Source organism: Mytilus galloprovincialis, chromosome 1 (genome assembly GCF_965363235.1).
Source record: "Mytilus galloprovincialis chromosome 1, xbMytGall1.hap1.1, whole genome shotgun sequence".
NCBI classification, from domain to species: domain Eukaryota; kingdom Metazoa; phylum Mollusca; class Bivalvia; order Mytilida; family Mytilidae; genus Mytilus; species Mytilus galloprovincialis.
The window spans coordinates 118,181,479-118,284,393 of NC_134838.1; the positions used below are offsets into that span (position 1 = coordinate 118,181,479).

The following is a 102,915-nucleotide window of genomic DNA, read 5'->3' on the forward strand; positions in this document are numbered from 1 at the left end:
TATGCGTATTCTCAGATACATAAACCAATGTTTTCAAAAGGAATAATATGCACTTAAAACCTGATGACACTCTGATTAAAATAGAACTGTTTTCTTTTTTCAACCAGTCTGTTTCTTCTATATTGGTTATTATCTTAATGATTTTTTAAAGAGAACTTGTTATGAAAGGCATTAGAGTTTTGAAATACAATTAAACCTTCACCAATGAAACTGAGTGAAAGATATGTTTTTCAATTACTGAATCAAAATAAAGTTGCTATTTTTAATGAATTAAGTTTCTACTGTAAAGAAAACAAGAGATTTTCATGTAATCCTTCATTTATATATTTCCCTAAGAGGTAGAAAGATGAACACAGAACAAGACGATACATCTGATATACATATCACAATCAAGCCAGGTATAACAGGTGCTAATGAAAATCATGTGTACCTGTCCATAGTCAAATGAGACTAAAAATGAACAAATATCAGCAAATGTTAAGGTCATTTTGATTTTTAATTACAATATTTTATAAAAAATATCTTAATCAACAACAGAAAAGTTTTCCATTAAAAAAAAACATACTAGTTGATATTATGAAATGTTTAAATCAAGCATTAATGATAAGAAGCTTTCAATATAATTTGTCATGTTTATAATGCTTGTATCACTATGCAGTTAAGCAACAGTCTATCATTTAAAGCATTTAACAATGCAACCTTTACTTTTGTCCAGTAAAGCTTTATGTGTGAAGACTTATCACTTTTTTTACACATCATCTTTTTCTGTGTAATATTTTTAAAGCATTCAGTTCACACATTACAAACAATGAGAGCTATAGCTGGTATGATTGTCATAAAATCAACAAATTTACAAAAAAACATCATTATAATGAAGTGATCATTGATTTCTTTATATTGAACAATGTAAGGATGAACAGAAGCAGCTTCTTGCTACTTAAATCACTAATGTCAAGGATGATTCATATGGAAGTTCACTGAAGCATCACAACATATATTCCACTTGATCGCACACAAGGATTTGGGTCACTGCTATAAATTATTGTCATTTAGTAATAGGGGTTCAGCTTCTATCTTGACATCACCTGAAAAACACAATTTAAGCATTCATCATAGGCTTATATCTTTATACTAAATCTGTTGGATGTGTACTGGTTGATACTTTAGTCCTGAAAACATGATTGTTTAATAGTTGTTGTTGGCTATGACCTAGTTTTCACTAATTGTGAGTATTCATAGGTCAGTACCTTGTGTGTTTAGGTCATTTGTTTTTCTGTTGCCTCATATCAGTCAAGTAATTTCCAACTGATTTCAACAGTTTGTTTTCTTATGTTGTGTTGTTACACATGTCCCAGATTATGGGGAAGGTTGAGCCTTCACAAACAAATTTATCCCTTCACATTCTATATTTGCCTGTCCTAAATTCCTTACTTCCTCATTCAACAGAAAAGTTTTAAATAATAGTATTGACCATTTGAAGGTATTTAAAGGAAAAGTGTTCTGACATACTATAAAAAAAAATTTTGTGTATGTATATACTATTTGGATTGTTGAGCAATGCATACAATTGGGATATTATTTTATTGTGATGATTGTTGAGCAATGAATACAATAGGGATATTATTTTATTGTGATGATTGTTGAGCAATAAATACAATAGGGATATTATTTTATTGTGATGATTGTTGAGCAATGAATACAATAGGGATATTATTTTATTGTGATGATTGTTGAGCAATAAATACAATAGGGATATTATTTTATTGTGATGATTGTTGAGCAATGAATACAATAGGGATATTATTTTATTGTGATGATTGTTGAGCAATAAATACAATAGGGATATTATTTTATTGTGATGATTGTTGAGCAATGAATACAATAGGGATATAATTTTATTGTGATATCAGGAAACGCTACATACAAACAATGATATCAAAATTTCAAATCTGATTTTTTATTTTTGAGAAACTTTTATCTATTAACTAAAAAAATATAAATTCAAACTATTCCTTCAAATTAAATGGAGGATCACCAGGCTTTAAATGTTTGTCCTTACATACACTTATAAAAGGTATTCCAACAACTCCAGAGTTTATCATTTTCTTCTTTTCTAAAGCAAACATATTGTCCCCTTACCTGTACCATTGTTGAAAGACTCATTTAGTTTTGCAGATTTTTTCCTGCCTGCAATGGATGATGAATGTGGATTTTCTGGAATAAAAATGGCCACAAGAAAGGCCATTATAACTAATATTGCACCAAAGGCAAATGGGGGTCCTGGAACCATCTCCTACAAAAAACAATAGTTCAATATGTTACTCTAGCAAAATATGATTTTAAATATACAGTATTAACTATTTAAAAGAATATATTATAAATTAGTAACAAACAAGAATGTGTCCAAAGTACACGGATGCCCCACTCGCACTATCCTTTTCCATGTTCCATGGACCGTGAAATTGGGTAATTATCTAATTTGGCATTAAAATTAGAAAGATCATATCATACGCAACAAGTGTACTAAGTTTCAAGTTGATTGGACTTCAGCTTCATCAAAAACTACCTTGACCAAAAACTTTAACCTGAAACTCCCACTTTCATTTTCTTTGTTCAGTGGACCGTGAAATTGGGGTCAAAAGTCTAATTTGGCTTAAAAATTAGAAAGATCATCTCATAAGCAACAAGTGTACTAAGTTTCAAGTTGATTGGACTTCAGCTTCATCAAAAACTACCTTGACCAAAAACTTTAACCTGGACGGACGAACGGAACCACAGACGGACGGACGAACGGAGCCACAGACCAGAAAACATAATGCCCCTCTACTATCGTAGGTGGGGCATAAAAATAACTATAATATACTATAGTAAAAGATAACTGAAAAGTTGGAACATACAGGAGATTACATGGGAGTTTAAAAAACATCTCCCCCAGTTATCTAGATATCAATTACAGTGACTTGACTGATAGTGTTGCTATCCAACAATTGCAATTCATTCAAAATTTTGACCAAATTGCAATTTGTTTTATTAAACCAAATTGTTCAACTGGTCAGAAATTTGAACAAATTGTTCAGTCAAAATGTGAAAGTGCAAGGTGATAAAATAAATCATACTTACAATCCTATAAGACTTTAACTCCACTGTGTTGATGTTATTTTTAAATTAGTTTATCAATCTGTATAGGTATATATAGCTATTACCATACTAAAGGTGAACTGTTTTATTTATAATTGCTATAAAAATGTCCAAACTAAGCTTTTATATAGTTTTTCTTTCAAAATGTATTCTATATTCATAAGAATCACACAGTATATGAATAAAAACATCATATTCAGTAAAATAATTTGTAAAATTGCAATATATTTGTAGGAAGGGGAGATAATCTTTTTTGGTTTCAAAAAGTCTTTATTCAAAAGAATAGTATTTTAGGTTATTTTCCCAAGGAAACTTATCAATAGCATATTGTTATTTCACATATAGTTTACTGAATATATGATGTATTATTTTAAATGATATATGATTCTTATAAATATAAAATCCTTTTCGAAAGAAAAACTATATAAAAGCTTAGTTTGGACATTTTTATAGCAATTCAAAATAAAATAGTTGACCTTTAGTATGGTAATGGCTATAATATAACATATATGATATAATATATCAATACAGTGGAGTTAAAGGCTTATAGGATTGTAAGTATATTTTATTTTATCACCTTGCACTTTCACATTTTGACTGAACAATTTGTTCAAATTTTTGACCAGCTGAACAATTTGGATTAATAAAACAAATTGCAATTTGGTCAAAATTTTGAATGAGTTGCAATTGGTATAATTATATTATATCATATATGTTATATTATAGCCATTACCATACTAAAGGTCAACTATTTTATTTTGAATTGCTATAAAAATGTCCAAACTAAGCTTTTATATAGTTTTTCTTTCGAAAAGGATTTTATATTTATAAGAATCATATATCATTTAAAATAATACATCATATATTCAGTAAACTATATGTGAAATAACAATATGCTATTGATAAGTTTCCTTTGGGAAATAACCTAAAATACTATTCTTTTGAATAAAGACTTTTTGAAACCAAAAAAGATTATCTCCCCTTCCTACAAATATATTGCAATTTTACAAATTATTTTACTGAATATGATGTTTTTATTCATATACTGTGTGATTCTTATGAATATAGAATACATTTTGAAAGAAAAACTATATAAAAGCTTAGTTTGGACATTTTTATAGCAATTACAAATAAAACAGTTCACCTTTAGTATGGTAATAGCTATATATAACTATACAGATTGATAAACTAATTTAAAAATAACATCAACACAGTGGAGTTAAAGTCTAATAGGATTGTAAGTATGATTTATTTTATCACCTTGCACTTTCACATTTTGACTGAACAATTTGTTCAAATTTCTGACCAGTTGAACAATTTGGTTTAATAAAACAAATTGCAATTTGGTCAAAATTTTGAATGAATTGCAATTGTTGGATAGCAACACTATCAGTCAAGTCACTGTAAAAAAATAACACTATCAGATTAAAAAATCTTCTGTTCTGAAAGTTGATTCTAAACCATATAAATATTCATGCATATGAAAAACCCATGCTGTATATATCTATACTACTAAAGATTAGAATTTCATTGAGCTGTATCTCTTTTGAAACCATACAAAGTAAAAAAATATTTGAGATCTGACGTATAAATGTAGTGTTGTACATGTGCAGTAATCTTTTTTCAAGAAGATTTCCATATCCACTTTTGAAATAAAGTTTTTCCCCCAACCCTAGAAAATTCTAGAATCCTTGATGTCATAAAAATTCAAACTAGGTACATAGTTGTATAGACATATCAACTTGAGTTTTACAATTGTTTAGTCCTCAAATTATACCATCTAGACCCTTTGATATTCTTTTATTACAAATGTTATTATTGTTATCTCCCTTTGACCCAGTTTTACAAAAATTATAGACTGGCAGGAAATTACAATTTCCCTTGAACAGTTTATCAATGGTCTTTGATAAACACCAACAACAGTCATTTCAATCATAAGAATAGTTCATATACAATATACTTATAAAATTCATTTGAACTAAAATTAAGTACAGATAAAGATAAAAGTTTGACTTACCCTAAAAGCATCATGAACATGAGATGTATTTGCTGATTTAGTGCCATTCTCTTCATTTAAATCTACTCCAAACAAATAGAAAATACATCCAAACACTGCTGGACCAAGTCCATTACATAACCCTCTAATTCCAGTTATAAGTCCTTGTGCTGCACCTACAAACAAATCAATACATCTGGTCAATATTACTGTAGTCAACTCTTCTGTGAAAACTTATATTCATATCATCTGTTAAAAAAGTCATACTAAAGCATGGAAAATAATAATTATTATCATGAAATATTTAGAACAATGATTTCCTAGATAAATTTAAAGTATAAGGATATTTTTGGTGGATATGCACTGAAAAAGTCATTTAAACAGGACAATTTCACCAAAAATGATGTCAACAGTTCTTGCATACTTACCGTAAAAGAACCCAAGAGAAGCTATGAATTCATAACTCCATCCTAACCAACTGTACAGATATGGCAAAGTCCAAACTTTCAAATTGGAAACCCATATAAGCAAACTGAAGTCCATATTTTGATATGGGAAACCCAAAAGATCATTGGGATAAAATAAATCAGAATAGAATGTGCCCAATATCATTAGGTACTACTACTATGAAATTTCCTTTGCAACCCTTTCAGTGTATGCAGCGGGGATTGAATGCACCTTAAAAAATAATCTGTCACAGCAAATTTCTCATTTTTCACACTATGGGAAAAAATTTCTTTTGTTTGCTTTCTTTTTCAATACGTCTTTTTGAACTATTTTACTTGCGTAAAAGTTTTCATTTTGATGTAACCTTTTTTTTTCTCAAGAAACACAAGTTTAAGTTTAGGCATATAGATACAAACATCAGATGAAGGGAAGGGAAGTTGAATGTGCCTCTATGATTTGGTGTGAAATAATATGATGAACATGTTTAAAATGTATGCACGTCTCTAGAAATGCTTCTTTGGGTGGTATATCTATAATCAATAGTACATTCCCTGTGTACAATGTATCATTTTAGGAAAAGCCACTAGTGTTTTTTAATACATTTCACACCCATATCTATTGAACTTGTTTAGCCATGAGGTTAAACTTTATATTATTGTTTTACCAAATGAACTACAAATGCACTTCTAATAAACAGAAAATACACATTTTTCATGTAAAAACTTAATGTCAATAAAACATGATATCTGTTCAGACATAACATAAACTTGACTGAAAACTTGGTCTTAATAATTTGATAACAAGACTACAATATATGTTTCAGATTACTTCTCTCCCAAGTGTACCATAAACCTTTCTTACTGTCTCAGAATTTGAGAAAAAAATAAGAAATGATTGGATTTTACAGATAAACTTTTAGCTATATCTGTAATACATTAAGACAAAAAGCATTCCGACAGTCTGTCATAGATAAGACTTTTAACATGCCATATTCAATCATTTCTTACATAATATCTATTTCTTTGATTTGTATAATGAGCTCTAAGGGCAAATAAGGTGTCAAGTTTGGTCGACTTCCAACTCTATCAGACACACCATATGGTGGTAACTTTTCTGATTATCTTACCCTGTTGGTCAGGAGCAGCATGTTCTGATGCAAACGCACTGATGGCCGGATAAGTTACACTGGACATAGCAGCAATACAACCAGCCATCCAGATTATCCTACAAATAAATCATTTTATTGAGATAAGAAATTGATTATACAATAATATGTCATTAAGATGATGTATTAATACATGCAATATTACACAAGAGGATTAAAGGTTGAAATATTATGCAAGAGGACTATAGATCATCTTAAAAACGTCATATAACTGCAATGCAATTAAAAGATTTAAAGTAGAAACATAAAATAAATCAAGATTTAAACTTGATTTTTTTTCAGGTTGCTTTGGTTATATTGTTTTAGTAGATATAATTTCAATTGTGATATGCTCCTGTTTTTTGTACTATAACATGACAGAAATGCTCGATTATCTTGATACATTTTATCCACGACATAAATAAAAATATACTGCTGATCATAATTAGGTCATACTACTGTCTGATTAAAAATAAACTGTTAACACAGAAATATGAAAAATTGAATCAATTAGATTTCAACACCAATTGGATGGAGAGTTGTCTCATTGGCACTCATACCACATCTTTGTATATCTTGTTACATGTACAGAATTATTTATTTTTTTCTGTCTAATTTTTTACACAATATTTCCTTATTTATAGAAAACTAATATATTTCTTATATAATCAAATTTTTCTTTTACATCTGAACCTCAATATTATTTTGTTCAACCAATAAGAAGATTAATAACACTTACCATGTTTGTGAGCCAAAACCATAACAGATTAACTGTGATATTTCAAACACCAAACCAAACATGATAGAAGCTTTATGGCCTAAATATCTCATTAAAAATGTCAATATTAATGTCTGAAAGAAAAGTGAAACTGTCAGCTCAAATTTATCAACAATGAAATGAAACATAAAACTGTCTAGGAATCTAATATGTAATCTCTTTATTTCCATTTTTATCAAAAGAAGCCATTAAAATTGTTTGACATTCAATTTACATCAATATTTTAACTGATTTATCTATCCATCATTTAATAAATTTAAAACTTCTTGAAATTTGTTTTATTGATCATGCAAAAATGTCAATTTACTCATCAATGCCAAACTGATCAGACTTACTTGACCTATCCAGAATAGAAACATATTCTTAAAAATAAATCTTTTTTATTAGATTAATATGGTTATTCAACTCCCAATCTTAAATCTTTAATTTATCGTTTAACTACAAAATATTTACCACTGAGCATTTAGCAACCTGACCCGTAATAAACCGTTCATAAAATAAAGGTAGTAAAATATGAATTAATTAATAACAATATAGCTTACTTGAGCAATAACAGATAAAACGCCAACTAAAGCAATGTATGATGCAACTTCTTCTGCAGAAAAATTCATTACCTGAAAAATGAAGAAAAAAATATATTCTACCATTACATAGAGATATTACATATAACAATGAATCATAAGTTATTAAGACTTTAGGGGTGCACAAATTCAGGAAACATCAAACGCCTAGTTACAACTACAGAAATCTGTTAATACAATTATTAATCATCAGGTAGAATCTTATAGTTCATGTGATGGGCTTTCCTTCAATAAGTAAATATATAATGATTGGTAGATACTGGATATCAATTAAAGTGCTTGAAAGCACTGAATGGTATAGATTGCTTAAATTTAACAGTGGGAAGAAAAATTAAATAATGCATTGTATAAAGCATATGTTGCAGTTGATTCAACTACAATCATGGACAAAGGAAGATAACTCCAATCTTAAAGATGATTTTAACAATAAAAGTATTGATACTCTTAGATTAGATATTAGATTCCTGCACCTTGCACAAATTATGTAATGTTTGTGACAAATATACCATCAATTTGTAACATGAATTACTGATCATATATTTCATTGGTAAACTCCTGGAAATGTTCATAAATAGGATTTATCAAATGTTTTGATCAATGCATTATACTATAACCAGGTGCTCCGCAGGGCGCAGCTTTATACGACCGCAGAGGTCGAACCCTGAACAGTTGGGGCAAGTATGGACAAAACATTCAAGCGTGATACAGCTCTGAATTTGGATTGTGATCAAATTTTTGACATTACATGTTTGTTTTTTTTACACAAAACAAATGTCAAGATTTTACAAATCAATTAAAGATTTCTTTTTCAAACTTTTTAAATCTAAAATTAAATAGTTGACACAGCATAGGTTTCTGACACAGAATGAATGTGGTCTAATGAACTTAAAAGTTTTTTTTTGCCTTTGAGCAATTCATTATGCTGATGAATATTAATCCTCTCAAAAAAATGTTTGAAGAAATTTTCTTTTTTATTTATGAAATTTCAAATGAGAAAAATTGAACCCAATTTTTTTAATCACATCCCCCTTTCCCTTATTCCAAAACTAATCTCAATTAAAATTTCTAATGGAGTTTGCAACAATAACTACTCATTTAAATACATCATAAAATATTAAGATGTAAAAAAACTGCTTGTTATCACTGAATGGTAAAGATTATTTTAATTTATCAGTTGGTAGTAAAAAGTGAATATACATTGTATATTGTATGTAACAAAGATTTAAGTTGATTCTGGACAAAGAAAGATAACTCCAATTAAAAAAAAATCTTGCTATTGCACAATATTTTGCAATTAGATATTTCTTGCTTACTATTCTGGACAAAGAAAGATAACTCTAATTAAAAAAAAATTGCTATTTCACAATATTGTGCAATTAGATATTTCTTGCCATTGCGCAATACTGTGCAATTGAAAAGACTTGCTATTGCACAATACTTAATATAATAATTTTAGATCCTGATTTGGACCAACTTGAAAACTGGGCTCATAATAAACAATCTAAGTACATTTTTGGATTCAGCATATCAAAGAACCCCAAGATTTCAATTTTTGTTAAAATCAGACTAAGTTTAATTTGGGACCCTTTGGACTTTAGTGTAGACCAATTTGAAAACAGGACCAAAAATGAAGAATCTACATACACAGTTAGATTTGGTATATCAAAGAACCCCATTTATTCAATTTTTGATGAAATCAAACAAAGTTTAATTTTGGACCCCGATTTGGACCGACTTGAAAACTGGGCCAATAATCAAGAATCTAAGTACATTATTAGATTCAGCATATCAAAGAACCTAACTGATTCATTTTTTGTCAAAATCAAACTAAGTTTAATTTTGGACCCTTTGGACCTTAATGTAGACCAATTTGAAAACGGGACCAAAAGTTAAGAATCTACATACACAGTCATGACAGTTAGATTTGGCATATCAAAGAACCCCAATTATTCAATTTTGATGAAATCAAACAAAGTTTAATTTTGGACCCTTTGGGCCCCTTATTCTGTTGGGACCAAAACTCCCAAAATCAATACCAACCTTCCTTTTATGGTCATAAACCTTGTGTTTAAATTTCATAGATTTCTATTTACTTAAACTAAAGTTATTGTGCGAAAACCAAGAATAATGCTTATTTGGGCCCTTTTTTGGCCCCTAATTCCTAAACTGTTGAAACCAAAACTCCCAAAATCAATCCCAACCGTTCTTTTGTGGTCATAAACCTTGTGTCAAAATTTCATAGATTTCTATTAACTTAAACTAAAGTTATAGTGCGAAAACCAAGAAAATGCTTATTTGGGCCCTTTTTGGCCCCTAATTCCTAAAATGTTGGGACCAAAACTCCCAAAATCAATACCAACCTTCCTTTTGTGGTCATAAACCTTGTGTTAAAATTTCATAGATTTCCATTCACTTTTACTAAAGTTAGAGTGCGAAAACTAAAAGTATTCGGACGACGACGACGACGACGCCAACGTGATAGCAATATACGACGAAAAATTTTTCAAATTTTGCGGTCGTATAAAAAGTAGTGATGATCCTTAGAAGGTATAGATATCAAGTCAGTAACATAGGGTTTTGATTGCATTTCTTTACCCGAAAAAGAAAAAAAAAAGTCTGGTTGCAAATGGAACAGACAACTGTAGAAGATAATTATAAAAAGGTCAGTTTCTTGAAATAAAAAAATAATAACTAAAGGCACAATAGTATTGAGGATAGAAAATCCTGTCAAAAAGCCATTAAAATCATCCAAATTATGCATGGGAGTTGCTAAAGGACAAACAAAGAGATATCCGATTACTAAACACACACTGTTTAATGAAGAAAACTTATTAAAAAGCTATCATTTTACCTTAAATTATGTTTTTGTTATATTTGTTATAATTTGGACCCATTTTTTGTTCAATTTTTATTCATTCTTTTAAAGCATATTTTTAGTACAAAGGGAGGCTACTGAATTAGGAGATAACTGTATTGTATTTTAAGCTTGGCCTTCGTAAAACATAGATTTTACTGTGGCAAATTGAGTTTACCTAGAGACGCAGAGCGGAGATAGGTAAACAGATATTTGCGACAGTAAAATCAAGTTTTACAATGGCCAAGCGTAAAATACAATACAGGTATCTCCATTCTAATGCAACATATTAAAATAAATGTCATTTAATAAATTTTTTGGCTTAAAAATGGCATAAATGAAAAAGTCTGTGAAACTGTTGCATCGTCTTTAGCATCTAAACAATGTGACGTCATATGTATGCTCTGGATGTCAAACATGAATTCTAAACATATTTTTACTTTTCGTACGCTTCAAAATGGTTTCAATATAGACATTAAGAAGATTTTGAGGCTCAAAATGTGACTATCTTGTTTATTTTTTGAGAAATTACATACCCCAAAAAAATCAGAAGTCAAAATGTTGGCTTTCTTAGTTATGGACTGGTAGAACGTGGAATCTAAACCCTCAAAATATTTGTCAATGTCCAATGAAAATTATCGTTACAAACTAATTACATTAGAATGAAATTTTCAACAAAAGATTTTGTTTATTTGGTTGCTATTTCCCTTCAGTTTTTTTTTTTTAGTTGCTCGCATCATAAACAGACTAGGATTATTTTTAACTTCAATTTACACTATTAATGAACATTGAAAATGATAATCAAGATATAATTATAGTGTTGACATTAGAGATTTATTAAAGAAGATGCAAAATCGATACTAAAACAAGAATCTTATTTTTTCCTGAATATGCTCCATTACTTCCTGTTCTTTCCCAAAATTAAGATTAAATTGTGTGCGATTCTTTCCACCGTATACAAATCAAAAAACATTTGAAGTATCTGAAGCATAGTTTGTATTTCATGTTGTGGATAGTATGAATTGATAGACCTTTATTTACAAACTTCAATGTATCAAATTTAATTAAGATGAAGATTGAAAATAAAATTGTATTTTTTAGTCAAGCATATTGTAGAAATTGATATATGTTGCAAAGCTGCCTGCACAAGATAAACAAGTGAAACTGCGAGCTACTGCTCACTGATGATACCCCTGCCGCAAGTGGATAATATTAATAGTGTAAAATCATACAAGTGTTCGGTAAACAGGAAGTTGTCAAGTGATCAATCTGAAAACGCATCACACGGTATAGCTGACTTAGATAAACCCTGAAACCAAATTTCAGAAATCCTTGTATTGTAGTTCCTGAGAAAAATGCGACAAAAAATATTCATGGGACTGACGGACTGACGGAAGGACAGACGTAAAACAGTATACCCCCCTTTTTTAAAGCGGGGGTATAATAAAAATACAAACAGTTTTTACTCCTTTGCAATATGTATGTAGTCCAGGTTAAAAGAGCAAGGTCATCATAAAACCAGCTAACCTCCATGTTCGTAAATAAAATTGTTCCAGCTATATAGGTGTTTGATTTATTTGTTTCTAGTCTATTGTATTCTTGTAGACAATTGGTTTTTACATGAACTTAAGTGTTGTTGTGTAGTTCATTTGGACTCTTGACTTTAATATTTGTTTCAAATGTCATGGAAATATGTGCAACTTCAACAATTCTTTCCTGGGATCACTTTTTATGGAAAATTGTTTACAAAGCATTAGACAACTTTACTAAATATATAAGATCATTTAATGAATAAGAAAATGATTTAATACTTACTAATCGTAAATAAACAAAAAATGATGAGTATTCTCCTGCTTCTGGTAAATATGATAAAAATACTGTACAACATAATAATAATATTAACTTGTCTGCACCTATTCTCTTTAATGCCTGCAATAAACAAATTATTATTCTTTAAAAGTCAACAAAAAAGAGAGAATAGTTTAAAAAACCTTTTTTGATTCCAAATCTAACATACAATTTTATTTCATTCTGATCCATGTAAAAATGTAAAATCTTTGTTAGCATTGTCAATAAAAATAAAAGTTAATAGAATTTTTGTGATTTATTGCTTACACGTTAAATACACCATGATTGAATAATTTTGTATCTTTACGAATGCATTTATACATAAAGGTATTCCTATCATGGTAATACATTGTCAACTTCTTCAAAATCAAATTTATAATGTATTTGGCCTTATTAACAATTTGTTTAGCCAGTTAGATGTATTGTCTATAAAGGTAGTATAGCAACAAGGAATAATTTTCATTACCTGTGACATTTTTAAATCATATAATTTCTTTTATCTTTCCTTAATAAGGATCTTGTGACAGAGATATAATTGAACAAGTTTAAAATGTCAACTTCTTGAGTAAAACCTAAAAAGGTCCATTTGCACAAAATCTAATCATACAATTTGTTTTATAAATTTTGACTTACTCCAAATGGATCAGCCTGCTCCCATGAGATCTGAGAACCATAACTAACTGGTCTAATCTTCTCTGGTAAAGATTCTGGTACAAACAATAATATAAACAATACATCTAATACAGCAACAGCTGTGGCTAGCCATACAACTAAATTATCACTATAGGCATTCTCTAGGTAAGCTCCTAATGCTGGACTGGTTACTAAACTGGCAGCAAATGTAGCTGATACCTGTAATGCAAATCACATGACATAGTTCAGTTTAGAAATTTTCTTGTTTATGACACTAACTTCTTTGCAAATAAATACAAGAGTGCACATGCTGAAATGTCTCGCCTTCTATACTAATCATTGATATTATGTTGATAGTCCTAAGTATAAAGCTAAGCTTTAATACAACTGTCACATTAATATAAGGTAACATTAACCAAGATAACTAAACAAAGACCAATGAACTTTGAAAATGAGGTCAAGGTCAGATGAACCATGCCAGGCAGACATGTACAGCTAACAATGCTTCTATACAACATATATAGTTGACCTATTACTTATAGTTAAAGAAAAATAGACCAAAACACAAAAACTTAACACTGTGCAATGAACTGTGAAAATGAGGTCACGGTCAAATAAAACCTGCACGACTGACATAAAGATCATAAAATATTTTCATACACCAAATATAGATGACCTATGGCATATAGTATTAGATAAAAAGACCAAAACTCAAAAACTTAACTTTGACCACTGAACCATGAAAATGAGGTCAAGGTCACATGACATCTGCCCGCTAGATAGGTACACCTTACAATCATTCCATACAACAAATATAGTAGACCTATTGCATATAGTATGATAAAAACAGACCAAAACACAAAAATTTAACTATAACCACTGAACCATGAAAATGAGTTCAAGGTCAGATGACACCTGCCAGTTGGACATGTACACCTTACAGTCCTTCCATACACCGAATATACTAGCCCTATTGCTTGTAGTATCTGAGATATGGACTTGACCACCAAAACTTAACCTTGTTCACTGATCCATGAAATGAGGTCGAGGTCAAGTGAAAACTGTCTGACAGACATGAGGACCTTTCAAGGTACAAACATATCAAATATTGTTATCCTATTACTTATAATAAGAGAGAGTTCAACATTACAAAAAATCTGAACTTTTTTTTCAAGTGGTTACTGAACTATGAAAATGAGGTCAAGGACATTGGACATGTGACTCACAGAAACTTCGTAACATAAGGCATCTATATACAAAGTATGAAGCATCCAGGTCTTCCACCTTCTAAAATATAAAGCTTTTAATAAGTAAGCTAACACCTCCCCCGCCGCCAGATCACTATCCCTATGTCGAGCTTTCTGCAACAAAAGTTGCAGGCTCGACAAAAATGGGGAATGTGTCTAATGGGACACATGTTTCAACATAAGGTTATAAAGGGACATAACTCAAAGAAAGGTAAAAGTGACGCTACCCAAATTCCTACTTTATCTGAGATTTGAGGTAATAAGCATTGTGTATATAAGTTTCATAACATTTGGTTGAAGCAGAATAAAAATTAAAAAAAATCAGCAATTTTTCCACTTGTAAAGGGGTTTGACTTTAGAAAGATAAAAGTGATGCCACCAAAATTCAAACTTGATCTGAGTTTTGTTGTAATAAACATTGTGTATAAGTTTCATAACATTTAGTTGAGGCAAACTAATGTTAGAGAACAAAAACCAATTATGAACATAGGATGGACATACAGACAGACAAGGGTAAAACCTAATGACCCCTCTGCTATGGCGGAGCATAAAAGTGTATCTGTAATACAGTTGTTTTACTTCTAATAAAAAAGTTCTGCAAAAAGAGTAGTTTTGTAATGTCACATTTTAAGGAGACATTTCCCATCAAATAAATGGCAGACCTGTCAACCTTTGTAATTATTAGAGGATTTATCCCAAGAAATATGTTGACCTGAATTTTGAAATTTTTTATCATCTACAGTTTTTAAAATGTCTGATTACAACATCTAGTGTAAAGATTACAAGGGTAATGATAAAACATTTTTGCATGATTTGGTCTTAGGTTTCCTTAGCTCTAAACAAAATTATAAGAAGATACATTTAATTGCTAAAGCCTGTCGATTTTATCTTCAATTTCTTGGTCACTTAATACACTTTTAATGACAAGTTTCCTGTTAATTATCTCATAAATATACCCTTAGGTCTCAGACAAAAAAAAAACAGCTGACACTGGAGATTTGTCAAAGAATTAAGCCAGATAATTACATTAAATTGCCTTTTATATTTGTTTAAATATAGCTATATTAATCTCTACTGATTTCAGATCTGTACATGTTAAAAAGCAAAAGAGAATATATGTAGATAATTTGAATACAGTTTTATCTCAAGTCTTAAGTTCTATTTTTTTGTATATTGAAAACTAATATAATATTAAAGATACTCTGTGTTAAAATTTAAGGGAAATGATGTATAGACTGATCTCCCCTGCATAACAGATCAAAAGACTTAAATGGCTGGCTGGCATAAAATGAAATGTTTCTTAATGATGGAGAAAAGGCGATAAAGAACATTCAAAGATTAATTTTTGATTATTCAATTGACATGTAAAATCTCCAAAATGGGAGAAAAAGGGGGAGGTTGTCAACAATTCTATAAAGGGAGGAGTACAATTTAAATAAGTGTGTAAATTTCTGTAAAGGTTTAAGGATTCGCATCTAAACTAAAGATGGTTAAAAGAATCAGTTACATCTTTTTAAACTTCTGATGAAAAATCACTACTGTGGATTCATAATCATTTGTGGTATACTGTGGATTCATTTTTATTCGTTGGATACCACTTTTCGTGACTTGCATGGGTACATATGAACCACGAAATTAAATGTTCAACAAATTACGAATTTTCAATAGGCCTGTATGCAGACTTCCGTAAAACCACAAAACCAAATATCCATGAACAGGCAAGTTTTCCTTAATCCACGAAAATTGGTACCCACGAATTTAAATGAATCCACAGTACCATTTTTCATGGATTTCATAGGTAAAGGTGAACCCCAAATTTAAAAGTTCAACATAGAATTAATTTTCTTAGGATGGTGTGAAGACTTCAGCAAATCCATGAAGTCAAATGTCTGTAAAGATTATTTTTTCAAGATACACATTCTATAGAAGGATAATATAAAAAAAATATTGCTGAAAAGTTACTCAACCTCAATCTTTGAGAAAATCCTCAAATCATTTTTGTGAACAGCTTCAATAAGTGAACAATTTTTTTTTTGAGAAGTTTCAGGGATATAAAATTAAAACTGAAGGAGTTGGCTGACTAGCATATACAAATTCATAAATTATTGTTCTTTTCAATAATATTTTTATTTAATCGCTTCAAGACCTAATTGTATTTTATGACCTACCAGTCCGTATGCTTGACCTCTCTCGACCTAATTGTATTTTATGACCTACCAGTCCGTATGCTTGACCTCTCTCGACCTAATTGTATTTTATGACCTACCAGTCCGTATGCTTGACCTCTCTCCTCATCTGATGTGATATCTGCTACATATGCAAATACAACACTAAATGTTACAGAGAATATGCCTGACAAAGACAACATAGTGAAATACCACCTAAAACATAAAACAAAATAGCATTACTAAATCGGCAAAAGGTCATGACTGTTTTTAAAGAAGTTTATTTTAATTTTCTAGTTGTGTAACTTGCCAAATTATTTTTTAAAGAGATCCAGAAATAATACTTTGAGCATATTTATTTAATCAAAGAGCAGATTGCTCTGAGGGATACGATTGCCATTGTTTTCATTGACACATGTATACATGAAGCTGGATAATATTATTTTCACAACTAATTCAACTGCACATGTAAAATGTAATTTACATAATCTGAAGTTACAAAATAGCCAATCCCGGTAAAAGTGTATGAACAATGTACTTAGGCCTATTGTGTTTTATTTTTAATCTATCAATTCCAAGTTCACCTTCCACAGCAGTCACTGAGACTCAGAGTGAGAGAAGTATTTCACTTCGTATCTTATCATCTATTGCCCTATGTTAATTCTAGGAGGAACCCCATTCCTAACTCTTTAAATATTTAATTTCCTTTGGGTCAGTGATCATGACTCCTTTCCGTACACATTCTTTGTTTAAATTGCGATCGTTTTTTAATATAATATGACATTTATCGACAGAACGAGTTAATTTTTCTCAACATGTTTGTTTTGATTCAGAATTCACGGAAGTTACTTCCGGTTGAAGTCAAGAGAACTATACGCATGCGCATAATTACCTAAACAAAACCTGTAGTAAGAACATATATTAAACCTAAATGGTTCTCTATTTTTTTTATGGAAGTACAATATCAAATATCAGTTTAATAACAGTGACTCTTGAACTGAATTTTAATGTGCGTATTGTTATGCGTTTACTTTTCTACATTGGCTAGAGGTATAGGGGGAGGGTTGAGATCTCACAAACATGTTTAACCCTGCCGCATTTTTGCGCCTGTCCCAAGTCAGGAGCCTCTGGCCTTTGTTAGTCTTGTATTATTTTAATTTTAGTTTCTTGTGTACAATTTGGAAATTAGTATGGCGTTCATTATCACTGAACTAGTATATATTTGTTTAGGGGCCAGCTGAAGGACGCCTCCGGGTGCGGGAATTTCTCGCTACATTGAAGACCTGTTGGTGACATTCTGTTGTTGATGTTTTTTTTTTTTTTTTTTTTTTTTCTATGGTCGGGTTGTTGTCTCTTTGGCACATTCCCCATTTCCATTCTCAATTTTACATATAAGTAAAACTCCACTTCAGTTCTTATATGACAGAAATAGATTTATCAGAATTCAGAGAACTCTCGCATTTTTATCACAACTGGGGAATTCCCTTTGACGTGTTTCTAAATTTATAAAAACACTAAATATAAATACTGCTTAATTCTGATTTTCCGTGTTGTTAAAAACACGCATATAAGTCAAGGAAAATATCAAACATGAAGATTATGAAAAGAACATTATAGGAAAGTTGTTTAAGTTCAATTCCTTTGTTTGTTTTTACCTTTTAAACCAAGACAATCATAAGAATCTGAGATGGTCCTTAATGTTTAGAATAAAACAGTTGACGTGAGGGCATTGTCCTGAGCCACTGGTATAAGTCTACAGATTGCTTAAAAGCAATCGTATCCCAAAAAAACATCAAAATTGCTTTTTTTACTTTTAAATTTCTTTTTTTTTTAATTTAATTTAATAACTACTCATCTTTCTACATGTTCACCATTTGCTATACACACAAAAAAGATGTCATATTTCTTAGGTTAAAAGGTTAAAAGTCTCATATAACTGATGTTTTGAGTTATCAAAAGTAGATAATAGAAAAAAACAGATTAATTCAACTGTCCATGTGTTTTCATCTTATATCCAGAAAAGAGATCAACTTTTTAATTTTTTTGAGTCACACCTGATATAAGATGGTCAAATAATCCCTTATCTAATAATTTTTTTCATATGCTTTTTATTGCAATTTTTTGACTTATTGATACTTACATGGGACTAATAGAGATCAGTGGTATAGGGAGACACGTAAATGTCACTGTTAACAGAAGAAATATCTTCCTTCCCCAAACGTCAGATAAAGCACCAATTAATGGAGCACTTAAAAATGACAACATTCCCTGAAAATAAAAATAATAGACCAATTAGATTCATTCAACATATGTACAAGAAGTATGCATAAATCTTCACCTTAGGTTTTATATTTAATATAAGCATAAATTGCAGTACTCAGTCCGTTTGAAATAAGCAAGGGCTTGCCAACAACCCTTAAAATTTGGTGTGTGCTACTAAAATTTCTGCTGTTCTTGTATAGAACTATATATAATGGCTACAAAAATTTAAGCTGTGGGCTAACATGCCAAAATTTTAACTTCAATCACTGAATAAACATCTAAACAAACTTGTATTATATTAATTAAACTTTTAATGCATACTGTTTGGACCTTTACATATATCCATATAAATATCAAGTTAGTTTGGGCCTAAATTAATATATTGTTGGTTTCCCCAATCCCAACACTGCCAAGCCAGATGTGGGATGGTAGGTAGGGAAATAATTTTATTTTTTCCATTAAGTTTTAACAATATTGGTCGATCCTGCAAGCCTGAAAATCGGAAATGAATAAAATAATATTTGACATAGTTTTGACAATAAAATATTATGAGTCACTGTTTTTGGAGGGTCGTTTGGGATTGGGAAATAAACAATATTTTATTTTAGGCCTTGTCAGACCTTCATGCATACATACAACCTTTATTAAGGTAAAAATAGGTGGTAAATCTGAACATCCAATAAATTACATGTTACTTTTGTGATAACCAAACAAAGTGTATCTGACATGTCAAACAAATTTCAAGATGTCTGCTCTGTAAGATTAACTAATGGTTACATTCAATTTATAAATGATGCCATCTAAATAACAATAAACATGAAACAATTGTCAGCATAACAATAGATACATTTAGTTATAAAACAAAGATCATCATCTTCGAGTTTTCATTGGTTCATTTACTTCCCTTCAAAGACACATTAACATAATTTCTAAATTTGCAGATTGACAAAATTTATTATCCAGTATTTGATTTACCCACTTAAGCCAACTGGATACACAGTTGTGCTAAGTGAAAGTTGTCACAAAGTGTGACAAGGTGTCTTAGTAATATAAAAGAAATTGTACATGTAATTTTTCAATGAACAATTAAACCTATAAATCCTTTAAATGTCAGTAAGACGACTCTGGTTTTTGTATTCAATCACTAGTATTGTATGGATTTCATACACCATGTATCCTTTCTTTTCCAAATGAGTGTTTAATAGATTGTGTGGTGTGAGTGCCAATGAGACAACTCTCCATCCAAATAACAAATTTATAAACGTAACTTGTTATAGTGAGTCAAACAAGCATCTGGAATTTAAAATAAGGAATCATCAAGATACATTAAAACTACTACATATATTTCAAGTTATTACAATTTTTACCAACCTTTACACCTTGTATTAATCCATTCAACAGGAATGTGTGGTTAGGAAATGTCTGATTTAATACCTGTCAATATAACCGTAATTAAAGCAATATCAACTTCTTACATTAATAATGTACAATAAATTTACTATATCACATCAAAAATATATAAACAGCAAATTTTAAGTTATCATTTGTGTCACAGTGGTAACAAATTAAAACAAGTTTTATTTAACCTCCAAGAAAATATGATTTTTGGTGATCAGGAGGTGAAACTAATCAGGCAACTACATGCTGGTACATATATCATAAAAATCTTTGTCAGTATTATTATTACATGTACCATTGAGTAGGAAATATAATTCTTTTAAAGTAAAACATAACTATAAGTTATTAACTTACCATAATGATAGGAGATGTCAACAATCCCCAGGCAAAAAATTCTAAAAATATGATTATCAGCGCATGGTAGACACTTGGAGAACCAAAACCAGAGTTCTGTTAAAAAATAGAAAAAAATCATGGTAAAAATGGTGATAAACTTCTACATTGTATTTCATTTGAACCATTATTTATTATTCCAATGTATGAAAACATTGATAGCTGGAAAAAAATATTTGATTAGATGAGCCTATTCTACACTGAACAAAACATTCTTATCCTTTCTCAACATTATCTCAACGTAATGTGACCGTAGGGGTTTCGTCATCTTTTATGTTGATTGACATATTCCTTCATTGTAGGTGGTACTTTTCAATATATTTAATTAACATCTTAATCAAAAATTCCTTCATTCAGGCATTACCTATCAATAACATAAGAGGGTAAAAGTACCGGGTACCGCCTCCTAATTGGCCTGTCTACGACTGTAAATGATTTTTTATAAAGTTTTTTTGGTTTTTACATCATGTACACAGCAACAGTGTTCCAAATATCCATCTGAAGATCATTTCAGGTGTATAATAAAACATGCCATAGAACAAATTATATAAACTAGTTATGTCATGCAGGGGTGTGGAAATATTTGTTGTGAGCACTTGTCCCTGGGCAAGTAAAACTAAAAATTTTACTTGTCCGGAAAAAAATTTACTTGCCCTGATGATCGCAAAAAATATTGAAGTATTTCTTGTTAGCTAATATATGATTCTTACTTAGCACTATTGTGCATCACAAACGAATGAAATCCGTTTGTTTATATGTGTAAAAAAATAGGAAAGTAGGAAATGGGTTAACATCAGTGGGACAGAAACCTAACAGCAAACCAACCAATGAAATGACATGTAAAGGACAATTTTGCAGCAGTTTTGGAATAAAAATTGTAGCCAGTAGGTACATAATACACTAAATTTGAACAGTGATTCTCGCTTCCGTTTTTTTTTTTTTAAATACGCTGTGTCCTCCGTTTGCATTAAGGTTTTCTACTCGATTCATGATTCTTTTTGTCTAGTTTGCCCAGATTTGCCAATCTGAATCTCGATACACAATTTAAAGAAATGACACAACCGGTAAATGATGGATAAAACTTAATCGACGATCCAGGGTCAATGGACAAAGCCAATGCAATGTTATGCGACTCTGGTTCGAATACTTATTATGCCCCACCTACGATAGTAGAGGGGCATTATGTTTTCTGGTCTGTGCCTCCGTTCGTCCGTTCGTTCGTCCCGTTTCAGGTTAAAGTTTTTGGTCAAGGTAGTTTTTGATGAAGCTGAAGTCCAATCAACTTGAAACTTAGTACACTTGTTGCTTATGATATGATCTTTCTAATTTTAAAGCCAAATTAGACTTTTGACCCCAATTTCACGGTCCACTGAACATAGAAAATGAAAGTGCGAGTTTCAGGTTAAAGTTTTTGGTCAAGGTAGTTTTTGATGAAGCTGAAGTCCAATCAACTTGACACTTAGTACACTTGTTGCTTATGATATGGTCTTTCTAATTTTAAAGCCAAATTAGACTTTTGACCTCAATTTCACGGTCCACTGAACATAGAAAATGAAAGTGGGAGTTTCAGGTTAAAGTTTTTGGTCAAGGTAGTTTTTGATGAAGTTGAAGACCAAACAACTTGAAACTTAGTAAACATGTTCCATATGGTATGATCTTTCTAATTTTACTGCCAAATTGAATTTTTTACCCAATTTTACGGTCCATTGAACATGGAAAATGATAGTGCGAGCGGGGCATCCGTGTACTTAGGACACATTCTTGTTTTAATTTATTTTGGTAATCGATCTATTTCCAGTATCATGTAATATTTATCGTCATGAACATTGATGTTTTTACTTGCTGAAGATTAGTTTCTTTTACATAAATTAAACATCTTTATACGTTTTGAAATTAATTTTATGTTTTTGTTTGATTTGAACTTTGTCTTGTACATGTTGTATATTATTTTACTTGTCCACGGGCAACCAAGACAAAAATAATTACTTGTCCGGTTGTTCAAATGTACGAGTCGGACGAGTCGGGCATAGCATTTCCACACCCCTGTCATGTAATTCAAAAATCATGGGAAGGCCAAATAAAAAAGTATGTGTGGTTCCAGTTACATCTCAAAAAAAGTTAGAATAGGTAGGTAGGGACTTTTTTTTATTTTATGGTGTTTTTTTTTTACATTAAGTACATTACTTCACAGAATATTTTTTAAAAGACAAAAAGTTCTAGAGGAGAAGACTTTGTAAAAGATGCCGAATGCCAAGTGATGAGAAAAGCTTACATGGCCATTTGGGAGCTGAAAATGTTAAGTAACAGTAACAGCAACAGATTGTGATTTTATCATTTTTATGTCAACATATTTCATGAGGCAGAAATAAATGCACAAAAACACATTAAGATCATTAGGAAACCAGGATTCACACTAAGAACACCGGTACCTTGAATAACCAAATAACACTGTTATAATCTGAATAACATTTGTAATGACGGAATAACACTTCAAATTTTAATATTAGCACATACATGTATAAGGAACTTTCAAACTGATTATTCAATAATAGTATATTATAAAGGTTTTTATAACTTCAAAATGATATATAATAAGCAGATAAGTTCATAAAGATCGTTATAAATATAGAGTTTACATCCAACATGGCGACCAAGGATAACACATATATACCATGTGACACGTTAGATGTACACACTTATTGACACTAAATCTATAACAATCTTTAAGAACTTACCTGCTTGTGTAACGGTTTATTTCTTCCTCTGTGATATATTATCCAGGGGATAATTTGTCACAGTAATTTTTTTCCAGATATGATATTTCTCAGGTAGATTTTTTCCAGAGGTATTTTTTCCAGAGGAGTGAAAATCATTCTGAGTTATGCTGATAGTATGTACCAGTTTATATTTTCTGTTCCATATTTCACAGAACCTTGTGAAATAGAGTCCCATTGACTACAATGTAAATTACTTGCAATCAATATATACCTGACCATAATTATAAATGTTTCACGAAAGGTAGAACAAAGCACAATTTATCAATCAAAGGGAGGTAATTATGAGTAATCTATATTTTAAAGATATTAATATATCCCTGAAAATATTTCATCGTGAAATTTTTCCTTGAATCTTATTTATTATATTCATTTATACAAAAAGATGATTCAAAACATCATTTAATAAGACAGATAATATTTCACAGGTAAATACTATCCAGCTGTTGAAATTGTTTTTGTTTTTATATATTGTTATGCTATGATTCATCTGATTTCCACATAATCAACAACTACATCTCTGTCCCCAGACCCTTGCTTTTTATAATTTACATAAATGGTATTGCAGAAACACTTTTTTCTCAATGCAGACTTTTTGCAGATGACACGTCTTTCAGCTATGCAAATTCAGTAGCGGATCCAGGGAAGGGTTCTTTTTGGGACGATAAATGCATTTGAATGGGGACATATGGCTGGACCCTACTCCCTTATCCTTTGACATTAAAAAGTTTTCCATTTTTTATCATAAAATCCTTCACTTTGTTTCTTACTTTTCTTTTTGAATTGTCACTTGCTCCAACGCGGTATTCTTGTGTATTTATAAAGTTTAAGATATCGTCATACTCAGATTCTGCCATTACTGTTTACTGTTTACACTTGTAATGCAACTGCATTTCTACCTTTACTTTTTATACTTGTACTGAGATCTGAAAACAACTCACTTTAACCTGCATTTCACTTAGCTTATTTTATATATATTAAATTAATCATGATATTATTTCACAATTTAAAAAGATATTTGAATTACTTCTGGTTTTCTTTTATATGTTTCATGATGATAGTCTTTTTAAAAGAATGGTATTTTTTCGAATATTTAAGGATATTATTTTCAATGATAATCTGATAACTTATTACCCATTTTAAAACTTTTTTTTACCAATTTAGCTTAAATTCAAATACACTATTATCATTTCATAGTATTTGTAAGGATTAAGGTTTTTTAATTAACTATTCAATATATTGTTTAACTGCCAAGATGGAATTTCAAAGCAAAGGGAAAAATGTCATAGCAAAATATTTTCCTCCAATAAAAAAATAACAACAACTACTGTGACATTTTTTCCACTGGATCAAATTTCACCCGGATATAATTTTGCTTTACACTTGCTGTAAATCACTTTTAAGTTATCAAATACAATTATAATACAATATTATTTAATATTCAATGTTTAAAAGTCACCAATATGTGCTAATATGAAAATTTCAAGCGTTATTTGGTCATTACAAGTGTTTTTCGGATAATAACGGTGTTATTCGGTCATTTGTGTTACCCCTAAGAACACTTTTTCAGTTTCCAGATGAGCAAGGTTGTTAGATTTATATAGCTGGGCCATTTGAAAATCTAACAAGCACTGAATCCAGTGCCTACCCCTGAACAAGATGAAACAAAGTACTATTAATAGATAAATGGTGGTGTTTATGTTTTGACCTATGGTCAGATCAGGTCAATTCTACCTTTAAAAAAATAATATCTAGCAAGTCCTGATAACTGATCCTGCACCTAAACTAATTTTCAAAGAACTACATGAGAAATTATCAGGAGAAATGGAGCTCCGTATGAGGAATCTACTGTACAAGATAAGGATAAGGATAAAAATAATATGATCACTAGCTTCAACAAATTTTAATGTATCATAGCCTATTGACAACATGGGCAAGTTAAAATAGCAAACAAACACTATAGGATTATTTCCTACGAGACAAAGTTACTAATTGTTGTGTAGGTACTGACTAGAAACCTGACAAAATGTTATGTCAAATGATACGAGATGGCGTGACAACTGACAAAACAACTTAAAATAATTCGTGTTATTTACCGCCCCATTCTCTTTTAAGTGATGTTTCCGAGGAGCCCATGTTATCTTTCCTACTGTTCTTTTCTTTGCCATGATTTAGGTATTATATTCACAGTTCTTTTTGTTCATTTTTTTCAGAAAAGTAAAAGCTGTCGTCTCTCTAAAAATCGACCTTCACCTTCGAATGACTAATGCACTGGAACAAAATCGGTTCTTTTCCCGGAAAATAACTGACACATTTTTTTTACACCCACACACTTTCTCGACTGTTCATTCTTGAAATCTTTTATTTTCATCTCCTTAAATTCTTAATGTGGATTTTTCATCGAATAAGTAAATAGGTAGAGGATATTTCTCCGATATATATGCCACAAAGAGGCTCAGGCAATGCTAATGTTTATAAAATTGACTGAAAGAATTTCTTTCAGTCAATTTTATAAACATTAGCATTGCCTGAGCCTCTTTGTGGCATATATATACTTATTTGCAATAACTAATTTCAACCATTTAACTCAGTCTTTATAATATGAGTTTTGATACTTTGTTAAGCCTGCAGTTATCATAAGATTAAAAAAAACTTATTTTCTGGTACCGTCCCTTGTTGGTCTTTCACGTTTGGCTATAGACACTAGAGAATCTATGAGGGTTTGGATGGGGTTAAATGATTAAAGAATAATGCCCTTAAAAAAAGAAGATTAGAGAATAACGGGCAAAAAAATGAAGATTAGAGAAAAAAGGGGTTAATTTTTTAAATATTAGAGAAAAAAGGGGTGAACAGAATAACAACCCCCCCCAAACCAGACCCTCATCTATGATAATTTCAAGTAAAAATATTTTTTTTAAATATTTTTCAATCATTTAGGAGTTTGACTCATCTGCGTTAAGTACAAGTAGAGACTTGAACGATGTCTTTTTTTTAAATCCTGTAATAAAGTTTGCATTTCTTTCCTCAGACCAATGGGTTTTGGCCGGAGTTGATTGACTGCTGATGATGTTTGTAAGTATTGAAAATACCATAAAGATCCTTCCTTTGATGTAGACACATGCTATATGTCAGATAGCTTATAAATGTCAAAAGATGCAAAACTGCATTTTCCCCAATTAAACTTTGACAAAAAAAAAATGAACTGGAACAGGTAGGAAGTGAGTAGTATTCTACAAAAGCTTGATTATTAAGGGTCCAGGAGCCACTTATTATTTTGTAACATATGTGACACAGACATTAACAACTATAGGTCAGATGTACATTTTTCATACTCGAAATATGGTTGACTTGTTGCTTATAGCATCCGTGAAACAGAACAAATTAAAAGAATTTAATAATGACCAATAATCAACGAAGATTAGGCCAAAATCAGCAGAAAATACCAGATGGGCTTGTACTCCGAGCAATCATTCCATACACCAGATGAGTTGAACTATTGCTTTGAAAAAAGAGGAACAGACCTAATCAAAATATTGCGCTTAACTTTTATGTAGCATAAATCCGTATAAAGCGATTAGCCCCGATTTCATTCCAGATAACTCTTTAATGAATTGACAACTGAAACAACACCAACTTTAACATTTATATCAAACACGTCAAACAACAAGGCAAAATATCTGTCCAGGGGAAAAAAAACAGGCGTAATACTAACTAGTATTCAAGAAAGGAGAATATATATAGAAAGTTTCAAACTAAAAACCTGTGCCATTTAATGTCTACTAACCATACATATGTGTCATTGACAGCTTTCAACTATAAACCTGTGTCATTGACATGTACCAACTATAAATCTATGCCATTTACATCTACCAACTATAAACCTAAGTCATTGACATGTACCAACTATAGATCTGTGTTATTAACAACTACCAATTAAAAATATGTGTCATTGACATGTAACAACTATCGATCTGCGTTATTAACAACTACCAATTATTAATATTTGTCATTGACATGTAACAACTAAAGATCTTTGTTATTAACAACAAACAATTATAAATATGTGTCATTGAAATGTAACAGCTATAGAACTGTGTTATTGACAACTACCAATCTGCGTTATTGACAACTATCAATTATAAATATGTGTCGTTGACAACTACCAACTAGAAACCTGTTCCGTTATTTGACATATACTAACTTGAAACTGGTGTCATTACTGCCAATTATAAATCTGTTTCAATGACATCATCCAACTAGAAACCTGTGTTAATGACATCTACCAACTAGAAACCTGTGTTAATGACATCTACCAACTAGAAACCTGTGTTAATGACATCTATCAACTAAGAACATGTGTCAATGACATCTACCAACAAGAAACCTGTGTTAATGACATCTACCAACTAGAAACCTGTGTCAATAACATCTATCAACTAGAAACATGTGTCAATGACATCTACCAACTAAATATCTGTGTAATTGACATATACCAACTATAAATCTGTGTTAATGACATCTGTCAACTAGAAACCTGTGTTAATGACATCTACCAACTAGAAACCTGTGTTAATTACATCTACCAACTAGAAACCTGTGTTAATGACATATACCAACGAGAAACCAGTGTCATTAACATCTTCCAACTAGAAACCTGTGTTAATAACATCTACTAACTAGAAACCTGTGTCATTGACATCTACCAACTATAAACCTGTGTTAATGACATCTACCAACTAGAAACCTGTGTTAATGACATCTACCAACTAGAAACCTGTGTTAATGACATATACCAACGAGAAACCAGTGTCATTAACATCTTCCAACTAGAAACCTGTGTTAATAACATCTACTAACTAGAAACCTGTGTTAATGACATTTACCAACTAAAAACCTGTGTTAATGACATATACCAACGAGAAACCTGTGTTAATGACATACACCAACGAGAAACCGGTGCTAATGACATCTACGGGGGGGGGGGGCAAGGGGGGTCCCAATAACAGCAAAACAGCAAATTGATTTGGCTCATAACAGATAACAAGGAATTAAAATGGACAAAAACAGATAACAGTAAATGAAATATTAATATAATTCAGTCTTTGACAAATCAGTATTTCTTATTGCGGATATAATCCTTTGTAATGCATTCCATTTTCTATGACTATGTTTTTAGTATTAATTTATGTATCTAGAATGTGTTTAAATTACTACTCAATATATTTTAATATTTTTTTATACGCTCGTTTACGGAACGTATTATGAAATTGAGAATGGAAATGGGGAAAGTGCCAGAGAGACAACAACCCGACCATAGAAAAAAGAACAGCAGAAGGTCACCAACAGGTCTTCAATGTAGCGAGAAATTCCCGCACCCGGAGGCGTCCTTCAGCTGGCCCTAAACAAATATATACTAGTTCAGTGATAATGAACGCCATACTAATTTCCAAATTGTACACAAGAAACTAAAATTAAAATAATACAAGACTAACAAAGGCCAGAGGCTCCTGACTTGGGACAGGCGCAAAAATTCGGCGGGGTTAAACATGTTTGTGAGATCTCAACCCTCCCCCTATACCTCTAGCCAATGTAGAAAAGTAAACGCATGACAATACGCACATTAAAATTCAGTCCAAGAGATGTCCGAGTCTGATGTCAGAAGATGTAACCAAAGAAAATAAACAAAATGACAATAATACATAAATAACAACAGACTACTAGCAGTTAACTGACATGCCAGCTCCAGACTTCGATTAAACTGACTGAAAGATTATGATTTCATCATATGAACATCAGGCACAATCCTTCCCGTTAGGGGTTTAGTATCATACCATCATCACATATATGAGAAGAACATAACCCGTGTCATGCCAACAACTGGTTTTTGAATAAATGTGTTTAGTTCCGATGCAAAGACCCTATAAGTGAATCAATATTAACGCCAAAATATGCAATCTTTAATGACCTGACAACAGTATCATAACTATATCCCTTCTTAATAAGTCTATTCAAAGGTTTTGTTAGTTTTTGAGGTGAATACTGACACCTTTGTGCTTTATAAAGAATATTTCCATAAAAAATTGGATGTGAAATACCTGAACGTATAAGAAGTCTGCATGTTGAGCTATATTTACGAATGATGTCCTTATACCGATGATAAAAATTGGTATACTGTTGTCCGTCTGTCGTCAACATGTCGGTATTAACTCAAAAACTCTTTAACCAATTTGCATTAAACTTTGGGAAATTGTTTATATCTATTGACGTGAGCTCCTTTTTTTCCTTTTTTTTTTATAAATTTTAGATTTTAAGTTTCTGGGTAATGGGTTTTTATTCAATAAAATTGGTGTTTTTTTGAGTTTTCTGATAATATCTCAAAAATGCTTTCACAAAGCAAGGAATTTTGGTGAATTGTTTATATCTATTAACATGAGGTCACTTTCAATTTCTATAAATTTTAGATTTTACGTTTCCGAGTTAACTGGTTTTATTAATTAAAAAGGGGGTATTTTCCAGTTTTCAGACATTAACACAAAAATGTTTTCAGCAGTTCTCATGAAACTTTGCTGAAATGTTTATATCTATTGTTGTAAACTCCCTTTCGATTTTTATTAATTTTAGATTTTATGTTATTGAGTTAAGGGATTTTATTCATTAGAAAAAGGTGGTATTTTCTAGTTTTCAAAAATAACTCTAAAATGCTTTCAGCAGTTCTCATAAAACGTTGGTGTATTGTTTATATATATTGACTGAAGCTCCCTTTCTTGCTAATAAAAAAAATGACCTAAAAGAGTTTGAATATTCCGACTTTTTCTAAATGACCTTTAAAGAAGTGTGTGAATTTTTCTTAATAAGACTATCAGGCAAAGTGGTATATAGGGTAGCAAAATCAAAAGCACCAATTATAAGCATGCAATTTATCAAGTACTTCGAACGAATTTTGACACTCCAAAAGCAATTTATTCCACTATTTTCAAAGGCCTTATTTGAACAATTTTTTATCAGCTGAGGTTTTTCATTGTACCAAGTGTACTAGTAAGTAGAATACATAGTTAAGTAGGGAAACAATGGCTTGAAACAAAAGAAATCTTTGTTTATAATGAGTTATGTGCAGCTTCGGACCCAAGTACATGGTTGGAACTTTCATTGTACAATGCATTTGGTTCTGCTTTGAAAAGAATCAGAGCTGAGTCTATGTACCATATTATATAAAAGGTTAACTGGTTGTTAGGACCTAGTCCTTAATTGAGATCCTTGTCAGATATTCCTGGCCATATGTTTTCCTTTCTGTCATATAAAGAATTATTTTTAATTTAATATGTTCGTACGGGAAACAAGGAACATTATTCTCATACAAAAAATTAAGATAATTCTAAATACACATTCATAAAAAAATGGAATTTATTACAAAGGATAATCATAAGATATACTTGAATTGTCCTGGACCTCACTTCTGTGATGGGTAAATGTTAATGGAATCCTTCTCTGAATACGGGACAAACATATTAGTAGTGGTAGACCCCAATGTCCAATGATCTTCAATTTCTACCGAATATTGGCTGTCAAAAAAAAATGCTAACACTCCAATTTTCAATAACAGCTAACAGTAAATATATTTTCAAAATAACAGATAACAAAGAATTAAATTGCCCCATAACAGCATAACAGTTAAACCCCTTGCCCCCCTCATCTACCAACTAGAAAACTGTGTAATTGACATCTACTAACTAGAAACCTGAATTTATGACATCTACCAACTAGAAACCTGTGTTAATGACATATACCAACTAAAAACCTGTGTCATTGACATCTTCCAACTAAAAACCTGTGTTATTGACATCTACCAACTATAAATCTGCGTCCTTGACATCTACCAACTAGAAAGCTGTGTCATTGACATCCACAAACTATAAATCTGTGTCATTGATATTTATCAACCATGAACTTCAACTTTAAACATGTCCTATTGACACAAATAAACTTAAATATGTGTCATTGACATCTTCCAACTAGAAACCTGTGTTAGTGACATCTACCAACTAGAAACTTGTGTCATTGACATCTACCAACTAGAAACCTGTGTTAATGACATACACCAACGAGAACCCTGCGTCTTTGACATATACCAACTAGAAACCTGTGTTAATGACATCTACCAACTAGAAACCTGTGTTAATGACATATACCAACGAGAAACCTGTGTCATTGACATCTTCCAACTAGAAACCTGTGTTAATGACATACACCAACGAGAAACCTGTGTCATTGACATCTTCCAACTAGAAACCTGTGTTAATGACATCTACCAACTAGCAACCTGTGTTAATAACATCTACTAACTAGAAACCTGTGTTAATGACATACACCAACGAGAAACCCGTGTTAATGACATTTACCAACTAGAAACCTGTGTTAATGACATACACTAACGAGAAACCTGTGTCATTGACATCTTCCAACTAGAAACCTTTGTTAATGACATCTACAAACTAGATACTTGTGTTAATAACATCTACTAACTAGAAGCCTGTGTTAATGACATATACCAACTATACATCTGCGTCATTGACATCTACCAACTAGAAACCTGTGTTAATGACATACACCAACGAGAAACCGGTGTTAATGACATATACCAACTAGAAACATGTGTCATTGACATCTACCAACTAGAAACCTGAATTAATTACATCTACCAACTAGAAACCTGTGTTGAGACATACACCAACGAGAAACCTGTGTTAATGACATCTACCAACTAGAAACCTGTGTTAATGACATATACCAACTAGAAACCTGTGTCATTGACATATATCAACTAGAAACCTGTTTCATTGACATCTTCCAACTAAAAACCTGTGTTATTGACATCTACCAACTATAAATCTGCGTGTTTGACATATACCTACTAGAAACCTGTGTCATTGACATCTACCAACTATAAATCTGTGTCATTGACATTTATCAACCATGAACTTCCAACTATAAACATGTCCTATTGACACAAATTAACTTAAAACATGGTTATTGACATCTATCAACCCTGAACCTGTGTCTTTTAATTTACCGTAAATTATAAACCAGTTTCATTGACATCTACCAACTATACACCTGTGTCATTGACCAAAACAAACTATAAACCTATGTCACTGCTAAATAAATACGAACTAGAAATCTTTGTCAGTGACATATTACAACTTAAAACATGCGTCAATGGTATGTTACAACTGTAAAAATGTGTCATTGACATCCAGGACTGATTTCCATCTATAGTTACACATTATACCTCGTGTGGAAGCCCCAGCAGTATTCAATCCAATCATGGAGTTATAATAGTAATATCCGATGAGAGATAATACTAATAATCAAGGAACTAGCAAATGGACTCAATAATTGGCATTTTCCCCCCAAGTTTTTCAAGGCTTTCGAAAGTCTCTCACCTAAATGACTATCAGCAAATGCTACTAATGTGGAATAGAATAGTAGATAGCTAGCTTGTCATAAGGGGCTCAGTTTTTTTAATCGAAGACAGCCAGATTTGGCATGGGAATATTTAGAAACAAAAAAATGGGCAATATCTATGCTATAAGCTCATAATACTCTATCAGGAAATAGTAGTAGGAATTGCTATACAAGTGGATGCAGATTTAAGGGGAAGAGCAGAATTTCGACACAGATTGTTTTTTTTTTGCAACAGATTTGTTTTCTGTCTAGTCAAACATGACCTTAGTGATACAGACAGTTTTAAATTGCACATAATTTTTATTATATATGTATCATATTATTATTGATTATGTATGGTTGGTATAGAATGGACTTGTAAGTTATCTTTGGTATCACACTAAAAAGAAAATGGTGCCTATATTTGATGAATGTCAAACCTGAAAAATGTACTATTAATGACTAAATATATGTACTATTCTAACCACTTTATGTGACTTATTACAACTGTTGTTCAACCCTCTTTTACCAAGAAGTCGGGGAATATAAATAGTAATTCAAGAAATAACTGCATTTTGAAAACTAGAGGCTCTAAAGAGCCTGTGTCGCTCACCTCGGTCTATGTGAATATTAAACACAGGACGCAGATGGATTCATGACAAAATTGTGTTTTGGTGATGGTGATGTGTTTGTACATCTTACTTTACTGAACATTCTTGCTGCTTACAATTATCTCTATTTATAATGAACTTGGCCCAGTAGTTTCAGTGGAAAATGTTAGTAAAAATTTACAAATTTTATGAAAATTATTAAAAATTGACTATAAAGGACAATAACTCCTTAGGGGGTCAACTGGCCATTTTGGTCATGTTGACTTATTTTTAGGTCTTACTTTCCTGTATATTATTGCTGTGTACAGTTTATCTCTATCTATAATAATATTCAAGATAATAACAAAAAACGGCAAAATTTCCTTAAAATTACCAGTTCAGGGGCAGCAACCTAACAACAGGTTGTCCGATTCATCTGAAAATTTCAGGGCAGATAGATCTTCACCTGATAAACAATTTTACCCCCCATGTCAGATTTGCTCTAAAAGCTTTGGTTTTTGAGCTATAAGCCAAAAACTGCATTTTACTCCTATGTTCTATTTTTAGCCATAGCAGTCATCTTGGTTGGTTGGCCGGGTCACGAGACACAATTTTTAGACTAGATACCCAAATGATGATTGTGGCCAAGTTTGGTTTAATTTGGTCCAGTAGTTTCAGAGGAGAAGATTTTTGTACGACGAACGACACCGGCTGACGCAAAGTGATGAGAAAAGCTCACTTGGCCCTTTGGGCCAGGTGAGCTAAAAATAAAAAATTAGATGTTTGAGTACACTGTCCTCCAGGTTTAAAATTACTTTGTTAAAAACTTAACATGTTTTTGCTATTCTTTACAAATGCCCCTAAAAATATGTTAGGGCATTTATATTGTAATACTTGGAACCCATTATTTAATTCTGACTGTGTGCAGCATCCCCAGAGTTTTAGACACTTTGTCCATGGATAAACAATCACAATAACCACTGGGCAGAAGCAGCAGTTTGTCCTTCATCCTAACATGGCAAATCCTGACACAAATTAATCTAATCAATTCTGTTAACCCAATGTTCTTATCTTATCAACCATTACACACAAAATAATGAAGAAATAAATGAACACAATAATTTCTGAATTTATAGTACTCATATTATTAACTAGAGGCTCTAAAGAGCCTGTGTCGCTCACCTTGGTCTATGTGAATATGAAACAAAGGACACAGATGGATTCATGACAAAATTGTGTTTTGGTGATGGTGATGTGTTTGTACATCTTACTTTACTGAACATTCTTGCTGCTTACAATTATTTCTATCTAAAATGAACTTGGCCCAGTGGTTTCAGTGGAAAATGTTAGTAAAAATTAACAAATTTTATGAAAATTGTTAAAAATTGACTATAAAGGACATAACTCCTTAGGGGTCAATTGACCATTCCAGTCATGTTGACTTATTTGTAAATCTTACTTTGCTGTACATTATTGCTGTTTACAGTTTATCTCTATCTATAATAATATTCAAGATTATAACCCAAAACAGTAAAATTTCCTTAAAATTACCAATTTAGGGGCAGCAAACCAACAACGGGTTGTCCGATTCATCTTAAAATTTCCAGGCAGATAGATCTTGACCTGATAAACAATTTTACCCTTTGTCAGATTTGCTCTAAATGCTTTGGTTTTTGAGTTATAAGCCAAAAACTGCATTTTACCCCCATGTTCTATTTTTAGCCATGGCGGCCATCTTGGTTTGTAAGCGGGGTCACCGGACACACTTTTTGAACTAGATACCCCAATGATGATTGTGGCCAAGTTTGGTTAAATTTGGCCCAGTAGTTTCAGAGGAGAAGATTTTTATAAAAGCTAACGACGGACGACAGACGCCAAGTGATGAGAAAAGCTCACTTGGCCCTTTGGGCCAGGTGAGCTAAAAACAGCAAAATTTCCTTAAAATTACCAATTCAGGGGCAGCAACCCAACAACGGGTTGTCCGATTCATCTGAAAATTTCAGGGCAGATAGATCTTGACCTGATAAATAATTTTACTTCTGTCAGATTTACTTTAAATGCTTTGGTTTTTTGAGTTATAAGCCAAAAAACTGAATTTTACCCCTATGTTCTATTTTTAGCCGTGGCGGCCATCTTGGTTGGTTGGCCGGGTCACGCCACACATTTTTTAAACTAGATACCCCAATGATGATTGTGGCCAAGTTTGGTTTAATTTGGTCCAGTAGTTTCAGAGGAGAAGATTTTTGTAAAAGATTACCAAGATTTACGAAAAATGGTTAAAAATTGACTATAAAGGGCAATAACTCCTAAAGGGGTCAACTGACCATTTCAGTCATGTTGACTTATTTGTAAATCTTACTTTGCTGAACATTATTGCTGTTTACAGTTTATCTCTATCTATAATAATATTCAAGATAATAACCAAAAACAGGAAAATTTCCTTAAAATTACCAATTCAGGGGCAGCAACCCAACAAAGGGTTGTCCGATTCATCTGAAAATTTCAGGGCAGATAGATCTTGACCTGATAAACAATTTTAAGTCTGACAGATTTGCTCTAAATGCTTTGGTTTTTGAGTTATAAGCCAAAAACTGCATTTTTCCCCTATGTTCTATTTTTAGCCATGGCGGCCATCTTGGTTGGTTGGCCGGGTCACCGGACACATTTTTTAAACTAGATACCCCAATGATGATTGTAGCAAAGTTTGGTTTAATTTGGCCCAGTAGTTTCAGAGGAGAAGATTTTTGTAAAAGTTAAAGACGACGGACGCAAAGTGATGGGAAAAGCTCACTTGGCCCTTTGGGTCAGGTGAGCTAAAAATGAAGTGGCTGATCAAACACATTGGCATCTTTTCAAACCCGCCAATATTTTTTAATTAATTAGAAATATCATTATAGGCATTGTTTATTGCAAGGTGTACAGTTCTATATCTTTTTATTGTATGTATCAATAAAATGCTGCTTTTATACATGTATGCAGTGGATAATTAAGGTGGTGAAGGGCCCCTTGACAGGTAACAGTATCCTTATTGGCTTCAAATTGTTAGAAATTATTACTTTTCATTTTTTTTTAGTTACGAACAATTACACTCACTGTTGATTAAACCGTGGCTCTTCCTCTTGTATAACATGTTTCAAACTTACAAAGGTGAATAATTATAGGTTTCATAACAAGTGAGAACTGGGTATCCCTTAATATCAACTTGAGTTATTTAATTTCTATATAATAATAAGCATGCCTGCGACAAGTTTATTATTACTATTCAAATTCCATAAGGGGAGTTGATATCAAGCACAATAAGGGGAGTTAATATCAAGCAAAATCCCATCTTAGGAGTTGTTCAACTTATTTCTCTTATGGGCAACTCTCTTATTTTGTCAATTATAAATTCTGTGACTTCTGATTATACTTGTCCTGTTTCAGTGTCTTATACTAGTATGACATCATATGTCCTGTTTCAGTGTCAAAACTTTGAACATAGCAAATCACATTAATACAATAAAATTACAAATTAATTGATTAATCTATTTATTGAAATTTCATACCTTCAATATACAATATATCATCAAAATGAACATAAAAAAACTAGATGTGTCAAAGCGACACGAATGGCCCTGTCCAAAAAATGTTGAAAATCTGCAATTTCAATATAAACACATGTGGACACAAACATGATGGAAGTCTCACATATCAAAATTCAGCTCAAAATCTGGAGGCGTATAGAAAACAATTTCCGTATAACTGTGATTTTCAATAATTTATCAAAGTCCAAAGCCAGTTATTTCAGCAAAAGTTAGCAGAGCGGAACAAAACTTAAACTTGACCTGTAACTCATCTTGGTGAACTCTCATACCAAAAATCAGCCCAATATCTGAAGGCGTTAAGAAAAAAAAGTCTGTCTAACTGTGATTTTCAACAATTTCTCAGAGTCCAAAGCGCGTTATTTCGGCAAAAATTAATGGAGTGGAATGAAACTTAAACTTGACCTGTAACTCACATACCAAAAATCAGCCCAATATCTAAAGGCGTTTAGAAAAAAAGTCTGTATTACTGTGATTTTCAACAATTTCTCAAAGTCCAAAGCCCGAAATTTCAGCAAAAATTAATGGAGCGGATTGAAACTTGAACTTGATTTGTGAATCATCATGGTTAACTTACATACCAAAAATCAGCCCAATATCTGAAGCTGTTTAGAAAAAAAACTCTGTATAATGGTTTGTTGCAGAATGACGGAATTTCGGAATTACAGAATTTCGGACAAGGGTAAAACTATATGGCACCGACAACTTTGTTGCGGGGCCATGAAAATCTTATTTGAAGATCCATTCACAGCTTTCCCTTTTCTTCCTATCTATAGAATCTTTAATTTTTATCTTGGGGTTTTTCAAAATACCAAATAAATTTGGGAATTTAAGGAAAAATAGATTGTACACTTTACTTAAATTTTTGAATGGAAATGTTCATTAGACATTTGTATTTTAGATAGTAGGTATTTAATACAACACATTATTCTAACAACTGTTTTTGACCATGATCTACCAACCATTGCTCTATATGGTTGTGTAATCTAAAATTAGTAAAGTATTCCATTTTATTTCTGTGATTAAAAATGAAATGACAAGGGGGAAATTTTGTAAATTGTTGAACACACATCATGTTTTTAAATTGGGAGTCTCCTACTTTTTGAATTTGCAATATAACAGGAAATTAAAACACTTACAACATGTACAATAAGAATATATTATTATATTTTCATGACCTCAATAAATGGGAGCTATCAGTTGATATTTTTTGTAACATAAAGTCCGGAGAAGCAGACAATATATTATAAGTAATGCATAATTAATATTTATAACTCACATTATATAAAAAATTGATATCATCAAGTTTTGCTATTACAGTTCACAATAAATCTAAATCAACCCATCATATTTGTCCTTCACTAATTGGTAACACTACATTTGAAAGGAAAGAAATAAGATCACCATTTTCCAGATCCAACTCTAAAAATCTGTCTACTATCATTTTACTCCTAAAAAAAAAAAAAATCAATATTACAAAATGGTTGTACAAACAACAGAAATCAATTTTGATACAATACCCCTACCCTGACTATCTTTTTTTTATTATTATTAATATGTACTATCAGATGCTGTGAATGTTTCTAAATCAAATCCATATTTCATGTTTATTGATTGTAGAACTTTAAATAACAGAGTTTATTAAATGATGGTAATAATCCTTCAAATAAATATCAATTTATGTGGGAAAGAAGTTATAACCCTAATGGTTTGTTAGATTCGAAGAAGCAATTGGTAAAGGAGTGGAATTTTATAAAAAGTATTGAATGAATAGATACAGTTTAAACACAGTTTACAAATTTTCTTTTTGTTTCATACCAGAGTCTAAACTACCTTTTATACTGTGTATCAGTGCCCTCAGTATCCACTTTCTCTATTGGTTTGTTTTGTCTAATCAGCTTGGATACCTGCAACAAAAGTATTTTAATAAAATTGTATTTGCAAGTCTACAAAATTGTTTTCCTGTTTGACTAGATACCATCTGGCATACACACTGAACATTCTATGTATTCACTACATGCCTGAATTGAGTACATCAACGTATTTGTTTTTACCCAAAAATATGAGCAACATTATTTCTAAGATTATGGAGACAAAAGATTTGATATACCACTTGTGGTGCCTTGAAGTGCAGAGGGCCATAGAATAAGAAACATTGTAGTAATTACGGTAAATTTACCTCATATTCCAGAAGTAAAATAGAAACCATATATTACAAAATGTATCAGCTATATAGGGGCCACCATACATATCCAAGTATGTAGGAATAACAAATGGTACCGCCTACCTAAAATCAATTGCACATATTGACCCAGTTGTATAAAATATATGCATTGTAAAGAATGCTCTGATTATTCTTACCTTTTCTATAGCCCCTATTCTATATATTATATTATTTTCTGAATGCTTTAACCCATAAATATAAAACAACTATTTCTTCAGGTAGGTTATATATTACACATCAACCTTTCATGGTTCTCCCCTGTATCATACCTCAGTTCCACGTTTTACTATTTCTTGTGGCAGTCCAGCTTGTAGGGCTATATGGCTCGCATAACTAGAGTTTGTATGACCCGCTACTAAATGATACAGGAACAGTAACTCTTCTCCATCATGAACAGTTTCTAATGTCTGAATAAATAGGGAAAAAATACAGTAAATGGTCCAAAAATCATTTATATTTCTACATGTGATTTTGTTTTGCTTATGAATAGCAAGATTTGAAAAGTTAAGTGCAAAGTCAGATTCACAACACAAATAAACAATAAACTATTTTACTTTTACATATATATATATATATATATATATATATATATATATATATATATATATGGAAAAGTTATAAATATAGTATTAAATGTCAAAGTTTTATAAGGATTGGAAAACATTAGAATTATCACTTTTGTATAAGCTGTTGAGATATTAGTCGAAAATAATACTGTCCATAGCAACTTCTGATAATGTACTTATTCTGTACAAGTTGTTCTTTGGAAAATAACTCTATATACTCACCATGTATTTAATCTTTGGAGTATTTGGTAGTAAATGTTGGTTGATCAAACTGTGGAAGTGTGTACATACAAATACATGTGGACAACGCTTTCCCATCTCTAACCAATAAGTTAGACATCCACACAATAAGGACATCCCATCCACCTAATACAGTAAAACAAAAATTCCTAGTTATGACAATTACCAATAAGAATAAATTAATTTTTAATATACTTATTTGGATTCTTAAGGTGTGAATGTAAAATTCCAGGAAATTCTAGGAAATGAAATTGGCAGCATGTTAGAAATTAAAAGGGATGTAAAATCACTAATCATACTCTTTTAAGAAAAATTATATACAATTTCCTGCCAGATTCAAAAAGGGATTTTTTTTTCACATTCAGTCATCTCCATACAAGTTTTTCCATTTTTATCAAAACAGCAGGCCATTTTACTTACCATTTCTGTGCCTTTACCAAACTCATCAATAATAATTAAACTACTCTCTGTGGCCCTCTTCAAAGCCTGTGACATCTGTAAAATAAAATACATACTAATTCACATTTAGTTTTTGCATCACAAAACATTAACTAAATAGATGAAATTGATTGCTATATATAGGAATCCTATCAACTAATCAGGACCTCAGATAAAGCCTTAAAAAAGTTAATTTAGAAATCTGCTGCATACTACAAATATTCAACCTCTCTCTCCGGACTTTATTTCTGTTTTACTAACAACAGACTCTTGATCAGCATTTTGCTGCCATACATAGAATTGGTTTTTGACACCAGCATATCTGAATGTTCTACTAGTAAATCAGAAAAGAATGTCATTCTCAAATTTTGTTTGACAAGTCCATCAAAAATGTTCTTTATAATGATTATTTTGTGTCATATTAATATTGGTTTGATAGCTAAAACTATTGTTTTTTTATGAATGCATAAGTCAAATAATTAGTAAAGGATGTCAAAATTGCTTAGTCCCATACTTTACCTACCGGTATATAATTTCATCCTTTGATGAAAAAATAAAATACCTGGTTGATGTCAATCATAAATGTTGACAGTCCAACAGACACACTGTCCAGGGACTGTATTCTAGTGTATATTCTTTCTATAGGTCCAATTGATGCTGACTCTGCTGGGACAAAGCTACCTATATGGGCCATGTATACTATCACTGCTACCTGTAGAATGTCAAATTTGCAATTTCTATTTAAAGGTTTAGCTAAGTTTCAAAGTATTTCAGATTTTGTAATGTTAAAACAAATTTCACTCAAGTTTCACCATCTTCAACACCATATTTGTGCCGTGTATTATTTTTCTCTGTCACTTTGCTTACAAAATATTGAAAGTTAACGCTTTCTAAAAACTGCATTTATATTTGAATATACATATCACTAGATCAAATAACAAAGTATTTTTTATTTTTTAAAAGGCATAAGAACATCAGCTATATCCAGTATGTTAAGTCCTGTAAATGATTATCCTTAAAATTGAACTGACCTGTTTTAAGTAAACACTTTTCCCACAAGCATTAGGTCCAGTCAGGATTTTGATATTACTATAATCTTGGCCACTGCATACATCATTTGGTACAAAGGGACTGCAACACAATTCTTGAAGTGGATGTCTATTAATATATCATAGAAAATATGCTTAAAATATTTAGATGCCTTTCCTCAAACAAATGAAAATGGAAAGTGTCAAAAGAAATTGTAGCTTTTGGCTTCTTGTTTAGTAGCAAAATTCTGGAAAACTTCAGAATCTTGCGTGTTCTGTACCCTTATATTTTTTTGAATTATTTCAATATTTCCATTTCTCATTTCACAAATTTCACTATAATAATTTAACCTGCATAAATCAGACATATGTTATATCAGAAAACTGTGTGGTGGAGACTTAAATGCAATTCACTGTCTAAACATGGGAGATAACTCCAGCTTACTTGCATTAAAAATGCAGATGAAACTTTAGAAGTTACAAAATATGTTATTTTTACCAATTCATGTACAAAATATAAGATTTTAAGCCATTTTAATCCAAGGGATGAATAATATCAAATCCCAATAGATTACATTTCAGTTTCTTACCTGCCTGATTTAATATCTATAACATTTTCTGGTACCAGCTTGGGTTTAACATAATTGAACTCTTTAGCACAAGTAGCAAATGCCAATAAACTGAAAAAGAAATCAGGAAAAGTTTGTACAACTGTAACATAATACATGTAAAAACATAGGAAAGTCGCAGGAAAATGTATTGCATCACTGTTTTGAAGTTAATAGTAAAAAATGTATGTGGTTTCCATGAAACACCTGTGATAAATGCTGTCTAAGCAGAAATGGCTTGCTTAATTTATGTTAACTTAAGGGTAACCTCAAAAATCATTTAGATAAAAAATTAAATCGCAGGTGCACAACTGCATACCCTGAAGAAAAAGCTGTTCAAAGTTTTTGTTGAATTTTATCCAACTACAGTAAATCCTGCCTTGACAGTCACCTTGATCTTCTGATGGGATATGAATAGGAACATATAACGACATTTTGTTCAAATGTAATCACTGGGATCTGCCATTTTTTATTTCACTGTTTGAAAGTAGGACATCCTTTTTGATTGAAAACACCACAACAATTGTTACTTAATCCAGGCCACAGGTATTGACAGATGTCTTAGACAGTCACTTTTGATACATCCCCCAAAATGACTGCTTAATACAGGTTTGACTGTAATTCACAGAGTTGTGTAGTAACAAACGGACTAATATTGGCAGAACTGACCAAGTCCATGTTTTGGTGAGGTAAACCCCTAATAACCAAGATAAACAAATAAACTAGCAGGTGCAATACTGTGTGCTCTGTAGAAGAATCTTTAAAATTCTGGTTGGCTTCTGTTGTGCCATTATCTATGAGTTTCAGATTAACATAAAGTGTGACAGAGACACAGAAATGGTTCCAATGTAAACTCTGTGTATATGGCTGGTTATTTCCAAAAAAAAAAAAAAAAAATACACATGTAAGTTGGTCTTAAGTTGTTTCACATTTTTGTTTGTGGTAAAAAAATTTATGCTTGATATTTTGTGTTCAAATGAAATCATTCATACCAGTCTAGTTCTCCACATAGCTCCAAAACTTCTAACAAAGCCTTTGTATGTTCAAGGATTGAATTCTGCAACTTGTGCATTATACTGGTCTCCTGATCTGCCAAAAAATGTATATCAATTTCATGTATCATAGTCTAAGTTGATTCCCCTTGCAATGAAATAATGCAATATAGAATTAACCTTATCTAAAGTAATCTTTTTATAATTTAAACATGACTTCATCCAATGGAAGATGAACAATTTCATGGTGACCATCAACAGAAGTGAGGGATTAAACAACCTCTGCACAGAAGTGACTTCAGATTTGATTTGAAAGGCACCTGCCATAAAATTGAGTTTGTTTACATTGTATATTTTACTTAAATGTGCATCACACTAAAAGGCAAATAAAACTTATGATTTGTTCACCTACCGGTACTTAACTAAATTGATAATTTAGTCTTAAACATATGATTTTTTGTGTTAGTTGTTATTGACTTTAAACTGGCTGTCAATAACAGAGATTATTGCATAGCAATATAATATTTCCCACAGAAAAAAAAGTTAGCGTGCAATTAATTCCAATATTGCACTAGTGCAATAAATTTATCAAAATTCATGACATCATCAACGACAAAATCTTAGTTCAAACCAATTTTTACTTTCAAATATTATATTGCTATACAATAAAAGGGTTATTGCATGAATATTGAGGAATATTGTCCCTCGTAGAACATATATTGCACTCGCAAGCTAGTGCAATATAAAATTCTACTCGGGACAATATTCCCCAATATTCATATAATAACCCTCAGATCTGTACTTAAGGTCTTTTTGTTGTGGGATGTACAAGTACTGTCCACATCCAATATGTGTTTTTGTTTGAGGTATTTCCATTTGTATCTATCTGATGAGTTAAGCCTTTCTCAACAGATTTTTATAGTTTGCTCTTGTACTGAACTGTTACACCCCTGTCCCAGGATGGGATCTACTATCATGTTTAACAAAGCACATTCTATATGTGCCTGTCCCAAACAGGAGCCTGTAATTCAGTGTTTGTCATTTGTTGCTGTGTTACATATTTGTTTTTCATTCAATATTTTGTACATAAATAATTTATGATAAGTTAGGTCCTTAAGTTTTCTCCTTTCAAATGTTTTACATTTTTCATTTCCGTGCCTTTTATAGCTAACTATACAATATTGGCTTTGCTCATTGTTGAAGGATGTACGATGACCTATAGTTAATTTCTGTCTTGTATGGTCTCTTTTGAAGAGTGTTCTTGTTGACAATCTTATTGCATCTTCATTTTTAATAAACACGTTTTCTTTTACCTTGTATATCACACTGAGTATCTCCTAGTAACCTGTCAAGCTCTGAAACAAAATGACAATAAAGAAATGAATTATGTTAATGAAAATATATTAAATTTCTTTATAGAGATATAGTCTAATATCAGTCAGACATAACTGCTCAAATATTCATCAAAATACAAGCATGTTAAATTTATTTCATGATTTCACAAGTAAGACAAAGGATATGTAAATAAAGTATTCAATCTGCTATTATTTTCTGACAGAGTTGACCATCATTTGATTTGCAGTTGTTCATGAATACTATGTTACTTTTGTTTAAAATTCTTTGTTTATTTGTTGTAATTGAGTACATTACTCCAGTGAAAGTAAAAACAGAGAAAAAAAAAAATAAAACTCTAAAAAAAGAAAAAAGAAAGGCATGCAGATTTTAACTTTTCTAAATCATATTCATCATTTTAAAAGATAAAAACCAACAATTTATTCAGAAATGAGCATGTAAATCAAATAATCTGAAAAATATAATGAAAATTGAATTAGAAAATAAACTGCAATACCTTGCTGTCTCAATATAAACAGATTACACATAAACAATTATACCTCTACTATTCAAAATTAACCCACACAATTCTGATAATATGGATTCATATATAACATCCAGTGGTAAATATTACATTCATATTGGAATGAGAATGTGTTGATGAGATGTGATATGAATATGAAGTCCTGCTTTGATATTGACTAACACCCTGACCCAGATCATAAACATGCCAGTACACATGGTAACAATCCACAGGAAGACTTGTCACCTTAATTCCGTCGAAAAAAGTGATCCAATGAACTATGGTATATATGGTAGACAGAGAATTATTGCATTCGTAAATATGACAGGAGGAACAAAATGTTACACACATAGGGTCCTCCTTGGCATATCCACTCATAATATAGTACTGAAAAATAGAAAGTTTTATTTTAAACAAATGGATTGACAAGGTGGATGCTTTGATGAGGGCCTCAGGGTGGATTAGTTATATAGCTAACTGTGTAACCCTCTTAAAATAAAGTATTCAGGGCTCACGCTACCAGGCGACATGGGCGAGGAAGTCGCTTTCCCGACTGTCACTTCGCTTTCCCCAACCCCCAAAAGCGAAAACAAGTCGCCCTGTTCTTGACGATACTCACTTTCAGTTGCTTCCGTCATCGGACATTTTCAATTTTTTCCAAGTTGATGATCATTTTATTATCATTGATAATTAAAGAATTTTAGACATAAACGATTCATTATCTTAAGAAAAGAGATTGAAGCATTGTCTTTGCAGTATGTAGCAGGTTATTTGATAAAAATACAACTTTTTATCACTTCGTGCATTTCCGCAAGTTCCGGTGCTTGTTACTCGAAAACGTACATCAACCTAAATTTTGGCGGCAAAATAAGTTTGTTACTTCATTTAAAAGTGATAAAAGTTGCCTCCAGTATATGTTTAATCCATTTATTGCATTAAAAACGTCATGTTCCTTTCCAAATAACTTGTCAAACATCGTTTATTTTTGTAAATTTTCTTGCATTCGTCCGTATTGACCGATTTCTAAACTACGGATCTGAACCGGACCAGCTATGAACGAAATCCGTACTTTTACAATAATTACTAGGGACGCACGTATGGAACAGCTGACAGAAGAATACTGATCCCAAAGGGAAAAATAACGTATTCCACACGCATTAAGAGACTTTTGGTTACATCTAATTGATTGGTGTATATAATTCCCTATATTTTTTATGGATTGTTACAAAGTTGCTTAACTCTGAGACTATTAATTATATTATGGCCCAGCTTAAAAACTTTTATATTTTTTGATTAGAAACACTGAATTTCATACACAAGATAGGTTAGAATTGAATTGTAATTGATATATTATAATTTCTTTACATTTTTTAAAATAAAAAAAATATTTTTTTCTAGTGGTAGCTGAGACTACTATAACACATGTGTAGTCTCAGGTGCTAGATATTAAATATTTAGTTGATAGTTTCTCACAAGAACTTTAGTAAAACTTAAACAACTTTTAATTTGAAATGTTACTTTAAATTGTATACTCAGATATGAATTGAATAATATAAAAAGAACATTATTTACATATGAACCTTATACTATAGCAAAATCCAAACATTGTAGCACACTGCGCGAATGAGCACTTCTCTTTCAAATCTCACCACTTCTCCCTATCAGTTTCAAAAAGAGAAGTCACTTCTCCCTATAATTCTGAAGTAGTGTGAGCCCTGGTATTGTTACAGTTTTTTACCTGCTCTTGTAGCTATAGATACAGTATAACCTGTATGTGAAAGACTTTTTCATTAAAGGGTTAGTGATAAAGGGAAACTTCTCAAAACCAGCTGCCCATAGGACCATGGCAGTCAGCAGGTTTTCTGAAAATGGGAAATCACCAAGAGTTATTTCCCTTAAATGTGTGTGTGTGGTTGAGTATATTTGATTTGGCCAGTATTAGGGCAGAACAGGTGTTCAGAGGGACCAGTTTAGAGAAGTTTCACTGCAACCTCAGGTACTTTGGTGTACTCAATATATTGTATTGTATAAAATCTGATAATTGAGACAGCAAGGTTTAGTTACCTCTTGTTCTAGCACTTCTATAGTGCAACATATTGTTGGACATAAACTAATAAAAGAGTTTTATACTAATTAGTTCTCATGTAAATCACAGTATACCCGATGCAGTGGTGATGTTGTCAGACATTGTGAAAAGAAAATCTAATATTTCCAGTTACTGACTAACCCTCTAATTAAGCCCCTGCCTCAATTTTGAAGGGAGGCAATTATAATATATTTCTGTTAGGATCTGTGTTTATACCTTATTAACAATTAAACAATCAAAATTAAACACAACCTAATGGTTTAACCATTATGAAAACAAGAATGTGTCCCCAGTACACGGATGCCCCACTCGAACTATCATTTCTATGTTCAGTGGACCTTGAAATTGGGGTCAAAACTTTTATTTGGCATTAAAATTAGAAAGATCATATCATAAGGAACATGTTTACTAAGTTTCAAGTTGATTGGACTCCAACTTCATCAAAAACTACCTTGATCAAAAACTTCAACCTGAAGCGGGACGAATGGACGTACAGACGCACTGACGAATGAACGAACAGACAGACGAACAAAAGACGTACAGACCAGAAAACATAATGCCCCTCTACTATTGAAGGTGGGGCATAAAAAGAATACACCTAAATGAATTCCATTCAGTATTTTCTGACTTAAATCTGTGTAATCTGTATCTATAACAGAATACTAACCACAAATTCTAGATCTTCCATGGAATACTGATCATCTGAACCATCACTGGGTTTAGGGATTGCTAGCAAATATCCAAGCTTCAAAATATCAAAGTCTATAAAATTTACAGTTTCAAGTTTTGCTAAAGACAAGTAAAATCAATTCAAACACATGAAACATTTCTTTTATAGATCATAATTAAATTATTTAATTACAGATTATTAAAAGTTATAGGTACTAAGGGTCAATGAAATAATTCAAAAACCTAGCTTAACCTTACCTTCAGGGTTTATACACTGAGCTAAATGAAGACAACATATTTAATAAAAAGTAAAATAGTAAAAAAAGTTCTACTTTCATCTAGTTCAATTTAAATTGATCAGCTGATATACAAATGATTTGGGTTATTCAAGGGTTAGAAAAACAAATATAACAACAAATAAAATCAAACAAGCAGTTGCTTAAATGAAACATGTAACCCTAACCTCTGTTAAACTGTTATTACAATAATAGATTTAAAAACTGTTTGAAACATATGATTCTGATACATTATGAATATATATAGAAGTGGACATGGGTTCATTAATACCTGTTAAAATTAAGGATAAAATACCTGAGGTAGATAAATAACATTGCATTCTGTTATATCTTCACTCAATCTGTTCAACTCCTCCTTAGCAACTAGTGTCATAAAATCTGGTAAACCATTGTATCGTCTCTTCTCTAGAAAAAAAGCCCACATAATTACTTCTACATTATAAATGCAGTGCAATCATTTAAAATTCGATTTAAGTTATGCACAAAAATTATTTTATATCTTAATTTCAATATGACATGCTTCTTTCATTTAGTAATCCCTAGGTTTGTTATCACTTTGACATGCTACTTTCATTTAGTAATCCTTAGGTTTTTTATCACTTTGACATGCTTCTTTCATTTAGTAATCCTTAGGTTTGTTATCACTTTGACATGCTACTTTCATTTAGTAATCCTTAGGTTTGTTATCACTTTGACATGCTACTTTCATTTAGTAATCCTTAGGTTTTTTATCACTTTGACATGCTACTTTCATTTAGTAATCCTTAGGTTTGTTATCACTTTGACATGCTACTTTCATTTAGTTATCCTTAGGTTTGTTATCACTTTGACATGCTACTTTCATTTAGTAATCCTTAGGTTTGTTATCACTTTGACATGCTTCTTTCATTTAGTAATCCTTAGGTTTGTTATCACTTTGACATGCTACTTTCATTTAGTAATCCTTAGGTTTGTTATCACTTTGACATGCTACTTTCATTTAGTAATCCTTAGGTTTGTTATCACTTTGACATGCTACTTTCATTTAGTAATCCTTTGGTTTGTTATCACTTTGACATGCTTCTTTCATTTAGTAATCCTTAGGTTTGTTATCACTTTGACATGCTACTTTCATTTAGTAATCCTTAGGTTTGTTATCACTTTTCCATGACCTGGGCCAATTTATTTGCAACATTATTCCTCCCTAATGCTTGGGACTAAGATTTAAAAATAACCGCCCAGTGCAGGTGAAAATGTCCACCAAATCTTAGGCTTGCAAGAATTATTTCTAAAAAAGTGTCATTTAGTTGTGAAGAATTCTTACGATGTTAAAAGATCTTTTATAATCATATTTTATTTACATCTATTTAACAACATCACTTTATTTTTAGGGGTTTGAAGTCGTGTTTAACCGTTCTGTATTTGACAAAATGCTTAATCAAATATATATCCTTCATAATATAAGTTCCAAAAGGAAAAAATATTCTGGAATATTATTTCCACAGGAATAAATATTACAGTATATGTTCCTAACGGAATAAATAGTATAGAATATTTGTTCCAACAGGAATAGATATTATGACAATGTTTATTACAAAGTTTCCATTGGAACTTCTGTTAGGCAGAACAAATAAATGTGACAATCACAATTAATTTTGTCATTTTTTATAATCTTCTTATAGTTTGAAACAAAGATCCATTTACAAAACATAATATTAACATACTTTCATCTAAATCTTCATCTACATTAGGATTGACAACAAATCTGTTCTGCACACTCATCTCATCAAAATCTACCTAAAACAAAACTTGTAAAAATGATTTCTTTCAATCAGACTTTGCTAATAGTTCACTCTATAATTACTTTATTTGATATACCGGTATGTAATTGTCACATATTCTTACATATTCAGTTTATAGCGAATAAAGGAAAATAAGTACATACTTGAGCAATATAAGCCAATTTTCTTTTTAAAATGTCATAATAGTTACAGGTCTAAACTGAACTATGCTTTGTGTCTCTTTCAGGTAATTTGTAATGTTACAAAAAGCAGTGACAAAATCTGCACAATTTCACCAAAGCAGCCATTCATCATTACAAGTGTATATTCCAGGGCACATATAAAATGAAGCTTTAAATTATATTGCAAAGTTTACTTAGCAAAGCTATAACAAAGAACTCTGACCTATTGAACCTGTGGTTTTGCATTAAATAAGCAGTTTATTTCTTCAAAGTATTTTTTAATACCTGTATCATGCATCAATTGATTTAACTTACAATTTTACTTATCAGATTTGCAATTCTGTGTAGTTCCTCTCCAAATTTAAGAGACACCTGTAATATCAAAAGATTATTATAGATTTAGTTATCCTTGACCATCAATTTGTTTCCTAAGCTAATATGTTAGAAATTTCACGGTTGTTGTTCAATTTATTGATAAGTTCATAGACTCAGGACAATCTGAAGCTTTTAACATTGAACAGATAACAATCTTTTGTGAAGACAGTAAAATTACCATAGTTGATTTTGTCAGTGGGTTTCTGTCTTATTGAAATATACCCAACTTTTCTTTTTATTCACATAAAATTTCTATACAAATATATAGACAATAACTTCTTAGTGTCTTAAATATCAGCTGTATTTGTATTAGTATAACAGTAAGGTCACTTGCAGGATAAATACATATATTGATGCACAGAGGACTCCTTTCATGTACATGGAATAGGCTGTAACATAGAAAGCCATAAATTTTAAATATAACTTACTTTTTTAAATATATCAATGGAATGTGACTGACTTTTACATAAGTCTCCTATACTAATTGCATGGTATGTGGTCTGAAAAGATAAACATGTGGACTATTAAAAGAACACAATCAGTATATACAAAATGGAAATAATTCATTAAATAAAAAACTGACAATAGGTGCTTATTTTTGGGGCATAACAGAAGTCTGACATACAACTATGGTAATGACAATACAAATAACAATTAATGATTTTTTTTTAACTTCAGTACCTATAAGCTTTCAAAAATTAAGTTTACTTTATTTTTTTATTATATATTTTTATTGTTTTATTTTTTAGTGATAGTATGGTTTTCATTTGTTTAATTTTTTCAGCATTAAAATTTCTTAATCTAATTCCCTGACCAAAGGAATGGCCCTACAAATTCAGCATTTCCCATATAATTTATGATTCTAAGGGGCATAACTAGTAAAAATAAAAATAGTTGATCATCACTGACTTTCTAACTTGTCTGAGAAATTTCAATGCGACCATTTTATCGAAGTTTCTTTATAATCTGACAAAAAATGGAGACAAAAGAGCATCTAGAGTTATCTTATGCTCCCAATGAGCATTGACAAGAATGACAATAAAGTTATCTATTAACAGTTGGTCAATTCAATGTGATAACATGCTAGAATTTGAATAGTCTATACATACTCTATAGAGAGCCTGCCAATCACCAATTGAAGCCTGAGATTGTTGCATTCTTGAGAGAACCTTCTGGAAATAATAAAATTTAACTAATTAATTCTAGTCTATATCAACGTAAAACATAATCTCATATCCCACTATGTAAATGGAATAAATCTGCATTCAAAATGGATAAGTTTAAATGGTAACTTGTTTTCCCTGATTCAATATATTTTTTGTTACAAAGGAAGATTTTTAAGAAATAGATAATTCTCAAATATATGAATATTTGTGATATAAAAAAGATTTTTTTTTTTAATTTGTCATACACTTCATAATGTCCTCTTACAAACCTAGGGGCCTCGGTGGCCGAGTGGTCTAAATAGTTACTACTGTAATCACTAGCCAATCAACACTGAGGTTGTGAGTTTGACCCCCGCTCGTGCAGGTGCACTCGACTCCAATCTTACTCGACTAGGATTGTCAGATTTCCCATCAAAAGTCGGTGGTCTTCTCTGGCTTCCTCCATCAATAAAAACTGGCCGCCACAAAATAGCCTTAATGTGGTGCTTAAAAGTGGCGTTAAAAAAACAAATATCAATCAATCTTACAAACCTGTAACATGTTTGTTTGTGAATGATCAGATTAATGAAATATGCAAAATTGGTTTTACAATGTGAAAATTCAAGTTATTTCCCCTTGATTGGCTTCACTTCTATTTCCTTCCATTCAAACTTTATTTGACATAAAATTTTATCACGGTTTCATTATTTTTAAGTCAATTGTATTTCCATTTAATGTTGATGCTGACTAATGCATTTTCACAAACTACTTGGGGGTAAGAAACACATTTTGCAGACCTCACTAAGCATAATTCTTTACCAATTGTTACATTATTTTGATTCTAGCACAATCATTTATCAATGTACATCCTATCAATACTAATGGTTAATTCATAAACAACCCTTTGAAATCATAATATAACTTTGTAAATTTGTTATGTTCTTAGAGATGCTTAAAGAGTGTATTTTAATGAATACCTTTTTTTGATATAATATAATAAGTAATTACCTGTATATCTTTGACATTTTTTAGGTTATCAGACAGAGCTGACACTATCTCTATGTTCCTTGGGGTGATGAAGAATGATACTGCATCATGTCGCTGCTTCAGAACAGACTGATCTCTTAAAGGCCTCAAAAACCATACTCTGTTATAAACATAATTATCACCAGATGCTCCGCAGGGCGCAGCTTTATACGACCGCAGAGGTTGAACCCTGAACGGTTGGGGCAAGTATGGACACAACATTCAAGCTGGATTCAGCTCTAAATTTGGATTGTGATTAAATAGTTGACACAGCATAGGTGTCGGACACAGAATGAATGTGGTCTAATGAACTTAAAATATTTTTTTTGCCTTTGAGCAATTCACTATGCTGTTGAATATTACTCCTCTCAAAAAAATGTTTGAAGAAATTTTCTTTTTATTTATGAAATCTGAAATGAGAAAAATTTACCCCCCCCCCCTTTTTTTTCACATTCTCCTTTCCCTTTTTCCAAAACTGATCTCAATTCAAATTTCTAATGGAGTTTGCAACAATAACTACTAATTTAAATACATCATAAAATATTAATTAATTTAATTTATCAGTTGGTAGTAAAAGTGAATATACATTGTATATTGTATAAAACAATGATTTAAGTTGATTCAACTACTATTCTGGACAAAGAAAGATAACTCCAATCAATTGAAAATTTCTTGCTATTGCACAATATATTGTGCAATTAGATATTTCTTGCTATTGCACAATACTGTGCAATTGAAAATATTTGCTATTGCACAATACTGTGCAATTGAAGATTTCTTGCTATTGCACAATACTGAGCAATTGAAAATTTCTTGCTATTGCACAATACTGTGCAATTGAAGATTCCTTGCTATTGCTGAATACTGTGCAATTGAAAATTTCTTGCTATTGCACAATACTTAATATAATAATTTTGGATCCTGATTTGAACCAACTTGAAAACTGGGTCCATAATCAAAAATCTAAGTACATGTTTAGATTCAGCATATCAAAAAAGCCCAAGAATTCAATTTTTGTTAAAATCAAACTTAGTTTAATTTTGGACCCTTTGGACTTGAATGTAGACCAATTTGAAAACGGGACTAAAAATTAAGAATCTACATACACAGTTAGATTTGGCATATCAAAGAACCCCAATTATTCAATTTTTGATGAAATCAAACAAAGTTCAATTTTGGACCCCGATTTGGACCAACTTGAAAACTGGGCCAATAATCAAAAATCTAAGTATATGTTTAGATTCAGCATATCAAAGAACCCCAAGGATTCAATTTTGTTAAAATCAATCTAAGTTTAATTTTGGACCCTTTGGACCTTAATGTAGACCAATTTGAAAATGGGACCAAAAATTAAGAATCTACATACACAGTTAGATTTGGCATAACAAAGAACCCCATTTATTCAATTTTTGATGAAATCAAACAAAGTTCAATTTTGGACCCTTTGGGCCCCTTAATCCTAAACTGCTGGGACCAAAACTCCCAAAACCCTCAAACCCAACCTTCCTTTAGTGGTCATGAACCTTGTGTTTAAATTTCATAGATTTCTATTTACTTATACTAAAGTTATGGTGCAAAAACCAAGAATAATGCTTACTTGGGCCCCTTTTTGGCCCTTAATTCCTAAACTGTTCAGATCTCAACTCCCAAAATCAATCCCAACCTTCTTTTTGTGGTCATACACCTTGTGTCAAAATTTCATTGATTTCTATTTACTTATACTAAAGTTATTGTGCGAAAACCAAGAATAATGCTTATTTGGGCCCTTTTTTGGCCCCTAATTCCTAAACTGTTTGAACTAAAACTTCCAAAATCAATCCCAACCTTCCTTTTGTGGTCATAAACCTTGTGTCAAAATTTCATAGATTTCTATTTACTTAAACTAAAGTTATAGTGCGAAAACCAAGAAAATGCTTATTTGGGCCATTTTTGGCCCCTAATTCCTAAAATGTAGGGACCAAAACTCCCAAAATCAATCCCAACCTTCCTTTTGTGGTCATAAACCTTGTGTTAAAATTTCATAGATTTCTATTCACTTTTACTAAAGTTAGAGTGCGAAAACTAAAAGTATTCGGACGACGACGACGACAACGACGACGACGCCAACGTCATACCAATATACAACCAAAACATTTTTAATTTTTGCGGTCGTATAAAAATTCAAGCAGTGAACAATAAAATAATTAACCATTTGGGTGAAGGTTGGAACCTGTTAAAAAACATTTAAAACTGCTGCATTTGTTTGTACCAGTTCCAAGTCAAGAACCTGTTTTTCAGTGGTTGTCGTTTGTTGATGTGGTTCATAAGTGATTCCTTTTTTTTTTATATCGATTAGATTGTTGGTTTTCCTGTTTTGAATGGTTTTACACTAGTATTTTTTGTGCCCTTTATAGCTTGCTGTTTGGTGAGAGTCCAGGCTCTGTGTTGAAGGCCATACTTTCACCATTAATGGTTCACTGTAACAAATTGTGACTTGGTTAAAGATTTGTCTCATTGGCATTCATATCACATCTTCTCATATCTATATAGCAAAAATAACTTCTGGAAAACATTTCTTTGTTTCCTGGAAAAAGCAGACTCGAAATATGATTAACACTAAAACAAGTGCACATGCTGAAATTTAACTATCTGACATTTCTATTTCTTGGATGCTGGGAAATTATAATTAAAAATATTTGCTGTCCAGATGAATTATGGGATATAAACTTTATTCTCTAATTTTATTTAACTGACCTCATTTGCCTGCTACCTATCTGTGATCTACACCTGTTCAATATACCTGTGTAATAAAACACATATTTCATTTAAAAAATACATAGGAATGGCTACTTCAATTACAGTAAATTATGATTCATTAATCTGTCCACAACTATATAAAACAAGAATGTGTCCATAGTACACAGATGCCCAACTCACACTATCCTTTTCTGTGTTCAGTGGACGGTGTAATTTGGGTAAAAACTCTAATTTGGTATTCTAATTAGAAAGATAATATCATGGTAAACATGTGTACTAAGTTTCAAGTTGATTGGACTTCAACTTCATCTAAAACTACCTTGAACAAAAACTTTAACCTGAAGAGGGACAGACAGACTGACGAACGAACACACAGACCAAAAAACATAATTCACATAAATGGGGCATAAAAATTAGCTATTCCAGAATGATACAATAAATTAACTATTACATGAGATAGATCAAAGCATGGTCTATTCTATTCAGATTGGTTGAATTTTTATCTGTACCATTTTTCTGTGTTTTATTCTTTTTTAAAAGAAACACGTCTCCAGTTTGCAGGTGACACTACAACTTTAAAAATATCAAGGATAAAAATACTGTAAAAAATTCAAAGCAAAAACAAAAACAAGAGGCTCTCAAGAGCCTGAATCGCTCACCTGGTAAACAATGCCTTATTGAACATATTGAACCATGCCAGGCAAACATGTACAGCTAACAATTCTTCAATATTACAAATATATATGACTTACTGTTTATAAATAAAGAAAATGAGACCAAAACACAAACACTTAAACCTTAGCAATGGACTGTGAAAATGAGGTCAAGTTCAAATAAAACCTGCGTAACCGACATATAGATCATAAAATATTTTCATACACCAAATATAGTTGACCTAATGCATAAAGATTTAAAAAAATAGACCAAAACTAAAAAAGTTAACTTTGACCACTGAATTATGAAAATGAGGTCAAGCTTAGATGACACCTGTCAGCTAGACATGTACACCTTACAAACATTCTATACACCAATTTTAGTAGACCTATTGCATATAGTATAAGAAAAACAGACCAAAACACAAAAACTTAACTATAACCACTGAACCATGAAAATAAGGTCAAGGTGAGATGACACCTGCCAGTTGGACATGTACACTTTACAGTTCTTCTATACACCAAATCTACTAGACTTATTGCTTATAGTATCTGAGATATGGACTTGACCACGAAAATTTAACGTTGTTCACTGATCCATGAAATGAGGTCGAGGTCAAGTTTAAACTGTCCGACAGGCATGAGGACCTTGCAAGGAACGCACGTACCAAATATAGTTATTCAATTCTGCCGCCGGATCACTATCCCTATATCAAGCTAACTGCAACAAAAGTTGCAGGCACGACAAAAATGATCAAGACAATTTTTTTAACTAATCATTTATTAAGAGAAAAAACTTGCATACATGTACTTACTATACATCTTTTTCTAAAATAAAATTTTACCCTGCTAGGTAGAGAATAGGTAGGTAGATTATGTTGGACATTGTTAAACTTTGAACCCCTTAACTAAGAAACATTGACTATGAAGATTACCTCAGTACCATAGTATTAGTGTGTTAAAATATGGCCACAATAAAAAATCCTCAATTCTCATCCCCTCCCATATTGATTTTTCGAGTCTCAAAAAAAAAAATTTAGATTTTTAGCCAATTTTATGTGATTTTGTTTTAAATTGACATCTCTTTCAATTAAAATAGTTGACTGCTAAGCATTGTACAACTGACCACTTCAAAATGCCAAACCAATCTACAGCATTTAAGCTAAGAAAAGTGTTACGAAAATTTTAACATTTTATAGTATCGGCAAACAAGATGAAGTTTGTTGATCATGCCAAAAGCACTTATACTTTACAACTTGTCACAACAAAGCTGAGGTAATCTTCATACCAAATATTAAATCAATCTGATGCAAAGTAGCTGAGAAAATCTCAGTTTTCAAGACAAATGGAAGGACAGGCATCTGTAAACCTTAAAACACAATACAACGGTGTTGCTTGAAGATAAAAATATTTCGATTTATAGTTAATCATCGTAAATACCTGTAGTTAAATAATTTCATTAATAACAGTTAGGCATGGACCATTTAACTTGTAGGGGGACATGGTTTTTTTTCTGGTCAGAATATTTTCTATTTTTTGGAAGTAGCACAACAAATTATTTTTTTTGCAAATTGCAAATTGAAAATTTCAGGACAGGTAGACCTTGACCTAATAAATATTTTAACTTCTAGTCTTTTTTGCTCTAAATGCTGGAGTTTTTTAGATATAAGCCAAAAACTGCATTTTACCCTGTGTTCTATTTTTAGCCATGACGGCCATGTTTTTAGACAAAATAGAAAATAAAACACAAACTTTATTTTATACACCCTACTGATCATTCAGTTGAAGTTTGGTTGAATTTGGTTGAGTAGTTTTAGAGGAGAAGATTTTTTAAAGTTAGCAAATATGATGAACAAATTGTGAAAAAATTGTCATTAAAGGACAATAACCCCTTAAGGGGTCAATTGACAATTTTGGTCATATTTAACTTATTTGTAGATTTTACTTTGCTGATCATTTTTGCTGTTTACAGTTTATCTTTATCTATAATGATATTCAAGATAATGACCAAAAACTGCAAAATTTCCTTAAAATTACCAATTAAGTGGCAGCAACCCAACAATGGTTTGTTTGATTCGTCTGAAAATTTCAGGGCTGATAGATCTTGACCTAATGAACATTTTTACCCCATGTCAGATTTGCTCTAAATGCTTCCGTTTTTGAGATATAAGCCAAAAACTACATTTGACCCCTATGTTCTATATTAAGTAACGGCGGCCATGTTTTTTGACGGATCAAAAATCGAAGCACACACTTTGTGCAGGATAATCTTAGGAACAATCATTTTAAGTTTCATTCAAATCCATTCAGTAGTTTCAGAGGAGAAGATGTTTGAAAAATTGTTAACGACGACAGACGACGATGACGACGGACGCCAAGTGATGAGAAAAGCTCACATGGCCTTTTAGGCCAGGTGAGCTAACAAAATAACTGTAATTCGTTGATGTAAATTTATCATAACTACAATGTAGAATTTGATGATCCTTAAAACTCAAAAATATGTTATCAGAAAATACCAAATAGACTGAGTCCCTCTTTTGCACCAGTTTGTCCTGATTTATAAACAGATGGGTGTAATTCTTTGTGGAAAATCTGTAAGGCACTAAAAGAAAAAAATATTTTGTATGGACCATAAATAATCGAAATGAAACTACCTTATTTTAAGGTTTATGTTTATATTTTCACAATAAATTATTGTTTACACTGAATATTTTTTGAAAAGTGTAAATTCTACAACATACAGGATACTTCGACAACTGTCAAGATTGTACTGGTAATAAATGTGATTTTAAATCAGTTACTGAACACTTTTTAAAATTAAGGATCATAAGTTTACTGTAATAAAAAACATGAGTGTTCACATTCTTCTTAAGGTGTGAATAAATTAAACAATTACTAATGTTTGTATTCATGATTCCCATAACTGTCAAATGCTTTTATGTATAAACTACCTATACTGATTCTTGTCAAATGCTTTTCTGTATAAACTACCTATACTGATTCTTGTCAAATGCTTTTATGTATAAACTACCTATACTGATTCTTGTCAAATGCTTTTATGTATAAACTACCTATACTGATTCTTGTCAAATGCTTTTATGTATAAACTACCTATACTGATTCTTGTCAAATGCTTTTATGTATAAACTACCTATACTGATTCTTGTCAAATGCTTTTATGTATAAACTACCTATACTGATTCTTGTCAAATGCTTTTATGTATAAACTACCTATACTGATTCTTCGACATGCATCAATCATATCCTAAATCACTTACCAAAATGCAATGTCATCTAGGAGAAGCTGGTCTTCCCTGAAATAAGAAATAAAGATTTATCTCAATGGTTTGTTTCTTATATCTAAATATATAAACCTAAGATAGTATAAAATTGTGGCCATCTTTGGACCTCAATAAGATGGATTTTTACTGACATCCATCACTTATTTTTGATCTTGTAATATATCAAGTATAATGACCCAAACATTTTCCCCTATAAAAATGGATAAGTCTTGACTTTTGTATTGTTTCAGTTTTCCTGTCTAATACAAGTACCTTCCTTAGCATCTGCCAGCTCAATACTTACAAAGTAAAAGTTTTTATGTCCAGTATAGGTACTCTGACATCTGTATCCTCAAGTTCTATACCAACTCTCATTTTCTCCAGGTATTTTAACAAGCCTCCTGTTGCTCTGATCTGTAAAATAAAAAAAATCACCCATTGTCAGATTTGACCTTTGTTAGAAAAGTCAAGAAAATCTTGGAAACTTTTGCCATGTCAATACCAGTAGAGTAAATAGATATATTTAAGATGTTCTCTCTATCAACAATCCATTTTACATTATATTTCTCCTCTACAGACAGTTAAATTTAAAATTTAAAACACTAACCTTTGAGTAGGAAGTTGAAGCAAGTAAAGTTGATTTATCTCCCTTTCAACATAAACAACGAAGATTATAGTTTGCCCTAGTGCTCTACAACTGTGTGAAGTTACATAAATATCTATCAAAGTGTTTAAAGTAGTTGCATTTTATAGGCACATAGAGAGATTAAATGCAGAAATAGTAATTCATATATACCCCCTACCATTTGTTATGGGGGTCTGGGGAGCAGTGGTAGTGGAGTTGTTAAACGAAATTTAAAGAAACTGAAGGCTAAAGGCCAAAAATTCTTACAAAATGGTTTATTTACTACAATAAAGAAATAAGTTAAACATACCATACATTGATTATCAAATGGTACTAGTGATGATATATACAAAGTTCTCTCTGACTCTGTATAGTGTTTAGGGAGAGATGGCAAGTCTAGATTTAATATTCTTCTCTTGCAAATATCAGCACCTGAAATTCAAACAAAATTCTATTGCTCCATATCAATTTTAAACATTTGTTCAATACTGGTATTGATGCAATTCTCATAAACTTTATTTTACATCATAGAATTGTCCTAGTTAACACACAACTTTAAAAAAAAATAATATTTGGTAACATTTTAAAGTATTCACATTATATAGAGTGTTTTCATTTGAGGGTCTAGGTATTTGGGTCCACCATGTGTTCATTTAGACATCTATCCTTTAAAAAAATTAATGACATTCCCTTCCATATCTGTAAAAATAAAATTCTTCGGGAAAGTTCACACATATATAAGATATTGTTGTATGTACCATATTAATTTCCAGAACATCATTTCATTATAAAATTACCAGCATAAGTGGAAGTGTATTCAGTTAATCTAAGATGAATGTTAACATTTACTGGCTTTCCAAAAAAATAAAATATTATATATTATTAACTTAATGCAAAGCTACTTTGCCATAATAAAATTACATACTGAAATCAATGCTGGGCAAAAACTGTAAAACATCTTCAGTTTCGTCATCTGTTTCCACAGTAACTATAATAATAAAATAAAATAGAAATATGAGTGATCTTAAATCCTCTGTCCTAGTATCACCTTGTCGAATGCAACATGCGGTGTGTCAGCTTTGTGTGACACAGGGTGGCAATTTTGAAGCGAAGAAAAACTATCAAAGTAAGTTCAAGTATCAAAATTTCTTTTTTTAGAACTCTTAGTACCATATAATGTATTGCTAAATAGTCATTTAAAGTAGTTTTTCATCCAGAAATTTGCATATGAAGTCTCAAAATCTGAAACACAGAAAACTAGGGAGAGGTGTTTGAGAAAACAGAGCACTGAAAACGACTGCTTCTGCTTGCAGGAAATTAATTATGTTTCAGTTCCATCCGTGCAATACATTATATGGTACTGAGAATTCTAAAAAAAGAAATTTTGATACTTGAACTTACTTTGATAGTTTTTCTTCGCTTCGAAATTGCCACCCCGTGTCAAACATAGCCGAAACTCCGCATGTGGCGTTCTACTTCGCTTCGAAATTGCCACCCCGTGTCAAACATAGCCGAAACTCCGCATGTGGCGTTCTACACATTGTAGTATACTATTAGTATGTTGCAATATGTATATAATTCTATTATCTCCCCTTGAACATGTAGGACTGAGATTATATTTTTGTATGCACATCCCAAAAAAGTGTTCTTCAAATGAATAAAATTTCATCAATATCTGTCTAGCTGTTGAGGAGTTGGGTTGACAAGGCAAATGTCAAATACCTAGAAAGAAAAACAAAACTTGGTACATGGGGTATAACATGTATGTAGGCTCACCTTATAAAATCATTATCAAGATTAACCACTCTTACAAGGAGCTGAATGACAATGTCTGCCATGATTACAATTCTGTTAATCTTTTACTTCTGATCATTTTTGCAAATTGGTCAAAATAATCATTTAGTGCCAAAAACTCCTAAATAAAGACAAACATTTGACAGAGTTAGGGTCCAGGTGAGACCAACCTTAGGGTGCAGGATTTTCTTGCTGTGTTGAGGACTCATTGGTAGCCTTCGGCTGCTGTCAGCTTTTTGGGTCTGGGCTGTTGTCTCTTTGACATATTCCTTTTTTCCAAGAAAAAGTCAGGAATTAAAAACTTGGTACAAGTTGTGATTTTAGGGCAATAAATGCATATATGCAGATGTAGGTCAAAGTTGATTTTGATTCACTTAGTTATAAAAGAGCTGGAGATTTTTTTAAACTTATGCCAAGTGATGATAATCAAAATGCAACAATCAATCAAATAAACTAAAATATGAACATTAAAATATATTTATTTCAGTTCAAAGGTAAAAATTTTAGCAGTATTTGAAATTTTTGAACTAATTTGTTTAGTATTGTGACTTCCTTTCTCAAATATGATTGTATGTGTACATAATAAGTGCTAAGAGTTAAATGAAAACCATAACATTAACACAATTAAAATATATTTTTTCATAAATGTTTTTGTTTCTAAGTGAAACCATATAATACATTTCTATTGGCCATTTAATAGAAGTTTACAATCAAATAACCTACATTTCGGACATTTTAATAATTTAGGAATCAATCTATTTTATTTCCACTTAAAAACAGCTCTGCTATTGGTAGTTCATGATTTCTTTGATTATTTCTTTTTTTTAAATTCGGGCAGAAATTCTCCAATATAAATGTGTTTTACAGTTTGATAGATGACCTGAAGACAGATACATTGAATTTTTAATTGTAAATTTTGCATATGTAGATGTTAACGTATGTAAAACAAAACCAGTTTTACATACATATAAGGAAGTCAGTATATTGATTTACAACAACCAATTACATATATAGGGAAATAAACTTTCCTTTGAAGTTTGTCAATCTATTAGAGGAACTTAATTATTGTAGCCTGTAGTTGTTAAATCTATTACAGGAACTTGATTATTGTAGCCTTCAGACTTTGTGAAACAGAAACTGATAGCCTTAGGTTTCTATTCCCTTTTAAAGTTGTTAAAAACAATAAGGAAAAATTAAAAAGTGTATATATGATTGATGATCTTTTAACAGCCAAAATAATTGGCACTAGAAATATGAAATTTTTATTATCAATTCTAAATTCATCAATTTTAGCATGTCTGAGTGTCTAATTTGGAGAAAGTTCTTTCTTCAAATTTACCTTTTTCATTACGGCAGCACCTGTTATTCCAATTTATATGTAAAAGCATAATATAAATGTAAAACATTGACCCTTTCTACACCTTTGTAACATACCTATAGGCTTGAGTGTTTTAATCAGTCTGTCATCTTGTTTAGAACTCAGTACAACGATCACAGGATTTATCTGTCGTATCACTATATGTTAAAATGTTAAACAGATACATTAATATGTATACAACAGAGGGAAATATATATACCGTACACTAGAATATGATGTTATATAAATGAAAGAAAAAAAAAATACACTAGAATATAATATATTATATAAATAACAAACACAAAAACATGTACACTGAAATACATCTCAAACTCGGTTTTTTTTCTCATGTCATATAACTCATGGTATATCAATTAGATAGTATCCTTACTTTTATTCAAATATGACTTTTTGGGGGGAAAACAAGTGGGAAAAAACAAGTTGTTTGAAATTCAAATTTTTTTTTTACAATATAAAGCCTTCCAAAAAGAAGATGGGGCTATTCCACGAAAGGTTATTTGAGAGGCTTTTAATTATTTATTTAAACGGTTGGGAGGGAGTTTGAATAACTTTTCAAAAAATATTGACCTTTCATAACAGTTCATTACCATTCTTTTGTTTTTTTGTAATTTTCAATTGTGATGTACTCAATGTATCTTACAAACTGCACATAAGCTGCATATAAAGTGACTAGTTCACAGCAGTTCTTATTTTGTGAAATCAAGTCATCAATTTCCTAATTCATTTCATTCAATCTTTTGCAAAATTTCAGCATAATGTTCTTAAAATGATTTTGAAAAGAAAAATACTTAAAACAAAACTCTAAAAAGAACCACAAAGATGCAAATAGATAGATATGTAAATAACAAGAACATGTAACACAACCACAGGTACAGCCAAATGGGAGATAACTAATGATCAATTTAAATTATTAGTAATAAAAACACTCATAGTTATTTCCCCTTTTTGACAAAATTTCAAAATTGCAAGTGACTAAGAATTTTCAAGTTCAGTCATTTTTCTTGGCAATGATGAAGTATCATATACTTGTATTTGAGGAATTTGCTTCTAGTAAAAACTGAACATATTTTGTATCAGATGATGAATCACTTTATAACTTCATTGACATCTGTCAACAAATCAATTTACCTTGAAATTTCTGATTCATTAGTAATTTACAAACAAATTGATTTTACTACTTCATTAATCTTCTATATTATAAATAAAATCTGATCTAATTGATCAAGGCACCACCCTGGAATTACCATTTTATCATTGGACTGAGTAATATCAAATTTTTAATTGTACTTGTAGTAAAAAAATAATTTCATTTTCAGAGATTACTAAACCAGAAGTAATGAAACCATATCACTTGAAAACTAACTTTATATCTTTACATTCCTTTTAGTCAGATTATTAGAATAAGACTATTGACATAAATTCTAGGAAATAGTGTTGGTTGGACCACTATCCTCTCACACTATGTATAAAACTAGAGGATCTAAACATCTGTATCTTTAATAAGGGCCATTTGTAGAAAAAATAATCATTAAAGGCGAGAAACTTTAAAAGAGTAAACTAACAATTTCAGTTCTGTTGATGAATTTGAAGATCTTATCTAGCTTTCCAAAGTTTCTATTCATCTATTATAGCTTTCAAGATAATGGCAAAAATTGGTAAAAAATTGTCATTAAAGGTCAATAACTTAATTAAGGAGTCAATTATAGATTTCACTCGTACTAACTTATTTGTAGATTTTGTCTTGCTGATCATTTTTGCTTAATACAGTTTCTGTCCATCTATTTTAGTTTTGATATAATGTTGGTTTTTTTTTAAATACAGTTATTTGAACTTTTAATAGGCAGCCGGTCATCCATGATCTGGATGAAAGTGGAGATTTAAGTGGTTTGGATTAATTGAATGAGTAGGTTACCTCGCTGTAACAGAGAAAAGTCGTCATGTTCAATACTGTCCATCATCATATGTATCTGTGTTGATTCTATATCATAATAGGCCAGACCAAGTCGTCCACCTTGCCAAAATATACTCATATAAATCTACAAAAATAATTATACATTATTAAAACAAAATCTATGACACCAAAATCAAATCATAAAATTTATTAATGATAAAAATCTTTCAATAATAAAATTCCCCCTCAAGAGGCCAAACTAAATCACTCTGTTTTTTTAAGAACATTTGTACAAAAAAGTATATTGCAAAACATACTTTTCTAAATACATTTAAAAAATAAACATGTACATCAGAGCAGTCCAAACATAATTTTAACTTGTATGATCTACTTCAAAAGGATTTAACAAAGCCTTTTCATAATAGAGAGAAAAAGAATTATGTAGGTCAAGTAGATTTTTTCTTTTCTTATTAGGCTTTAAATGAGTATCTATGATATCTGTTGTAACATTTTCTCATTACAGACATGGAAAGCTGTTTGTGCCACATTTTGATACAATAATAAATCGGCTGTAAATTACAGAAAACTTCCCTAGTTGTGAATGTGGGATTATTTAATGGAGTGTATCAATTTTAGTGTTAATCAATCTTCTATCCTGGGCAATAAACAGTAAAACATTAACTTGTAACATATGTAATTAATTCGCCCTTCTTTCATTAAAGGTTCCTTAAAAAGTGTATTGTTTATTATACTTTATATATTGCATGGAACAATTATTCTAAATTGTTTTTTTTTTAATTTATTGAAGTGGGACGGAGTGATACCTTAGACTCTTGTAAAAAGAGGTGAAATTTTAAAATCTGAGGTCTTTTTAAAGTGTGGAAGGATGGAATTGTACTTTTAACTTTTGTAAAAAAACAGGTGAAATGTTACTATCTGAGGTTTTCTTAAATTGGGATGGGATGAAATTGTACCTTTAACTTATGTAAAAAACAGGTGAAATGTTACTATCTGAGGTCTTTTTAAATTGGGATGGGATGGAATTGTACCTTTAACTTTTGTAAGAACAGGTGAAATGTTAGAATCTAAGGCCTTCTTCTTTAAACATCCTTTTTATTGACCTGGAAGTGTTCCTTTTAAATAGCTTGAACATTCTCTAACATGGAGGAAAAAACTATAAAATCTAATACAAAATTTTAACTATAAGAAACGCATAAAAATATAAACTTTTACATTCCTGCCAATAGGTTTACAGATAAAAACTAACATGTATTTAAAATAATTGATTGTTGGTTGCTTTACGCTGCATTACTGACAACAAGGCTATATCACAGTGAGATATTTAAAATGAGCTTCAGAACATTTATTCAGCAATGAAATCACCTACTGGGACTTACTAGAGCGTTACTTATGCTCCATATAAAGTTAAACTCATAATACTTTTAAATTGTCACAAACACTAAATAATAAGTTTCAAAATTTAAAAAACTTTGAAATAATTTATACCAAGTAAACAGGTTCAGGTTTTGTTTATTTTCCTTCCTATCTTTTTTCAGTTGTAATTAAATTTCATTTTATCAGATTCTCAACAAAATTGTTTTTCATAGTCTTGCCTGGTCAGGAATTTTAGCTTTTTTATCTATGCTTTTTAGTGGCAATGATAATTTAGGAATAAATAAAAAAAAAAATATTTGGTCGTTTACTATTACTTTCATTTGTCATACTATTTCATTAATTTCATTTTAATACAATGTATAGAATAGAATAGAATAGAATATTTTTATTTCCCAAATTACAGGGCCCATAAAGGGCATAAAATCAGATACAATTGATTTACATAATTGGTAACAACAACAATAGAGGCATATACATATATATTTGGAATATAAGCATTGGTCAGAATCAAGCTAAAAACCACATATATATTGTGAATAAAAGAATAATAAAATTACATTATACATGTATATGTATTTATTCTCAAATTATTTACTTGACTTGGTGTCAGTGTTCATACCTGATCTCCTTAATTCAAAACAGTCACAAATATAACAGCCCAGTTTTTCCATAAGAGTAACATTTTCTTGGGTCAAGAGCCATAAAAATTTAGAAGATTTATTTAAATTTATAAAATTACAACAATTGTTAGAAATGTCATGAAAAAAATCCTCCCTTTGAATATCATAAAGAGGGCATTCTAATAAGAAATGAAGCTCATCTTCAACTTTACCAAGTGAGCAATTAGAACAAAGACGCTCAGATCTTTCTATATGCTTTTTTGAATATCTGTCTGTCTCAATTTTTAAAGAGTGAGCACTTATTCTTAATTTACAAATTGACTGTCTTTTTTTGAAGTCCTGCAATTCTAAATATTTTTCTTTTTTAAAACAATTTTTTATAGAAAAATAAGTACCAAGCTTCCCTTTTTGGGAGTTAATTGTTTGATACTTAAGTTTATTCCAAAATGTGAATGTTTATTCCAAAATGTGTATATGCAAATATATAGCCCTCCATCATAAGAAATGTAAATGGGTTTTGTAAATTTTAATATTCTTTATTTTGATGTTACTAGATAAAGAAAGGGTTATACTTTTTAAAAATCAAGAAACATTATTTTATGGCTTTAAGTAATAGACTCTAAAATTACTAAATATTTTTTTATTTTTTTTAATTTACCCTCAAGTTAAAAAGGTGTGATTTTTAGCATTAACCTCTTAAAAAACTTTATGACTATAACAGATCATAAAACTTTTATATGAAAAAATTGTTTTTATTTATGACAATTTTTGATTGACACTATCAAAACAGTTATCAACATTACATCAAACTGTTTCACCACAGTGACGTCAAATCTGACAACCTTGTCAATTTCTTGTCTGTTAGATATCTACTACTATGTGTTGACTTAATGTTTGCACTGTTAATACCCTCTCTATCAAAGTGCAGATTTCCTATTTAATCCAACTAATAAAGGCTATATTCAAACATCTCTTAGAACACAAGGATTGTCATCCCGATTCTCTTATTTCAAACAATTAATCCTTTTAGTGGCTCTATTTATACATTTAAATGCTTGTTTTTAAATACAGTAAAGGGTCAGTACACTTCAAAACTTTAACCTGTTTTTATGTAGAGCTTTGTAACTTTACGATGTTGGTCCAAAATTTGGCAGATGTGAAATGTGTGTGGGTGTTTTGTTCTTTTCTGCATCAATTTAATAAAAAGTAGATTAGCTATGCACAAATATTTCTGTACAATACTTGAAATGTATAATCAAGATTTGTTATGCGACTTGTTTATCCAGTTTAGGTTTTGATGTGGTAAATTTTATGTTTGTATTAGATTTGACAAGCAGAAAAGTTTCTTAAGCAGCTGGACCAAATAGTTTTTTATTCTACATATTGTACTCAGCAACTTCACACTGACACAACATCAATTTGAGATAGTTGGCTCATTCCTCAAAATATACTTTAATATCCATGATAAAAGTATATTCAAAGTAATTTTTGATATTTCATGGAAATACATATTCTGGACACTGTCCTGTTGTCCTTGAAACTTTACTTGTCTTGTATTTCCTATGGAACTATTGTTTAATTACTATTTCTTAAAGCTTTTCAAAATAAACAAGACAATGAGGTCAAGGTCAGATGACATTTGTCAGTTGGACATGCACACCTTAATATAATTTCATACACCAAATATAGTAGACCTTATTGCTTATAGTATCTGAGATATGGACTTGACCACGAAAACTTAACCGGTTTAAATGACCTTGCAAGGTATGCACATACCAAAAAGCTATGCTTAAACAAAGCATAAAGCATAAAATACTATGAAACTATCCCGAAGTCTAGCTTTCTGCCACAGAATTCACAGGCTAGACAAAAATAATCAATAGTAACTATAGAACTATAAAAACATCCTTATATATTTATGGATGAACATGTTCCATACTATTTTCCTTGTATAATAACCAGAATGTTGATGGTTGATGTCTGTTTTCTTTATTTTCATTCAATGGTTTATACAAAAATAAGGCTGTTCATTTCTAATTTGAATTGTTTTACAATTTGACATGTCCGGGGTTTCATAACATATACTATATATGCAGTGTGGATTTTGCTCATTGTGGAAGGCATGTGTCCATTACAATTTAATGATGACCTCTAGTTACTTATATCTTAGTCATTTGGTCTCTTTTAATGCATAAAATGCTAGATGATATTTAAGAATCTTTTCGTGAAGAAGAAAATAATGCATACTATGAAAATCATCAAAAAGAATGGGAAATGATCACTTTGTAGTAAATGTAAAGTAACTTTGCCTTTATTTATAGAATACACAGATTTACTTTTTTCTTATAAGTATATAATATTCTATAAGTATTAGCCAGATGTGAACTAGTATTCTTTATTTTATGAACCAGTCTTTATAATTATGTTTGCCATAATAAATAGGATAAATACTGGTTTGTCGAAAAAGGTTATAGACACTTTTACAATCACAACAGTACTTTAACTGTTTGTAGTTTTTAATAACTATAATTAAACAAAATCATCCATACAATATTTGACCTCAAGGTACTATGTAATATAATAATACAACAATATTTGTATAGTTATCACAGTATTATCATCTTGTGTAAACTTACATAGACCTATAATTAAATCTATAAACATAGTAGTGTTTAATTCTTAATAGTACAAAAAATACATAAATTTTCATTTATATTTATTTGTTGAAATTATCAAAATTTCCAGGAGAATAAATTCAATCATAAAATGAATTTTAAAATTTTAATTATCACACTGATCTGAAAAAAATGATCTGTAAAAGTATCTCAAAACTTAAAAGGTTAGCAAGTGTTAACAACCTCCCAGGTTAACTTTTTTTTCTGTTTTTTATTTATAATGTTGGGGTCAACAGACATGAATGATAATTATACATACAAAACCCTTAGAAATTTTTGGTCCTCAATGCTCTTCAACTTCTTACATTATTTGGCCTTTGAGACTTTTTTTTTTATTCAACGTCGCTGATGAGACTTTAGTAGATGAAACATGCGTCTGGCATAAATACAAAATTTCAATCCTGGTATATCTATGATGAGTTTATTTACATCAAACATTAATTCAAAAGGCTTTCAACAAATTTTTAATCCCACCTATTTTTTTATATCAGTGTTCCTGCCTGCCCTAAATAGAAGGGTGGACCGCCCTTGGTGTCCTTACCCCGCCCTTCTGCCCTCCAAGTATAATAGAATAGGTACCAATTTATTTGAGTTGCTGTACATGAGAACTTGTAACACTTATTTCTATTGCAAAGAAAAAAAGGTACAAGAAGTATGTTTACTCTTATTGTACTCTTTGCCTTATAAAATAGAACCAACGACCGGTAAATAAGTTATGTTACTACTGTAAATAAACAAAGTTCGTGACAACATATGTTTCCTGACGTTTATCTATCAGTATAAACACTACTTCTGTTCAGGAACTTATGGCCAGGATATCGACAGGAAAGGCTTAAAATTTGATCAACAAATAGTTTATTTTAATTTTCAATTTTGTTTTGTTTCTCAAGGATCTTCAGTATTCAAAGCATAAATATTTTTTAAATAATGTGACAATGTTTTCTATAAAGCATCAGCGAAATATAGCAATCTTCAGTAAAAAAAAAATTTCTGAAAATTTTTCTAGGTACAATGTAATATTGATATCAAATTTGAAATTTAAAATACATTTGAAACAAATATGACATTTTCGCATTTAAATTATCTTTCATACTGTAATTCATAATGTGTAAAACTGTTCTTAAAAAGAGTTTCTGCGCTGTCATGAACAAGTGCTTTCTAGCACCATTTATAGTATGCCAACCTATTACCTCCCTTATATAGATGACAGATGAATAAGTATATTTAGTTTAGAAGTGGATGATTAACTCAGTCATAAGTAAATGGGGAATCACTTGTCTAATTTTTTTTTACACATGATTTTACTTATTGAATGTTTAATTTTTTTAATGACTTGCATTATTTGTGCAAAAATTGTCCTGAGATCTATCCTTTTGACATTTTCCACTTGCCCCATCCCTACCTATACTCTTTACCGACCGCGCCTGGGCTTTGTAGACAGTCAATGTTGTTAAAAAAACTAAGTAGTAACCAATACTCTTAAGATAAAGTATGAGCATTGCCCCTCTGATCCCTTGGTCTTGTTCTCAACTTCATATTACCCTACCTGGTCATTAATTGTAGAACTTTCTGCTCTCTGTCGTACAGGATTAATATGATTTTCATGTAAACTTTCATCTTCATCGTCTGCCCCAATGATACTATCTCCATCACTGGTATAAAATGATGCTGCCCCCGATGATGTAACAGTTCTACTTGGTATGCCCTGTCCTGATGATAAAATTCTACTGGTGGACATCGTGTTACTGCACTGCTACAAAAAAAAAATTTATGAGAATTAAAGTAGAAAAAGTTTAGAACTCTACAGACTTCATCAGGTTGTGAACAATCCTCATAAATGGGTATTTATCCCCATCTATGGAACTTATACCAAAGGCAACTCTTATGCAAAATTTTTTAAGTAACTTTTTTATTTTTATTATACTTAGGCAGTGAAGCATATAATGTAGGTCAGTGTGACTTACCTCTTTAAAGAAGTTTTTATAGACCCCAGATGTATCTTATACATGTATCAAGGTGTATGTTTAGGTTTCTTAGTACCAGACGTCTGAACCCAAATGTTAAACAAAATATTATTAAAATGTAGGTCAAATTGACCCAATTTTTTAAGACGCTGCTATACTTAGGGACGACATCAAAAGTTCAATGTAGGATAAAAACTTAATTCTTATAGTCATATACATCTTTCAAATGAGGCAAAATTTGTTTGGTTATTTACTAATAAAAATTTGTCTGTACTTAAATATTTAGGGAGCTATATTATTACATGTCTAAATGTTAGACGAAATGTTAATTAATGTATGTAATAACAATGATAATTGTAATGATTTTATGGTTCTGATCCTGCCTGGAATTAAATGTATATGATTTTTATAGCATGAAGATAATAACATCTGTCTGAACTTTTTTTTAATGTTTCATTTTAGTTTATAAAAATGTTTTTCTGTTACAAATCATGATGTATTGTTTTATGTGTACATGTTATGCTGCCTATCAAGGACCCTTGATTGGAATAATAAATATTCTTATTCTTATAGTTTTTTCACTGACCCCCTTAACCCCCTCTTAACTTAATTTGGGAAAAATGGATTGACCAATAAGTATATATATATATAATCGGTGTCAATTAAACAAAACTTGCAGCAATTTTTACCCCCACCCCAAACTATTTGAATTAAGTTTTTATCCTTCATTGATTTTTTTATGTCATCCCTTACCTAGATGTATTCTTAAACCAAATCATATGATTGATAGTCACTCAATAATACAAGACCTATATAGGTAATAACGAAGTTTAAAACTTTGAGCCACTAAATTATAAAATATGGGTCAATTGTGTGCTCTACATCTTATGGTACAGTCAGTCTGTAAATTATTCATACACAAATTTTTACAATAGCTGTATAAATAAAGTTTTAGTAAAATCCTGCTTTGAATTCAAGGGTTCTATAAGAGTCCATCTCATATTTTTTTTAAGCAAACTTAAGTCTTTCACATTTTAACAGTCAATTAAGCTTATTAACTATAAGGGCATTTAATATACATGGGCAGATCCAGCCATTTAAAGAAAACAAAAGGGGGATGGGTATTCAAAGTTACAACTTTATTTCCCAATCAAATAGCATTATCAAAACAAAGAGGATGTTCCAACCCAAGAACCCCTATCCCCCCCTTTTTTCCCCTGAATCCGCCACTGATATGTGTAGAAAACTGAAATGATAATGATGCAACATCACAACAACTATCGCTGGTGTATTATAAGTACTTCATCATAAAAGACATTCAACCCTCTCATTCAATAAAAAGAGAACCTAGTAGGTGGCTCAGTGGCCTAAGTAGTTCATATACTGTATCAGACTGTTATCACTAAGGTTGCAGGTTTTAAACCCCACACATGGCAGGTACATTCAACTCCAATATCAATTGACTAGGATTCCAGTTTTCCTGCCAAAAATCTATGGTTCTCAAGTCTCTTTCTCCACCAATAAAAACAGACTGCCTCAAAAAAAAAAAAAAGTACTGAAAGTGTCTTTTAAACACTGTAGCCTGTACAATGTATAATCAATCAATCAAATAAAAAACTTCACATTTCACTTATGTAGCATACTAAAATGGACAAAGTTCAATTTTGTGATTGAGACCAAATTTTATGGATTATGATGCAACATTATGGCTATTAGAGATTATAGTGTTTCAACAACTGTGACTTAGCCATTTCTAATAATTAATTATCATAAATATAGCTTTAAACACAATACCCTAGCTAGTATGTATAACTTTACATAAATACTAGCTTTTATTCTAATGAAAAATTCCAAAAAGGCTTGGGAATAAAAGAAAAAAAAAATAATAATCTTCATATAAAATAGTAGATTTTCAAACATGGAAAAAAAATCACAATATATATGTAGGACTCTAAAGTGCGATGGGGACGCTAAAGTACGATGATCATGCTAAAGTGCGATGGTCTACGCTAAAGTGCGATGCTTACATACGCTAAAGTCCGATGGTCCGCGAAAGTATAGATGTAAAAACGTAGTTTGATTATGACGTTAACAGTCGTTTATACAAAACAAAAAATTATGTACATGCCGGAAGATACATCACGATTATTTGATTAACAACTTTTAAACCGGAATGTGCTTGACTTAATTTCAAACCTAACCGGGCTTAGTCGGATAAAACAAATGTGTTTATTTTTGGGTGCTGGAAGAAGGACTTGTGTCTTGCGCAGCATAGTCCTTTGACAACATTTCTATATAGATACAAAATAGTATACGCAGAGGTATCCTGTTTCCTGTATCCTGCTTCTATTCGAAACGAACAGATACTTAAAATCCTTGTTTATGTTGCAGTCTACTTAGGGTCACATTAAAATAATGTCAATTTTATTGAAAATTAACGTCGGTAAAAAAGAGGTATTTGTAACTTATGTGACGACGTAAGGGGGGTGTTCATAGTAGTGTGTAGCTACGTATACACAAATTATCACAATATCAATGCGCCCGAATTGTTAAAAAAATCATTTAACAGGACATACAGTATTTTGTGACACATAAACGACTTTTTTTTAGTAATTATTACGTGGTTGGTCTTTTACATTTAGAAACAATCACTTAATTAAGCCTGTCGGTAAATTATAACCAAGCCTATCACATATTTTATACCTTAGCATATGTATATACTAGCTTTTGCAAAAAAAAAAGAGACTATTTTTTCTAAGTCCATGCACTTTAATCCCCTAACCTATGGTCCATTGCATGATAAACTATCGTGCATTAGCAAAAAAAGCAACCATCACACTTTAGCATGAGACACCATCGTACTTTAGCGTAGACCATCGCACTTTAGCGTGACCATCGCACTTTAGAGTACCATCGCACTTTAGAGTCCTACATATATATATAATAAAAACACTCAGGTCAGTCAGCAGCCCCCCACCCCAAAAAAATATTTCTGGATCCGCCACTGTTTTACAAACAAAATATGTATTATTGTAAAAATTTGCTGCTTGGAAATAGGTGGATATAAATCTATATATATGTATTTATATATATATATATGGTTTATATAAGTATATCTATATATGGTTTATTTTTATTTTTTTGGACATTAAAATTTCATTTCTATTAAAAATAACTATCTGTTATTGTTTACTATCTTATCATCCATACTATGATTAACAGTCTATTTCGTAATTGGGGACAACGTTTATTTTATATTATCCTTAAATAAAATAATCATGTGATCGAAAATTTACAGACAATAGTAAGGTCATGTGATGGCCTGATGCCAATACACAAATCTGGATAATCTCAAAATCATAAATTTCAAACCACCTGTCTATTCTTTCACAACAGTCCAACCATACGATAACTTCTACTTTAGTCACTAACCTTTATATTATCTTTTTCTTAAAATATTAATTGATATATTTCATCAAATGTAGACCATTGTTTTCATTTTGATTTAATTCTCTAGAACCAACCACCCCCTTTTTCCTAAAAGAAAGTCATGAGAAGTTTTAAAAAAGTTGATTTGTAGACCTCACATAAAACAGACATTTGCATTAAAGTAGTAATAATTTAACTTGGAACACCATGGTTATATATTTATGTCTAATAAACCAATAATATTTGTGTCAGTGTGTTAAAGAAGTTTTCAATGTTTTTGTCAGGTCAATTGAACTATACAGTTGAATTTAAAAATTGATAAAGGTCAAATTCTTACTTTTTTTAATCGAATCTAAATCTAAATGTACTTTATGCAAAAAAATTAAATATCTTATTTTTTTTATTTTAATGAAAACACTTTTGCAAGGTAAAAAAAACTTAATTATGTCAAATATGCCAATATTTAATGTTTTTAAACATATATTTAATAAAATAATTACTATCACTTCTTGATTTTTTAAAATATATTTTACGAACAGTATACTTTACATTCAAATCTTTTTTAGGAAGAGAAACTTGAGAAAAACTAAAATGATATTGCATTTTCTATTTTGATATGTTCCCTCACAGGTAAGTCATGGAAAATCAACAAACAAACACCTACTAACCTACTGTTGTGGTGAATCATCAGATAAATATAGAAAATCTACTCACAGTGGGAAATACCCATGCAATGCCAACACACAAAGTTCATTTGGAGGATTGTCAACAAACATGTTCAGACATCAATAGAGAAAAGGGGGGATGTATGACTTTAAAAATTTAAATACATGTATTCAAAAAGTTTTAAAAACGTTTTGGATTTTTAACTTGGTTAAGGACAACAACAAATTTTATTTCATTGAATTTATGTACAATTTTAGGTATAAAAAAAGATTCACATATTAAAAAGCTATTCAAGTGAAATAAATAAAATTGTGAATCAAAACTTATAATTTTTAAGACACAGGGCATGAAAAAAATGCAGCTGACTATGACTACAAATGAAACAATTATCATAATTCCTTTTTTCAATTAGAAGTCCATAGGTAAAAGGCCAGTGGGGTATGAAAGTTGATACAGTGTAAATTACAATGAGACAGCAACCTTATGACAGAAACGAAAAAAGATATCTACAGTTCAACAAATATCCTTTAAAACTCGTTAAAGGTATACATTGAAATATGCTTCCCACAGAAGGTGGAATAAATTATTCCATGACCAAATAATAGGTCTATCAAAACCTACATTAAAGTAAAACAAGGTTCTTTTTACTTTTGTAAAATCAATTATGGGAACAGATTTTTCTTTTTGACACTGGTTAAAAATATTTTTTAATAGTTCTGCAAAATTTAGTAAAAAAAGTGACAAAAGAGTTTAATGTATTCAGCTAAGATCTTTGCCACTAGATAATCCTTTTTGTGATGTATGAATGAATGTCAGAAGTGGTTCAATATTCAACCACCATAGATATACATGTAGGAAGATGTGGTCCATTAATGAGAGAAGTTGCTGAACTTCTGGAAATAAAACTATTGAATGGTTAGCTCCTTTGGAAGTTTTGGTTATTTGAGCAATAGCTCTTATTTTGAAGTTGTTTTGTATGGAAATATGGAAATGACTGTTCTATTGATACAGTATTAAATTGTTATAAATTGGGTCACATTTTTTCAGTTTTTAGCATATATATATGGTTATTTGCTATTCAGTGTTTAATTTTTTTAACAGCAGGTTAGAGATGATTTACTTCCAGATTTAATTGCATAGGCTGTTGTAGTGACATTAAAAAAAGTTCCTTTATGATATAAGTTCCAAAGATTTAGAGAAGTATTATGGAAATTTTTTTCCAATGAATTTTTTTTAGTTTTTGTTCTTAATGGATTAAATAGTAGAAAATTTGTTCCAATACCACCAATAGGAACAGATTTTATTCTGTATACTATTACAGCATTGTTTAAAACCAGGTTTCCACAGGAAATTCTGTTTATAGGAGGAACATATTATATATAAACAAAGTACTGCCATACAATTTGGGGTTCAGCTAGCCATAAAACCAGGTTGAAAACACCATCTTTTAAATTGGAAAAATTAAAATAACAATAATATTGAAATCTGAATAAAATTTGAATCAAAAGTCTGTATTCAAATGAAAAAAAAAACAAAAGCTCAAACGAATGGATAACAACCGTCATATTCCTGATTTGTTACAGGCATTTTCTTATGAAGAAAAATGCACGACCAAGTCAGTAATATGACAGCTATTTATTCCATTCATTGATAACATTTGATCTTGTCAGTTTTTATGGATATTACCTTTTTAAATTTATGTTGGAGTTCGATATTTCTGTTATACCATTATTCCTTGTGGGAAATTCAAGTCAGGAGCAATTTTCTTATTTATTCACAGAGACAAGTCAGCTGCATTGTATCTCTCTTGGCTAAGAAACCCAAAAAGATTAAATTGAACAATGACCGCTGAGAACAACAGATTCAATGTATTAGTATATTCATGTATGAGAACTGAATGGGAGTTAATTAATGCATGGCCTCTGGAATTATATTCATTCTAGGTGAAATTTTAGCTATGGAGTCTTGCAATTGGTGGCAAATATTTCCCAAATTCAAATCACCAGATTTCAAAAAAAAGTACAATCACAAAAAATGAACTCTGAGGAAAGTTCAAAATGGAAAGTCCCTGATCTTCATGTAACGGCAAAAAACAAAAGCTCAAACAAATTGATAACAACTGTCATATTCCTGACTATCTAGGTACAGGCATTTTCTTATGTAGAAATATTGTGTTGTATATAAATATAAAAACCCATTTTTGATGTTCAACCTAAAATATTTGAGAAAATCATGTTTTTTTTCTTTTAGGGGCCCTGCCCCCCCCCCCCCCCCCTTTTGTGGAAAAAAATGAAGCATGACTGGTGCGTGCCCCCCCCCCCCATTTTGTGGAATAAAATGAAGCATGACTGGAGCGCCACCCCCTCTTTTAGGTCAGTCAGTGGGCCCCCTTATGAAATGTTCTGGATCCGCCACTGTGGGGTATTCATTTTTATCTGTTGCTGGTAGTTTGTTTTTTATACAAACTCCCTAAAACATAAATATCCAGTGATCTCTATTGCCAGAGAGTAGAGATCATTGGGAGTGCAGAAACAGAATTTTTCATAAAAGGAGGGGCACTGAGAGACAGCCAAGTGGGGTCAATCTGTGTGTTCCTAGATAATCAACCAAATTCTCCAGAGGGGAGCAGGTCCCTTGTCCCTGTAAATATAATGGAAACTCATATTTTCCCATTACCCAATTTGTTACTATTGACCTCAGCTATCGATAGCACTGGCGGATCTAGAAATTTTCACAAGTGGGGGCCCACCGACTGCCTAAGAGGGGACTCGCTCCAGTGATTCCCAATATAAGCAACCAAATTTTTTCCCAAAAGGGGGGTGGGGGCGGTCCCCCCCCTAAATCCGACTCTGGACAGAATATGGACACTATATTCTTCCCATTGCCCATTGACAGAACGTCTGGTGCCTGTTGGCTGTCCCTGCCTAGTCCAAATAATTATGACGTCTGGCAAGGCTATTTTAATTTTTTTCTGGGACGCCTTCGATCCTGACCAGTCCAAATAATTACGACGTCTTGGAAGGCTTTAAATTTTTGCTTTGACGCCTTCCTGCGATGTAAGGCGTCAAAGAAAAAAATATAATAGCCTTTCAAGATGTCATTATTATTTTGAATAGTCCCTGACCTGGTCTACAGACTACAGGTGTGTGGAAAAATTAATTTATCAGATCACAGGCCATTCCTTAACTCCTGTCTAATCTGAAACTTTAACTCCTCGCCATAGTCAAGCGTATTTTAAATAAATAGTAGCTCTTGCTTTGGACTTCGTCTTGATCGACTTTCGTTACCTTTATTATTAGTCTCAAAACTTCCACGTGTTAAATAGTGATGATTCATATTTGGAAATCCCCTTCTGAGAGCATGGTTTGGCGCCGAAAGTTTCAGTAACATGTGTTTGTTAAACCATTTTCAAAAAATATTTTCGGTTAGATTTTAGAGAATGTTACGTTTATAATCTTCTTTTAAGTTTCTAACGAAATGATTACTCGCAATAGCAAAACAGTTCTCAATAAAGTTTAAGAATTCAATGTTTTCCAAATATGGGTTGTAAATATCCTGACGTCACAGTCAATATTTCCTTTTACAGAAGGTGCCCTTTTCCAGAGTTCAAATCAAGTCACACCCGAGAGAATCGTCCAATCAAAATCAACACATTTTCTCGAACCAACGATATCATTTTTAGGTTTAACCGATACATTATAGAAAAGATGTCCGAGAAGTCCGAAGTAACAATTACAACATAGTCGATGATCGCATTGAGAACCAATGAGAGCTATCCAAAGTGATGTCATGCTATATTTAGAAAACTGACTCATTTCATATAAAAAGGAGTGAAATACGTTGGACAAAGCATACGTCTTGAAAACTTACTACAGTGCAAGCCTCACACGAAAAGAAATATAGAGAGGTGACTCATATTTCCACCATTTTTACATCGACCTTCATTGGGATTAGTCATCACAAGTTATCAACTGAAGTTGAAAAAGTTTTTCGACTTTATACTATAACAAACTTTTTATAGACAATGGAAGTTTTGTCCGAGCGGACATTTTATCCAGAAGGCATCATGAACAAAGCCGGAGATGCAAACGTGAATAGTTTGAAAAGAAAGATGACATTAGACTTTAATTCTTCAGGAAAAACAAAACAACAGAAGATCCAAAATCTACTTGCTTCTCCTGATTTGAACATGCTGAAGTTAGCATCGCCAGAGTTAGAAAAGTTTATAATTCAAGCAAATGGATTTGTTACAACAACGCCGACACCAACACAATTCATATTTCCAAAATTCGTGACAGACGAACAGGAATCTTTTGCTAAAGGATTTGTCGAGGCATTGAACAATCTTCATGGAAAAACAGGACAATGTTTAAAGGGCGAATCCTCTTCGGATTGTGAAAGTGACTCTGTGTCAAATGCCAGTTACACGTATGTACCTCCAGACTATGTTCTTACCTCAGCTACTACAACCCTTCCCGGTGGTTTAATCACAACTAACACATCTTCTGCAGGAAATCATTCAGTAAAATCTATGCCTTCCCAAAGAATCAGTTTATTACGACAGGATGAAGAACCACAGACCGTTCCTTCTATAGCAACTAGTACAACTGACAGTTTTTCAGTGTCGCCAATAAACATGGAAAACCAAGAAGTTATCAAACTTGAAAGAAAACGTGCCAGAAACCGTGTCGCTGCAAGAAAGTGCAGAACACGTAAACTTGAAAGAATCTCCCGACTAGAAGATAGAGTAGATGACTTAAAAGGACAAAACTGTGATTTAACAGCAACAGCAAATTCTCTCAGGGACCAAGTCTGTAAATTAAAGAAAAAAATCATTGACCATGTGAACAGTGGCTGTCAAATCATGATTTCAAGTACAAATATATTCTCATAACATTGAATGAAATGATCTGTGCCTTGACTATGTGTTCATTTGGATGTTATTATGTTAAAGTGCCAATCACGTATTGTTTTTGCATGTTTTGATGATAATTTTGTTGCTGACATTCCGCAAATTTAACATTTTGTCTTCTGCATCAAAACTTCTATCTTGCATGTTTAAATGTGATAATTTCATTTAGTCATTATTTCTGAGGTTATCATGCAAATGTCATAATTTTATATATATATTATTTTCTACAAAACATCTCTGGTCTTTGTAAGCACCAGTGGATGCTGTTATTTATATTTTGAAAAAAAAGAAAAAACCATGAATAAAAAGTTAAAAATTTATTTAATTTTCTTGTATGTCATGTATGTAAATTAGAGTTATTCCCCTTACATTGTAAACCATAATTCAAGTACACAGAGGTATGGATGTCAATGAGACTACAAACATATAAAAAAGATATCTATAGGTCTATGTGTAAATGTCTTGTGTGCTCTGTGGAAACTACATTTTCTACCCAAAAAGTTACTTCGGTTTTGCTTTTGTAGTGTTTTGATGTCTTAGTGGTACATGTTCAAAATGTATGGTATGGAAACAAAATAATCTAATCATAGTGGTGTTTGTCTTGAATGTTCATAGAATATTTGCATCTGGTTACTGGGACCACCAGATTTCAGAATTTCTTGTGAAAAGATGTACCTTAACTGTCATGATATACATTTTTTGTTGAAGAACTTTGCAATACATTGTACTAGATCAAAAAATGGATTACATGTATGTCTACTGGATGATTGGAACAAATAATTCAGTATTTATTCAGAATAGAATATGTATTGACAGTACAGGGTGTGGAGTAATGAATTTCTGAAAAACTATCAAAATGTAAAATAACAAATGAAAAATACAGAGTCTGAAATCTGAGGAAAATTCAGAACAGAAAGTCTGTAATATCAAATGACAAAATCTAAAGCTCAAAAACATCAAATGAATGGATAACATTTGTCATATTCCTGACCTGCACAGCAGTCAACATTGTGTAGTAATCGGTCCTAATCACTATAAAAAGAAACCTATACACATGTATGTTACAAGGGATCACAAATAGGCATATAGACCAGGCACATTTGCAAATGAAAGACCAGAATACAGAAATAAACCATAGCACAACGCAATGATGGGATGTACAAGGCTACAAGTACATAGCCACATCCAATATATATTTTTAAAAAAGGCATATAGACAAAAACACAATAGAAAAAAAAATAAAGACAAGAAAACAAAAACTTGCCAGAGCACAATGACTGGATGTAAAAGTACAGAGCTCAAGCCTTGTCGCATATAATTGTAACAAAGAAACATAAAAGGCATATAGATGAAGATATTTTCTCTGGTACATTACTGCGCTATAGCCTTTTTTTTTGCTAATGCGGCGTAAAGCAACCAACAATCAATAAATCTCAGGTACACCCCAACTTGAAAAAGTTCCTAAAATAATTTGACAATGTATAGAAACAGTATTGGATATTTAACATAAGCACTATAACACAATGATGGGATGTATCAAAAGATGGAACAATATAGCTGTAATTTAAATCATCACATTAGCAATAATGAATAAAAGTATTATTGTTTTTTTCCTTATAAAAAAGATGAGGTAAAAGAACTCCTTGACTAGTGGTATTGTTGTAGAAGTAACTGAGAAACTTCCATTTTACACTTCCAACAAACATAACTGAAAAGAATAAAAATGGAATTTACCTTGAAAAATGTTCTCGGGATAATCTGACTTGGGCAGAAATATCTGGATATGAAGAATTGCCTACTGTTCATTTTGGTCCAAAATTCAGAGATTTTATTGCCTTCACATAACAATGTCCAAACCAACTGTGCAGTTTTGGGGTATTTTTTTGAGAAAACAAAACTACTAAATGAATAATCATTAGGAGGAACTTGATTATAGCAAAAATGATCTGCTGGATCAAAATTACAAAAAATCAACTTTGCCAAAATCCTCAGTTGACACCTTATTAATTTATTAATTACAGTTTATGTCTTTGAATAACGAATTTTATTTCATTGAATAAACTGAAGTCATAGCCTGGGGTCCTGGCTAATCTTGTCAGTATATTTACGACGCGCAGCTAGATTGGGCCGGATGCCAGGCTAACTGAAGCCAATGGTCAAACCTGGAAAATAGATCACCCACAGGACTACAAATGAATAAGTCAGCATAGCTGAAATCTACCCTTAACTCCTTTTATTATACGACCGCAAAAATTGAAAATTTTTTGGTTGTATATTGGTATGATGTTGGCGTCGTCGTCGTCCGAATACTTTTAGTTTTCGCACTCTAACTTTAGTAAAAGTGAATAGAAATCTATGAAATTTTAACACAAGGTTTATGACCACAAAAGGAAGGTTGTGATTGATTTTGGGAGTTTTGGTCCCAACATTTTAGGAATTGGGGGCCAAAAAGGGCCCAAATAAGCATTTTCTTGGTTTTCGCACTATAACTTTAGTTTAAGTAAATAGAAATCTATGCAATTTTGTAAGGTTTATGACCACAAAAGGAAGGTTGGGATTGATTTTGGGAGTTTTGGTCCCAACAGTTTAGGAATAAAGGGTCCAAAGGGTCCAAAATTGAACTTTGTTTGATTTCATCAAAAATTGAATAATTGGGGTTCTTTGATATGCTGAATCTAACTGTGTATGTAGATTCTTAATTTTTAGTCCCAAATAAGCATTTTCTTGGTTTTCGCACTATAACTTTAGTTTAAGTAAATAGATATCTATGCAATTTTGACACAAGGTTTATGACCACAAAAGGAAGGTTGGGATTGATTTTGGGAGTTTTGGTTCCAACAGTTTAGGAATTAAGAGCGAAAAAAGGGCCCAAATAAGCATTATTCTTGGTTTTCGCACAATAACTTTAGTATAAGTAAATAGAAATCAATGAAATTTAAACACAAGGTTTATGACCATCAAAGGAAGATTTAGATTGATTTTGGAAGTTGAGGTCCCAACAGTTTAGGAATTAGGGGCCAAATAAGCATTATTCTTGGTTTTCGCACCATAACTTTAGTATAAGTAAAGAGAAATCTATGAAATTTAAACACAAGGTTTATAACCATAAAAAGAAGGTTGGCTTTGATTTTGGGAGTTTTGGTCACAACAGTTTAGGAATAAAGGGTTCAAAGGGTCCAAAATTGAACTTTGTTTGATTTCATCAAAAATTGAATAATTGGGGTTCTTTGATATGCCGAATCTAACTGTGTATGTAGATTCTTAATTTTTGGTCACGTTTTCGAATTGGTCTACATTAAGGTCCAAAAGGGTCCAAAATTAAACTTGGTTTGATTTTAACAAAAATTAAATCCTTGGGGTTCTTTGATATGCTGAATCTAAAAATGTACTTAGATTTTTGATTATTAGCCCAGTTTTCAAGTTGGTCCAAATTGGGGTCCAAAATTAAACTTTGTTTGATTTCATCTAAAATTTAATAATTGGGGTTCTTTGATATGCCAAATCTAACTGTGTATATAGATTCTTAATTTTTGGTCCCGTTTTCAAATTGGTCTACATTAAAGTCCAAAGGGTCCAATATTAAACTAAGTTGAATTCTTGGGCTTCTTTGATATGCTGAATCTAAACATGTACTTAGATTTTTGATTATGGGCCCAGTTTTCAAGTTGGTTCAAATCAGGATCAAAAATTATTATATAAAGTATTGTGCAATAGCAAGAAATCTTCAATTGCACAGTATTGTGCAATAGTAAGAAATTTTCAACTGCACAGTATTGCACAATAGCAAGACATCTTCAATTGCACAGTATTGTGCAATAGCAAGTATTTTCAATTGCACAGTATTGCACAATAGCATGACATATCTGATTGCACAATATTGTGCAATAGCAAGAAATTTTCAATTGGAGTTATCTTTCTTTGTCCAGAATAGTAGTTGAATCAACTCAAATCATTGTTTTATACAATATACAATGTATATTCACTTTTACTACCAACTGATAAATTAAAACTTTATTTTACATTTTAATATTTTATGATGTATTTAAATGAGTAGTTATTGTTGCAAACTCCATTAGAAATTTGAATTGAGATCAGTTTTAGAAAAAGGGAAAGGGGGATGTGAAGAAAAAAAATGGGGGGGGGGGGTTAAATTTTCCTTATTTCAGATTTCATAAATAAAAAGAAAATTTCTTCAAACATTTTTTTCAACAGCATAGTGAATTGCTCAAAGGCAAAAAAAATATTTTAAGTTCATTAGACCACATTCATTCTGTGTCAGAAACCTATGCTGTGTCAACTATTTAATCACAATCCAAATTTAGATCTGAATCCAGCTTGAATGTTGTGTCCATACTTGCCCCAACCGTTCAGGGTTCAACCTCTGCGGTCGTATAAAGCTGCGCCCTGCGGAGCATCTGGTTGTATATTAAAATGGTTAAAACGACGATGTATGAGGCCCCTCAAGGGGGGGGGGGGGGCGGGGTCCTAGTAATCACATAATCACCATTTTTTTGCCAATATAATCACATAATCATTAAATATTTGCTTATCTTTAGTAATCAAATAATCATAAACTAAAAATACAGTCCTAGGTAATCAAATAATCATGAAATATTTGGCTTAATAATCAAATAATCATTAAAAAAACGGCCAAGTAATCACATAATCAAAAACCCCATGAGGGCCCTCATGTATACCCATTTTTATACGACCGCAAAAATTGAAAATTTTTTGGTCGTATATTGGTATCACGTTGGCGTCGTCGTCGTCGTCGTCCGAAGACGTTTAGTTTTCGCACTATGACTTTAGTATAAGTAAATAGAAATTTATGACCACAAAAGGAAGGTTTGGATTGATTTTGGGAGTTTTGGTCCTAAGAGTTTAGGAATTAGGGGCCAAAAAGGGGCCCACGTAAGCACTTTTCTTGTTTTTCGCACCATAACTTTAGTATAAGTAAATAGAAATTTATGAAATTTAAAAACAAGGTTTATGACCATAAAAGGTCATAAAAGGAAGGTTGGGATTGATTTTGGGAGTTTGGTCCCAACAGTTTAGGAATAAGGGCCCAAAGGGTCTAAAATAAACTTTGTTTGATTTCATCAAAAATTGAATAATTGGGGTTCTTTGATAAGCCGAATCTAACTGTGTATGTAGATTCTTAATTTTAAGTTCCGTTTTCAAATTGGTCTACATTAAAGTTCAATGGGTCCAAAATTAAACTAAGTTTGATTTTAACAAAAATTGAATTCTTGGGCTTCTTTGATATGCTGAATCTAAACATGTACTTAGATTTTTGATTATGGGCCCAGTTTTCAAGTTGGTCCAAATCAGGATCCAAAATTATCATATCAAGTATTTTCAATTGCACAGTATTGCGCAATAGCAAGAAATATCTAATTGCACAATATTGCACAATAGCAAGAAATTTTCAATTGGAGTTATCTTTCTTTGTCTAGAATAGTAGTTGAATCAACTTAAATCATTGTTTTATACAATATAAAATGTATATTCACTTTTACTACCAACTGATAATTAAACCAATCTTTACCATTCAGTGATAACAAGCACTTTATTTTACATTTTAATATTTTATGATGTATTTAAATGAATAGCTATTGTTGCAAACTCCATTAGAAATTTGAATTGAGATCAGTTTTGGAATAAGGGAAAGGGGGACGTGAAAAAAAAATGGGGGGGGGTCAATTTTTCTCATTTCAGATTTCATAAATAAAAAGAAAATTTCTTCAAACATTTTTTTGAGAGGATTAATATTCAACAGCATAGTGAATTGCTCAAAGGCAAAAAAAAGTTTCAAGTTCATTAGACCACATTCATTCAGTGTCAGAAACCTATGCTGTGTCAACTATTTAATCACAATCCAAATGTAGAGCTGAATCCAGCTTTAATGTTATGTCCATACTCTTGCCCCAACCGTTCAGGGTTCAACCTCTCTGGTCGTATACAGCTGCGCCTGGTTGTATATTTTGTTAATAAAGTTTAGTGTGTGGTCAATAAATAGACAATTATATTGTGTATCGACGTATTTTTTTTAGCCAAATGAAAACTATTAATCAGTGAACAAGTTGTGAAGAGCTACTATTTGATTTTTAGGGGGGGGGGGGGGGGGGGGCTAGGATGAAAAATTGTGTCCTGCCTTTTTTTTTTAGTTGTAATCTCTGTCCTGCCTTTTTATTTTTCAGTCTATTCGGTCCTGCCTTTGTTTTTTTGTTTTCTTAGCTTATCCTGACTTTTTTACAACAATTGTCATCCTGTCTTTTTTTTTTGCCAAGTTACTCATCCTTGCCTTTGTTTTTACTCAAAATCCTGTCCTGCCTTTCCTTTTTTCAAATTTCATCCCAAGCCCCCCCCCCCCCTAAAAATCAAATGGTAGCTCCCTACGTGAATCTTAGTCAATTGCACACATTACAATTTGTACACAGCCGAAACAAAGCTTTTTAATTTTTACATTTTTTTGTAAAAATTATAATATGTACCAAATGATAACTTGTACAACTTCCTTATTGTAATTGGAAGTCTTTCAGTCAAATCATTTACCAGTAAATAAACAAAAATAAATTATAATACTATAATATGTTACCAACAATTTTATTAAACCAAGGTTTTGTATGGTAAGAATACAAATCCTTCAAGCTTCATTGAACGTATCCACAGTAAAAATCTAGGAATGCTGAATACCAGAAACTTTAAAGGCACTGGCTACGGTTACATGGAAATGTGACAATAATAAAATTATTATTGTTACATTGGGGACTAAATGCCGGAATGCATGGTTGGATAAGGAACCAATTAATTACGAATGTAACAATAATTATTGAGGCTACAGTTACATTGCGTTATTGTTACATGAAAAACAGCAATGTTCGATGGGACTATAGTAATATGTACTAAATAATAAAAGTTGAAGACATTATCTTATATTTACAATACATACAAGTATAACATACAATTTTTTTATTTTTTTATAGTACGTCCTCCATGGATTCTGAAATCGGACTCGGACATCTCTTAAACTGAGTTTTACTATGCGTAGTGTTGTGCGTTTGTTTTTTTTCTACATAGGCTAGAGGTATACATGTAGGGGAGGGTTGAGATCTCATAAACATGTTTAACCCCGCCGCAATTTTGCGCCTTTCTCAAGTCAGGAGCCTTTGCATGGCCTTTGTTAGTCTTGTATGATTTTTTAATGTTAGTTTCTTGTGTATAATTCGGAGTTTAGTATGATGTCCATTATCACTGAACTAGTATACATATTTGTTAAGGGGCCAGCTGAAGGACGCCTCCGACGGGTGCGGGAGTTTCTCGCTACATTGAAGACTCATTGGTGACCTTCGGCTGTTGTCTGCTCTATGTTCGGGTTCTTGTCGCTTTGACACATTCCCCATTTCCATTCTCAATTTTATACATGTATACAGAAGTTCACAGTGTTAGTTCACAGTTAGCAGACTTTGCTTTTGATGTATCAATTTTTGGTAAGTGCGTTTGTATGAAATTTGTGTCTTGATATTGTTTCAGTTTCGTTTCAAACGCATCCCATGCAAGTTTTAAATTTTTCACCCAAACAAAATTGGTAATAGGAATCTCTTCATCTTTCGTTCAAAGTAAAATGACAGTAATACGAGTAGGTGTGCAGTTAAATACTTAAAAGTGAACAGTTTTCTCAGCCCGAGTTTTCAACAATAAACCATTGAACTTTATTTTTCGCCTTTGGCACTACTAATTTGAAGTAGTATCTTTAAGAACATCAAATCCATTAATACCTAAAACTATTTAAACACCATTTGTTGAATAATAATATTTATTATTTATTATTATAACAAGTATTATTTAGTAGACATGAATGAATTAAGCAACACAACTATAGAAGATTTAAGTTTAACAAATCTAGCGTACATTGCTGTTTTTCATGTAACAATAACGCAATGTAACCGTATCCTCAATAATTATTGTTACATTCGTAATTAATCGGTTCCTTATCCAACTTTGCATTCCGGCAATTAGTCTCTAATGTAACAATAATATTTTTATTATTGTTAAATTTCCATGTAACCGTAGCCAGTGCCAACTTTAAATCGTGGGAAAATTATTATCTCCCTTTAAAAGAACCAAGGGAGACAATTGGAGCATCCCCTGACAACATTATACATTCTTAATTACATGAAAGAAAGAACATTTATATATGAAATATTGGCCGTAACCTTATGATTATGGTCCCACATGAAATTTGATATGTGTATGTCACCATGAATTCAAATCCAAATTCTCGTCGGTATACATGTAACTATAAACAACTACAAAATATACGTATATATGTTTATAATATTCAAGCACAGGCACTTGTTTCTATCCCATGATCCATTGGCATTTGAAGACCCACAATCAACGTATATTTACGAGTAAATATGCGTTGATAGTGGGTCTTCCCATGGATAGAAACAAGGCACTGGCTACGGTTACATGGAAATGTAACAATAATAAAAATACTATTGTTACATTGGGGACGAAATGCCGGAATGCATGGTTGGATAAGGAACGAATCCGGGTCCGTCCGCCCTGATTTCGGTTCGCCCTAGTTACTGTTCGCCCTAGTTCCGTTTCGCCCTGAGACTGTTCGCCCTGATACATGTTCGCCCTGATTTTTATTTTTTATTATATAGCGTTGTGTTGTGTGTATTTAATTGAATATGTTGAAGTCAGTCTACAATTTCGCCGAATATTTACGATGTATTATGTTGTCTACAGCTAGCTGCTACTAAGTTATAAGTTCCTGTAAATTTTTCAGGCCTACAAGATATTGTGACTTCAAGGTATTGAGAACTAAGTTAGTACCTGTATGTAATTACGTTACTAGGAAATTTTTTGCCCATCCAAGCTGACTATTTTATTTGAGAAAAATGTTATTTTCATTATTATTCCATCAAAGACAATTCATATACCAATCAGTGATATCAAAGATTTCAAATTATACCTAATCAGCAATCAAAATTCAATCAACAGTAATTAAAAGTAATTATAAAATAAAGTGTAACAATGCAGCCAAGAATTTTATTTAATTAATATTCTGTATTTAACTTTTAATAGATATACCAAGGATTTGTATAGTTAGATATGTATATGTCTTACTATACAAATCCTTGGATAAAAATACATTTTGATATATATAAATATATATTTCTTTCATTAATGTAACATACATATCATAAATGAAAATAGGGCGAACGAACCCAGGGCGTACGGATTGCCAGGGCGAACAAACTCAGTGCGAACGAACCTAGGGCGAACATGTAATCAGGGCGAACGATCCCGATACCATAAGGAACCAATTAATTACGAATGTAATTGAATATTTACATAGATCCCTTTACTTACATGACAATGTTAAGTTTTCCTCAGTTAAGAAATGAAAAAGTTTTTAAAGTGATACAGAACATTATAGATCCAAAATGTAGACGATTATGTTACAATCTCCATTGTGAAAGGTATAGACTGTTGCAATTAGATGATATAAAGAAAAAGAAAAGAAAGTAGATAATAACATTTTATGAATCCTAAGTGACGATTGGTTGTCTACTCTTAAACAGTGATATCTTTTGATAAATATTTTAGATTTTAAAATATTTAATGAGCTGATGATATTGACATTAAGCCCAATTTTATCGTCAAGAATAAATTGTACAATGTAAATAGTGTATAGTGATATTGGTGGAAGATATTTTTATTCATATTGTGAAATCCAATACTCGGAAGAGGTGTGCCTACATTGGCAGAATTTATATAACAGATTACAGAATGTAACAATAATTATTGAGGCTACGGTTACATTACGTTATTGTTACATGAAAAACAGCAATGTTTGATGGGACTAGTAATATGTGCTAAATAATAAAAGTTGAAGACATTATCTTAAATTTACAATACATACAAGTATAACATACAATTTTTTTATTTTTTTATAGTACATCCTCCATGGATTCTGAAATCGGACTCGGACATCTCTTAAACTGAGTTTTACTATGCGTAGTGTTGTGCGTTTGGTTTTTTCTACATTGGCTAGAGGTATAAGGGACGGTTGAGATCTCATAAACATGTTTAACCCCGCCGCAATTTTGTGCCTTTCTCAAGTCAGGAGCCTTTGCATGGCCTTTATTAGTCTTGTATGATTTTTTAATGTTAGTTTCTTGTGTATAATTCGGAGTTTAGTATAATCCATTATCACTGAACTAGTATACATATTTGTTTATCTCCCCAAGGGTGACTGGGGAATAGAAATATGGTCACTTGGTCTTCTTCCAACCGGCAGTAAAACGCTTGCCGAAGTGGGGCGTCCGTTTGGCTGTGCGGGATGTATCAAGTTCGCAGTCACGTCCGGTCAGATTGGGGACGTTAAATCCGATGCCTCGTGTAAAGAGAGTGCCACGCTCTTCGCACGTTAAGAACCCTTGCAACAACTCTTTGAGGGGTCCGTAGGTGGCCTGAACATTGCAAGGGAAAATTTCTGTCCCTGTCCAATATACCCTCATTTTCCAGTGGAAGTCCAAATTTCTCCAACCATCATCCCAGATGGCCTTTATTGTGACAAGACCTACCTATTGTATTTATTGTGAACTTGTTCTCGTCCTGAATATGCATGAAATATTTGCCACTGGACGTTAAGCAACCAACAATCAATCAATCAATCAATTTTGTTTAGGGGCCAGCTGAAGGAGATCTCCCACGGGTGTGGGAGTTTTAAAGAATAAATTGTACAATGTAAATAGTGTATAGTGATATTGGTGGAAGATATTTTTATTCATATTGTGAAATCCAATACTCGGAAGAGGTGTGCCTACATTGGCAGAATTTATATAACAGATTACAGAATGTAACAATAATTATTGAGGCTACGGTTACATTACGTTATTGTTACATGAAAAACAGCAATGTTTGATGGGACTAGTAATATGTGCTAAATAATAAAAGTTGAAGACATTATCTTAAATTTACAATACATACAAGTATAACATACAATTTTTTTATTTTTTTATAGTACATCCTCCATGGATTCTGAAATCGGACTCGGACATCTCTTAAACTGAGTTTTACTATGCGTAGTGTTGTGCGTTTGGTTTTTTTTCTACATTGGCTAGAGGTATAAGGGACGGTTGAGATCTCATAAACATGTTTAACCCCGCCGCAATTTTGTGCCTTTCTCAAGTCAGGAGCCTTTGCATGGCCTTTATTAGTCTTGTATGATTTTTTAATGTTAGTTTCTTGTGTATAATTCGGAGTTTAGTATAATCCATTATCACTGAACTAGTATACATATTTGTTTATCTCCCCAAGGGTGACTGGGGAATAGAAATATGGTCACTTGGTCTTCTTCCAACCGGCAGTAAAACGCTTGCCGAAGTGGGGCGTCCGTTTGGCTGTGCGGGATGTATCAAGTTCGCAGTCACGTCTGGTCAGATTGGGGACGTTAAATCCGATGCCTCGTGTAAAGAGAGTGCCACGCTCTTCGCACGTTAAGAACCCTTGCAACAACTCTTTGAGGGGTCCGTAGGTGGCCTGAACATTGCAAGGGAAAATTTCTGTCCCTGTCCAATATACCCTCATTTTCCAGTGGAAGTCCAAATTTCTCCAACCATCATCCCAGATGGCCTCTATTGTGACAAGACCTACCTATTGTATTTATTGTGAACTTGTTCTCGTCCTGAATATGCATGAAATATTTGCCACTGGACGTTAAGCAACCAACAATCAATCAATCAATCAATTTTGTTTAGGGGCCAGCTGAAGGAGATCTCCCACGGGTGCGGGAGTTTCTCGCTACATTGAAGACCCATTGGCGACTTTCGGCTGTTGTCTGCTCTATGTTCGGGTTGTCGCTTTGACACATTCCCCATTTCCATTCTCAATTTTATACATGTATACAGAAGTTCACAGTGTTAGTTCACAGTTAGCAAACTTTGCTTTTGATGTATCAATTTTTGGTAAGTGCGTTTGTATAGCTGTATGATATTTGTGTCTTGATATTGTTTCAGTTTCGTTTCAAACGCATCCCATGCAAGTTTTAAATTTTTCACCCAAACAAAATTGGTAATAGGAATCTCTTCATCTTTTGTTCAAAGTAAAATGACAGTAATACGAGTAGGTGTGCAGTTAAATACTTAAAAGTGAACAGGTTTCTCAGCCCGAGTTTTCAACAACAAACCATTGAACTATACTTTTCGCCTTTGGCACTACTAGTTTGAAGTAGTATCTTTAAGAACATCAAATCCATTAATACCTAAAACTATTTAAACACCATTTGTTGAATAATAATATTTATTATTTATTATTATATAACAAGTATTATTTAGTAGACATGAATGAATTAAGCAACAAAACTATATAGAAGATTTAAGTTTAATAAATCTAGCGTACATTGCTGTTTTTCATGTAACAATAACGCAGTGTAACCGTAGCCTCAATAATTATTGTTACATTCGTAATTAATCGGTTCCTTACCCAACTTTGCATTCTGGCAATTAGTCTCCAATGTATCAATAATATTTTTATTATTGTTAAATTTCCATGTAACCGTAGCCAGTGCCTAGAAACAAGTGCCTGTGTATTCAAGTTCCAATCAAACATTTTCTTTAATTCCACTATAGTTCACAGTTCGTTTATAAAACAACAGACACATATAGTGATATACAAAGGACAATCATATCAAACAAATAGCAAAACAATGGCTGTATTTACACCTCAATTGTTGAGTACAGACAACCTGTGCAATTTGAAATGTTTCTAGATATATACTTCGTCATTTCAGATTGAAAAAACAACAACAATGGGTTTGTCTATGTCAGGACCAAGTGGTTGTACCATAAAAAATGGAAATGGTGTGTCAAAATGTGTTCCGTTTACCAAATATAAACCATTTTCAGCTAGTAAGAAAAAAGGTGCAGGTGAACTAATTGTAGCTTTCAAAGCACTACCAACTGCAACTCCTACAGGTAAGTCAAATTTAAATGCGGCCCAAGTTAAATGTGCCAGCTCACTAGTTTTCATGAAGACATGTCACCCTCCCTGACACATCATTTTGACTAAGAGCTAGTCCGAGATTACTCTGACATCCAACGGCTGTTTTGCCAGACAAGCTATAAATGCCTCATGATTTATTAGAAGCAGCAAGTACCAGTTTTAAAGTGTTTGGTTTGACCAAGCCAGGAATACAGCTCTCCCTTTCAAAGTGGTATAGAAAAGAAAATTCTGCATTAACATATATATACAGCTTCATTCAGTTAGTTTTTACCAAAGTATTTTTCAGTCCTGTTGAAAATAGCTTGCTAACTGTGAATAAAATATCAACATGATCAAGGGGAAAAGTTGAACATTTTAAAATTCTGTCATTTAATATCAATTTATTTGATCAAAAGTATAAGTTAACCAACTAACATTTTGATTTCAATAAGATACAGACAATCCAAAACAAAGCCTTTTTAGAGCATTTAATTTGAGTTGTGACTTTATGCTACAAAAAAAATGCTTTCCTACCCTACCTTTATCTAGATTTAGAGAAGTTTCACGATTATAAAATTCCTAGTAAAGATAGAATATGTAAAATGTGCCTCATGCTGGAGGATGAAAAGCACTTCCTCCTTGAATGTAAACTCTTAGGGAAAAGCAATTGAAAAATGTTTCGCCTACTAATAATTTCATGTCAGGCTAAAAAGCAAATAGTTAAGGAATACTTCACCCATCTTTTATTAAAAATTATTGTTTCATTTAAAACAGTCATTAGAAATGAGTATAGAAGACTCATATTTTTCATGTATTCATTTATTTTTTAAAATTGAAATGTTCTTCTGTGTTATATTTTGTTTTTATTCTTTAGTCACATACAACCATATGTTTACATGACAATAAGGTATTACTATTATTTCAATACTGTAAATTCAGAAATTATTGCGAGGTTTTTATTATCGTGAAAAATGCGAGAGAGTTGTAAACGCAATACTTTAAACCCATATTTTGAAATGTTAATTATGAATTAAACAAGATTTTACTCAAAATCGTAAAAATTAAAATCGCATTTAAGTCTAAAATGAAAACATCGCAATAATAAATGCACGCAATAATTTCTGAATTTACAGTACTTATGTACTCAAGTACTTACAATAAGTTATCTGATAGGAGTAAATGACATGTTGGGTATAGGACAATGAGACAGCAATCAAACAACACAAAAATTCAAACAAATCAATTAGCATCAAGAGGTCAACATACAGTACTATGAATAGACAAGTGTCTGCTCAATGTGTAAAGCTCTAAATCATGTCAAGTTTAGAAAAGTTGTGAATGAATTTAATAGGATATCAACATTACATTATATTGACTTTGAAACTCCCATTATGGGTACATCTGGATTTACATGTACCACATTTTGAGGATCAAATATAAAAATAAGAAGATGTAAAATTGCCAATGAGACAACTCTCCACAAGAGACCAAATAACACAGACATTAACAACTATATGTCACCCTACAGCCTTCAACAATGAGCAAAGCCCATGTCACATAGTCACCTATAAAAGGCAAGTTGCTTAACTCTTTCACAGTTATAAGCATATTACTTGATTTATCTTTTACAGGAAGTGACAATTACTGGTGGATAAATTGCCAGTTTGTACCTAACGATGACACCACACTGATGGTTACTAGTAGTGCTTATATTCTACGGAGTGGTATGTCTAATGTCCAGGTTAGAAACATTCCAGCAGGAAAAGTATGCAAATTTTCAATGGAACCTAATGGAATAAGTAAGTACAATGTACCGGTACTATACAACATTTTATATCAATTGAACAAAATAAAGAATTGGTTATCATAATATTGGTTTCATAGTCCATGTTATCAGTTGGGTTCATCATATTTAATATGTTTTATTAAAAACATAAGCCAGGAAGAATGAATCAATAAAATTTAGATGTTGAAAAATTATGATTCCTAAACAGCTGTTCTATAAACATTTAATAAATATTGCTAACCCGATAGTGAAAATAAATACTGTATTGACACCACAAACTGCTTTAAAATCAACATTATAGCATAGTTACAATGAAAGAAAGATAACTCTTACTTTTTTGTAATGACAGTGTTATGAATTAAAATGTCTGCAGAAATATAAATAGAGGAGATAACTTATTTAGCATCATGCAATCTAGTATCATGCAATCTAGTAGAGTCTTGAAGAACAAAATAATTTATTCTTTTTAACCTTTTTCAGAAAGTCCACACTGAAAATCTGTATTAAATTCTTTGATAATTTTACTTTTACAATTTAGTAAAAAAAATTAGCAAATAGTAATGATTCTCTGCAATGAAGAAATTGTTATTTATTTTTATTTAATATTTAAAAAAATCAGTTTCATAATCTAGTGTTGGTGGTTTGAAATATGTTGGGAATAAAAGCACCAAAATAATCCAGTAACATCAGAAGTTCTTCTTAAATTATTTTGCATATTTTTTCAAAGGGTACTGTTGAAAATATTCTTTTAACATACAAAAATTTACCAAAAACACTGTTGACTCAATAATTTTGCAAGTTAATTAATTTTGATCACTATTTTTCAGGATGTGAACTAATTAAAACAACAGGTAGTGGAGCATGGCCAAAGTTACAGATACATCCAGACTCATTTTATATTGGTTATTTAGATATCCATCAAGTGAAGTTCTTCCATTCGATAACAGATTCAGGTATCTCTAGTAAGGCTTTAGACCCTCATTTTAGACAATATCGGTCCTTTGCTCTGTCACCCAATGGAAGACAAATGTGTATATTGGCCCGTAATGGAAAAATAGACTATGAACTTGTGATATATGGTGTAAATGTGTATTCACATCCTGATTGTACAATACAGTGTAGTAAGATTAATAAAGTTTTCCGTGGAATACCTACAAGAACAGACCTTGTGGATTGTAAATGGTCACATGATAGTCGTAAAGTTGCTGTTAGTATATCAACAGGTTGTGTGATGATAATAGATATCTCATCAAAGGATATTGTGTGCAATATTTTCCAAGATATTTTGGATGACTGTGATTTGAGCAATGTCTCAGCTTTTGATTTTGATCCTCGATCTTGTTGCCAGATAATGGCAGTAGGGACTTCAGATGGATACCTTTGTATTGTCAACATTGAAGACAAAGACATTATATGCAAATCAGATTGTTATAAACAGGACAGCATTGATATTGTTATCTACACACCTGAAGGCAACATTTTGGTTGTTGCCTTACACAGCTTCTCACTACATCTATACAACTCTTATACATGTGACTTGGTGTATACAATTAACATGATAGATTCATGTCCAGAATTGGATTCTATTCTGTCATCTGGGAATTACCCATTTATTACCTCAATGGATATCACAAGATCTGGAGAACAAGTAGCTACATGTTGTTCTGATGGGAATATCAGAGTTTGGCAACTGCCTACTAAGTTGAATCTTAAATTTATATGTAAATTAAGAATATTGAGTTTAGTATTGCAGGGTGACATTAAGAATCTTCCACTACCTCATGCTCTTAAGGATTATTTATTACCATTTCCCACATCTTCTTAACAATGATAGTCAATTACATGTTGATAATTAAATCTACAGTGATGTTATAACTTCAGATCTTGATTTCTGAGTTTTGGTCTAGAGAAATAAGTTGAAATCATGTCCAGTGTTTGTTTTATTTTTGTTGTTGCAGTCTGCACGGTTAGCCACTAGTCTGATGCCCCAGACTAGTAAAATTTCATTCGGACTAGTAAGTTTTTGCAAAATTTTGTTTGGACCAATAAGAAAAATGTCAGAATATTGGTCTTCGGACTAGTAGTTGAAAAAGTTTTTGGTGCAGACTGTGTTGTTAGATCAATTGTGCAATCATATTGATGATGACAAGTTTATACAAATTAGCAATAAAAGCTCAGTTTTAGTCATGTTAGTAGGATGACTTTAGCAGGTATATGCAATTTATTATTTACTCTAGCATATATCTCTTCAATGTCAATTTTAAGATGTGAATTCAATAACCTATTGAAGTATTTCAAGGATGAAGAATATCAACGAAAGCATAGAAGATTATTTCCTAGTATTTCATAAAGTTTTATCTCATGCACTGCAAACAATATCCATTACCCCTATGACTGCTTAACTCACTAATTTCTGAAATGTACTGTTTTGAATTATACATGTACAAATGTACTTGTAACTGCAGTTTTTAGAAATTTCTGTGTATCTTGTATTCTACACATACATCCAAGAGTTCTGTCTTGAACATGTTGACAATATTTTTTATACAGGACAATTGAATTTTTATAAATTTTTATTTTCTTGATTTAGCTGATATTTCCTATGTTTGTGACTTAATTTGTACACATTCATTATTGTAATATATATTGTAAGATGTACATGTATATTAAAAATACCTGTTAATTTTTTGTTTTACATAAATTCATGTATATTATGTGTGTGATAACAACATTTACTGAAGTTTTGGAAATATATTGATTGTTGTGTACTGCCAGGATGTCTATATGTTCCCTTGTTCCTTCATCTGTGTTCACTTTGTATTTGGGATTTCTCTTAAACCAGCAGTTCAATTCTTCAGGCAATTTCAGTGAATATTATATCTACAGAAAAAGATGGTCATCTTCTAGTCACAACCTCTCCCAAATCAGAGGCTTGATTTCAATGAAAATTTTTCAGAATCTTATTGATTACGTATTAAAGAGAATTGGTACCATCAACAGTTGTGGCTGTCAAGGTTTCTAAAATTGATAAGTGGATTAGCAATAGCTATTTTAGATTTATAGGACTTTATTTATCAAAATGAAAGGAATTATTAGTGCGACTATAGACCACTATAAGTTCTGCTTTCTTTTAGTCCCTAATCCTTATATGTTGCTTTTGTTATGAAGGAATTAAGGAAAACAGACTAACTGGTATATCATACTCTGACATTTTCTACTGTGATACAAATCTGGGACCAATAGATTAATGTATTAGTCATGTTAGTCTCAGTACAAATGCATTTAACATGTTTACTGTGATGAATGTTTCTATGGTCATGATGGTTATTATGATTTTTACAAAGAGTTTCACATATAAAGTTATTCTGTTTACAAATACACATGATATATATGGTTATTTTGATTTTTACAAAGAGTTTCACATATATGTACGGTTATATATATTACAAAGAGTTTCACATATGAGATTTATTGTGTTCTATGATTATGCATATCATGCAATCTTTTTAGCAATAAAAAAGAGTTTTTTTCTGTTGACAAAGTTTACTACATGTACATTTCTGGTAACCTGGGTGACTGGGATACAGAAATATGGTTACATGTACATTGGTCTTTTTCTAACCATGGTAAAACCTTTGTTAAAGTTAGGCATCCATTTGCCTGTTCTAGATATATGAATTCACAGCCACATCTGGTTAAATATGATGGCATGTATAGAGAGAGAAGAGAGTGCTACACTCTTTACAAGCTAAATAAAGAGCCCTTTTAACAACTCTTTGATGGGTCCATAGGTGTCCTGTTGCCAGGAATAATTTCTGACCCTATCAATTATACCCTCATTTCCATTTGCAATCCAAATTTCTTGCCTGTCATTCCACCTAACAGAACCTAGCTTTTGTATTTGTTTTTATGGCCCCGCAACGTAATCCGTAATTCAGTAATTCCGTCATTCCACAACAAACCATTATACAGAGTTTATTTCTAAACGCCTTCAGATATTGGGCTGATTTTTGGTATGTGAGTTAACCATGATGAGTTACAGATCAAGTTTAAGTTTCGTTCCGCTCCGCTAATTTTTGCAGAAATTATGGGCTTTGGACTTTGATAAATTGTTGAAAATCACAGTTATATGGACTTTTTTCCAAACGCCTTCAGATATTAGGCTGATTTTTGGTATGTGAGTTAACCATGATGAGTTACAGATCAAGTTTAAGTTTCGTTCCGCTCTGATAATTTTTGCCAAATTTACGGGCTTTGGACTTTGATAAATTGTTGAAAACCACAGTTATACAGACTTTTTTTCTAAACTCTTTATGATATTGTGCTGATTTTTGGTATGTGAGTTACTCATGATGAGTTACAGATCAAGTTTAAGTTTCGTACCGTTCCGCTAACATTTGCCAAAATTAAGGGTTTACAATTTCCAAATTTTTGAAAATCAGTTATAGACTTCTGTTCTATAAGCCTCCTGATTTTGAGTTGATTTTTTATATGTGAGACTACCATCATGTTTGTGTCCACATGTGTTATTGAAATTGCAGATTTTTCAACTTTTTGAGAGGTGGCCATTCGTGTCACTTTGACACATCTAGCTTTAGTTTTTTTTCTTGCAAATGCATGACATACTAGAGTTTGTGTGTGTTCTTTTATTTCTTAAAATATGATATGGCACATAACAATCCCGTATAAGGCCGTTAGTTTTCTCGTTTGATTTGTTTTACATTGTCATTTCGGGGCCTTTTATAGCTGACTATGCGGTATGGGCTTTGCTCATTGTTGAAGGCCGTACAGTGACCTATAGTTGTAAATTTCTGTGTGATATTGATCTCTTGTGGAGAGTTGTCTAATTGGCAATCATACCACATCTTCTTTTTTTTATATTTTAGCAATTTTTAGGCATTCTGACCTTCATTTAAGTCAGATTGAAATTTTCATTTTGTGTCCATGTCTTTTAGTAGTATTTCAATGATACTTCCTTAGTCCTATTGATTTATTTGGTACAAAAAAAAATCAGGACTGTGTTGCACAAATGTCATTAAAGTTAAGACATTATTTATTTAAATGATCACTTCTTTTAGACAGCGCAGTTTCTCAATTACAGACACCACTTATGGTAAATAAAATTAACATTCCATTCTCACTATATTTAAGCAAGAGTGCACACACTGAAATGTCTCGCCTTCTTTACTGATCATTGATATTATGTTGATACTCCTAAATATAAAGCTTTATTACGACTGTCACATAAACTTAACATGAACCATGAAAATGAGGTCAAGGTCAGTTGAACCATATGCCAGGCAGACATGTACAGCTAACAATGCTTCCATACACCAAATTTAGTTGACCTATTGCTTGTACAGTTAAAGAAAATAGACCAATCAAAGAGCTGAAGAGCTCTGAGGGAAAAGACGGCCATTGTTTCAATTTTTAGGGGGGTATCTTTTGATAGTCTACATACAAAGAATGAGCAAAAGAACAGCTAGAAAATATAGAAAGGCTAACAATAATGAAACTAATTGTTGTTTATTGTTATTTCATTTCCTTAGTCAAGAATTCATCATAGAGACAATTTGGACCAATGAGATCTGCACCTTCTAAATCAAAACATTTGATTAAAGTTGGGAGTTAATTATCTAAAATTCAATTGAATTTAACAACTACTACAATATATTTTAGAATTTTAATTATGTACAACTGAACGACAGGCTAAGACCATTCTCAATTTTTTGTGACAGTATTCTCAAGAAAGTGAGGACTGAAAAATCTATTCAGTTTTAATTTTCCATTGATAAAGTTCCCAGTTACAACTCTCATCACAGGGATACATGTACTTATAAAATCAAATATGATTGATATAAGCTGTGTGAAGTTTGTTTCCAGATCCCACATTTTGATATATCTGTAAAATTCATGAATAAATAGCTTTAAACTACAAAAAGCAATATTTAAAAAAAAAATGAAAAAAAAAATGACCACTACAATAATTATGTTGGTACGCAAAATTATTTTTTAATTGATGACTACTTATCATATTTTTTAGTGTTCAGATACATTAACTTTCATTTTAGTGGGTAATTACTCATCAATTGAGGTACTCCTTCATTGGAGAAAGATTCTAAAGACATAACTTTACAGAAAGAATGGAAAACTGCAGTTGCTCTCCCCAATCTCAATAGGTATACACTACAAAAAGCACAGTGACAAAAAGCAAGATTTAATTTTTTATTTTATTTTTTTAACCATTTCAATAATTATGTTGGTACACAATTTTTTTTATATATAAAAGACTACTTATCATATACTAAATGTCACATTTTAAGTGTTCAGAAACATTTACTTTGATTTTAGTGTATAATTACTCATCAATGGAGGTGCTCCTGAATTGGAGGAAGATTCTAAAAACAGAACTTTACAGAAACAATGAAAACTGTCGTTTCTCTCCCCAATCTCATGTATCCCCATTGACATTGTTTACCGCGAAAGTTGACCTACAAATTATCTGATTATAGCCTCAGATTAAAGCATTGCATGTTGGTGTGTGAATGATCTACACTACAGCAAACATCATAAGGTTTACATTTAACAAATACGGATTTTAAATTAGTATACAAATACTGTGACTGGTTTTTATCACAGGAGTTTGAAATCCTAACAATAACGGGTAAAAAATATACCAAAGTCGACTATCACAGTAGAGCTTCTCTCGAAGAGAGAAGGGAAACCAGGTCAAGGTCAAATAAAACCTGCACGACTGACATATAGATCGTAAAATATTTCCATACACCAAATATAGTTGACCTATGACATATAGTATTAGAAAAGACCAAAACTCAAAGACTTAACTTTGACCACTGAACCATGAAAATGAGGTCAAGGTCAGATGACATCTGCCCGCTAGACATGTACACCTTACAATCATTCCATACAACAAATATAGTAAACCTATTGCATAAAGTATGAGAAAAACAGACCAAAACACAAAAACTTAACTATAACCACTGAACCATGAAAATGAGGTCAAGGTCAGATGGCACCTGCCAGTTGGACATGTACACCTTACAGTCCTTCCATACATCGAATATACTAGACCTATTGCTTATAGTATCTGAGATATGGACTTGACCACCAAAACTTAACCTTGTTCACTGATCCATGAAATGAGGTCGAGGTCAAGTGAAAACTGTCTGATGGGCATGAGGACCTTGCAATGTACGCACATACTAAATATAGTTATCCTATTACTTACAGTAAGAGAGAATTTAACATTACAAAAAATCTGAACTTTTTTTTCAAGTGGTCACTGAACCATGAAAATGAGGCCAAGGACAATGGACATGTGACTGAC

At 31.5% G+C, this 102,915-nt stretch overlaps 4 protein-coding genes across 7 annotated transcripts; 2 read left to right on the forward strand and 2 right to left on the reverse strand.

Moving 5' to 3' along the window:
* Positions 1-477: 477 nt before the first annotated feature.
* On the reverse strand, positions 478-25,937 carry LOC143054329 (hippocampus abundant transcript 1 protein-like). The gene is made up of 13 exons (XM_076227311.1): positions 25,755-25,937; positions 20,846-20,941; positions 20,465-20,527; positions 18,972-19,099; positions 16,933-17,047; positions 13,420-13,638; positions 12,754-12,867; positions 8,046-8,117; positions 7,465-7,577; positions 6,708-6,805; positions 5,156-5,310; positions 2,140-2,293; positions 478-1,085 (listed from the first exon to the last, which is right to left on the reverse strand). The coding sequence occupies exons 1-13, from the start codon at positions 25,824-25,826 to the stop codon at positions 1,033-1,035; spliced, it is 1,452 nt and encodes a 483-aa protein (XP_076083426.1). The 5' UTR covers positions 25,827-25,937; the 3' UTR covers positions 478-1,032.
* An 11,263-nt stretch (positions 25,938-37,200) lies between these two features.
* LOC143054337 (mutS protein homolog 5-like) lies at positions 37,201-79,533 on the reverse strand. Of its 3 annotated transcripts, none has more exons than XM_076227332.1 (28): positions 79,155-79,533; positions 71,355-71,558; positions 65,140-65,263; positions 63,284-63,364; positions 60,981-61,043; positions 60,366-60,487; positions 59,735-59,844; positions 59,428-59,463; positions 58,666-58,751; positions 55,494-55,539; positions 52,743-52,881; positions 51,699-51,761; positions 51,018-51,089; positions 50,530-50,586; positions 49,976-50,048; positions 48,568-48,677; positions 47,975-48,052; positions 47,286-47,331; positions 44,680-44,721; positions 43,367-43,463; positions 42,357-42,446; positions 41,770-41,896; positions 41,301-41,450; positions 40,721-40,795; positions 40,283-40,426; positions 39,764-39,901; positions 39,104-39,177; positions 37,201-38,721 (listed from the first exon to the last, which is right to left on the reverse strand). In XM_076227332.1, exons 2-28 carry the CDS (start codon positions 71,544-71,546, stop codon positions 38,616-38,618), a joined length of 2,541 nt encoding a protein of 846 aa, XP_076083447.1. In that variant the 5' UTR covers positions 71,547-71,558; positions 79,155-79,533; the 3' UTR covers positions 37,201-38,615. The 3 variants fall into 3 exon arrangements, with proteins under 3 accessions (XP_076083447.1, XP_076083438.1, XP_076083456.1); XM_076227323.1 differs by having other exon boundaries at positions 71,355-71,561; positions 79,155-79,532; XM_076227341.1 differs by lacking the exon at positions 79,155-79,533 and adding an exon at positions 77,554-77,970 and having other exon boundaries at positions 71,355-71,561.
* A 172-nt stretch (positions 79,534-79,705) lies between these two features.
* Positions 79,706-81,099, forward strand: LOC143054355 (transcription factor Jun-like). The gene has a single exon (XM_076227352.1). It carries the CDS (start codon positions 79,892-79,894, stop codon positions 80,759-80,761), a length of 870 nt encoding a protein of 289 aa, XP_076083467.1. The 5' UTR covers positions 79,706-79,891; the 3' UTR covers positions 80,762-81,099.
* A 7,774-nt stretch (positions 81,100-88,873) lies between these two features.
* On the forward strand, positions 88,874-98,281 carry LOC143054361 (uncharacterized). Of its 2 annotated transcripts, none has more exons than XM_076227365.1 (4): positions 88,874-89,030; positions 93,591-93,774; positions 95,413-95,580; positions 96,395-98,281. In XM_076227365.1, the coding sequence occupies exons 2-4, from the start codon at positions 93,609-93,611 to the stop codon at positions 97,390-97,392; spliced, it is 1,332 nt and encodes a 443-aa protein (XP_076083480.1). In that variant the 5' UTR covers positions 88,874-89,030; positions 93,591-93,608; the 3' UTR covers positions 97,393-98,281. The 2 variants fall into 2 exon arrangements, with proteins under 2 accessions (XP_076083480.1, XP_076083488.1); XM_076227373.1 differs by having other exon boundaries at positions 88,889-89,074.
* The last annotated feature ends 4,634 nt before the right edge of the window (positions 98,282-102,915 follow it).

Excerpts from the sequence above, each read along its gene's own strand:
- LOC143054329 (XM_076227311.1), bottom strand. The coding sequence starts at position 25,826 with ATGGCAAAGAAAAGAACAGTAGGAAAGATAACATGGGCTCCTCGGAAA. Across the intron at positions 7,578-8,045 it reads TTTTATCTGTTATTGCTCAA|ACATTAATATTGACATTTTT; the intron begins GTAAGCTATATT and ends CTTTTCTTTCAG. Across the intron at positions 5,311-6,707 it reads TGCTGCTCCTGACCAACAGG|GTGCAGCACAAGGACTTATA; the intron begins GTAAGATAATCA and ends ATTTGTTTGTAG.
- LOC143054337 (XM_076227332.1), bottom strand. The coding sequence starts at position 71,546 with ATGTCCACCAGTAGAATTTTATCATCAGGACAGGGCATACCAAGTAGA. Across the intron at positions 50,049-50,529 it reads CAAATCTGATAAGTAAAATT|GTAGATTTTGATGAGATGAG; the intron begins GTAAGTTAAATC and ends GTTTTGTTTTAG. Across the intron at positions 41,897-42,356 it reads ATAGATATTAAATCAGGCAG|ACATCCACTTCAAGAATTGT; the intron begins GTAAGAAACTGA and ends ATATATTAATAG.
- LOC143054355 (XM_076227352.1), top strand. The coding sequence starts at position 79,892 with ATGGAAGTTTTGTCCGAGCGGACATTTTATCCAGAAGGCATCATGAAC.
- LOC143054361 (XM_076227365.1), top strand. The coding sequence starts at position 93,609 with ATGGGTTTGTCTATGTCAGGACCAAGTGGTTGTACCATAAAAAATGGA. Across the intron at positions 93,775-95,412 it reads ACCAACTGCAACTCCTACAG|GAAGTGACAATTACTGGTGG; the intron begins GTAAGTCAAATT and ends TATCTTTTACAG. Across the intron at positions 95,581-96,394 it reads AATGGAACCTAATGGAATAA|GATGTGAACTAATTAAAACA; the intron begins GTAAGTACAATG and ends ACTATTTTTCAG.